The 139407-nt window shown below is 31.9% G+C and overlaps 19 protein-coding genes across 30 annotated transcripts; 9 read left to right on the top strand and 10 right to left on the bottom strand.

The window, feature by feature from the left end:
• Window positions 1–1220: 1220 nt before the first annotated feature.
• LOC137818682 (inorganic pyrophosphatase 2-like) lies at window positions 1221–3125 on the bottom strand. The gene is made up of 4 exons (XM_068622242.1): window positions 2770–3125; window positions 2486–2607; window positions 2191–2392; window positions 1221–1737 (listed from the first exon to the last, which is right to left on the bottom strand). The coding sequence occupies exons 1-4, from the start codon at window positions 3121–3123 to the stop codon at window positions 1384–1386; spliced, it is 1032 nt and encodes a 343-aa protein (XP_068478343.1). The 5' UTR covers window positions 3124–3125; the 3' UTR covers window positions 1221–1383.
• A 3866-nt stretch (window positions 3126–6991) lies between these two features.
• LOC137819145 (inorganic pyrophosphatase 2-like) lies at window positions 6992–8946 on the top strand. Its single transcript, XM_068622909.1, has 4 exons — window positions 6992–7353; window positions 7533–7654; window positions 7772–7973; window positions 8433–8946. The coding sequence occupies exons 1-4, from the start codon at window positions 7216–7218 to the stop codon at window positions 8784–8786; spliced, it is 816 nt and encodes a 271-aa protein (XP_068479010.1). The 5' UTR covers window positions 6992–7215; the 3' UTR covers window positions 8787–8946.
• A 5751-nt stretch (window positions 8947–14697) lies between these two features.
• Window positions 14698–16389, top strand: LOC137818503 (inorganic pyrophosphatase 2-like). Its single transcript, XM_068621964.1, has 4 exons — window positions 14698–14934; window positions 15056–15177; window positions 15269–15470; window positions 15860–16389. Exons 1-4 carry the CDS (start codon window positions 14797–14799, stop codon window positions 16211–16213), a joined length of 816 nt encoding a protein of 271 aa, XP_068478065.1. The 5' UTR covers window positions 14698–14796; the 3' UTR covers window positions 16214–16389.
• Window positions 16390–20105: 3716 nt separating this feature from the next.
• LOC137818502 (inorganic pyrophosphatase 2-like) lies at window positions 20106–21892 on the top strand. Its single transcript, XM_068621963.1, has 4 exons — window positions 20106–20365; window positions 20491–20612; window positions 20720–20921; window positions 21375–21892. Exons 1-4 carry the CDS (start codon window positions 20228–20230, stop codon window positions 21726–21728), a joined length of 816 nt encoding a protein of 271 aa, XP_068478064.1. The 5' UTR covers window positions 20106–20227; the 3' UTR covers window positions 21729–21892.
• Window positions 21893–23536: 1644 nt separating this feature from the next.
• Window positions 23537–25647, top strand: LOC137818501 (inorganic pyrophosphatase 1-like). Of its 2 annotated transcripts, XM_068621961.1 has the most exons (5): window positions 23537–23561; window positions 23649–23909; window positions 24182–24303; window positions 24388–24589; window positions 25113–25647. In XM_068621961.1, the coding sequence occupies exons 2-5, from the start codon at window positions 23772–23774 to the stop codon at window positions 25464–25466; spliced, it is 816 nt and encodes a 271-aa protein (XP_068478062.1). In that variant the 5' UTR covers window positions 23537–23561; window positions 23649–23771; the 3' UTR covers window positions 25467–25647. The 2 variants fall into 2 exon arrangements, with proteins under 2 accessions (XP_068478062.1, XP_068478063.1); XM_068621962.1 differs by lacking the exon at window positions 23537–23561 and having other exon boundaries at window positions 23634–23909.
• A 1558-nt stretch (window positions 25648–27205) lies between these two features.
• Window positions 27206–29406, top strand: LOC137819306 (inorganic pyrophosphatase 2-like). The gene is made up of 4 exons (XM_068623106.1): window positions 27206–27388; window positions 27474–27595; window positions 27882–28080; window positions 28894–29406. Exons 1-4 carry the CDS (start codon window positions 27251–27253, stop codon window positions 29272–29274), a joined length of 840 nt encoding a protein of 279 aa, XP_068479207.1. The 5' UTR covers window positions 27206–27250; the 3' UTR covers window positions 29275–29406.
• A 2240-nt stretch (window positions 29407–31646) lies between these two features.
• On the bottom strand, window positions 31647–38504 carry LOC137818680 (ABC transporter C family member 8-like). Of its 2 annotated transcripts, XM_068622240.1 has the most exons (12): window positions 38447–38504; window positions 36245–38202; window positions 35806–36126; window positions 35634–35720; window positions 34950–35555; window positions 34704–34868; window positions 34330–34624; window positions 33998–34212; window positions 33590–33895; window positions 33421–33484; window positions 32986–33225; window positions 31647–32908 (listed from the first exon to the last, which is right to left on the bottom strand). In XM_068622240.1, the coding sequence occupies exons 1-12, from the start codon at window positions 38469–38471 to the stop codon at window positions 32793–32795; spliced, it is 4398 nt and encodes a 1465-aa protein (XP_068478341.1). In that variant the 5' UTR covers window positions 38472–38504; the 3' UTR covers window positions 31647–32792. The 2 variants fall into 2 exon arrangements, with proteins under 2 accessions (XP_068478341.1, XP_068478342.1); XM_068622241.1 differs by lacking the exon at window positions 31647–32908 and having other exon boundaries at window positions 33116–33247.
• Window positions 38505–40955: 2451 nt separating this feature from the next.
• LOC137818841 (rRNA-processing protein fcf2-like) lies at window positions 40956–43416 on the bottom strand. The gene is made up of 6 exons (XM_068622468.1): window positions 43244–43416; window positions 42915–43149; window positions 42627–42687; window positions 41552–41629; window positions 41322–41437; window positions 40956–41217 (listed from the first exon to the last, which is right to left on the bottom strand). Exons 2-6 carry the CDS (start codon window positions 43145–43147, stop codon window positions 41106–41108), a joined length of 600 nt encoding a protein of 199 aa, XP_068478569.1. The 5' UTR covers window positions 43148–43149; window positions 43244–43416; the 3' UTR covers window positions 40956–41105.
• Window positions 43417–44398: 982 nt separating this feature from the next.
• Window positions 44399–50699, bottom strand: LOC137819400 (ABC transporter C family member 8-like). Its single transcript, XM_068623237.1, has 11 exons — window positions 48339–50699; window positions 47913–48233; window positions 47735–47821; window positions 47065–47658; window positions 46794–46958; window positions 46405–46699; window positions 46097–46311; window positions 45608–45913; window positions 45453–45516; window positions 44825–45064; window positions 44399–44739 (listed from the first exon to the last, which is right to left on the bottom strand). The coding sequence occupies exons 1-11, from the start codon at window positions 50319–50321 to the stop codon at window positions 44609–44611; spliced, it is 4401 nt and encodes a 1466-aa protein (XP_068479338.1). The 5' UTR covers window positions 50322–50699; the 3' UTR covers window positions 44399–44608.
• Window positions 44399–66006, bottom strand: LOC137819399 (ABC transporter C family member 8-like). 2 transcript variants are annotated; one of them, XR_011082285.1, is made up of 12 exons: window positions 63745–65890; window positions 63319–63639; window positions 63141–63227; window positions 62471–63064; window positions 62126–62290; window positions 61736–62030; window positions 61428–61642; window positions 61043–61348; window positions 60874–60937; window positions 60246–60485; window positions 59951–60160; window positions 44399–44471 (listed from the first exon to the last, which is right to left on the bottom strand). XR_011082285.1 is itself a non-coding variant. In XM_068623236.1 (11 exons), the coding sequence occupies exons 1-11, from the start codon at window positions 65725–65727 to the stop codon at window positions 60030–60032; spliced, it is 4401 nt and encodes a 1466-aa protein (XP_068479337.1). In that variant the 5' UTR covers window positions 65728–66006; the 3' UTR covers window positions 59736–60029. The 2 variants fall into 2 exon arrangements, 1 of the variants encoding a protein (XP_068479337.1); XM_068623236.1 differs by lacking the exon at window positions 44399–44471 and having other exon boundaries at window positions 59736–60160; window positions 63745–66006.
• An 11519-nt stretch (window positions 66007–77525) lies between these two features.
• On the top strand, window positions 77526–83301 carry LOC137819398 (inactive protein kinase SELMODRAFT_444075-like). 3 transcript variants are annotated; one of them, XM_068623233.1, is made up of 11 exons: window positions 77526–77717; window positions 78186–78676; window positions 78958–79227; window positions 79520–79674; window positions 79757–79851; window positions 79995–81028; window positions 81353–81513; window positions 81763–81839; window positions 81927–82074; window positions 82267–82416; window positions 82803–83301. In XM_068623233.1, exons 3-11 carry the CDS (start codon window positions 79044–79046, stop codon window positions 83049–83051), a joined length of 2253 nt encoding a protein of 750 aa, XP_068479334.1. In that variant the 5' UTR covers window positions 77526–77717; window positions 78186–78676; window positions 78958–79043; the 3' UTR covers window positions 83052–83301. The 3 variants fall into 3 exon arrangements, with proteins under 3 accessions (XP_068479334.1, XP_068479335.1, XP_068479336.1); XM_068623234.1 differs by having other exon boundaries at window positions 77526–77831; XM_068623235.1 differs by lacking the exon at window positions 77526–77717 and adding an exon at window positions 77992–78065.
• A 1588-nt stretch (window positions 83302–84889) lies between these two features.
• On the top strand, window positions 84890–88010 carry LOC137818818 (DNA replication complex GINS protein SLD5). The gene is made up of 5 exons (XM_068622435.1): window positions 84890–85127; window positions 85195–85317; window positions 86161–86243; window positions 86358–86467; window positions 87732–88010. Exons 1-5 carry the CDS (start codon window positions 84954–84956, stop codon window positions 87917–87919), a joined length of 678 nt encoding a protein of 225 aa, XP_068478536.1. The 5' UTR covers window positions 84890–84953; the 3' UTR covers window positions 87920–88010.
• A 384-nt stretch (window positions 88011–88394) lies between these two features.
• On the bottom strand, window positions 88395–92023 carry LOC137818816 (protein WHI3). 2 transcript variants are annotated; one of them, XM_068622432.1, is made up of 11 exons: window positions 91667–92023; window positions 91479–91541; window positions 90886–90967; window positions 90535–90609; window positions 90253–90319; window positions 90057–90096; window positions 89730–89833; window positions 89498–89567; window positions 89066–89148; window positions 88921–88966; window positions 88395–88751 (listed from the first exon to the last, which is right to left on the bottom strand). In XM_068622432.1, the coding sequence occupies exons 1-10, from the start codon at window positions 91844–91846 to the stop codon at window positions 88936–88938; spliced, it is 795 nt and encodes a 264-aa protein (XP_068478533.1). In that variant the 5' UTR covers window positions 91847–92023; the 3' UTR covers window positions 88395–88751; window positions 88921–88935. The 2 variants fall into 2 exon arrangements, with proteins under 2 accessions (XP_068478533.1, XP_068478535.1); XM_068622434.1 differs by lacking the exon at window positions 90535–90609 and having other exon boundaries at window positions 91667–92017.
• A 4077-nt stretch (window positions 92024–96100) lies between these two features.
• Window positions 96101–96918, bottom strand: LOC137818297 (PRA1 family protein F2-like). Its single transcript, XM_068621627.1, has one exon. It carries the CDS (start codon window positions 96782–96784, stop codon window positions 96233–96235), a length of 552 nt encoding a protein of 183 aa, XP_068477728.1. The 5' UTR covers window positions 96785–96918; the 3' UTR covers window positions 96101–96232.
• A 3859-nt stretch (window positions 96919–100777) lies between these two features.
• Window positions 100778–104932, top strand: LOC137818294 (phospholipase D alpha 4-like). 2 transcript variants are annotated; one of them, XM_068621620.1, is made up of 4 exons: window positions 100778–100954; window positions 101396–101962; window positions 102281–103475; window positions 104265–104932. In XM_068621620.1, the coding sequence occupies exons 1-4, from the start codon at window positions 100844–100846 to the stop codon at window positions 104705–104707; spliced, it is 2316 nt and encodes a 771-aa protein (XP_068477721.1). In that variant the 5' UTR covers window positions 100778–100843; the 3' UTR covers window positions 104708–104932. The 2 variants fall into 2 exon arrangements, with proteins under 2 accessions (XP_068477721.1, XP_068477720.1); XM_068621619.1 differs by having other exon boundaries at window positions 101378–101962.
• A 2355-nt stretch (window positions 104933–107287) lies between these two features.
• Window positions 107288–110663, top strand: LOC137818296 (calcineurin B-like protein 10). Of its 5 annotated transcripts, none has more exons than XM_068621623.1 (9): window positions 107288–107435; window positions 107523–107700; window positions 107797–107879; window positions 107991–108050; window positions 109096–109204; window positions 109308–109360; window positions 109667–109747; window positions 109832–109944; window positions 110285–110663. In XM_068621623.1, exons 1-9 carry the CDS (start codon window positions 107406–107408, stop codon window positions 110370–110372), a joined length of 795 nt encoding a protein of 264 aa, XP_068477724.1. In that variant the 5' UTR covers window positions 107288–107405; the 3' UTR covers window positions 110373–110663. The 5 variants fall into 5 exon arrangements, 4 of the variants coding, with proteins under 4 accessions (XP_068477724.1, XP_068477725.1, XP_068477727.1 ...); XR_011082053.1 differs by having other exon boundaries at window positions 107313–107435; window positions 109308–109382; window positions 109672–109747; XM_068621624.1 differs by having other exon boundaries at window positions 107313–107435; window positions 107797–107883; window positions 107995–108050.
• Window positions 110664–112731: 2068 nt separating this feature from the next.
• On the bottom strand, window positions 112732–117125 carry LOC137818295 (3-epi-6-deoxocathasterone 23-monooxygenase CYP90D1). The gene is made up of 8 exons (XM_068621622.1): window positions 116707–117125; window positions 116146–116470; window positions 115491–115640; window positions 115146–115391; window positions 114686–114775; window positions 114416–114601; window positions 114196–114317; window positions 112732–113169 (listed from the first exon to the last, which is right to left on the bottom strand). The coding sequence occupies exons 1-8, from the start codon at window positions 116919–116921 to the stop codon at window positions 113079–113081; spliced, it is 1425 nt and encodes a 474-aa protein (XP_068477723.1). The 5' UTR covers window positions 116922–117125; the 3' UTR covers window positions 112732–113078.
• A 1846-nt stretch (window positions 117126–118971) lies between these two features.
• LOC137818695 (uncharacterized) lies at window positions 118972–121793 on the bottom strand. The gene is made up of 3 exons (XM_068622259.1): window positions 121431–121793; window positions 121146–121325; window positions 118972–119504 (listed from the first exon to the last, which is right to left on the bottom strand). The coding sequence occupies exons 1-3, from the start codon at window positions 121477–121479 to the stop codon at window positions 119200–119202; spliced, it is 534 nt and encodes a 177-aa protein (XP_068478360.1). The 5' UTR covers window positions 121480–121793; the 3' UTR covers window positions 118972–119199.
• Window positions 121794–123156: 1363 nt separating this feature from the next.
• Window positions 123157–131732, bottom strand: LOC137818148 (DEAD-box ATP-dependent RNA helicase 20). Its single transcript, XM_068621401.1, has 10 exons — window positions 131594–131732; window positions 128594–128865; window positions 127996–128175; window positions 127718–127879; window positions 126797–126951; window positions 125449–125541; window positions 125189–125274; window positions 124874–125100; window positions 124264–124497; window positions 123157–123634 (listed from the first exon to the last, which is right to left on the bottom strand). The coding sequence occupies exons 1-10, from the start codon at window positions 131647–131649 to the stop codon at window positions 123576–123578; spliced, it is 1524 nt and encodes a 507-aa protein (XP_068477502.1). The 5' UTR covers window positions 131650–131732; the 3' UTR covers window positions 123157–123575.
• Window positions 131733–139407: the final 7675 nt, after the last annotated feature.

Below are 139407 nucleotides of genomic sequence, written 5' to 3'. Positions count from 1 at the left end.
GTGTAATAAATCATGGATTCACGTGAAACATGTCTAAATCAAATGCAATGACAAAGGAGATTCTTGTTAATGTTCCATACACTTGTTATAATTAACATTTGATTATTATTATTATTATTAGCATGTGTTTGATTGTGGTGTGATCCAATATTGATGTATTAATTAAAGTTTTATTATTATTATTATTATTATTATTATTATTATTATTATTATTATTATTATTATGTGCTTGGTGAGTTCTTATATGATCACCATGTATAAGAAATGATTTTGACCTACTAATGGAAAATTCTGATTCTGCCACCATTTTTGCTTCACTTTTTTAATCCTCTCATTCTAAATAAGAGGTTACATTTCCATTAGCTGGAGATGACCAAACAAGGGTCCCAACATGCTTGCATGTTGTTTTTCTACGCCATTAATGCTAGTGTTTCTTTGCATCACCATTTCTATTAAATTTATAACTCAATGCTCTCTATGATTAGATCTTTTTTATTTTTTAACATTGACTTCGATAATAAACTCACACAAGGTGAGTATTTCTCTTTCAATTTATGTTAATTATTTCATATTTAAAGTGATTAAGGATGATATTTTGAGACTGCTAAATTAATTCATTATTCCATCTCTTTTTCACCTATTATACTTAAAAATGGATTCAGAGAGTTACCACTTAGTCGTCCAAAATAAATAATAAATTTATTTATAATTTTTTTATTAGTAATAGATAAATTGGAATTACAACATAACCGTAAATTTTATGTGACTTTTATGGATTACTTGTTTCTATTAATAACTAATCATGCCGCTGCTGAAATATACGATTTTACGTCAAGAATATTTCATATTATTACAAGATTACAATATGAATAACTTTTAATACTAACTTTTATCTTGATGGTTGACTCTAAACACTTAATTTATTATTACAGTGAGTAGTATATGAGTTTCTTTAATTTAGTATTATTAATTTTCTATTTTTCAATATTCATCTTATTTCATATTTTTTTCTTTAATTTTTGTCATCAATACTGTAATAATTAATGACTAAACACACAAACATGAGGTTAATGATTAGTTAAGCATCCTTTGACGTAACCAAAGTGTTGTTTGGTATGTCTGCGGAACACCACCAAGATTTCTGGTCAATCAAGATTAGTCAAATGTTTTCCACAGTAAAACAAAACAATGTTCTGAGCATAAAAAAATTCCCAAAGATGTACACAAAACATGTATTGGTATTTCATAGAAATTTTAGTGGTCCACAACTTAAGACCAATTCCAACATTAACATTTGCAACTTTATTGTAGTATAGGTTCGGTGAAGGTTAATTGGGAAAAAAGCTTAAAAGTTACTATGATACATTCTAAACTAAGAACTGGTTATGGGCGAAGTGGTAGGGCTTTGGGCAAAGCCTCCAAAACAGAGAGTGACAGAGTCTGAAGCTTGCAATCAGAGGTAATGAAGGGAGAATTGTGCTCCATTGACACTTTGCTGATCAATTGCAGCAATACTTGTTCAAGTTCTTCTCCATCACTCCATCCATGAATCTCAGCCTTAACAACTGAAGGGTCTTTGCATATCAAGTCCCACACTGGAAAGTTCTTCCTTGGCATCATAAAGTCCTTCTCTTTCAGCCTCAAACTTGGGCAATAGTCTCCACTCCCATCTCCAAGGTAGATCAACCTCTTATCCTCTTCTGATATTGAATCTTGGATCCTCTTTATCACCAAACCCTGCAATCATTCAAATAAAATAACATTTTACAATCAAAAGATAATTATACATAATTTTTTATTTATTATGAACTATTGGTGGGGCCTAGGTCAAAATTGTTCTTTATTTTATATTTCAATCAAATCCAGTAGGCTCGTATCAGAGAGAAAACAAGGATGGCATGTTTGGTGGTTAAGAAAATATTTGGTATTTTTTAAGGCCAAGAATTCAGGAGACAAGTTCCATTATAGGATCAATTCATGACTCATAAACACTTGAGTCACGTTAGGAGCAATCTTTGTGATTAAAAATGGAAAAAATAGTGTTCCATCAGCTAGAGCCAGTTAAGAACAACTTGAAAACAATATCTAGAAACGTGTATTGATGCCAACTGTTGTATACATTTAAGAAACTTTTCATCATGATTTAGACAAATGACAAAACAAGATAGAAAAAGGAAGTTGTGTATTTACCTTGCACATGTTTGGAGGGCACAAAGTGCAGCCATGGGAAGCTTTGTTGAAATCATGGTAAGGAAGAATCCTTAACCTCCCTTCTTCATTCACATAACCGGGGTTAGTATTCATCTCTGAGAAATATTCCCTGATTCCCAAATGCTTCAAAATAGTCTCAATGAAATACGTGTTTGCATCACTCACAATCCTCAAATCACACCTGAAAAAACAAATGCCACCCAAAATTTAATCCATATTTACCAAATAAATAAATAAAAGAAGATGATCATAATTTTGTATGAGAGATGCATACCCTAAAGCATGAGCTGCTTTAATAGCAGGAATAACTCTGGGGTGCAAGGGAATCTTATGCAGAACCTCTTCAATGTCCTTAATGCTTTTACCATGTGAATGAAGCTCTTTCATCATTGTGTCCTTCAAAAACCAGAAAACAAAAAACTCGGTTATTCATAACATTCAAACCATGCATTCTGCAAAACCCAATTCTAAAGTTTGTTTTTTTCATCAGAATTAGAAACGCATGGTAAATTGCATTTAGAAGTTACTAAAAAAAATGTGACAACAAAAAAGGCTTACCATGAGAGTGTTCCAGGGCATGGTGGGAAGAAGCTGGTTGAACAAATCGGTGAAACCCAATTCATCCACGACCCAGTTGTCGCTGTCGACATCCACAATGGTTTTGTCGAAGTCGAAAACAACCACGATTCCAGACATGATCTGTTTTGGTAAATTGAAAAAAGAAAGCTTCTTTCTGAAGAATAAGGCTCTGTTTGGGTGTGTGTATATAGTGCTCTGAAGATTGGTGGTTCTTAGCTTGGTTTTGCAATGGAAAGCAAAGAGGGTATTTATAGTGATGGTGAATGAATGAAAGAGAAAAAGAATCTTAGATTCCAAAGGAATATTACACGGATAGTTCGTGGTAGCAAACATGGAGGCTCAAAATTAAAAACAGGAATGTGGCCGTTTTATTTTACCCTCACCGAAAACCTTTCGGTGCGTCATGTTTAAAATTCAATCTACACCGTTGGATGAAATCATGTAGTTAGGCGAAAGGATCGGAGGGCGTAGGAGGATTGTCCTAAGAGTAAAACAAGGGAATAAAGGGAATATTCGACAGGGAATTGGATGCACTTGAGGAGCCTCACCTGAGTGTGAAATCCACCTCTCACTAACGCATGAGAATATTCTGGGTATAGTCCCATCAGTTAATTTCCTGAATTTCTTTTTTTTTTTCTGTTATGAATTAATAAATATTGGATTTTAGAATCAATATTTACCTCTGTATAGATAAATTGTTTTAGATTTATAATAAATTTAAATAGTGTAATATATTTTAATCAAATGGTTTTTTATTGATGATGTCTTTCGAAAAATGATAGAATATTACTCGAAAATTCAAGATGATAAAAGAAATTGATAGAGATAACAATTCAGAAAATAATTATCATTATGAAAATGAAAATAAAATTAAAAGTGTGATTTGAAAGGATTGAGAAAGGATTTTTTTATATAGTTTTTAGATTAAAGTAAAAATAAATATTGATAGACGTGTTGATGTTTAAATTAAAATATATAATAACGTTATAATATTTAAATAATTTTATATCAATACTAATTTAAATATTTTATGAAATTTTTAATAAATTTAAATTACCATAAACGTTTAAACAATGAAATCAATTTAAATTTTATATATTCATTATTTAAAATTATAAAATTACTTATCCAAACAAAGATTATGATATTTTTTTTAATATAATTTGATTTATTAAATATGTTGTTATGTTGTTACGTTTGGAGTTATTTTTAACATATTAATGATATTTATTTAATATTCAAATATATTATTTATACTTGTCCAACGAACAACATTCAAATCATACTCTTCAAATGACTTAACTAAATTTTTATTTTTTATTCGTTCTCCTAAACTTACATAAAAAAGATAAATATCGTGTAAAGAATCTGTTATTGTTATGGAAAAATAAAAGGTAATTATTGACTAATTAATTATACTACTGTAAATAATTAGTTAGTTAATATATTTTTTTAAGTAAAATGTTTATATTAAAAAATAAATTTTAAATCTAAATCAATTTTATAAAATTAATTTAAAGATAAAAAATTATAGAAGCTTTGATATCTTTGTTTACCAAAACCCTCTCCAAAGCATATAATGTTTGTAATATCCTCTGAACGATGTTTTAAAGTGAGACATTTATTTTTTATTAGTATTAATTTTTTAAGAATCAACATTTTAAAATTTCAGGTTGTATTTAGCTAAAATATTTTTGTGTTATTCTATAGTTTATAATAAAATTTAACTAATTATATAAAATGTAATGTACAATTTTTTTATATATTTTTATGTAAATACAAAAATATCATTAAATAGAAATCAATTTTTAGAGACAAAAATAATTAGTCACTATACTAATTAAATTAAATATTATTTTAAATGTTAATAAATTATTGATATTTAAAATATTTTTTTATCATTAATAAAATTAGTAACTTAATTTTTAAATTGTTATCTAATTAATTATCAAAGTTTTAGCTACTAATTGTTTTAGACAGTTAAAATCTTAATAGTTAATTAAATATTAATTTAAAAATTAATTTACTAATTTTATTAATAATAAAAATTATTTTTGATATTAATAATTTTTTAAGTATTTAAAATAGTATATAATTTAATTATTATTGTGATTAACTATTTCGATCTTTAAAATTATTTTCTATTTAATATTTTTTTTTAAATTATATATTTTATAAAAAATAACTTTAAATTTAAATCAATCATATAAAATTGAATTTGTAAAGTGAGATTTACCCCATTAATTAATAATTAAAAAATTTATGTAAAAGAATAATATTTAATATAAAATATTAAGATGATATATTTATAATTTTCTACTTGTATATTTTTTATTTTACAATTTTTTGATAACAGGGAATGAACTACTAGATATAGATTGACTTGAAACATCTGTCTAATGAGAAACAATGACAAAGAAGGTCCTTGTAAATATCCCAGACACTTGTTATATTATAATTAACATTTTATTATTATTATTATTATTATTATTATTAACTTGTGTTTGATTGTGGTGTGATCCAATATTGATGTATTAATTAAAGTTTTATTATTATTAGTATGTGCTTGGTCAGTTCTTATATGATCACCATGTATAAGAAATAATTTTGACCTACTAATGGAAAATTATGATTCTGCCACCTCTTTTGCTTCACTTTTTTAATCCTCTGATTCTATATTAGAGGTTACATTACCATTATGCTAGTGTTTCTTTGCATCACCATTTTTATTAAATTTTTAACTCAATGCTCTATGATCAATTTTTGTTGTACTTAATTAATTTTATAATTAATTTTATTTATGTATTTATTTGTGTCTCCCTTTAATGCTAACACTTGTATGTTTTTTCACATAACATTTGTAGTTGTTCTCAACTTCTTTCCACGTATCGAAGGCTTTTCGACATACAAACTTTTATACTAACCAGTTTAATATCTAAATTTAACTTTTAGTTTCTACTTTAAAAACTTCACATATATTATAAATATTAACTTAGTCTTTAGGTGCTGTCAGATTTTTAACACTTTCTTTTTCACGTTAACACGAATATGATTAGATATTTATAAATAATAGAATAATAAATAAAAATAATAAAATACATTTTATTAGAATAAGTTCACGATACCATATATAAGATAAGAATTATCTTTATTTATACATTAAAAACTGAATCAATCTGTAATTGATAATATCCGAAAGAAACTTTATTAATAATTTAATTTTAGAATAAAAGATGTGTATGCCATTAATCTGAAATTGAGGTGATTGAATATTGAAGTGGAGAAAGTTGGAAGAAGATAAAAAAAATAAAAAATATCTAATCATAGAGCATTGAGTTAAAAATTTAATAAAAATGGTGATGCAAAGAAGCACTAGCATTAATGGCGTAGAAAAACAACATGCATGCATGTTCTTATGTAACCTCTGATTTAGAATGAGAGGATTAAAAAACTGAACCAAAAAAGGTGGCAGAATCAGAATTTTCCATTACTAGGTCAAAACCATTTCTTATATATGATGATGATATAAGAACTGACCAAGCAGATAATAATAATAATAAGAATAATAATAATAATAATAATAAAACTTTAATTAATGCATTAATATTGAATCACGCCACAATCAAACACATGTTAATGAGGATAATAATAATAATAATAATCAAATATTAATTATAACAAGTGTTTGGATATTAACAAGGACTTCCTTTGTCACTGTTTCTGATTAGACAGATGTTTCACGTGAATCCCTAATCTATTAGTTCATTCCCTCTGTTATTAAAAATTTGTAAAATAAATAATATACAACTAGAAAATTATAAATCTATCATATTAATATTTTATATTGAATATTATTCTTTTATATAATTTTTTTTTATTAATTTAAATCTATTAAAAATGTCATTAAATATTTTAAATACCATATCGTTGTTCAAATTGATAACTGAACGGACTATACCCAGAATATTCTCATGCGTTGGTGAGAAGTGGATTTCACACTCAGGTGAGGCTCCTCAAGTGCATCCAATTCCCTGTCAATATTCCCGTGTTTTACTCTTAGGTCCAATCCACCTACGCCCTCCGATCCTTTCATCAACCTATTTGATTTCATCCAACGGTCTAGATTGAATTTTAAACAAGACGCACCGAAAGGTTTTGGTTGAGTGTAAAATAAAACGGCCACATTTATGTTTTTAATTTTGAGCCTCCATCTTTGCTACCACGAATTATCCGTGTAATATTCCTTTGGAATCTAAGATTCTTTTTCTCTTCATTCATTCACCATTACTATAAATAACCCTCTTTTATTTCCATTGCAGAACCAAGCCAAGAACCACCAATCTTCAGAGCACTATATACACACACCCAAACAGAGCCTTATTCTTCAGAAAGAAGCTTTCTCTTTTCCATTTACCAAAACAGATAATGTCTGGAATCGTGGTTGTTTTCGACTTCGACAAAACCATTGTGGATGTCGACAGCGACAACTGGGTGGTCGACGAATTGGGTTTCACCGATTTGTTCAACCAGCTTCTGCCCACCATGCCCTGGAACACTCTCATGGTAAGCCTTTTTTTTGGTCACGTTTTTTTATTAACTCTTAAATGCAATTTACCATGTGTTTTTAATTCAAACAAACTTTAGAATTGGGTTTATACTCTGTTTTGTTTAAACTGAACTTTGCAGAATGCATGGTTTGAATGATATGAATAACCGAGTTTTTTGGTTTTTGGTTTTTGAAGGACACAATGATGAAGGAGCTTCATTCACATGGTAAAACCATTAATGACATTGAAGAGGTTCTGCATAAGATTCCCTTGCACCCCAGAGTTATTCCTGCTATTAAAGCAGCTCATGCTTTAGGGTAACTAAATCTGCATCTCTCATACAAAATTATGATCATATGATCATGTTCTTTTATTTATATTTTTGGTAAATATGACTTTGTGGATTAAATTTACGGTGGCATTTGTTTTTTCAGGTGTGATTTGAAGATTCTGAGTGATGCAAACACGTTTTTCATTGAGACTATTTTGAAGCATTTGGGAATCAGGGAATATTTCTCAGAGATCAATACCAACCCCGGTTATGTGAATGAAGAAGGAAGGTTAAGGATTCTTCCTTACCATGACTTCAACAAAGCTTCCCATGGCTGCACTTTGTGCCCTCCAAACATGTGCAAGGTAAATACACAACTTCTTTTTCTATCTTGTTTTATCATTTGTCTAAATCATGACGAAAAATTTGCTTAAATGCATACAACAGTTGGCAACAATACACGTTTCTAGATATTGTTTTCAAGTTGATCTTAACTGGCTCTAGCTGATGGGATACTATTATTTCCATTTTTAATCATAAAGATTGCTGCTAACGTTACTCAAGTGTTCATGAGTCATGAATTGATCCTATAGATATGGAACTTGTCTCCTGAATTTTTGGCCTTAAAAAATACCAAATTTTTTCTTAACCAACCAAACATGCCATCCTGGTTTTCTCTCTGATATGAGCCTACTGGATTTGATTGAAATATAAAATAAAGAACAATTTTGACCTAGGCCCCACCAATATAGTTCATAATAAATAAAAAATTATGTTCAATTATGTTATGATTGTAAAATGTTATTTGATTTGAATGATTGCAGGGTTTAGTGATAAAGAGGATGCAAGATTCAATATCAGAAGAGGATAAGAGGTTGATCTATCTTGGAGATGGGAGTGGAGACTATTGCCCAAGTTTGAGGCTGAAAGAGAAGGACTTTATGATGCCAAGGAAGAACTTTCCAGTGTGGGACTTGATATGCAGAGACCCTTCACTTGTTAAGGCTGAGATTCATGGATGGAGTGATGGAGAAGAACTTGAACAAGTTTTGCTGCACTTGATCAGCAAAGTATCAATGGAGAACAATTCTCCCTTCATTACCTCTGATTGCAAGCTTCAGACTCTGTCACTGTCTGGTTTGGAGGCTTTGCCCAAAGTCCTACCACTTCGGCCATAAACACTTCTTAGTTTAGAATGTATCATAGTAACTTTTAAGCTTTTTTTTTCCAATTAACCTTCACCAAACCAATACTAAAGTTGCCAATGTTAATGGTGGAATTGGTCTTAAGTTGTGGACCACTGAAACTTCTATCAAATACCAATACATGTTTTCTATACATCTTTGGGAAATTTTTTATGCTCTGAACATTGTATTACTGTGGAAAACATTTGACTAGAATCTTGATTGACCAGAAATGTTGGTGGTGTTCCGCAGACATACCAAAGAACACTTTAGGTTACGTCAAGGATGCTTAACTAATCATTAACCCCATGTTTATGTGTCCAGTCATTAATTATTACAGTATTGATCACAAAAATTATATTTAAATTTATTTATTTATTTATTATTTATTTTTGGAGGACTAACTGGTAGACTCTGAATCCATCTTTAAGTATAGTAGATGAAAAAGAGATGGAATAATGAATTAATTTAGCAGTCTAATATCATCCTTAGTCACTTTAAATATGAGATAATTAACCTACATTGAAAGACAAATGTTCACCTTGTCTGACCTTATTATCCAAGTCAATGTTAATAATTATGTTTGACAAAAAATAATTAGTAGCAATAAGTCACTTTTGAAAAATCAAATTCTTAATTATTTTTTATCTTTTCCATATACATTTTAAAGCATGATTTATAAGACAGAAAATCCAAAACGATTATTGTAAGGTGATAGGTCCGGACCTGATTATATAATGAGTGAAGACTTGGTCGAATGATAACTTAATAATAGTCTTAATGGCTTACACCTGAGACTGGGCATGTAGGGCGATGAGTCTAGATTCGGCTATATAATGAGAAGATCGGTTTCTGAACCACAAGGCAATATGACGTTACTTTGACATACGTTAGGGAATGCAGAATCAGGAGGATTATGGTGGATTCTATCAATATATACTAGAGGAGGCCCTAACAAGAAGCAACATCTTTTAAATAATAGTTAAGGGTGCACTCACTCTTGACTATATTGAGTGTTATGGGCTTAAGGTCGCCTATACCTTTACCCCTCTTGTCTGAAACATTTTGGCACCCACCGTGGGACAAATAAAATCACACCCGCACCATCAAATTCAGGATTCAAAACAGAATGAGAGCAACACGACGAGTGGTAGCATAGGAAGAGGCGAATGGAGCCCTTCCGTCCAATACAACCCAGATATTGATGGAAATGATCGAGATAATGAGAAGACAAAATGATGAGCGTGCGGAGGAATTTCGAAGGACACATGAGGAGGCAAGATTAAGGATGGAGGATTCAATAAGGGTGCAAGAGCAGTTGTAGAGGCGAAACGAGGAGCTTCAGAGACAGATGGATGACCGCAACACGAATGGCCGCTTGGAGGAGGAAGTAGAACCAGCTTTTCAGCCCTTTTCGAAGGAAATTTTGAGTGAGTCGATTCCGCAAAATTACATGTTCCCTAAAATCGACTCCTTCAATGGGAAACAAAATCTGAATGACCACATTAAAAATATTAGGACTCAAAAGTCGATTTATGGAGGACCGGATGGATATAGGATGATGGATGTACATAGTGAGCATAACTGGATGGATATGTATTTAAACTGGTTTAGAGAAGGGAAGGAGCCAACAGACAGTGAAGCAGTGAATACTTTGAGGAATAATGTGGCAAGATATACTCTAATCCAAGGAGTTTGACACCACTATTGAGGTGTGTCGGCGAGCTGAAAAAAGAAAGGATAATGCATGAAGTTCATGAAGGTGTTTGCGTTAGGCATATTGGAGGTCGATCCTTGGCAGTAAAAGTGTTAAGGGCGGGGTTTTTCTTGTCTACGTTAAGAAATAACTGTTTATGGTATGAGAAGAAGTGTGATAAATGTTAGCGACACTCAAATGAGATAAAGGTCCCAGCAGAACGTTTGTATTCGTTAATTTTCCCATGGCCTTTTTATAAATGGGGAATCGACATATTGGGTACTTTCCCGATGTCCATACGACAATTCAAGTTTATAGTGGTGGCCATTAAATACTTCACCAAATGGGTAGAAGTGGAGCTATTAACAACGATTACAACAAAAAAATAAATTCTAAGTTTGTGTGGAAATCAATTGTTTGCCGATTTGGTGTGCCTAGGGAGCTAGTGTTAGATAATGGAAAACAGTTTGCAAGTCAAAAGTTAAGACGCATGTGTAAGGATTTGGGGATTCAACGGATATTTATATTTGTGGAGCATCCTCAGTCAAACGGACAAGTAGAAGCAGCAAATAAATTAATTTTACCAGGTTTGGTAAAGAAGTTAGGAACGACTAAGACAAGATGGGTAGAAATTTTACCTGAGGTAATATGGTCTTATCACACCACATAGCAGTCAACTACAAGAGCGTGACACGTGGGTATCGGGAAATGCAAGGAGCAGATGATGTGATGCGCAATAGGGAAACAATAAATGCAAACACATTTACCTGTAAAGTGTGTATGATCGGGCGACGAATGATAGAAGAATAAGCTACTATCACAAATAGCCTCAAAGCCTACACTTATGGCTAGAGGCATGTAAGGTGCACTCACTCTTGACTATGTTAAGTGTTATGGGCTTAAGGTCGCCTATACCTTCACCTCTTTTGTCTGGAACAATTACAATACCACATTTTAGAAGATTTTGGATTAAATATGTTTTTCATTCCTAAAATTTTTATATGAGATTGATTTTTATCTCTAATTCAAAATTTAGATATAATAAATATTTGTAGTAAGAAAACTATTAAAATGAGTTATTATCAATTTTTTTTAATGACAATTGAATTTTTGTTATATATACTTAAAAACCAAAAAAAACATATTTAACTTAATATTTTTTTACTTTCACATAAATAATCTTTAATACTAATAATGAATTACAAATTCAATTCATATTTTAATAATTAAGTTTAGATTTAAATTTAACTTAGTTTGTATTTTAAAAACCCCACTTATATATATAATATAAATATTGACTTAATTTTTAGTTATCGTAAAATTTTCTACATTCTCATCTCACATTAATTAATATATATACATATATATATATATGTATATATATATATATTATGTAAAATTAAATATTTGTGAAGTATAACAAATGATATATAAGTGCAACAAATTTGACCAGAATAAGTTTATATATCATATTAAAAATTTATTTTTAAAAGATTAACTTATAAGATAAGAATTATGATTGCTTATGCAGTAAACATTCAATTAATCTATCCGAAAGAAACTTTATTCATAATTTAATTTTAGAATAAAAGATGTGTATGCCATTAATCTGAAATTGAGTTGATTGGTTGAAGTGGTGAAAGTTGGAAGAAGATAAAAAAAATAAAAAAGATCTAATCATTGAGCATTGAGAAAAAAATTTAATAAAAATGGTGATGCAAATAAACACTAGCATAATGGTAATGTAACCTCTAATATAGAATCAGAGGATTAAAAAACTGAACCAAAAAAGGTGTCAGAATCAGAATTTCCCATTAGTAGGTCAAAACATTTCTTATATATGGTGATGATATAAGAACTCACCAAGCAGATAATAATAATAATAATAATAATAATAATAATAATAATAATAATAATAATAATAATAATAATAATAATAATAATAATAATAATAATAATAATAATAATAATATAATAATAATAATAATAATAATAATAATAATAATAATAATAATAATAATAATAATAATAATAATAATAATAATAATAAAACTTTAATTAATACATCAATATTGGATCACACCACAATCAAACACATGCTAATGATAAAAATAATAATCAAATGTTAATTATAACAAGAACCTCCTTTGTCATTGTTTCTGATTAGACAGATGTTTCACGTCAATCTATATTTATTAGTTCATTACCTGTTATTAAAAATTTGTAAAATAAATAATATACAAGTAGAAAATTATAAATCTATCATCTTAATATTTTATATTAAATATTGTTCTTTTATATAAATTTGTTAATCACTTATTAATGTGAATTTTTTTTATTATTTATGTTAAAAAAAAGTAGTGGGGACAAATTGAATTGATTTTTAATGATTGCTTTAAATTTAAAGTTTATTTTTTTTTAAATATATAATTTCATTTAAAAAAATCGTTAAATAAAAATTAATTTTAAAAATATATAGTTTATCTCTTACATTTTCTTTTTCCAAAAAAGCATAGGAGGGACTAAAGTATGATGACATAAAGATATCAAAATTTTCATAAATTTTATAAGATTAAGTTGACTTCTTAATATAAACATTTTACATAAAAAAATATTAACTAATTAGTTATTTACTATAACCTAATTAATTAACCAATAATTACCTTTTATTTTTCCATAACAATAACAGATTGTTTACACGATATTTATCTTTTTATGTAAGTTTAGGAGAACGAATAAAAAATAAAAATTTACTTGAATCATTTGAAGAGTATGATTTGAATGTTGTTAGTTGGATAAGTATAAATAATATATTTAAATATCAAATAAATATCATTAATATGTTAAAAATAACTCCAAACGTAACAACATAACATATTTAATAAATCAAAGTATATTAAAAAAATATCATAATCTTTGTTTGGATAAGTAATTTTATAATTTAAAAAAATCAAATATATAAAATTTAAATTGACCTCATTTTTTAAACGTTTATCACAATAAGGTAATTTAAATTTATTATTATTTTGTATAAAATATTTAAATTAGTATTAATATAAAATTATTTAAATATTAAATCATTTATAATAATTTTTGAGTTGATCTTGATTAATATTAATTTTGTAATAAATTTTCAAACAAATTTCTAATAACATTGATAAAGTTTCTTCATAATTTTTGAGTTTTCTACAATTATTTAGATTAATATCAAAATTATTTTTATAATATTTTAAATAATTTTTTATAACTATTTAATTAATATCAATTGAAAATTTCTTTCATTTAATATTGGTAAAAAAAATAGTTACTATTAATATAATTTTTTTTTTCATTTCACATTGAAATAAAAAATTAATAAATTATTAAAAAAAATTGGTGTTAGATGATAGAAAATATCACTATAGAAATTTTAAAAAAAATGCTAATTGAAAAAATGAGTTCACATACATAAAAAGATACTCTATCAATATTGGTTGATATAAGTCTAACTGATATGTGATGAGAATGATAGATATCAATAATTTACTATCAAATCAAACTAACTTATATCTATTTGTTTTTACTTTAATATAAAAACTATATAAAAAAAAATCCTTCCAAATCACACTTTTATTTTTTATTTTCATCATGATACTTATTTTCTGAATTGGTTATCTCTATCAATTTACTTTTATCATCTTGAATTTTCGAGTAATATTCTATCATTTTTCAAAAGACATCATCAATAAAAACCATTTGATTACAATATATTACATTATTTTAATTTATTATTAATTCATAACAGAAAAAAAAAGAAATTGACGAAATTAACTGAATACAGAATATTCATGCGATGTATTATTGTATGCGTTGGTAAGAAGTGATTTCACACACTCAGGTGAGGCTCCTCAAGTGCATCCAATTCCCTGTCGAATATGCCCTTTATTCCCGTGTTTTACTCTTAGGACCAATCCACCCACACCCTCCGATCCTTTCACCTATCTATATGATTTCATCCAACGGTGCAGATTTAATTTTAAATATGGCGCACCGAAAGGGATTCGGTGAAGGTAAAATAAAAGCGCAATATTTCTGTTTTTATTTTGAGCCTCCATCTTTGCTACCACGAACTATCCGTGTAATATTCCTTTGAAATCTAAGATTCTTTTAATCTTTATTCATTCACCATTACTATAAATATAACCCTCTTTTCTTTCCATTGCAGAACCAAGCCAAGAACCACCACTCTTGAAAGCACTGTACACTCACCCAAACAGAGCCTTATTATTCAGAAAAAAGCTTTCTTTTTTCCATTCACCAAAACAGATAATGTCTGGAATCGTGGTTGTTTTCGACTTCGACAAAACCATTGTGGATGTCGACAGCGACAACTGGGTGGTCGACGAATTGGGTTTCACGGATTTGTTCAACCAGCTTCTTCCCACCATGCCTTGGAACACTCTCATGGTAAGCCTTTTTGTTGTCACATTTTTTGGGTTTATACTCTCTTTTGTTTAAACTTAACTTTGCAGAATGCATGGTTTGAATGATATGAATAACCGAGTTTTTTGGTTTTTGGTTTTTGAAGGACACAATGATGAAGGAGCTTCATTCACATGGTAAAAGCATGAAGGACATTGAAGAGGTTCTGCATAAGATTCCCTTGCACCCCAGAGTTATTCCTGCTATTAAAGTAGCTCATGCTTTAGGGTACGTAACTATGCATCTCTCATACAAAATTATGATCACGTTCTTTTTTGGTAAATATGGATTAAATTTACGGTGACATTTGTTTTTTCAGGTGTGATTTGAGGATTGTGAGTGATGCAAACACGTATTTCATTGAGACTATTTTGAAGCATTTGGGAATAAGGGAATATTTCTCAGAGATGAATACTAACCCCGGTTATGTGAATGAAGAAGGAAGGTTAAGGATTCTTCCTTACCATGACTTCAACAAAGCTTCCCATGGCTGCACTTTGTGCCCTCCAAACATGTGCAAGGTAAATACACAACTTCTTTTTCTATCTTGTTTTATCATTTGTCTAAATCATGATGACAAATTTGCTTAAATGTATACAACAGTACACGTTTCTAGATATTGTTTTCAAGTTGATCTTAACTGGCTCTAGCTGACGAGACACTATTATTTCCATTTTTAATCACAAAGATTGCTGCTAACGTGACTCAAGTGTTCATGAGTCATGGATTAATCCTATAGCAATGGAACTTGTCTCCTTAATTCTTGGCCTTAAAAAATACCAAAATTTATTGTTTGCTCTCTGATATGAGCATACTGGATTTGATTGAAATATAAAATAAAGAATAATTTTGACCTAGGTCCCACCGATACTTATGATTGTAAAATGTAATTTTATTTGAATGATTGCAGGGTTTAGTGATAAAGAGAATCCAAGATTCAATATCAGAAGAGGATAAGAGGATGATCTACCTTGGAGATGGGAGTGGAGACTATTGCCCAAGTTTGAGGCTGAAAGAGAAGGACTTTATGATGCCAAGGAAGAACTTTCCAGTGTGGGACTTGATATGCAAAGACCCTTCAGTTGTTAAGGCTGAGATTCATGGATGGAGTGATGCAGAAGAACTTGAACAGGTTTTGCTGCAATTGATCAACAAAATATCAATGGAGCACAATTCTCCCTTCGTTTCCTCTGACTGCAAGCTTCAGACTCTGTCAGCCTCCGTTTTGGAGGCTTTGCCCAAAGGCCTACCACTTCGCCCATAACCACTTCTTAGTTTAGTGTATTTGAAAAAAATGTATCATAATAACTTTAAAGCTTTTTTTCCAATTAACCTTCACCAAAGCTATACTATAATAAAGTTGCCAATGTTAATGTTGGAATTGGTCTTAAGTTGTGGACCACTATAATTTCTATCAAATACCAATACATGTTTTCTATACATCTTTTGGGAATATTTTATGCTCTGAACATTGTTTTGTTTTACTGTGGAAAACATTTGACTAGAATCTTATTGACCAGAAATCTTGGTGTTCCGCTGACATACTAAAGAATACTTAAGAAACACTAGCATTAATGGCGTTGAAAAACAACATGCATGCATGTTGGGACCCTTGTTTGGTCATCTCCAGCTAATGGTAATGTAACCTCAGATATAGAATCAGAGGATTAAAAAACTCGACCAAAAATGGTGGCAGAATCATAATTTTCCATTAGTAGGTCAAAACCATTTCTTATACTCTGATGATATAAGAACTCGCCAAGAAGATAATAATAATAATAATAAAACTTTAATTAATGCATCAATATGATCACACCACAATCAAACACATGTTAATAATAATAATACTCAAATGTTAATTATAACAAGTGTTTCGGACATTAACAAGACCTCCTTTGTCATTGCATCTGATTTAGACATGTTTCATGTGAATATGTGATCTATTACACTTAAAAAAAAAGTTTTAACAGAGATTATTGAGAGTAACTTAATTTAATTTTAGAAATTAATTTAATTATGAAAGTTTTTTAACATTTAAGTTGAAGATCCCTCATCGACTATAGATTAAGGCATTTCATTATATATAAGTGGGTGCAAACCTCACTTCATGAGCTGATTTTATGGAGTTGAGTTAAGTTTAAATTCCACTTTGTAATAATTCATTAAGTTCCAAGGTTATTCTAAAATTTCAGCAAAATAACGGAGATTTTTTTAACCTTCGTTAAGTTCTAAAGATTTATTCTAAAATCTCAACAAGACAATGAAAGTTTTTTTAACCTTTGTTAAATTTCAAAGATTTATGGTAGAACTTCAATAAAATGCTCCAGATTTTTCAAACTTTAATAAATAAGTATAATTAAATCTATTTATAAATAAACCATTAAAAACTATATAGTTTCAATATATTTTATAACTAAATTTTCTAAAATTTTAAAAGCATAACTTTACAATACAATAAGTTTTCTAAGTTTTCAAAAATTTATTTTACACACATGACTTTGAAGTCCACATCTAACAGATAATACAATTATTTAGGATATATAAAGCAGTGATAAACATCAACTGTTGTCGAGCTAGGTAAGAATGACTTGTGACCCAAGTTGAGGTAGTAAGGTGATGGAAGAAACAATGATAGTGCCTTATTTTTCCTTAGGTATAATAGACATAGGTGTGACTAAATTATGATTCCTTGCTAGGACTGTCGTTGGTGGCTATTGAGCTTGTGTCGGGGACAAGTGTGTCTATGATGGAATAAAGAAGTCAGGAGGATCGTTAGAGATGGTGAAAAATAAGGTTGAAGGTTATTTCAGACGACAAGTCATTTTACGAAAATTTTGAAACTCGTGGTATTTTATGAAAGTTCTTAAACTCATGGTATTTACCAGAGGTTTTGAAACCCATGATATTTTACAAAAAATTTTAAACCCATGGTATTTAACAAAGGTTTTTGAAACCCCTGGTATTTTACGGAGGTTTCTAAACCCATGATATTTAATAAGAGTTTTGAAAGATTTGTCCTGAGGTTTAAAAAAACCCAGAAAACACCTTGCTGAGGGATGGTTTAACGAGAAAACTGCAACACTAGGTAAATGACTTAATAGAGATTTTAATCATGAATAATATAAAAATAAATACCCCGTTAAAACCATTTTTTCCTTTAGTGTTAGTTCCTTTTATTAAAATTTTGTAAAATAAATAATATGCAAGTAGAAAATTATAACTCTATCATCTTAATATTTTATATTAAATATTATTCTTTTATATAAATTTGTTAATAAGTTATTAATGTGAAATTTATATATTATTTATGTTAGAAAAAGCAGTGGAGTTAAATCTCACCTTACAAATTGAATTGATTTTGTATGATTAATTTAAATTTAAAGTTTTTTTTTAAAATATATAACTTTTACTAAAAAAAATTAATAAATAGAAACTAATTTTAGAAATAATAAATAATCAATCACTAGTGATTAAATTATATATTATTTTAAAGACTAAAAAAGTTATTAATATCAAAAGTAATTTCTATTATTAATAAAATTAATAAATTAATTTTTTAAATTAATATTTAATTAACTATTAAGATTTTAATTATCAACTTTCGAATATAAAACAATTAGTAGCTAAAACTTTAATAGTTAATTAGATAAAAGATTATTTACACAATATTTATCTTTTTATGTAAGTTTAGGAGAACGAATAAAAAATGAAAATTTGGTAAAGTCATTTGAAGAGTATGATTTAAATGTTGTTAGTTGAATAAGTATAAATAATATATTTGAATATCAAATAAATATCATTAATATGTTAAAAATAACTCCAAACGTAACAACATATTTAATAAATCAAAGTATATTAAAAAAATATCATAATCTTTGTTTGGATAAGTAATATTATAATTTTAAAAAATTAAATATATAAAATTTAAATTGATCTCATTGTTTAAACGTTTATCTCAACAAGGTAATTTAAATTTATTAATTTTGTATAAAATATTTAAATTAGTATTTATATAAAATTATTTAAATATAAAATAATTTATAATAAATTTCTAATAACATTGATAAAGTTTCTTCTTAATTTTGTGGGTTTTCTACAATTATTTAGATTAACATCAAAATGATTTTTATAATTTTTTAAATAATTTTTCTTATGACTATTCAATTAATATCAATTGAAAATTTCTTTCATTTAATATTGGTAAAAAATTTCGTTAATATTAATATAATTGCTTTTCATTTCACATTGAAACAAAAAAATTAATAAATTATTAAAAAAAATTGGTGTCAGATGATAAAAAATCACTATAGAAATTTTGAAAAATATATAAATTGAAAAATTGAGTTCACATACATAAAAAAGATACTCTATCAATATTGGTTAATTTATGTCTAACTAATATGTGATGAGAATGATAGACATCAATAATTTATCAAATCATAATAGTCTTAACAATATATAAATAAAAACTAACTTTATCTATTTCTTTTTACTTTAATATAAAAACAATATTAAAAAAATCCTTTCAAATCACACTTTTATTTTTTATTTTTATCATGATACTTATTTTCTGAATTGGTTATCTCTACCAATTTACTTTTTTATCATCTTGAATTTTTGAGTAATATTCTATAATTTTTCAAAAGACATCATCAATCAAAACCATTTGATTACAATATATTACATTATTTTAATTTATTATAAATCTAAAAAGAATTTATCTATATAGAGGTAAATATTGATTCTAAAATCCAATATTTATTAATTCATAACAGAAAAAAAAATGAAATTGGCGAAATTAACTGAACGGACTATACTCAGAATATTCTCATGCGTTTGTGAGAAGTGGATTTCACACACTCAGGTGAGGCTCCTCAAGTGCATCCAATTCCCTGTCAATATTCCCGTGTTTTACTCTTAGGTCCAATCCACCTACGCCCTCCGATCCTTTCGCCTACCTATATGATTTCATCCAACGGTCTAGATTGAATTTTAAACGCACCGAAAGGTTTTGGATGAGTGTAAAATAAAACGGCCACATTTGTGTTTTTAATTTTGAGCCTCCATCTTTGCTACCACGAAGTATCCGTGTAATATTCCTTTGGAATCTAAGATTCTTTTTTTCTTCATTCATTCACCATTACTATAAATAACCCTTTTTCTTTCCATTGTAGAACCAAGCCAAGAACCACCAATCTTCAGAGCACTATACACACACCCAAACAGAGCCTTATTCTTCAGAAAGAAGGTTTCTTTTTTTCATTCCCCAAAACAGATAATGTCTGGAATCGTGGTTGTTTTCGACTTCGACAAAACCATTGTGGATGTCGACAGCGACAACTGGGTCGTCGATGAATTGGGTTTCACCGATTTGTTCAACCAGCTTCTTCCCACCATGCCTTGGAACACTCTCATGGTAAGCCTTTTTGTTGCCACATTTTTTGGGTTTATACTCTGTTTTGTTTAAACTGAACTTTGCAGAATGCATGATTTGAATGACATGAATAACCGAGTTTTTTTGTTTTTTTTGGTTTTTTAAAGGACACAATGATGAAGGAGCTTCATTCACATGGTAAAAGCATGAAGGACATTGAAGAGGTTCTGCATAAGATTCCCTTGCACCCCAGAGTTATTCCTGCTATTAAAGCAGCTCATGCTTTAGGGTACGTAACTCTGCATCTCTCATACAAAATTATGATCATCTTCTTTTATTTATTTTTTTGGTAAATATGATTCGTGGATTAAATTTACGGTGGCATTTGTTTTTCAGGTGTGATTTGAGGATTCTGAGTGATGCAAACACGTATTTCATTGAGACTATTTTGAAGCATTTGGGAATAAGGGAATATTTCTCAGAGATCAATACTAACCCCGGTTATGTGAATGAAGAAGGGAGGTTAAGGATTCTTCCTTACCATGATTTCAACAAAGCTTCCCATGGCTGCACTTTGTGCCCTCCAAACATGTGCAAGGTAAATACACAACTTCCTTTTTCTATCTTGTTTTGTCATTTGTCTAAATCATGATGAAAAGTTTCTTAAATGTATACAACAGTTGGCAACAATACACGTTTCTAGATATTGTTTTCAAGTTGTTCTTAACTGGCTCTAGCTGATGGAACACTATTTTTTCCATTTTTAATCACAAAGATTGCTCCTAACGTGGCTCAAGTGTTTATGAGTCATGAATTGATCCTATAATGGAACTTGTCTCCTGAATTCTTGGCCTTAAAAAATACCAAATATTTTCTTAACCACCAAACATGCCATCCTTGTTTTCTCTCTGATACGAGCCTACTGGATTTGATTGAAATATAAAATAAAGAACAATTTTGACCTAGGCCCCACCAATAGTTCATAATAAATAAAAAATTATGTATAATTATCTTTTGATTGTAAAATGTTATTTTATTTGAATGATTGCAGGGTTTGGTGATAAAGAGGATGCAAGATTCAATATCAGAAGAGGATAAGAGGTTGATCTACCTTGGAGATGGGAGTGGAGACTATTGCCCAAGTTTGAGGCTGAAAGAGAAGGACTTTATGATGCCAAGGAAGAACTTTCCAGTGTGGGACTTGATATGCAAAGACCCTTCAGTTGTTAAGGCTGAGATTCATGGATGGAGTGATGGAGAAGAACTTGAACAAGTATTGCTGCAATTGATCAGCAAAGTGTCAATGGAGCACAAATCTCCCTTCATTACCTCTGATTGCAAGCTTCAGACTCTGTCACTCTCTGTTTTGGAGGCTTTGCCCAAAGCCCTACCACTTCGCCCATAACCAGTTCTTAGTTTAGAATGTATCATAGTAACTTTTAAGCTTTTTTCCCAATTAACCTTCACCAAACTTATACTATAATAAAGTTGCAAATGTTAAATGTTGGAATTGGTCTTAAGTTGTGGACCACTATAATTTCTATCAAATACCAATACATGTTTTCTATACATCTTTGGGAATTTTTTTTTTTCTCTGAACATTGGATAACATTTGACTAATCTTGATTGACAAGAAATCTTGGTGGTGTTCCGCAGACATACCAAACAACACTTTGGTTATTGATGTTTTGCTTCAACTTTAATTTTGGATCAATATCATACCACCATTTTTTTTTGTCTCTCTCTATTTTTTTTTTGTGATTTCATTGAATTTTTACTGAGTCTTCTTTTCTTCTTTTTACTATTCTTCTTCAAAAACTTATGGAGACAAAAGTATGAGATAATAACAGAATACTTATATATCTACTGTTTATTTATACTTAAATTCATTATAAATTTATTCTGCATGACAACTGATATGAAATAGATTCTTTAGAGTAAACTATAGTATATATGATTTATGCTTAGTTTTAAGTTGATTTAATTTTTAATTGAGTCATTTTTTTAATGGTTATTTCATTACTATTCCATAGAGATATCTAAGATTTTCTATGAACTTCGGTTAGATTTTATATATTTCAATATGATTTAGTTAAATATATTTATTATATTAGACTCCTATGCTATAGTTTATGATAATATAAAAAATGTATATTGTGTGCGTAGTTTATATTTTATGGGGTGTTTGCAACATTCATCCTAGGTAATAGTGATATTTTCAGTTTTTTTTTAATTACTTTGAAATCTTATTTAAAAAATTTGATCTTTTATTGATAATATATTCTTTTAATGTAATAATAAAAGGAATAAAACTTTTAAAATTAAGAATAAACAGTATGGATATAAAAAGTTGTAGATTAAATATTTTCTCAAGAGTGTAAATAGTCTGAATTAATATTTAAACTAATAATAAAATGCGCTATACTATAATATAGAAGTCATATAATTCATGTAAAAAATTGTTTAAATTTAACACGTAAAAAATAATTTTTATTTTAGAAAAATCTATATTATAATTTTGAAGAGAAAAAGGTGACTCCCCTTCACCCCTATAGTCCGTCTTAATATAATAACGTGCTGGTTATTTATAATCGAAAAAAATGAAAAGAATATATTGAAATTATAACTATTTTAGATATTGAAATAAAATAATTTTTTTAAAAAGGATAATTTTTTGTAAAAAGTAAATAAATTAATTTTTTAATTTTTTTTTTCATAAAGTAAATACTATTTTTTTCACCAAATCACATTTATTTACTCCAAATTAAGTGTGTTCTAACAATAATTACAATGCTAGAAAGACACACAATAGAAGACATTTAATGAACACACACTATGTTGCTAATTTATTTAATAATATAGAATATATTTTATTTTCAATGAACATTATTACACTTAAGATTGTAATAAATGAAATTTTGATAAAAATGGATTGCATGAGTTAAATGTTTGTGGAAGGGAAGGGACTATACCCAAAATATTCTGATGGGTTGCACCTGTAAACTTGTTGGTGGAGTAGCGCGTTTCATAGTCACATCAAAGGCATCAAATTCCCTAATGGAATATTCCCATATTTATGCTCAATCTCCAAACCCTCTGATTTTTTTCCCACCTAATATTCTTCAAAACCAACGGCTTAGATTGAATTTGAAATGTCACAGCTAGAAATTTCTGAGGCTAAAAATGAAACTTTTTCCTTGGTCACCTTCTTCTCTTCCAGGAACAATCCATATGCAAGGTAATATTCCTTTGGAATCAAAGATTCATTTTTTTGGGGTTTTCTTAACCCACATTCACTACAAATACCCTTTTCATTCTCTTTCAGGGTGCAATCCAAGCCAAGAGCAGATCTTGAGAGCACCACCAGACACCCAAAGAGAGCCTTGTTCTTGAGAAGAAGGTTTCTTCTTCTGGGCCGTTCAGAGTTTCTGCATTCACCAAAACAAACATGTCTGAAATTGTGGTTGTTTTCGACTTTGACAAGACCATTGTGGATGTCGACAGCGACAACTGGGTCATCGACGAGTTGGGTTTCACAGATTTGTTCAACCAACTCCTTCCCACAATGCCTTGGAACACTCTCATGGTAAGCCTTTGTAGTCACTTTCTTTAGGAACAAACTTTACATGCCTGTTTGCTAAGTGTTCTTTGCCATTAAAGTTTCATTTTCTAATTTTGGTTAAATTATTTTTGCATTAAAGATTAACAAATAATGCGGCAATGTAACCAAGAACAGTTAAAATATATCTAAGAATTAGTTTTTTTCTTCCTTTTTTGTATATTTTTTTTTTAGATTTTGTGTTAATGGTATGAATAACCGTTTGTTATTTTTTGTTTGTTTTGGTTTTGGATTTATAGGACAAGATGATGATGGAGCTTCACTCACAGGGTAAAACCATTAAGGACATTGAAGAGGTTCTGCATAAGATTCCCTTGCACCCCAGGGTAATACCCGCTGTTAAAGCAGCTCATGCTTCAGGGTATGTAACTATGCATGCAAATTTTGTTACTTTTTTTTAATGTGATTTTGTGGATTAAATTTATGGTGGCATTTGTTTTTCCAGGTGTGATTTGAGGATTGTGAGTGACGCAAACTTGTTTTTCATTGAGTCAATTTTGAAGCACTTAGGAATAAGGGAATATTTCTCAGAGATCAATACTAACCCCGGTTATGTGAATGAAGAAGGAAGGTTAAGGATTCTACCTTGCCATGATTTCAACAGATCTCCTCATGGCTGCAGTTTGTGTCCTCCAAACATGTGTAAGGTAAATATAGATGTCATCTTTCATCCACTACCGTATTTTTCTTTGCTAAAAGATAACTTCTTTTGAAATAATGTGAACTGTTTGATTTATCAAAACCATGTTGAGAGTTGAAATTTTAAGAGAGTTAATGCTGATTTGAAACACCTTGGTAGTTTAAAAACTCAAAACTGCTATTTATATAGACAGTTGGGAACAGTACACATTCCCAGATATTGTTTTGAAGTTGATGTTAACTGGTTTGAGCTTCTGGGAAAGTATTGTTTTCTATTGTTAATTATGTTGACAAGAACTAACAATGGAGTGCTGTCACCTGATTTGTTGGCCTTAAAAAATACCAAAACTTTTCTTAACCAACCAACCATTCCATTCTGGTTTTCTCTCTGATATGAGCCCACAGGATTTGATTGAAGTATAAAATAAAGAATAATTTTGACCTAGGCCCCACCAATAGTTCATAATATATAAAAAATTATGTGCAATTATCTTATGATTGTAAAATGTAATTTGATTTGAATGATTGCAGGGTTTAGTGATAAAGAGGATGCAAGATTCAATATCAGAAGAGGATAAGAGGTTGATCTATCTTGGAGATGGCAGTGGAGACTATTGCCCAAGTTTGAGGCTGAAAGAAAAGGACTTTATGATGCCAAGGAAGAACTTTCCGGTGTGGGACTTGATATGCAGAGACCCTTCAGCTGTTAAGGCTGAGATTCATGGATGGAGTGATGGAGAAGAACTTGAACAAGTTTTGCTGCACTTGATCAGCAAAGTGTCAATGGAGCACAATTCTCCCTTCATTTCCTCTGACTGCAAGCTTCAGATTCTGTCAGTCTCTGCTCACGAGGCTATCCCTAAAGCCCTCCCAGTTAGACCATAATTTCATGGTTTAGTAACTTTAAAAATGTATCATAATTCGATATTTTTGTTAACAACCTTAATTAAACCATCACTGAAGTTTCCTAATGTTGGAGTTGGTCCTAGGTTTGCCCTATTTCCTTGCAGACTGCTTACTGTGATGTGAAAGGCAATGTTTTGCAGTGGAAAATATTTGACTACAATCAACATAGTCTTCTGTCAACATACCAAACACCACTTTGATTTTCTTTTGCTATATAAATTAATCTTAACTTACGAAGAAATTTATTTATTTATTCTTATTTTTTAAAGTCTATATAAAAAATTTCGTTCAAATATAACTAATGTACTAATAATACAACGTAGCTAGGCTTATGAGTATACCTAATTTTATCCCCGTCATTCTTTATACATATATTTTCTATATTAATAATAATAATAACAAACATTTAAATTTTTCATAGTGGGCTTTCTCTATATAAAAGTAGAACAGCAAGATGAAATAAAAAAGGGAATTACTTCGTGCATCCCCCATTTTTTAACATTGCACCCCACAATTGGGTTAAATGACTAATTGGTCCTGTCCAGTCCCACCACCGCCATTGTCGCCACCATCACAATCGCTCAAACTTCACTTAGAAGAAGAAAAACAAAATTAATTTTAGTTTAATATTGATAGAACACACCAGAAAACTCATTCCGAAAAATGCATTTAGGTATTATATATGTTCTAAAATGTTTATTTTGAAAAAAAGTTTGAAAAGTTTTTTCTGAAATGTATTTCACAAATTCCTGAAAGTTTATTCTAAAACAAATTTCCAAAACAAGTAATCTAGATGTCACTTTAGAGAAGGGTAAAATATTTTTTTTAAAGATGTGGGGGTGCAGGAAGCAATTTTCTAAAAGAAATGGAACATATGAGTCCAATAAGAAAAAGAAGAATATAAGTTATTTTGGGCCAATGGTCCTTGGAAGATTACAATTCAAATCCTCAATGCTCAAAACTCTAAAAAATAAAATAAAATAAAAAGGGAAAGACCTTTTTAAGTTTTTAGTATGTTAATTTTGAAAAATAAATGAATATTATAATTTTAAAAATAAATAATATAGTACAATTGATGTGATGAAAAAAAAGATAAATGAGAAGAAATAGAAAATAGTATAACTAATAAACAATTAAAAAAATAAATATTTAATAAGTATTTTAACTGGACCGGGTTGGGTCACTCAATATTTGGGTAACTCAATACTATAAAAAAAGAATATAAGGAAATGTAATTAGTATTTGTCTTTCATATATATATATATATATAACTTGTGTCTTTACCCAAAAAAAAATAGGTGACATTAGTTTTATTAACAGAAAAGTTGTGTTGAAATTATGAACAATAAATAATGTATTTGACATTATTTATAATAATATTTTAAATTAAATAATAAAATATTAATTTATTAAAATGTGAAGTGTATATTTTTATCAGCACTCTTTATTGATTAATTTAAAAAACACAATTTATGTTGGTTTGACAGAAGGATTATTAATGAAGTTATAGCAGGTGTTAAAATATGTATCTGATGCAACAGAAAGTGTCATGCACCACTATCTTCTCCTCTAAATTACTTGCCCCAATGAAAGAAAATGTGAAAAAGTGGAGAAAAAAAGTGGCTTTTCCTAATAATATCTTATCTGATAATGCTTCTATGATCATGCTTTCGTGCAATCTCTAACCTTCTTTCCCTATAAATACCCTCTCAATTAATGCATGACCTCACACTTTATCTCAACATTTGTTTGGTGCATTCAAAATGGCTGAGATTATGGTCATTTTTGACTTTGACTCAACAATCATTGAGTGTGACAGTGATAATTGGGTGCTTGATGACACTGCTTTAACTCAAAACTTCTACCAGCTTCTTCCTACCATGCATTGGAACCCTCTCATGGTTATTTTTTTCAACTAGTACTACAATTTTCAACATTTTTTCTTTTCATTCTTGGCTTATATTTTATTTTTCCAAAATCTTGCAGGATAGGATGATGAAAGAGCTTCATTCACAAGGAAAAACCATTGAAGACATTGTGGAGATTCTGAAGAGGACACCAATGCATCCATGCATTGTTCCTGCTATTGAGGCAGCTTATTCCCTTGGGTAAAATGTGTATAGTAGGAGAATATGAGACTATTTTTGTTTTTAATCTGCATAATAGAGAGAAAAAGTTATGTTTACCTTTTCAGTGTACAATTAATAGTATTTGACAATACATTTTAAAGTAAATGATGGTTTTGTAATCAAAAGTAAAAACAGAAAATGTTTTCTCATGGCAAATACACCCTTAAATTTCTTCCATTCTTTCTGCCATGAACACACCCTTATCATGTTTGTGAGTGTGTGTGAATGAAGATATCATAACTAATGACTATGGAATTGGATTCAGGTGTGATCTGAAGATTGTGAGTGATGCAAATATTTTCTTTATTGAGACAATTCTGAAGCATCATGGAGTGTGGAACTGTTTCTCAGAGATCATTTGTAACCCCAGCCATGTCAAGGAAGGGAGCCTCAACATTTGTCCATACCATGATTACCTAAAATCTTCCCATGGATGCAATCTTTGTCCACCAAACATGTGCAAGGCAATTACATGATTTCTCAACATCTATTTACTTAATTATGGCCATGCAATTAACTCTCACATTCATTCTAGTAATTTACAGTTAATCACTTGTGCTTTGAATACCATGTTTATTACCTTCCTCAATATTTGGCTAGCACAACCAGTTATTGCAGCTGCTTTGGTCAATTTGACCTTTGTTAATATTAAATTAACATAGTTTTAGCCCTTTCTGATATTGACCTCAAATCCTCCACTTTTTTGGTCTCTGTCATGCATTTCACAGTCCAGGGAACCACACAACTTTTGACAAAAATCAAGTCTCATAAAAATTTCCAAGAAATAAGACAATTCCTGCAAAATTCTTAGATATTTTAAATAAAATGTCAATTTACCAACATCCATGATTTTCCAATACGAGCACTGTGCTAACTGGAATAGGATGTCTAGCTTATTCAGCAAACATTATCTATCTATTATTTTTGAGGTGTTTGTTCATCTCTTTATTCTTGAAGATTCTTAATGTGATTTGGTCTATGTAAAAGGATTGGGATACCCTTTTGTATCTCTCTTAGTTTAATTTCATTCTTTGCTGATAAAAATTAAATAAAAATCAACATCATGATTTTTAATACATAAAGGGGTATGATTTTTAATACTTAAAGAAGTAGTTAGATAATATGTTTACTTTAGGATTATTCAGAACATAGAGCAATACCTCATGAATGAAATTTATGATTGTTTGAATGTTTTATGCTTGTTTATGTATCATTGTACTGTAAATACTTCATTTGTTTGAAATTTTTTTCCTGAAAAGTTGTGGAATGACATGCAGGGAGTGGTGATAGAAAGGATTCAAAATTCCATGGCAGGAGCAGGAAAGAAGAAAGTAATCTATCTTGGAGATGGAAATGGAGATTTTTGCCCAAGTCTGAAGCTAAAAGAAAATGACTATTTGATGCCAAGAACAGGGTTTCCACTGTGTGATTTAGTCTCCAAAAATTCCACTAAGATAAAGGCAGAGGTGCATGGTTGGAGAGATGGGAAAGAGCTGCAACATGTTCTACTGCATCTCATCAACAAAGCTAGTGAAGAAGGAAAGAACATCATTAACAAAACTCCTCAAACAATCTCAGTTGATTGCAAGTTGGTGCCAACTCCAATTCCAATGGACACTCATCAACCTTTGCCAAAAGCTCTCTCAGTTCCTCAATAACTAATCACACCTATAATGGTTGAGGACATTGCAAGAATTTGTTAGATAATTTCTCACACATTTATAATCTCAACCAATCTTTATATCATATGCATTCAAGTTACAGAAATAAATTCATAGTATTTAAGAAAATCAGTGTCTCATTGTTACTTAGATGTTAATTTTAAAGATGATATGGTGCCTTGAATTGAAACCCTACAAAAAAATTAAAATGAGAGTACTTAAGAAAATATTTAAATAAAAATTAATTTTAAAAATAAAAATAATTAATCAAGAATACAAGAAAATCATTAAATAAAAACTAATTTTAGAAACCAAAATAATTAGTTACTATTTAAATAGAATATGGATCATTTTATAAATTAAAAAAATTATTAATATCTAAAATAGATTCTATTATTAATAAAAAATTATAAAATAGTTTCTAAATTAGTATTTAACCACTAGCTACCAATGTTTTAGCTACTTATTACTTTATAGACTAATTTAGAAACTAAAATATTAGTTGTTAAAATCTTGGTAGCTAATTTAAATAAATACCAATTAAGAAATTATTTTATAATTTTTTATTAATAATAGAAACCACTTAGCTACTACTAATTTTTTAGTCTCTAAACTAATATATAATTTATTCAATAAAGTGACTAAGTATTTTTGGTTTCTAATTTTAGTTGTTATTTAATGATTTTCTTGTAGGGTAATATATTGACTAAATTATATATTATTTTAAAAAATAAAAAGGTATCATTAGTACTTAAATAATTTTTAAATTGTTATCTAATTAGTTATCAATGTTTTAACTATTAATTGTTTAGATTCTAAAGTTGGTTGCTAAAATCTTTGATAACTAATTACACAAAAAATTAAAAATTATTTATTAATAATAAAAATTATTTTAAATATTAATAATTTTTTAATTTATAAAATGTTATTTAATTTAATTAATAAAGTGGTTAATTATTTATTATTTTTAAAATTGATTTTGCTTAAAATATCTTATGAAATGTTATTGCATTATGAGTCAATGATGTGTTTTGATCCTTGACCATTATAAACTATATTTATTGAATAAAAGTAGAAAAGGTTTAAGTAATTATTGTGGTGTATGCCTTTTGTGAATGACTTTTTGAGTACTCAATAAAAGTTTGAATTATTAGGTGAAAAGTTAAGAATTTGACATTTGCCTTTTAACCAGTTGCAGCATAGATGAGAGACATTAATGGCTTCTTCAAATGCCTTTTTACTCTTTCTGCTCACAAATCTAAACATACAAATTTATCATTCTGTGCTATTTTATGAGGAAGATTCAATGAACATACTAAATAATTTTGCATATATTTATGTTTAGAAATAGTATTCTGTTGTTTATTGTCTACCAAATAAAGCACATGATAAGAATTTGTTTTATAATTGTTCTCCTTGTGGTATGCACCTAGTATCTTTTTCCTTTTTGGGTTTTCAAAATTATTGTATAAAACAATACCTAAAAGTAAAAGAACAGCAAAAAAAATTGTAGAAGTAAAAAAAAAAAATATACAATAGAAAATTGAAAGTAGAAAATCTAAAAAACTTACAAATGTTTTAGTTTTTTTTTTCAGAAAATGAAAAAGATACATTAATGTTGAAAACAATTTTAGAAAAAATACAATAAGTTGTTCTAAACAAAAACAGTTTTTCAAAAATATGAAACAAAAAGGATAGAAGATATGCCCCTTATGTTTAAAGTGTCACAACTTTCTTTACAAAAAAGGAAATATGAGTTTTTTCTTTATTTTGAAGAGAAGCATGGTTTAAAAATAATTTTCACAACGATTTAAATTTTGTTATTAAAAAAAATTTAACTCAATTTTATTAAATCAATTTATAATACAAGGTTTACATCTTATTATATATTATAATTTTTTTTAGTCAATATTTAACATTAATATTAAAGATAATTTAAAAATAGATAAATATATACACTACAAGAAAATCACAAAATAGAAATTAAATTTAGAGACAAAAATAATTAATCACCATATTAACTAAATTAGATACTATTTTAGAGAATAAAAAATTATTGGTATCTAAATTAGTTTCTATTATTAATAAAATTTATAAACTAGTTTCTAAATTGATATCTAATTAGACACTGAGATCTTAGCTACCAACTTTATAATCTAGTTAACATAATAATTAATTATTTGTGATCTCTTAAATTGATTTCTATTTAATAATTCTTTTTACTGATATACTAATTACAAAACCACCACAAAATTGGCATAATTATATTAATTACAGAACCACCACAAAATTGACAATTATGGAAGGAAAAATCAGACAGCATAACAAAAAATCCAATCTCAATGAATCTCCTTTTCCTTGTCCATTATGATTGTTAATTTGTCATGTTCTTTGCTTTCTCAGAAATTGGTGATTCTGTTTAGTCTGTTCTTCATAGTACACACAAGTGAATGAGGAAAAAAAAAGGGTATGCATAAGGTTGTGTGTATATGTTTTTCCTTGTGTTGTGTTGTGTAGTGTTTCTATCATATCATGCGCACTAAACCACCTTTAACTTGCTTTATAGCACCATTAATTAGGGAATGCACACAAGTTGGATATCACTTGACAAAAAGATAAAGCATGAAAACACTGTAACAATAACCAAACAGATAACAGTAATGGTAGCAACATCAACACTGCATTACTTTTGGTCATTATGAAACTCTTTTTGCTAACTTTTCTGACAAACAATGCACTTATATTTATGTCTGTAACTTTATTATGTTTTGCAGTATACTTGGTTTATAATTTCTTAGATAAATTTCATGGTAAAACAAATGTACTCAAATTATTCTCTTCCTTAGAAGTAATGTGTTCCATGTTTTGGGTCTTTGAAAACTTTAGAGAAGTTGAGTCGTGGGAAATACATGCTGCATGTGCATGCATGCTGTCATGCTGCGTGCAGTTTAGGCATAATCCACTATGAGTGCTGTGTATGAAAAATTATTCTGATGAAGATCTGATATGGAATTTTAAAAAAAAAAGATGAAAAAATTTACCATTTTAAGCATGTTAGATCAACTAAAGTGAGGATGCAATGTAACTTGTAATACAATTCAGGATCCAACACCAAGGATGATATGAAAAGAGAACTTGAACTTAAAAGTAACTTCTGAATTATGCAGTCTTTTAAAAAAAATTACTTGCAAATTGTGTAAGATAAAAAATAATTTTATTCTCTGAATTTTACAATTTAAAAAGACAAATGAAAATTTTCATATCTGTGGAGGTGCAGAAGAAATGAGTGAGAAGTGTGGTCAGTAGAGAGGGGTGCAAACAGAAAAACTTAAATGGTCTACGGGTGAGAATGACTCTGAAAGAGATTTAAATGACTCTCATATCATATTAAAAATTAAAATTAAAATTTAATTCAACTTTATAAAATCAGCTAGATAAATTAAGTAATTTTATATTGTCTAACATACTAGCTGTGATATTTTATTGCTTCTCTTCACTGCTAAGATTGATACATGCTAGTCTTTTGGGGATAAATTCCTGTTGCAGTGGGACCAATATTCAGCTACCAGCTTGGAGAATGAAGAGTTAGTATCCATAAGCTTTGAAGGCTTGTCATACTCCACCAGTTTCCCTGTAGTAACAACAATGAACATGAGCAAAAATGGAACAATATTACATAATTTGTAACCCCCAACAATAAGAACATACCATAAGATAGGACCATGACCATATCACTGTCTATTACAGTGGGAACTCTGTGAGCCACAGTTATAACTGTGCATTCTGAAAATTCTTGTCTGATGATTCGTTGTAGAATAACATCTGTTGCAGAATCAATGGAGGCAGTAGCTTCATCCAGAACAAGAATTCTGTTCCTCTTAAGAAGTACCCTTCCAAGACATATCAGTTGGCGCTGCCCCACACTCCAGTTTTCCCCTTCACCACTCACTTTTAAATTAGTCAGAATTAGCTGTTTCAGGTATGCTAATAATGGATTGGATCAACAACACAGTTTGTGCTAATAATTTAATAGAACCAACTACATTTGTTGATTGATTCATGCAGTTGGCCATAACAAGTGATAAAAAGTTTGGTTTCAATTCCATTTCATTTGTATACATCAAGTTCACAGATTTAACTCACCAGAAGTGTCCAAGAGATTTGGTAGACTACTGATTGTTGCCTTGAGCTGACATTTCTCTAAAGCCTGCATAGATCAAAGCTCAGATAACCTTTGCTTAGTGAGTAGAAGTTGAGAAAAACAATGTAACTTAGTGCATGTGTCTTTCAATTGTAGAGCCAGTTTATTTACCTTCCATATTTCATCATCAGAGTACAGGCCTAGAGGGTCCAAGTTATTTCGAATGCTACCCTTGAAAAGAGTTGGTTCTTGAGGAATGATGCTTAGCTTTATTCTTAAATCTTTTAGCCCAATTGAGCATATATTAATCCCATCTATAAGAATGTCACCTCTAGTAGGCTCAACTAAGCGAAACAAAGCACTTATAAGTGTAGTTTTTCCACTTCCTGTTCTTCCTACAACTCCAACTCTACTCCCTTCTTTAAACGTGCAAGAGATGCCCTTCAGGACTAATGGAGAATTTGGACGATATCTAATCTGAAATCATGTTATAAACTTGAATTCATTTGTGAGGAATGTGGATAAATTAAGATGGGAAAAAGGGCAATTATGAAAGTGCACATTTGGTTAGTTTGTTACCTCAAGAGATTGAAGATCTATTCGACCTTTAGAAGGCCAAGAAGGTGGTGGTCTATTGTCCTCTACAATTGCACTAGGTTCTGCTGGTATGTGGATGAATTGCTTGATTCTTTCAACAGAGATCACATAGTTTGATAAGTTGCAAAACATTTGAGTCAGATAAACCACGGTTCCTCTCAGTGAAAAAGCATAAGACAGAGAAAGTCCCACAAGGCCTGTAACCAGATAAACACAAAAAAGTTGCTATAGATTATCAGCATGAAAACACTCAAATATGTGAACAAAACAAGCATATGTAATATTCGCTAATTTTGTGTAACAAATAACAATACCAGGAGCCACATATCCCTTTGGAAGTAGAACAAGCAGCAAAGCTGCAGTGAAGAATGTCAAATTCTGAAGTACTTCAATTCTTAGAATTAACCATTCGATGCCAGCATAGGAATGAAAGAACATAGCAGCATCTGTGTCGACAAGGTTAAGGTAGTTTTTAAAAAACCTGTCAGCCATGTTGAAAGCTCTTATACTAACCACACCAAGATATGTCTCAGCCGTAAAATTCATAAGAGGAGCTTTTGTAGTTCCACTTATTCGCATAATTTCTCTTGCAGAAGCTTGATAATAACCCTTAATTCCAAATAAAAAACAAAGGTAAAATTACAAAATAATCATTACTTTGTTCCCTCCATGGCCAGGAAAAAAATACCTGAATATATTTTGAAGCCACCATGGCAAGAACTGCAACAATGAGCACTTGCCATGTGATCGAAACCATTATCACAATCATTGTAAGGAGTTCTGTTACTTCAGCTATCACAAAGATGGTGGAAAAAGGGATATCGAAATCTAAAATACTCATATCTGATGAAGCCTGAAAGTGAGACACACATTAAGTCAAAGAATAGTCACAATAGAAATCAGTATTCATATATAAGAACTAAAGGAACCTTACTCGGGTCAAAATCCTCCCTACTGGGGTTGAATCAAAGAACAACATAGGAGCATTAAATATAGAAGTAGTGAAGGCAGAGAAGAAAGCTTTAGAAGCTTTTAAACCAAGATGTGCAGCAAAGTAAGATCTCAGAAATACAAAAACAATGCTTAAAAAAGAAATCACACTATAAACTCCAACTAAGATGCTGCTAGTTACTTTTGACATCTCACTGGCTATAGCAAGCCAAGAAGTTGATGCAGCTTGCAAACCTACAAAAGCCACCTGTGCTAATATGCTTAAACATAGAAGAAAAGATCCCTTAGGGAACAAAATATAGTCACAGAATGCCTTGCACCCAACATCACCACTCTCCTTTTCTTCTTCTTGTGTGAGTTGAATCTGGGTAGAAATTTCCCCATCACTTCCACATTTAGTGAGATTAGAAACATGAGAATCCTCAGGCTGAACTGTAACCACATTTTGAACTTCTCTTTTGTTTGCACTATTTGTTTCTATTCCTGCAATTGCCTCTCTATGAGCACTCAAAAGTTGTTCAAAGGCTGTTCCAGCAGTCAATAGATCTTCATAGCTACCCCATTGACTAATTTTTCCTCCTTCCATTACCTGAAATTCCAGAAACAGATTTTTTTACGAACAAGTTAAGATCAAATGGAAATACAAAATTTGAATGAGGCACAATACCAGGATTTTATCAACTTCTGAGAGAAATTCAACTTGATGAGTCACGAGAATAACTGTTTTCCTTCTTAAAGCAGTCCTGACACAATCCTGTAATTACGTAAGTCAGAATAGTTTCCAGAATATATGGCCAATAATGTCATTTTTTAAAGAATAAAAAGATGGTTCAAGTTACATTAAACAGAATAGAGGCAGTATGAGCATCTACAGCACTAAAAGGGTCATCTAGGAGGTAGATATCAGCATCATTATAGACTGCACGAGCTAGTTGAATCCTTTGCTTTTGTCCACCACTCAAGTTAATCCCTCTCTCACCTATTTCTGTGAGATCACCATGGCTAAATCCATCAATATCCTTATCCAAGGCACAGACCTTAATGGTATATTCATACCTGGTTTGGTCCATTGGTTTTCCATACAGAACATTATCACGAATTGTACCACTTTGGATCCAAGGAATCTGGGAAACATAGGCAAGTGTTCCCCCTACTATAACCTGTTTTCCATTTTCATAAGAGCAAAAGAAAAACCGAGTTTAAAAGTCATTGAACTTACAGAGTTGCTTCATTTTTACGTGATAATAAACTAAATTTACTTAGTCAATAATAACTCACAGTTCCTGAAATTTTGGGTATCTCTCCGAGTATTGCATGCAGGAGAGATGTTTTTCCGGCTCCAACTGGGCCACAAACTGCTACTGTCTGCTCCCACTTGATCTCAATATTCACTTCTCTCAAAGTTAGAGGCAATGATTGCTGCTGATCCCAACTGAAGCTGCCTGCTAGAATCTCAACACCCTTTCTGCAAGAATCTTTTGATGTTCTTCCAAAATCATCACCTTTTATCTCGTCATCAAGCAAAAAGGTGTTGAGACGATCAAAGGAGACCTTAACTTGGATCAGAACAGCAAGTGCTTCTGGAATCAGTATGACAGGTTCCCCCATGCTTCTCAGTGTTGCAAGAACTGTGAAAATAGTTCCAGCATCCAAAGGGGCACTCGTGAAAAGCGCACATCCCATTAAGATAACTGAAGAAATGATGGTGGGAGACATCCAATATATAAATGTTCCACAAGCTCTCATGAACTGTACTTCAGCCAAACATTTTAACTCTTTAGCGCGAAGGGATTCAACTAGCTTCTTGAAGTTATCCTCCCAGGACTGCAGCTTTATGATTTTCATACAACTAAGAATCTCTGAAGTTGACCTCAGACGCTCATCTTGTGCAATCATAAACTCCGACCTACGTTTTTGAAGGATCTTTGCAAAGGGTACGTTGAGAAATCCACAAATGAGAAGTGGCATCAAACCAGGAAGTGCACCTAGACCCACAACACCAAAAAGGACACCAAGAGCCAGAAAAAGTTGCAATGCAGAAAACAACAATGTATGAAACCACCATGGAAATTCCCCCATTCGATATGCGTCAACTGCAATGTAATTCACAATCTCGCCAGTTGAATGTCTTTTCCTACCCAAAGCTGAAAGCTTTAATTGCTTTTGATACACTGCAGCCATTAAAGCAGATCTCATTTTCATTCCTAACCTCCTTGAATTAAAAGACCAATGTCTTTGAGACACAGACTCAACCACCTTGGCTAATATAAGATACCCCATTATGATCATTCCTTGTTTTAAGTCTTCCTCACTGCAACTGGAATAGTTTACAAAAGCATAAACAAGTAAAGGAGAAACAACAGCACAAATTGTCCTCAGAAATGCGCAAATGGCTATGAAGATATTTTCTTTCATGTAAACTCGGGCTATGGACCATAGGACCAAGTTTATGGATTTATTACTGGCCCTTTCTCTCAAAAGGGAAACCCATGCATGTGCAAATTTTTGGTATGCAAATTCAGCTTTATCTTCAGAAGTAAGAGAAGGGATGTCTGCAAGTGCCAGTGGCTTTGAGTAACCCAAACTGAGCAAAGCATTCATCCAAGAGAAAGTGAATCTGCTGAGAAAGGAGGCATGGCCAAGTCCTGTTTGTTTATGCATTTCCTTATGAACTAATAGAGGATCACATAAACTGGCACCTGGGATTTCTTGTGGGACAAAGTAGCCATGGTTTTGGAAGGCACAGAGAACAGTTAGGATGTGCACTGGCCACATTGCCATATCAAAAATTTGAAATCTATGCTCTTTGAGCAGAATTTCAGCATTGAGTACTGAAACCAATGTGCATGAAAACACCCACCAAATAGAGCATAATATTTTTATCCATTGAAACCTTTGAACAAAAATTGAAGCTGCTAAAGATATCCAAACTAGTCCTCTCACAAAGCAAACCAACAAGTTCAGCTGATTGAAGCCTGTGGTTTTGGTTATGACATTCCACAAACCATCCATAAAATATGCAATGCTTAAAATAGTACAACAGAATGAAGTAACTACCCGAACCAATCCCTTTCTGTAGCCACCACTTGCATTTGCAGGTCTTTTCTTGATCAGATTAGAGAGCAATGATACATAAAAGACACACAGGAAAAACATGTTGACAGTGTCTATCATGCACCTTTGGCTGGAAAAGGAAGCCAAACTGAAATCTCCAAGGCAAATGCAGGAGAAGTTATCTGCAAGTTACAAGGCAAACAGTGAGAGTTCAGAATCATTACGTTCAAAGTTTGAAAACTTAAAGAAGACATGTTCTGTATAGGACCACTATCTCATTTGTCAAAAATTGCATCTGAATACGAGGTTGTCTTGAAAAAAAGAAAAAGTAGAACAGCATGCAAACATCTACAACTAAAGCTGCAATTACAAGAGGAACAAAAACAAAAAATGAAAAACATAGGTGTACTATATTATACTCTAGACCTATTGTGCTTCCGAAGCAAGCCATTGATCTGGTTCAGAGAGAAGCTTGTTAGAGTGCAACGTGTAGTTCAAAGAAGGTGTTATATATACCAGAGTTATTATTGTTGTCACCAATCTTTAGTACTCGTCCCATCCAAAATTTATATCACACTTTCTTTTGTTGTACTATTTGTTCTTAGTTTAACTACAAAACCCACGTTTTGTGGTGTACCTAATTTTTTAGGAAAAATTCATATTATAAACTATTTTTACATAATTATAAATATGTGGATCATTTGGTATTCCGTAATAAAAAGCTTAAAAAATTATTTAACAAAATTGGTATATAATTTCATGATTATTAAGAAATGAATTTTAAGTTCAACTAATTCTTACAAAATTTGTTTGAGATTTGTATTTAACTCATTTTGACACTCTCAAACTCGTGCGTGAAACTATATATTTGCTATTTGTGGAGTGATCCAATAACAGGTGACCTAACGTGAAGATAAACTCCGAAGGACTCGATACAATTTAAAAAAATAACTTTAAACATAATCTTAATTCAACTTTATAAAATTGATTTATATATTAAGGTTTACACCTCCTTATATACTATGAAGTAGATATCTAATAATGATATACAATTAGAAAGTTATATTATGTACAAATATATTATTTGGAAGGACTTCTTATTTCTTCTTACTAGAATTTTTTTTGCCCAATATGTAAAAATTTAAAAAAATGGAAGTAATGGTTTTGACTTTTAACGTGAAAAAGAAATCAATGATCCAAAATTATTAACAAATCAAGATGTAAAATTAGTAAATTATGAATGGTATAATTGTTTAAGTTGAGTCATGGATTATTTTGATTAACTAATATTCATTTCATAAATGTACCATATCACTTCTTATTCATTTGAGAAACTAAAAATAATAGAAGTTGTTGACATGTATGCAAAAATAATATAAACATTATTTAAAAAAAAAATGAGAGGATTTCGTGTTTCAATATGTATACATTAATACCCTAATCGTGCAATGCAAGGCACGTGTATTTAGCTGTAAAACAATATATATTATATACTTTTAATTTAATTTTTTAAAAATTATGATTTGATTTAACTTATGATTATAATTAGTTAATTTGTCTCAATGTATTTTTTAATATAACTCAAGATGAAAGTAAACAATTATTCGGACAAATTATTAATAACAAAAATAAGTATACCAAAAACTAAAGAAAATATGTAATTTTATTAATATGACTCTACATTTATGCTGTTAAATTTGTTTTTTATAGGTGTTACAGAAAACAATATAACTAAAATTAATTTAAAAATAAAAAAATAGGTAAAATAAAATGTGGTAACTGTACTAAAAAAAGTTTAGTATTATGTATAGAGATTATAGTATTTTGTGAATACAATGTGTGATAATGTAAAAGCATTTATTGAGGAGAAAAGATTTGTTGACTTGAGGTTCATTAAAGAAACCTTTTTGACTTGTGGTTCAGTTTAAACATGAGGCTTCTATTTATACACGAATCCATATCTATGCTGAAACACATGCATGCTGTTTATAAGTGAAGAACCTGAAAAGAAAAGAAAAATTAATTTTTTTATATTTTAAATTGAACTTTAACACTAAATCTTATGCATATATCTTTATTTAATTCAAGTTATCACTATCATTATAACGTATTATCATCATAATTTTCATTAATATCTTTTATTGGATAGTAATATATAGTTGTTAATAGCATAATAATAATAGTGATGATAGTAGAATGGTAATGTGAAGTGGAATAATGATAATGGAGAAATGGCTTTGATGATGATATAACCATACATTAAGATAAAGAGAGTTGAAAATGATATATTAGTTTTTTAATTAAATAAAAATACATGAAAACTTTAAAATTTAATTTGACTCATGGTATCATTTGATTTTTTTCCCTATTTTTATTTATAAAGTCATGTTTACGTTTTTACTAGTGCTACAGTTCTTACAACTTAACTATGTGTAATTTATAAATAAGTATTTGTTTCTACATATTTAAATTTATGTTAAATAATTTAGTTTTGATGTATGATAATCAGAAATCATTATAAATAAATATTTTATACATATAATTACATTCTAGATATGTAATCATTTCTATTCTAATACAAAACTACGTTTAACCATTGCTATTTATTTTAAATCATTGAAATTCAAATTAGAAATAAAGATGAAGAGTTCATGGAATAGAAATAGAAATGAAGTTTAAAAAAAAAATCTATTGTTCAAATAAAGATAATAGAGTGGTTTGGGGGAAAACGATTTTTTGGGTTACTTTTAGATCAAATTATCTTTAATTTAACATTAAAATAAAAAATATATATTTGAAAGAAATAAAAATTAAAGTATTACTAAAAATATTTTCATTAAAAAGTCACTTAAAAAATGTTTGCACAATGAATTGTCATTTTACACATTCCAACGATTATAGCTGTTACTGCAAATGTTTATTTTAAAAACAATTATTTATAATTTAAACATAATTAATTATATAGAGATGTTAATTGAAGTAAAGTTTTTGAAGTTGAAATTCCAGAGGATAATTTCAGGAGGTTCTTCCTATAACAAAATTTGTCTATTATAAACTCTGCCTAAGACAGAATTGGATGAATAATTCAGTAAATCCTCCTTTCCTTAGCCCGCTTCCGGGAATTACTACCTTTAATCTTCCACCTTTCATTCCCACCAGGTCGATTATGTTCTTCAATTTCTTGAACCTTCCGTTTCCTAAGAAAAATTATTTAATGAAAACGAGTAAGTAACCAGAAGAGCATTGGAACACGCATGAACACTCTCTAACCAGGCAGATATACAGTTCAAGGCATGTTTACCTATAGGCTGCAAGCTTTTGATCAGAAAGCAGCTCATCTGCAAGCGTTGCTTTCCTTTCCTTCTTTGTTAATCTTCCTGAGAAGTAGTCCAATGGAGAATCCACAACTGTCCCAACCTGATTATTCAAAATTACAAATTATCTAAAAGATGTCTAATAGAAATTCATATTTTGATGAAAGTAATAATACTCAAAGCTTCTATCTATGTAAAAAACCAAAAACTTGCTTGCCTGGAAATATTTGGGAAGTGTCTTTGATTTGGAATCACCTTTCTTGTAATGACGCTTTGGATCAAGAGCAGCCCTCAACTGTAACCACCAACATACATGCTTATTATTAAAGTCTAAGGATAAGAACTGGTTCACAAAATAAAACTAGATAGCTTAACACAAAAATGAGAGATACATAATAATCTGTGTCTGACTGATTTTTTCCAGATGCTTTTAATATCACTAAACATTTGTCATTTCTCGAAATTGCATATCCATAGCGTGAAACTTGACATGTTTTATACAGTAATTTACATCACTGCAATACAAAATATAAGTGTGCGATATTTATAATTTATTACTGTCTATGCTGCAATACAAATAGACCAACTCTGTCTGTTATTTTTTTTTTCTGATAAACCTTCAATGGCCTTGAACTATCTCCCTCAGCAAGGCCATTGGGGTTCGGCCTATCAGAGTCACAATGGTTTCTTGGTCTTAAATGGTAAAGGTCCAAAGTAAGCAGCAAATAATACAAATCATAGAAACATACTATATTAGCAAGCAAGTAACCTAGAGTCCCAAACTATGAGAAGGGTTCTTGTAAAGTAAAAGTCCAACAAAAGAGGACCCAAAATTTTCATTGCACGATATCATATGTAAACATAAATAAGACAATGTTCGTAGGTTAGTTATTCAGCTATTGTTAATTCATAACTGTTTGGTAGCTGCCCATAAACAAGGTAGGCTGTTCTATTCCAGGATCACAATAGTAATAAAAAAGCTTTTAAATCTGACTTGTACCTCTAATACCATATCACATGAAAAAGAAGAATCATCTACTTTAACTGTTTCTGCTTCAATTATGGAAGAAATTAGAATGGCAACTATGAACATCATTACATATAAGTAACTTCATTATTCTGAATAATATCACATAAATCACCATATATATTAGATATTACTCGTGTATATAATTATTAGCTCAATCCAAGCTAATTTTCCAATACATCATCACACATGACCATATTCGAAACAACACTACACAAAGAAACGCAATCAAAAGGTAAAGATGTTAAAAAAAAAACAAAATCACCTTCAACAATTTCAAATCTTTTTGTAGCTCAGGGGTGATGGTTTGGGCCGGCATATCGAACCTGCCAGAGATTTAACTACAAGATCATTCCCTTTCACACTCCAACTAAAGAAGAAACTATAAGATAACTGGAAAAAATGAGTACAAGTCTATTGTTATTAAAAAAAAGGTTACTACAACTACATTGAACTAAGGTGTCCAAATTGAAAAGACAAATCTCCAATGAATAAACATGAGCACATAGATACAAACTTGCTAGAGAGAATAATCTAATGCTACATCGCATACCAACTTTTCCCTGCAGTATCTTTAGCTTGCTTTTTCAGTAACTTGTTTAATTTTCTGGGATTGTTCGGAGGGACGAAAAGGCCATCAATCAGCTCTGAACTGGATTTCCAAAGAGTGTTGTTTGATGCCTCCGTTCGAGGTTTGGTACGAGAACCATCACTGACTTTTGATGATGATGGAATACACAACTGTGGCTGCCACGATAACCCAACTACTTCTTTTCTCTCCGTCATTCCTAGATTAAGACGAATTGCATAATTATATCCCCAACATTAGACCTAATTGGTTACAGAACCACAACTCAATCACACCCTAACGAAATAATATACCTTCGACGCCGTCGCGGGGCGGAGGAGGCTCGTAGTATCGGAGGCTTTTGCGGCGCGGAGGGGCTCGTCGCGTCACGGAGGAGGCTGTGGCGGAGGGCGTGCGGCGGCTCTCTCTTTCGATTGTTACGTTATTGAGAGTAGAAGAAGAATGAGTAGTTTAAGAGTGGTTGGGCCGGACTCCCTTCTGTTGGGCCCAGAAACATAAATATTTCTTGAGTTTTTCTTCACGCAGTCTCATAATCTCTAATTGCACCCCATAATTTTTAAAATGAGAATTTTATCTCTCACCAAAGAGACTTTTTGATTATATGTTCTGAAAATCATTCAAAATAGGCTTTTCCAAATTTTCAGATCGTGATTTCTTGAATATAATTCTTAGAACAAAATTTTCATAATAAGATTTTCACAACAAGCTTTTTTTCAGAACACAAGAAATATATTCTATAACAAACTTTTCGAAAATATATATAATATCTTTTGAAATAAGTTTTTTGAACGCGTTTTCTAAAACATATGAAAGACATTCTAGAACAACAAGGTTTACATAACAATTTTTGTAACAAACTTTCAAACCAAGCTTTCTAGATAAACTCAAATGCACACGAGGTATTTTAGTCATTTTATATTCTTATGGAATGCAGTTAGTAATTAAAGGGGTGCGGAAAGCAAAATTCATATTTTTTTTTTGTTTAATTTTAACTTATTATACAATTTCAACCAAACCAAATCAAGGTTGGTTCTTCCTGCACCCTAACAAATGTTTTCCTACACTCCATATTTTTTAAGAAGACTATTTTATCTCTTTTAAAAATGACTTTCGAATTTTTCTTTCTAGAATATTTTTGCAACCTTCGGAACATATATTTATTAATTCTGAATTTATCAATCCAGAAATAAAATAAAATATGTAATAGAAAGGATATTCTAAAATGATATTTTTGTCTTCTAAATTTCCTATTCTGAAAACAATATTTACTTACGAAACTCCTATTCCAAAATAAAATAAAATAAAACTGAAAAAGGAAAAATTCGGTATTTCAAAAGAATATCTCCAAATCAATTAGATATTTTTGTTTTGTTTTAGTTTAATAAAAAAATTCAACCAACTTAAATTTCAGTTTATTATAAATTTGTTAAAAAAAATAGGTAAAAATGTCAATAATTTTCAACAGTCTCATCTAATAAACTTCAAACATACAATTTTCAAGATGTTGAAAGCATCCACACCCTTCTAAACATATAAAACAGAGTGCAGGAGGGATCACCCAATAAAAGAATCCACACCATTGTAAACATATAATAACAATTATTTAACTTTCTTTTCCATTTATTTGTTCTTCCTTTTCTGATCCACACTCTTATTATTCAATGTTGCTGCAAACTAACATTTGAGGAGGAATTCTTGCTGCAGCTGGCCCAATATTCAGCTACCAGCTTAGAGAATGAAGAGTTGGTGTTCATTAATCTTGAAGGTTCATCATATTCCACCACTTTCCCTAAGTAACCACCAAAAATATATTATCTAACTAACTGAATAAACAGTGTATCCCAAAAGGAGGAAAAAAAAATGAAAGAACATACCATAGGAGAGGACCATAACCATGTCACTGTCTGTTACAGTTGGAACCCTGTGAGCCACTGTTATAACTGTGCATTCTGCAAACTCATGTCTGATAATTCTTTGTAGAATTGCATCAGTGGCAGAGTCAATGGAGGCAGTAGCTTCATCCAGAACAAGAATTCTGTTCCTCTTAAGCAGTACTCTTCCTAGACAAAACAGTTGTCGTTGTCCCAAGCTCCAATTTCCACCTTCATCACTCACTGTACAACTATTCTCAATCAGACTTCAACACCTTATTTGTTACTATTAAGATTGTTACTATTAAGATTGTTACTATTAAGAAGTGCACTTTAAGCTTAACTCAATTTTATAAAATCAACTTATAAGGTGAGGTTTGCATCTACTTATATACAAAATGTCTTTATCTTAAGTTGATGTAGGATTCTTAAAAGTTACAAAATCTTAATTTGGGAGTTAAATACTTCATATTTGAAGTACAAATAGTAAGTTCAAATATTATGAGCTTCCCTCCTAATTTTAAAGCTGTAAAGCTAAAGCTAGAAAGATTGTTGCCTAAGGCTGCTGAGAGAATTTGCCAGAAAATACCAATATCAGATTTGTGGCTGTAAGTATGTGAAGTTTACTCACCCAAAGAGTCTAAGAGATTTGGTAGATGGCTGATAGTTTCCTTAAGCTGGCATTTCTCCAAAGCCTATGCACAAAATTAAACGTAATCAAACATGTGCTTATGATAAGCTCAAGGTATCAAAACAACATTTGTTAACAGCAGCTAATCCATTTACCTTCCATATCTCATCATCTGAGTACAGGCCTAAAGGGTCCAAGTTGGTTCTAATGCTGCCCTTGAAAAGAGTTGGTTCTTGAGGGATGATGCTTAGTTTCATTCTCAAATCCTTCAACCCCATTGAGCATATGCTAATCCCATCTATAAGAATATCACCTCTTGCTGGTTCAACTAAGCGAAACAAAGCACTTATGAGTGTACTTTTTCCACTTCCGGTTCTTCCCACAACTCCCACTCTACTCCCTTCTCTAAACATACAAGTGATACCCTTAAGTACTAATGGAGCATTAGGACGATATCTAATCTGAGATCAAAGAAAAATAGCCATCAGACTTTAAGACAAGACAAGTATTAAGAAATGGACTTTAAGTTTAATTCGACCTCATAAAACTGGCTTATGAGGTGAGGTTTGCATCCACTTATATACAATAAAATGTCTTTATTTCTAGTCGATAGGTGATTTCCAACAACAAGAATGAAACTTTACCTCTAAGGCTTGAAGGTCAATCCTGCCTTTGGAAGGCCATGAAGATGGAGGTCGGTGGTCCTTCACAATGGCAGGAGGCTCTGATGGTAGGTGAATGAATTGCTTCATTCTTTCAACAGATATAACATAGTTTAACAAATTGCAATACCATCGAGTCCAAAACGTGTAGGATGCTGTGAAGGTTAAAGCATAAGAGAGAGATAGTCCCACAAGGCCTGCACAATCCAAGAGAATTATGAACAATTAAAAGCTTGTTAATAACATGAATGAAGTCTTATTTTGCTAATTGATCTCTGAAGGAATGTTACCCGTGGACACGTATCCCTGAGGAAATAGAATAAGTAGCAAAGCTGAAGTGATGACTGTCAAATTTTGAAGTGCTTCAATCCTTAAAAGTAACCATTCCATGGCCACATTAGAATGAAAAAACAGTGTTGCGTCTGTGTCCACAAGCTTTAAGTAAGTCTTAAAAAATCTTTCTACCATATTAAATGCTCTCACAGTAACCACACCAAGTGATGTCTCAGCTGCAAAATTCATCACAGGAGCTTTTGTGGTTCCATTGATCCTCATCAACTCCCTTGACGAGGCTTGATAATACCCCTATTGCGGGAAAAAAAGATTTAGAAAAGATTAGCTTTGTGAGTTAAGCAGGGACCAGAAATAGAAAACTAAAAAAATTTGAAAGTGTGTAAACCTGAACATATTTTGATGCAATTATTGCAGGAATGGCAACAATGAAAACTGGCCATGTTACTAAAACCATTACACAAATCATCACCAAAATTTCAATTGCTACAGATGCTACAAAGGTGATCGAATAAGGTATATCAAAGTCCAAAATACTTAAATCTGATGAAGCCTGCAAGAAAGAAAAATGTATCAAAATTTTCAATATGACTAAATAGTAAATGATCAAACACAGGGAAATTATTTAGATTTTTCTTCCATTGGAAATGAAATCTTACTCTCGTTAAAATCCTTCCTACAGGGGTTGAGTCAAAGAACAGCATAGGAGCATTGAAGATAGCAGTATTGAAACTTGTGAAGAAAGCTTTAGAAGCTTTTAATCCGAGGTAAGAGGTCAAGAGAGACCTTACATATATAAAAGCAGGACTAGCAAAAGAGATTATAGAGTACACCCCAATCAAGGTGGCACTAGTTATTTTTGGAATTTCAATGGCTAAAGCAAGCCAAACCATTGATGCAGTTTGAAAAGCAATAAAAGCAAATTGTGCCAAAAGTATCCATGACAGCATCAATGAACCCCTGGAAAATGAAATATAATCCCATAATGTCTTCAAGCCAACATCACCAATCTCTTTTTCTTCTTCTTGTGTAAGTTGTATCCCAAGTTGACCCTCAGTAGAAATCTCCCCCTCACTCTGATTTTTAGTTAGATAAACACCTTCAGAATCTTCTCTCTGAGTTTTGTTCTCATTATTCTGATCCAACTCTCTAATTCCTTCCTTATGCGCGCTCACAAGTTGTTCAAAGGCAGTCCCAGCTGTTAAGAGATTCTCATAGTTACCTGATTGAGTAACTTTTCCACCTTCCATCACCTAAAATTTGAGTCATAATATTCATGTTAATCATATACGAATGTAATGTAACATGCATTCAAATGAGATACTTTACCAGGATTGCATCAACTTCTGAGAGAAACTCCACTTGATGTGTCACTAGAATGACAGTTTTCTCTCTTAGAGCCGTCATTACGCAGTCCTGTAAGCATATAAATGCAAGTGGTTTGGTTCACTGAAGTGAAGATAACAGTTCCACAAAAGTTAAGAATCTTATAGTGATAGCTTCTTACTTTGAAAAGGATAGCAGCAGTGTGAGCATCAACTGCACTGAAAGGGTCATCGAGGAGGTAAATGTCAGCATCATTGTAAACAGCACGAGCCAGTTGAATCCTTTGCTTTTGTCCTCCACTCAAGTTAATCCCTCGCTGCCCTATTTCTGTAAGATCACCGTGGCTGAAATCATTGATATCTTTATCCAAAGCACAAACTTTAATGGCACTCTCATATCTTGTTTTTTCCATCGGCTTGCCAAAGAGTATATTATCTTGAACCGTACCACTTTGTATCCAAGAGGTTTGAGAAACATATGCTATGTTGCTGGACACATTAACCTGTTTTCCATTATTCAGAATTTTCAGAGATAAAAAACATTGAATACAAAGAATATCAGCATGAATTTGTCATGTCATAAAGCTGAACTTGTTTGTTTAACTCACAGTTCCTGAGATCTTGGGAATCTCTCCCAGTACTGCATACAAAAGAGATGATTTTCCAGCTCCAACTGGCCCACAAATTGCAACTTTCTGTCCCCATTTGATTTCTAAATTCACATCTCTTAACGTTGGAGACACTGATTCATGGTCCCAAATGAAGTTGCCACCTTGGATTTCTACCGCATTAATTGAACTTCGGTTTATATGTCTTTTGTTATCATCACTGATATCTAGTTCCTCATCAAGCAAAAAGGTATTGAGACGATCAAAAGATACCTTAACTTGGATCATAATAGATAGAGCCTCCGGAATCATTCGAACAGGTTCTGCCAGGTTCCTCAACGTTGCAAGAACTGTAAAAATGGTCCCAGCATTCAATGGAGCACTATTGAAAGCAGCACAACCAAGGAAAACAACAGCAGAAACGATGGTAGGAGACATCCAATACAAAAATGAGCCATTAGCTTTCATGATCTGTGCCTTAGATAGCCAAATGAACTCTTTCCCACGTAGGTTCTCAACCAAACTCTTGAATTTGTCTTCCCAGGACTGTAACTTAATGATTTTCATGCTGTTTATAATTTCTGAAGTTGCTCTTAGACGCTCATCCTGTGAAACCATGAACTCTGCCATGCATTTTTGTAGGATCTTGGCAAATGGTACATTGAGAAGTCCACATATAAGAAGAGGGACTAAACCAGGAAGAGCACCAACTCCCACAACTCCATAAAGGATACCTATAGATAGGAGAATTTGCAATGCACATGCCCATGTTATATGAAACCACCATGGAAATTCTCCCATGCGATATGCATCAACTGCAATGTAATTCATAATTTCACCAGTGGAGTGTCTTGTCCTTGCTGAGCTTGAAAGCTTTAGTTGTTTTTCATACACTGCCACCATCAGAGCTGATCTCATCTTCAATCCTGATCTCCTGGAATGAAAAAACCAATGTCTCTGGGACACAGAATCAACCACTCTGGAGAGAATAAGAAACCCCACTATGGTGAGACCTTCTTTGAGATCTGAATCCTCACTATCCCCACCATTTGAAAAGTTGACAAAAGCATAGAGTATTAAAGGAGAAACAACCACAGCAATGGTTCTGAGTAATGCATAAAAAGCTATTAATACGTTCTCTTTTAAGTGAGTTCTAACAATTGACCAAAGCACCAAGTTCTTGGTATTGTTCTTGCTTCTCTCGCTCACAAGGGATTCCCATGAATGCATGAAGTTTTGGTGGGACAATTCTGCTTTATCTTCAGAGAGAAGGGAAGGTATGTCTTCAAGAGATAGTGGCTTTGAGTAACCGAATCTGAGTAAGGAGTTAACCCAAGAGAAGGTCAACTTGCTCAGAAAGGAAGCATGGCCTAGTCCTGTTTCTTCTGTGTGAACTTCCTGAGATAACAATGGCTCGGATAAACTTTTTGACACACTTTGAGTGACAAAGTAACCAAGATTTTGGAAGGCACAGAAGAGAAGAAGTGTGTGCAAGAGCCATAGTAGGACATCGAAAATTTCTATTGCATGCTTTCTGAACAGAATTTCGATGTTGAGAGCTGAAACTAGAGCACAGGAACATGCCCACCAGACAAAGTTTAGAATTTTGATCCATTTGTGTCTCTGAACAAGCAAAGAAACTGCCAAAGAAGTCCAAACAAATCCTCTGACGATGCATGCTAAGTTAGCCATGGAGTTACCGGTTTTGGCAATGAGATTCCACAAGCCAATACTGTAAAACACGATGCTAGTGATAGCACAACAGATAGAGACAATAAGGAAAAACTTGCTTCTGCTATGACTTCCATTTATAACATTTCTTCTGATTAAACTGACAATCGTAGAAGCGTAGAAAACACAGACGAAAAGTAGATTTACTGTGTCTATTGTGGTTCTTTGGGAACAGAAAGAAGTGAACTCAAAATCCTTCAGACAAATCCATGAGAAATCATCTGTGTATCCATTAAAGATCATCATCATCATCAAAGTTTGATCAACACTTTTACAGGCAGCAACTCATAGTTGGAAAACTTAATAAGAAGCTGTTCATGAAAATCAACAAACTGAAAGAACTAGACTTTTGCATGAAAAGGGAGCTTCAAAAATCTCCTAAAAAATGCATATTAAAGGAGAAGGAGTGTGGTGTGACCAGAATGTCGCAGAAAAGCAAGAAATGGTTGCTCCCAAAAGGCATAACTAACAAAATTAGTGCACCCACCTTCTTTGACACACCCTCACAAAGAAAAATACAGATATTTCATTTGAATGGTAGGAGCATAATATACAAACCTGTTGCCCTCACATTTGATTTGAATGGTAGGAGCATTTTTACTTTTTTCTGTGGTCCTTCATTTCACATATGGTTAAGACACTAAATATTCTAGTTATGATATGTAGATATCAAGACTTAATTATTAAAAGTCTACAGTTCTAACATGGTAGAGAGTTTCATAATATAGGTTCGAAATATCATATTACAAAGTGGACTTTTAGTCCAACTCAACCCCATAAAATCAGCTCATGAGGTTGAGGTTTGCACCTATTTATATACAATAAAAGGCTATAATCTCTAGTCGATGTGGGATCTCTAACAGATACCTTAGCCTCAAAGAGAGATTAAAATTAGTGTACCTAGAGAAACACAAATACTCGTTGTACCTAAATTGTGTGTACTCGATATACTTACAAATGTGAAAATACTCATTGTTCCTGAAAAAACATAAAAATTTGTTGTATGATATATTCTTTGTAGCAAGTGTTTTGAATAGTAAAAACTATTAAACAAGTTGTTTAAGACTAAACCTAACCGAAGTAGTAGAGTAAAAATGTGTGTATTTTATTATTCTCTTTGCATTCACTATTTATTTAAGTTACATACTCCATTCAGAACCCTTCAAAATTTCATTCACATTTTGTTGGTAGATCTAATGTAATTTTTTTTTTATCTTTCACAATAATAATATTCCTCTTCACTGTCATATCTTGGTGGATTCATCACAAAAGAATTCATTCTTTCTCCAAGATGCTGTAAATAATAGATATTAATGAAAAATCTAAAGTTACTTTTAAGTACTTTTTTTAGCAACAGCAAGTGATCCATACCACACAGTATGTAGTCATTCTCACATTCAATTGATAATATACCTCATGAAAGGGAACTTTCTTTCAATAACATATTCTCTATTATGTTCCTCTCCTAACATGTAAAATACTTTTAAAACTAAAAGTAATAAAATACAATTATTTATTTGATTTATTAAATTATTTAATTGGGTTTAGATAATAAAATAGTTTTTTTACAAAAGTAGAATAACATTTGATTTATAGAAAGAAGAAAAATATTATAAATGAGTTTATGTTCATTTTCATGAGTTGATGATCATTCTGTAGAAGTAGAGACTGAGATAAAGTGTAATTATTAATTTAAGATCTTCTGTGAGCTATTAAAATAATTATGGAATGGGGTATCAGATAATATCTCAATAAAAAAAATGTATAATTGTGATATAAATAAATAAATTGTAGTTACATGTCAATTTATTAAAAAATATAAAAAAATAGGTCAACTTTATCAAGTATAATGTAAGACATGCAAACATAGTATTTTAAATAAATTTCAATAAATAAACAATTTAGAGAAAGTTGGAAGAAGTTTTATCTTTCATTTGTTTATACAAAAGTATGTGATGAAAGTGCACTACAACTCAAAAATCAAAAAGATATATTACAACTTTTGATGCACCATTCATTTCATCTACATCACATGATTGTTCATATTCAACCAAGCAAATTTTAAAATGGTAAAAACTTTCTCAGAGACCCATTTAAGCAACATTCCAAAAGCAAAATTTAATAGTGAAAGTAGATGAGACTAAAAAGGTGAAAAAGTATGTCCAAAAACACAATAGTTTCATTCACCCTAATTTCTTGTCTCATTCATCTATGTCTCCACTAGTTTCATATATAAGATATTTTGAAACTTTTTTAGTACTAAGTTAAATTTCAATTGCTTGTAAAATAATTTGGAAATAATTAAAAGCAATGGTGTATCTTAGTATAAATTACAAAATTGCTTTAGCTTTTGTGCCAACAATCACTGCAAACAAACAAAAATTAGTGAAAAATTCACCAATGTTCTAATCCAATCCAAAAATTTTCTTGTCCATTTTTACTATTTTAAATTTTTATTTAACTTATTTCTCTTGACAGAACATAAATGATAAATTAAGAATTATAATGAATGAAGGAAATGATGGGTTGGTGGTCTTTCAAGTGAATAAAGTAGAAACAATAATGAGAATATGTCAGAAATCTGGATAAATTTGCATATCATAAGAATAATGTTGAGTATATTTAATAGAAAAAATAGTAATTACTATATTTCTTTTTAGTAATGTGAAAAAAGATAATGATATTACTATAAACATTCTAATTAGGCTATATTTGTTTTCATTTTATTAATAGTTGAAATAATTGAATATCTATTTAATTTTTAATATTTTATATATATTTTAAGATAAATAATTGATTCAATTTGAAGTATTACACATCAAATAAAAATCAATTTTAAAGATAAAAATAATTAGTTACTATAATGACTAGATTAGAAATCATTTTAAAAATTAAAATAATTTTTGTTTTTTAAATTAATTTCTATTATTATTATTAAATAGTTTTTAAATTGGTATTTAATTAACTACCAAAGTTTTAACTATCAATTATTTAGATTCTAAATTTGGTAGCAAAATTTTTGATAACTAATTAGATACAAATTTTAAAACTATTTAACAATAATAGAAACTAATTTAGAAACCTATTAACATATTTAATTTTCCATTTTAAATTATTGGGCTTTGTTTGTTTGACCCAACTTTCCTTTTCTGTTTCAGCTAGGTCTTAATCTTTCTCTTATATATACACCATGTATTTTACTCTTTAATATACAAGTGAATAAAAGTTTATTTTATATTTAGTTTTCTCTACAATTAGGGTTTATCAATATACACCATGTATTTTACTCTTTAATATACAAGTGAATAAAAGTTTATTTTATATTTAGTTTTCTCTACAATTAGGGTTTATCAAAACCATTATTTTCTCCATTACGATTACGTGCAATTACGTACGCTACATTAAAGCATCACATCAGGCAAGGAATATTCATCTTCATTTACTGTAATATGGTATCAGAGCCATATTTCGAGCCTATCCTAGCGAGTGTTTGTGTTGGACCTATCGTGTCACCCGCTATCGGGCCGCTATCGGACTACCCATAATATATAGTCTCACGCACGAGTTGGCAGTCTCGGCATGAGGGAGTGTGTTGGAGATCCCACATCGACTAGAGATTAGAGTCTTTCATAGTATATAAGTGGGTGCAAGAGTAGAGGCACACAGCTCGGCAGAAGGTGCAGGAGTAGAGGCACACGGCTCGGCAGGAGGTGCAGTATCAGAAAAAAAATCAAGAGCAGAATTATATGCGTTAGAAATAGGGAGAGATAAAGTGTTGGGGTCCTCAGGTAAGCCACTATCCAATTTATATGGAAAATGGGTTTCATGAAAGATTACATGTCTTGATATCTCTATGCGATGAAACTTTAAATTTAAGACAATATAACCTTTTGTATTTTGCGAGAAACCAAGAAAAATACCTTTGATAGATCTATCATCTAATTTATTCCTATGTGCAGTAATGGTACTAGCATAACATAGGCAACCAAACACTTTTAAAAAAGAAATGTCATGCGGTTTTCCAAACAATTGTTCATGAGGAGTGATGTTATTAAGTAATGGAGTATGAATAGAATTTATTAAGAAAACAACATGATTTACAGCAAATTCCCAAAAGATAGGAGGAAGATTTGCTTGAAAAAGTAAGGCCCTGGTTACATTTAGTATGTGTTAATGTTTACGTTCCACAATGCCATTTTGTTGTGGTGTTTCAACACAAGATGTTTGATGTATAATTCCCTTTGAAGCATAAAAACTCGACATAGCAAATTCAACACCATTGTCAGTACGAATCGTTTTGATATTAGTTTGAAAATGATTTTGAACAAAAACAGTGAAGTTAATGATGTGCGGACGCACTTCAGATTTATTATGCAACAAAATAACCCAAGTATAGCGCGAGTAATCATCAACAATAGTTAAGAAATAACGAAAACATTGCATAGAAGTTATGGAACAGGGTCCCCAAATATCAAAGTGTACAAGATCAAAAATAGCAAAGGTAGCAGTAGTACTTAAAGTGAAAGGAAGCTTTTTCTGTTTTGCACGACTACAAGTGTCACATACATGATGAGTATCAATAGTAATAAAAGGGTATTGTTTGCGTAAGACATGTAATCTTTCATGTGAAGGGTGCCCCAGTCTATAGTGCTACAATGTTTTGTCCGTGATATTACAATTAATAAGAGGAGCAAAATTATGTGGTTTAGAGCGACTAGAAGCAGGCAAGGTAGTGACAGGGTACAAGCCACCAGTGGCTTCAACTATACCAATCCTCTCTTGGGTGAGATTGTCCTGTATAATGCAGTGAGTTAAAGTGAAAGTTAAAGTGCATTTAAGTTGGTGTGTGAGTTTAGAAACAGATATTAAGTTTAATTGAAAATGAGACACATATAACACATCAGACAAATAAAACTTGGCCGAAAAGTGTACTAAACCAAAATATGTGGCATAAACAGTTTGACCATTTGGGAGACTAATTAAGACAGGTTTGATTTTAGTCCAAGTAGTAAAAGCGCTCAAATTGTGGCAAACATGATCAGTGGCACCAGAATCAACAAGCCAAGATTCTTTTATAGCAGATAGTGAAGAGAAAAACTTACCCGTTGAAGATTGCTCGGTATTGGTGATTTTATCCACCGAGAAGGTTCCGATTTGATTAATTTGAGCGTGAGGAGCAGGATCCTCAAGGTTTTGCTGACGCAAAATGTTGGTCAGGAATTGACACTGCTGTGATGTAAGTTGAATCCCCTTTACATCCTGTTCTTTAGAAAAAGACTCAGAAGAAGGGTTAGTAGTAAACATATTGTTGGCTTGGGATGTCCTATTGATGGATTTGTAGCCAGGAGGAAACCCATGTTTTTTATAACAGGTGTCGACAGTGTGGCCAAGACTATTACAAAAAGTGCAAATTTTTCTAGTAGAAGAAAACTTTGAGATTTTAACATCACCAGAAGGAAAACCCACTTTTCAAAAACAAACAACTTCAGTATGACCGTATTTACCACAAAAATTGCATGTAGTAGTGCGACTACTGTTAAGACTATGAAGACTAGGGGCAGGAACAACAGTGGATAATTGTCTCTCTTGTTGAACAACCAAGGAAATTTTTTTGGATATGGCAGAAATGGGATCCATGAGCAAAACATGAGAACAGATATTTTTATACTGATCATTTAATCCTCTTAAAAATTGCATAGCACGATCCTCACACTTTCTTTGATTTATAATAGAAATGACAGAACAAGAACATTTTACTGGGCATGTGCACATAGGATTAGGTCTAAAATTCTCTAATTCGTCCCAAATAATACGCAATTTTGTAAAATACTCTGTGACAGACATATCCCCCTGGTTTAAAGAAATAGCCTCAAATTGCAAATCAGAAATGCGAGATAAATCCCCTTGTGAATATCTAACTTTTAAATCATTCCAGATGTCAAAGGCTATGTCCATCCAAACAATGCTTTGCCTAATAGGAATTGAAACAGAGTGTACTAACCAAGAGACAACCATGTTGTTACAGCGTGTCCAGGACGAGAAAGTGGGATCATCCCTTTGTGGGCATGGGTGTGAGCCAAGTATGAATTCCACTTTGTTCTTGGCACTAAGAGCAGTGATGAAGGACCGACTCCACGAATGGTAGTTTGTTGAATCAAGAACAGGCGACACCAACGAGGCTGCGGGATTCTCGCTTGGGTGTAAGTATAGGAAGTTGTTCATCGGCTGTTCCAAAAGGGGCATCGGTGTAGGGTTTCCATTTGAAGAGGAAGTCGGTGTAGGGTTTCCATTTGAAGAGGAAGCCGGTGTGGGATTTTCATTAGCCATCGCTTACAAGGTTTTAAAGAAAGAAAAAAAAAAACAAGAACAGCAAAGAGGGAAATAAAAATCAGAGAAAAGCGAAGTGGACTTTAAGCCTAACTCAACCCCATAAAACCGGCTCAATGGGGTGAGGTTTGCACCCACTTATATACTATGAAAGGCTCTAATCTCTAGTCGATGTGGGATCTCCAACTTTGAAGGACTTGATTTCTTAGACACTTTTGCACCTGTTGCTAAACTCACTACCGTCCGCCTTCTCCTTGTTGTTGCCACTACCAAAAATTGGGTTTTAAAACAACTTGATGTCAATAATGCCTTTCTTCACGGTGATCTCCATGAAGAGGTATACATGACCCCCACACCTGGTCTCTCTCTTCCTTCTCCCCAGCATGTCTGCAAGCTTCAACGGTCTTTGTATGGTCTTCGCCAAGCTGGTCATTAATGGTACGCAAAACTTTCTACTTTTCTTTTATCAAATAATTACTCTATCTCTGTTGCTGACCACTCTCTTTTTCTTAAATATAATAATGATTATGTTGATGACTTGGTCTTAACTGGTGATGACACAGAGGAAATCAATATAATTACTGCATCCCTTCACCATCACTTCAAGATAAAAAATTAAGGTAATCTCACTTACTTTTTGGGACTGGAAATTGCTCGCAACAGTACTGATCTTCATTTAAGTCAACGCAAGTATACTCTTGATCTTCTTCAAGAAACTGGCATGCTTGACTCTGCACCTGTGGCCACTCCTATGACTCACACCTCCCGTCTCTCTCCCTACCAAGGCTCACCTCTCGATGATGCCACTTCCCAATACAGAAGACTCCTTAGACGTCTAATTTACTTAACCAACACGCGACCAGACATCGCCTTCGCTGTCCACAATTTAAGCCAATTCATATCTGCACCCACAACTCATCATCAGCTAGCTGTCTCCCGTCTTTTGCGTTACCTCAAGGGCACCCTGGTGAAGGACTATATTTTTCTCACACTAGTTCACTTCACCTGGTTTTAGTGACTCTGACTGGGCAACATGTCCTACCACACGCAAATCTGTCACTGGATATTCCATCTACTTAGGAGACTCCCTAATATCATGAAAATCAAAAAAAGCAGCCAACTATCTCCCAGAGCTCCTCTGAAGCCGAGTATAGAGCACTTGTCACCACCACATGTGAGCTACAATGGTTGTCTTACCTCCTTCAGGATTTACATCTTCCTTTCCCCCAACCTGCAAACCTGTATTGTGACAACAAATCTGCCCTTCAAATAGCTTCCAATCAAGTTTTTCATGAACGAACCAAACACATCGAAATTGATTGTCACCTAGTTCGTGAAAAACTTAACTCTGGTCTCCTCAAACTGCTGCCCATTACTTCTGCAATGCAAGTTGCTGACATATTCACCAAGCTCCTTGCTTTCGCACAGTTCTCTACTCTCAAATCCAAGCTGGGCCTGACAAATATCTATTCCCCAGTTTGAGGGGGTGTTAACATATTTAATTTTCCATTTTAAATTATTGGGCTTTGTTTGTTTGACCCAACTTTCCTTTTCTGTTTCAGCTAGGTCTTAATCTTTCTCTTATATATACACCATGTATTTTACTCTTTAATATACAAGTGAATAAAAGTTTATTTTATATTTAGTTTTCTCTACAATTAGGGTTTATCAAAACCTTTATATTTTCTCCATTACGATTACGTGCGATTACGTACGCTACATTAAAGCATCAAATCAGGCAAGGAATATTCATCTTCATTTACTGTAATAAAACCAAAAAATTTTGTAGTCTCTAATTTAGTCACTATAACAACTAATTATTTTTTATCTCTAAAATTAGTTTTTATTTAATAAATTTTTTAGTGTTATTATTATTTTTATTATAAAATATAATAATATTTTTTTAAATTTTTTTTGTCTGTTAAATTCATTATGAGAGAAACTCATACACTTCTTAACAATTTACAACAACATGTCTCTTAAATTATTCTTTTAGGGTCATTAAGACTCATGAGTGAGTTGTTTTAAGTTTAAAAATAAAATACTTCCTGCAAGAAGTTCAGAGTGTCAACTCGTACATGAGACTATATATTGTTAGTCTGATAGCCGTCTAATAATGGGTGACCTGATAAGTCCATCCAGTTCTCGCTAAGATACACTTTAAATGACTATGATATAATGTTAAGAAGTCAACTTTAGGTCTAACTCAACCTTATAAAATCGGCTTATAAGGTGAGGTTTGCATTCGCTTATAAACTATGAAATATTCTAATCTCTAGTCGATGTGTGATATCCAATATTTAGTTTTCTTTTTTAAAAATAAACAAACATCTAAAAAATATAATAAACATTTTTTCTGTTAATTTAAAAAAAAAACTCAAACAAACTATTCAAAAATATCTTATTTTTTTACTTAATTACTTAATTAATGTGTGTTGTTATTTTTTAATTATGTAACTAATATATAAGATTTCTTATTGGCTATAAATTTTGTTAAGTGACTAAGAGAGTTTTAGTAAAAGAAAAAATTACGGATTTGTAGATCCGAAATTTTACTGGAAGTGCCAATCCGAATTTTCCCAGATTTCATAATCTAGAATGAGATTTTGATTTTTTTTCTGGATTTTTGTATCCAAAACACAAAAATCTCTTCCGAATTTATTTTTCTGGGATACATTATTTTCAACTCTGGGTTTTTATTTCCGAAATAAAGGATATTTTTGAAATTATGTTGGGTGCAGGTTCAAAAGTGTTGGGTGCAGGAACATTTGCCTTTTTGTTATTGTTTCTAAAATGTTGGATTGATATTGGTATGCTAGTGTTTGCACCTCAATAGTTTCTCCCACTCCATAAATCAGGCAAAAAGACCATTTTGTTCATAAGAAGTACTTATGGATTTTATAATCCGAAAATATAATTTTTTCTATTTATATATTCCGGATTCTACAAACAGATACTAGAATCTAGAATTTTTTTTTAAAATTATTCCAAATTATAAAATTTAGAAGGTATTTTCAATTTCGTTAATAGGTTTTGAATTATACCATTTGTAATACACTCTATAATATGTATTTTGGATTGTACAATTCGAAAGGTATTTTCAAATTCAAGAATATCTTTTTAATCGTAGGATCTGAAATGTAATTTAAAAATGTATTCTGCATTATAAAATTCAAGAATATAAGGTATTTGTGGATCTAGAATTATCTTTTAAATTGTACAAATCTAAAATATATATTATAGTAAGGGATGTTACGGATTTTACAATATAAAAAAAATGAAAAAATATACAAACAAAAAATTCGAAAATATATTCAAAAGGTAGGGTTGCAATTAAAAAAAATATGGAAGGGTGTTGGGAGAATTTTCCTTATTAACTAATGTCTTGTTGGAGGATATGTTTAGAAGAGTCCATGAAGAATGTCTCCATATCAGTGTAATTGGCATATTAAAACAGTGTATATGCAGTTTAGCTACTTTAACTTTTTGAGTTGAAAGATTACACCATTTTTACTTCTATTGTCCCAATACAAGATGTTGAAAGCGTCCATCACCTTGTAAACATATAATTATAATTATTTAACTTTCTTTCCATTTATTTGTTCTTCCTTTTATGATCCATAGTCTTATTGTTCAATGTTGCTGCAAACTAACATTTGAGGAGGAATTCTTGCTGCAGCTGGCCCAATATTCAGCTACCAGCTTAGAGAATGAAGAGTTGGTGTTCATTAATCTTGAAGGTTCATCATATTCCACCACTTTCCCTAAGTAACCACCAAAAATATATTATCTAACTAACTGAATAAACAGTGTATCCCAAAAGGAGGAAAAAAAAATGAAAGAACATACCATAGGAGAGGACCATAACCATGTCACTGTCTGTTACAGTTGGAACCCTGTGAGCCACTGTTATAACTGTGCATTCTGCAAACTCATGTCTGATAATTCTTTGTAGAATTGCATCAGTGGCAGAGTCAATGGAGGCAGTAGCTTCATCCAGAACAAGAATTCTGTTCCTCTTAAGCAGTACTCTTCCTAGACAAAACAGTTGTCGTTGTCCCAAGCTCCAATTTCCACCTTCATCACTCACTGTACAACTATTCTCAATCAGACTTCAACACCTTATTTGTTACTATTAAGATTGTTACTATTAAGATTGTTACTATTAAGAAGTGCACTTTAAGCTTAACTCAATTTTATAAAATCAACTTATAAGGTGAGGTTTGCATCTACTTATATACAAAATGTCTTTATCTTAAGTTGATGTAGGATTCTTAAAAGTTACAAAATCTTAATTTGGGAGTTAAATACTTCATATTTGAAGTACAAATAGTAAGTTCAAATATTATGAGCTTCCCTCCTAATTTTAAAGCTGTAAAGCTAAAGCTAGAAAGATTGTTGCCTAAGGCTGCTGAGAGAATTTGCCAGAAAATACCAATATCAGATTTGTGGCTGTAAGTATGTGAAGTTTACTCACCCAAAGAGTCTAAGAGATTTGGTAGATGGCTGATAGTTTCCTTAAGCTGGCATTTCTCCAAAGCCTATGTATAAAATTAAACATAATCAAACATGTGCTCATGATAAGCTCAAGCAAAACATGAAGGTATCAAAACAACATTTTTTAACAGCAGAGCTAGTCCATTTACCTTCCATATCTCATCATCTGAGTACAGGCCTAAAGGGTCCAAGTTGGTTCTAATGCTGCCCTTGAAAAGAGTTGGTTCTTGAGGGATGATGCTTAGTTTCATTCTCAAATCCTTCAACCCCATTGAGCATATGCTAATCCCATCTATAAGAATATCACCCCTTGCTGGCTCAACTAAGCGAAACAAAGCACTTATGAGTGTACTTTTTCCACTTCCCGTTCTTCCCACAACTCCCACTCTACTCCCTTCTCTAAACATACAAGTGATACCCTTAAGTACTAATGGAGAATTAGGACGATATCTAATCTGAGACCAAAGAAAAATAGCCATCAGACTCAGACACAAGAAGGTTTATCCAATTGAGAAGACAAGGATGAAACTTTACCTCTAAGGCTTGAAGGTCAATCCTGCCTTTGGAAGGCCATGAAGATGGAGGTCGGTGGTCCTTCACAATGGCAGGAGGCTCTGATGGTAGGTGAATGAATTGCTTGATTCTTTCAACAGATATAACATAGTTTAATAAATTGCAATACCATCGAGTCCAAAACGTGTAGGATGCTGTGAAGGTTAAAGCATAAGAGAGAGATAGTCCCACAAGGCCTGCACAATGCAAGAGAATTATGAACAATTTAAAGCTTGTTAATAACATGCATGAAGCCTTATTTTGCTAATTGATCTCTGAAGGAATGTTACCCGTGGACACGTATCCCTGAGGAAATAGAATAAGTAGCAAAGCTGAAGTGATGACTGTCAAATTTTGAAGTGCTTCAATCCTTAAAAGTAACCATTCCATGGTCACATTAGAATGAAAAAACAGTGATGCGTCTGTGTCCACAAGCTTTAAGTAAGTCTTAAAAAATCTTTCTACCATATTAAATGCTCTCACAGTAACCACACCAAGTGATGTCTCAGCTGCAAAATTCATCACAGGAGCTTTTGTGGTTCCATTGATCCTCATCAACTCCCTTGACGAGGCTTGATAATATCCCTTTTGCGGGGAAAAAAAGATTTAGAAAAGATTAGCTTTGTGAGTTTAGCAGGGACCAGAAATAGAAAACTAAAAAATTTTGAAATTGAGTAAACCTGAACATATTTTGATGCGACTATTGCAGGAATGGCAACAATGAGAACTGGCCATGTTACTAAAACCATTACACAAATCGTCACCAAAATTTCAATTGCTACAGCTGCTACAAAGGTGATCGAATGAGGTATATCAAAGTCCAAAACACTTAAATCTGATGAAGCCTGCAAGAGAGAAAAATGGTATCAAAATTTTGCATGATTTTTTCTCTTGTGATAACAGATTATTGTTATTACTTGAAATGTCACTGAGAAGTCAAGTTACATAATAATGACTATCATGAAAGCTTTTATAGAAAAAAACTTGTGAAGATTTTTTTTTTTCCATTGGAAATGAAATCTTACTCTCGTTAATATCCTTCCTACAGGGGTTGAGTCAAAGAACAGCATAGGAGCATTGAAGATAGCAGTATTGAAACTTGTGAAGAAAGCTTTAGAAGCTTTTAATCCGAGGTAAGAGGTCAAGAGAGACCTTACATATATAAATGCAGCACTAGCAAATGAGATTATAGAGTACACCCCAATCAAGGTGGCACTGGTGATTTTTGGAATTTCAATGGCTAAAGCAAGCCAAACCATTGATGCAGTTTGAAAAGCAATAAAAGCAAATTGTGCCAAAAGTATCCATGACAGCATCAATGAACCCCTGGAAAATGAAATATAATCCCATAATGTCTTCAAGCCAACATCACCAATCTCTTTTTCTTCTTCTTGTGTAAGTTGTATCCCAAGTTGACCCTCGGTAGAAATCTCCCCCTCACTCTGATTTTTAGTTAGATAAACACCTTCAGACTCTTCTCTCTGAGTTTTGTTCTCATTATTCTGATCCAACTCTGTAATTGCTTCCTTATGCGCGCTCACAAGTTGTTCAAAGGCAGTCCCAGCTGTTAAGAGATTCTCATAGTTACCTGATTGAGTAACTTTTCCACCTTCCATCACCTAAAATTTGAGTCATAATATTCATGTTAATCATATACGAATGTAATGTAACATGAATCCAAATGATATACTTTACCAGGATTGCATCAACTTCTGAGAGAAACTCCACTTGATGTGTCACTAGAATGACAGTTTTCTCTCTTAGAGCCGTCATTACGCAGTCCTGTAAGCATATAAATGCAAGTGGTTTGGTTCACTGAAGTGAAGATAACAGTTGCACTAAAGTTAAGAATCTTATAGTGATAACTTCTTACTTTGAAAAGGATAGCAGCAGTGTGAGCATCAACTGCACTGAAAGGGTCATCGAGGAGGTAAATGTCAGCATCATTGTAGACAGCACGAGCCAGTTGAATCCTTTGCTTTTGTCCTCCACTCAGGTTAATCCCTCGCTGCCCTATTTCTGTAAGATCACCGTGGCTGAAATCATTGATATCTTTATCCAAAGCACAAACTTTAATGGCACTCTCATATCTTGTTTTTTCCATCGGCTTGCCAAACAGTATATTATCTTGAACCGTCCCACTTTGTATCCAAGAGGTTTGAGAAACATATGCTATGTTGCTGGACACATTAACCTGTTTTCCATTATTCAGAATTTTCAGAGATAAAAAACATTGAATACAAAGAATATCAGCATGAATTTGTCATGTCATAAAGCTGAACTTGTTTGTTTAACTCACAGTTCCTGAGATCTTGGGAATCTCTCCCAGTACTGCATACAAAAGAGAAGATTTTCCAGCTCCAACTGGCCCACAAACTGCAACTTTCTGTCCCCATTTGATTTCTAAATTCACATCTCTTAACGTTGGAGACACTGATTCATGGTCCCAAATGAAGTTGCCACCTTGGATTTCTACCGCATTAATTGAACTTCGGTTTATATGTCTTTTGTTATCATCACTGGTATCTAGTTCCTCATCAAGCAAAAAGGTATTGAGACGATCAAAAGATACCTGAACTTGGATCATAATAGATAGAGCCTCCGGAATCATTCGAACAGGTTCTGCCAGGTTCCTCAACGTTGCAAGAACTGTAAAAATGGTCCCAGCATTCAATGGAGCACTATTGAAAGCAGCACAACCAAGGAAAACAACAGCAGAAACGATGGTAGGAGACATCCAATACAAAAATGAGCCATTAGCTTTCATGATCTGTGCCTTAGATAGCCAAATGAACTCTTTCCCACGTAGGTTCTCAACCAAACTCTTGAATTTGTCTTCCCAGGACTGTAACTTAATGATTTTCATGCTGTTTAGAATTTCTGAAGTTGCTCTTAGACGCTCATCCTGTGAAACCATGAACTCTGCCATGCATTTTTGTAGGATCTTGGCAAATGGTACATTGAGAAGTCCACATATAAGAAGAGGGACTAAACCAGGAAGAGCACCAACTCCCACAACTCCATAAAGGATACCTATAGATAGGAGAATTTGCAATGCACATGCCCATGTTATATGAAACCACCATGGAAATTCTCCCATGCGATATGCATCAACTGCAATGTAATTCAGAATTTCACCAGTGGAGTGTCTTGTCCTTGCTGAGCTTGAAAGCTTTAGTTGTTTTTCATACACTGCCACCATCAGAGCTGATCTCATCTTCAATCCTGATCTCCTGGAATGAAAAAACCAATGTCTCTGGGACACAGAATCAACCACTCTGGAGAGAATAAGAAACCCCACTATGGTGAGACCTTCTTTGAGATCTGAATCCTCACTATCCCCACCATTTGAAAAGTTGACAAAAGCATAGAGTATTAAAGGAGAAACAACCACAGCAATGGTTCTGAGTAATGCATAAAAAGCTATTAATACGTTCTCTTTTAAGTGAGTTCTAACAATTGACCAAAGCACCAAGTTCTTGGTATTGTTCTTGCTTCTCTCACTCACAAGGGATTCCCATGAATGCATGAAGTTTTGGTGGGACAATTCTGCTTTATCTTCAGAGAGAAGGGAAGGTATGTCTTCAAGAGATAGTGGCTTTGAGTAACCCAATCTGAGTAAGGAGTTAACCCAAGAGAAGGTCAACTTGCTCAGAAAGGAAGCATGGCCTAGTCCTGTTTCTTCTGTGTGAACTTCCTGAGATAACAATGGCTCCGACAAACTTTTTGACACACTTTGAGTGACAAAGTAACCAAGATTTTGGAAGGCACAGAAGAGAAGAAGTGTGTGCAAGAGCCATAGTAGGACATCGAAAATTTCTATTGCATGCTTTCTGAACAGAATTTCAATGTTGAGAGCTGAAACTAGTACACAGGAACATGCCCACCAGACAAAGTTTTGAATTTTGATCCATTTGTGTCTCTGAACAAGCAAAGAAACTGCCAAAGAAGTCCAAACAAATCCTCTAACGATGCATGCTAAGTTAGCCATGGAGTTACCGGTTTTGGCAATGAGATTCCACAAGCCAATACTGTAAAACACGATGCTAGTGATAGCACAACAGATAGAGACAATAAGGAAAAACTTGCTTCTGCTATGACTTCCATTTATAACATTTCTTCTGATTAAACTGACAATAGTAGAAGCGTAGAAAACACAGACGAAAAGTAGATTTATTGTGTCTATTGTGGTTCTTTGGGAACAGAAAGAAGTGAACTCAAAATCCTTCAGACAAATCCATGAGAAATCATCTGTGTATCCATTAAAGATCATCATCATCATCAAAATTTGATCAACACTTTTACAGGCAGCAACTCATAGTTGGAAAACTTAATAAGAAGCTGTTCATGAAAATCAACAAACTGAAAGAACTAGACTTTTGCATGAAAAGGGAGCTTCAAAAATCTCCTTAATGAATATTAAAGAAGGAGTATGGTGTGACCAGAATGTGGCAGAAAAGCAATAAATGATTGGTTACATGTTACCCCCAAAAGGCATAACTGACATAATTAGTGCACCTACCTTCTTTGACACACCCTCACAAAAAGACAGATCATTCACATTTGATTTGAATGGTAGGACCATAATATACAAATCTATTGCCCACACATTTGACTTGAGTGGTAAGAGCATTTTTACTTTTTTCTATGGTCCTTCATCTCACATATGTTAAGACACTAAATAGTTGCAGACTTAATTATTAAAAGTCTACAGTTTTATCTGACGTATCAGGAGTTTCTAAATTCAATTTCCATGTTCTTAAATTGATTTCAAATTATCCTTGAATGTTTTGGAAACTTGTTTTAATAGTTTTAATGCATATAAAATCAAAGTTTTAGTGAGACTATCAGATTAAGCTTGTTTGAAAAGTTTTTGATATTCATTACTAAAGCAAAGGCTTTTGAAAACTTAGTATTTTTACATTGAAATATATTATCAGTGGGTTTCATGTATAGAAGGCTTTCAAATGAAGATTTTGAACTTAAATCTATATCATTATGATTAGATTGAATTGTTTTAAATTGTTTTAAAGGTGATTATTTTCAATTATTTTCAAAAATAACTATAACACACAGAAGATATCAAAACAAGTTTCCTTATGGAGCATCTAATGGAAAATAGATGTGCTATAATATGAAATATGTACAAACTTTGAGTACAATAGATTTCAACTTTAATGTTCGAATATATATAAGTATAGAAAGTTTTCAAAGTCGAACATCAAAATATAACTATTCAAAGTGTGCAAGAAATTTTCATAGTAAAAGTTTTTTTTTTAAGCATCTAATGTCAAAATGATTAAGTTCAGTTTACAAGCTTTTTTTCTGAAACTATATAAAGAGCTTGAAGTTGAAGAACAAGATGATATAACAACCACAATTCAAAGAAAATCATTTTTGTACATAATACAGGATTCACATGAGTATTTTTGTCATATCTTGAGAGGTATTAGCCTCAGATAGATTAAGACTGGTGCAACTAGAAATATTTGAATACTCGTTGTATCTAAAGTATGTATTCATTGCACATGCAGAGGTGAGAATACTCATTATTCCTAGAGAAATGTGAAAACTCAATTATATCTAAAAAAAGTTTGTGAAATCGTTGTAACCAAATGTTTAGGTTAGTTAAAGCTCTTAAACATGTTGTCTAAAGAGACTCAACCTAACTCAAGTGGTAAAATAAAAATATGTGTTTACTTTTTTTATATTATTTTTCAATTTACATACTCTATTCAAACTCAATCAGCTATTCAAACTCAATCAGAAAGTATATGTTACACACGGTTTAAGGTTTCTCAAAATTTCATTCATGAGAGGGAACTATCAATAACCTATTCTCTATTATGTTCCTTCCTCTAACATGTAGAATACTTTTAAAACTAAAAGTAATAAAATACAATTATTTATTCGATTTATTAAATTATTTAATTGGGTTTAGATGATAAAATAGTTTTTTTTTACAAAAGTAGAATAACATTTGATTTATAAAAAGAAAAAAATATTATAAATGAGTTGATGTTCATTTTCAATGAGTTGATGATGATTCTGTATAGGTACACTACAGTAAAATCATGAAATAGAAACCAATTTTTAGAGACCAAAATAATTAATTATAATAAAAACTAAAATAGAGACCATTTTAGAAACTAAAAAACAATTGGTCTCTAAATTAGATTCTATTATTGTTAAATAGTTTTTAAATTGGTATCTAATTAGCAACAGAGATTTTAACTACCAATTATTTAAAAAGTTTTATCCTTTCATTTGTTTATACAAAAGTATGTGATGAAAGTGCACTACAACACAAAAATCAAAAAGATATATTACAACTTTTGATGCACCATTCATTTCACCTAAAATACCTACATCACATCACATGATTGTTTATATTCAACCAAGCAAATTTTTAAATGATAAAAACTCTCTTAGAGATTCCATTTAAGCAACATTCCAAAAGGAAAATTAAAAAAAAATATCATCATGCAATCAATCCCTTGTGAGTGAAAGTATGTCCAAGAACACAATAGTTGAATAATGTGACTGTCTCATTCAGCTATGTCTGCACTAGTTTCATATACAAAAAAAATTTGGTACTAAGTTAAATTTCAATTGCTTGTAAAATAATTTGGAAATAATTAAAAGTAATGGTGTATTTTAATATAAATTATAAAAATTGCTTTAGCTTTTGTGTCTATCACTGCAAACAAACACAAATGAGTGAAAAATTAACGATGTTCTAATTCAATTCAACAGTTTTCTTGTCCATTTTTACTAATTTTTAATTTTTATTTAACTTATTTCTCTGGACAGAACATAAATGATTAATTATTTATAAAACTGTCTCTTTAAATTAAGTATTATAAGTAAATAAATGGATGAAAGGAAGATGATGATGAGTTGGTTGGTGGTCCTTTCACGCTAATAGAGTAGAAACAATGATTAGAATATGTCAGAAGTTTGCATAATAAGAATAATAATGAATATATTTAATCGAAAAAATGTTAATTACTATTTTAATTATGCTAAATTTGTTTTAATTTTATTAATAGTTCAAATAATTGAATATCTATTTAATTTTTAATATTATATATATTAAGATAAATAATTGATTCAATTTTCAGAATTATTTTTATATAATAAAAAATTAATATATTTTTTAAAATTTGTTAGTCTTGTTAAATTCATTAATAGTTAAAATAATTAAATACATATTTAATACTTTGTAATTATTTTTTAATTTATAATAAAAAAATATAAATTTATAATTTTTCATAATTTCTTCAAAATTTCTTCAAAATTAATGATATATTAATATTAACTTCATTCTTTAATAAATATACTTTAAAATCATTAAAGATTAAAGACTAATCATATATTTAATTCACCTCATCTTTTATTCAAATTCAAACAAAATTAATGAAATTGAAATTTTTATATTAAAATTATTCCTTTATATTAAAAATAAAATATGTTATTATTATAACAATATACACAAATTCTTTCTGAAATAAATATCTATGTATATATTTGTTCATGTATATTAGGTTAAACATCGTTTATCCTTTGTTGGTTAGATACTTTTGAAAAAGGACATATATGTTTTGAAAAAAGGGATAAATTTTCAGAGAGACATCTTTTCATTAAAGAGAGTATTTTATATTTACATATTTTTATGATTAAACTTGTTTATGTGTCTTTTTTTTTATTTTTGGATGTGAATTTGTTAGAAAACTTGGATCATAAAGATAAACACAAGCATTTTTAATTTTTGAGTTTTTTTATAATTTAACAGAAAAAAATGTTTATTATTTTAGATGTTTTTTTTTTTTTTTTTTTAAACTATAAAAATAATCTGATGTGAAAACTATTTTCAAAAAAACACAAAAGGGTGTATTAACATTAGGGCAAATGCTTCCTACACCCTATCCTTTTTAACTTACACCCAACATATTTTTCTAATTTCCAAAAATGCCCTTAATTCTGGAAATAAAAATCCAGAATTAAAAATAATGTATTCTGGAAAAATAAATCTAGAAGTGGTTATTGAGTTTTGGAAATAAAAATCCGGAAACAAAAATTAAAATTCTATTTCGGACAAAAAAATCCAGAAATGAAAATAATACATTACAGAAAAAAAATCTGGAAAAGAGATTATTGTGTTTCGGAAATGAAAATCTGGAAACAAAAATGAAAAACCCATTCCGGATAAAAAAATCCGTAAAATAAAATTTCGTTCCAGAAAAAAAAATCCAGAACACATATTTTGAAAAAAAAATTTAAGGACAGTTTCGTCTTTTCCGCTGAAATCGGGTGCAGTGATATGGTGCAGGAAACAATTGCCTAACATTAGGAGGAACTATGTCAACCAATGACTGTTTCTATCTTATTGTCTTGGAATGATTATCACTTCAGTTGACATTTCATATCATTTTGTCCTTAAAAGTCGTTTCAGTGAATTAATAGATGATGAGTATATAAATTGTTTTTTTTAAACTCCTGAACAATGTGAGACTATATTGATGTACGAAAATAAATCACATTATTATTTTCAGGTTAAATATCAAATCAGAGTTTCATCAAGTAGAATGAGAAACTCACTAAATTGTGATTTTCAAGTATTCATGTGTTAGAAAATGCATTCTTAGAGTCCATTACAGTTAAAGTTGGACCCAATTATTTGCAAGTTCCATTTTTGTTATTGGGTCTGAAATGTTGGATTGATATGCTACTCTTATTGGTAGGATGTTTCTTTCTGCACCTTTACAGCTTCTCCGGATACCGTCTTAGGTCAGATAAAAAAATTATTGTATGCTTAATATAATTCAAAAATATTATTTTATCTATTTACATTTTCTGGATTCTACAATCCAAAAGGTATTTCCAGATCCATAAATATCCTAAACTTTGAAAAATGTATTTCTGATTGTAGAATCCAAAAGATATTTCTAGATTCATTAATAGCTTCTGGATTGTACAATCTATAACATCCTTTATTATAATATGTATTATAGATTGTATAATTCAAAATGTATATTTCAAATTGTACCGTCCAAAAGATATTTTCGAATCTGGAATTACCTTCTGGATTATACAATACAAAATAGGTGTTATAGATGGTATATACATAAAAGAAAAAGGACAAAATTTTTTAACATATATTTAAAATAGTAGGATTGGAATTAAAAAAAATACAAAGAGATATATAGGGAAAATGAATCTCTCCTCATCAGTGTAATTGGCATATTAAAACATTGTATACACTATTTTTAGCTACTTTAACTTTTTTAGTTGAAAGATTACACCATTTTTACTTCTATTGTCCCAATACCATAATGGTAGTCATAAATTCTCAACAAATTCAATTCAAATTTTTGCTTCACAAACAAAAATTTAATGATTTTTCTTTAGCAAACCTTCCAAAGACATGAAAAACTAACTTCTTGAAATTTTCATTGTGCTTTTTTGCTTCCAATAAAATGCAACACAATCAAATCAATTAAGATTGGTCTAATTGGTAAAATTTAGATGTATATTCTATATAAAAGATGTACATATGTTCAAATCTTGCTATTAATGCAAGAATTTCATAGGTAAATAGTCTCTGTAAGTATTTTTAAGTCATGGAATTTTTCAGTTTCTGATGAATTCTTAAGACTTAACTCGCCTAAACAATTATGCATACCTATCAGACAAATAGTCAAAAGTGTCTGCAAATTTGAAAATATTTGCTCCTTTAATTTTGCTGAATCATACTGAAGAATGTTAAAAGTTGAACCAGAAAACTAAGTGCTTTATGAAAAAGAGTGTCTCTCAAATGTAAAAAAAAAAAATGACACCAAAAACATGGTGACATTGTTCTTGGTTAAGAGTAGCAATAATTTGGTTAAGAGACAATGGCCATGGTTCTGCATATTTGATGTTTTTGTCCCTTTACTGATGGAGCTGAATTTGTCTCACTAGCAGAGTCTGCAACAGTATCAGTAGATAACAGTGAAATGATGGCCAAAATATCAAATCCATCAAAAAAAGAGAAGAATAGGGAAAATTTTAACAAAACTATAGCATTTGTATCAACCAAACAAGGCTAAGATTGGTGTGAAAATCATAGTGATAAAACATTTCTTTTAAAAGCAGATTCAGAATTGAGACACAAAGAAAGTAGTTATGTGCAGTTTAGGTAACAATAAAGGTCCTTTGGTGGGGAAGGGTTTGAGGGAGTGACCCATTGGTCTCATAATTTGACAGACAGAAGGTGGAACATATGGGGATGTAACATGTCCACCCTACATGGGAGAAATTTCATGTGGCATAACTGGCCCACCCATGAGGGCTTGCATTATTGATCGTGAGATACACATTTTGATGTTTTAATTTTATCCTCCTTCAATATGAGATTTTATATTATAGGTGGTTTGATAAGAAACTCGAGTGACCTGATAAGCTCATTCAATAATTGTTAAGATAAATTCGAAATGACTCTGATACCATAATAAGTTCAACCAATAATTACTGAGATAGACTCAAAATGACTCTGATATCATATTAAGAAGTAGACTTTAAGTATAACCTAACCTCATAAAACCGACTGATAAGGTAAGGTTTATACAAACTTATATATTATGAAATGTCTTAATATTTAATATTTAATCGATGTAGAATCTTCAACATCATTTGATAACCCTAAACCCTAAATCCTAAACCTTGATGGTTTTATAAGATAGGTATAATTATTTTTGAAACATAATGAATTTGTAGTTAATATTTGTTTGTAGGGGTGAGTTTTGAACTCCAATGTAACAATAACAATAAGGTTTGAAGTTTGATTACTAATCCACCATTCTATGATAGTGAGTGTATTGGATATTTTAGCACATTTAAGTGAAGCAGCTTTCATAAAATTGTTATAAGTCACTCTCATAACCCAAAATAATTTTTCTATAATTTCCTCCAAACACACCTGTACTTTTTTGTTGGCCACATGCAGTGTAATCAAATTCTTGCAGTGGTTTTTCTTTAAGTAGGTTAAAAAAAATCCTAAATATTTTATTTTTTTAAGTGGATTATTTTTCACTATATATAAAAAGGATCAATTAGTTCACACTGCATGCAAATTACTCAAAGGTTTAATTTAGTTTTATTATTCCTAGAAAAAAATTCAGTCTTTATTTTATATTCTTATCAAACTAGTTACTAACAACATTTTTTTTTACCAATTTTTTCATCTATCATTTTTTTGTTTCTTATTTGGCTTCTTTAAACATCCTGATTTTTTTCTCTGACCCTCTGATATTTTTTTCATGATGATTTTTCTATGTGGTCCCTAATTATAAGTACTAAATCAAATATCAATATTATCCAAGAGATTAAATATGAAAACAAAAATAAAAAAAAACAGGAAAAACTACATGATCACAAAAAAATGTAAAAAAAAATTATCTAAAAACAAGGGAAAAAATCATTATTTGTGTTCCATAACATGTGTTGTCCTCAATTTTATTTTTTTTACATAGATTAAAAAACTCAAAAGTAAATAAAAAGACTATTTCTTTTACAAAATCAACCTTAAATGTATTGAGTGTGAAAATAGATGGAAGTGATACGATAACTCAAATTAATTTCATTATGATAAATATTAATAAATTCTGATATTTTTAAAAAAATAAACTTTAAATTTAATTCAATCTCATAAAAATAATTTTACAAAATCACATTAAATTTGTATCAACTTATATATTATATTTTAATTTTGTCTAATTGAAATATGGTTTTTGTATTGACTAAAGAAAATACATGACTGAAAATATCATATTAAATATCAGTAAATCAGAAAAAGATAAAGAAATAATAAAATAATTTAAACATTGTATCAAGGTTCAATGAATAAGTTTAAAGTATTAAAAATACATTATGTAATTGTAAGGTGTAAAAAATAAAAGTCTAATAAAGTTCAATAATAAACACTATAAGATGATTTGATTAACCAGCACAAAGTTTTTTATGAAATTAGAACTTAATCAAATTAACTATGACTTTATCATCATAGCACTTTGCAGATACATCCACCAAGCGGGAGTGAGCTCAAGTTCACTTAGAACATATACAAATAATTTTCAACAACCATAATACTGTGATTCTTTTTTGGATAATTATATAGAAGATTTCCAACCATAATATTGAATTTATTTTTTTATTTGGAATAATTATATAGAAAAAATAAAATATTTTCAAATAATGACAACTGTTTTTAAGTGAATAGTATATAGATTAAGAGCAGGAGAAGCACATTTACTTACTAACTTAATTTATAAAATGACATTTATGAAATTGAGTAATCTTTGTTTTTGGTCTGTTTTAAATGTGTGTTTGTTTAATTAACCTTTCATTATTTAAAAATTGATGAGTGTGATGCAATATTCTAGAGATGTTATATATAATATCACTTTAGGGTTGTGTGCAACATTATTTTATTTTAATAGTATAGTGTATAGTGTATAGTGGGGTGCTCGAGTAAGATAAATTAACCTTATTATATTTTAATTTTTGAATCATGATGGTGCAATTGAGTCTGGAACCCGCTTCTATTATAAACCAAAAAGAGTATACAATTACATCGTTTTCTGTTTCCTAGTAAAAGCAAAAGACAAAAACAAGAGCAAATCATGTTTTTTTTTTTTCAATTATTCATTGATTTGTCTAATTGAGATAAGTTGTGAGTGCTTATATGTTGCACTAAACAACAAATAAGTTTAACTAATTTTTTAGCACTTTTAATTATCAATCACAGAATTAGAACTTTGAGTGAAATTATGCAAATCTAATCATTAATTAGATTAAGTTTCACAGTAGTAATTTTGTTAAATATTTTATTTATAAGTAAACTATTAATAGATAAATTATTAATGAAATGTAAAAATATAACTTTTTATGAAACTTCGTTAAGAACACACGAAAATGATAGATTGAAGAAAACAGTTTTTATAAAGGTGATTAAATTAAAAGTATGGGTGGAATGCAATTAATCACCTAAAAGAGTGAGAGTAATCTAGATTAAAGATTACCTCTTGTTGATTAAATGTTAGTTTTTAGCTCAATCTTTTTTGGATAGAACATATTTGAAATTAGTAAAATTAATCCCAATTTTCTGAACTTATAATTAATCATTATTTTCTGTTAAAAAATAATTAATTAATATGTACGGATCCATACAAATAATTACCTTACGGTTTCCATAAAAATAAAAAAATAATAACGGATCATGATGAAAATATCATGTGTTAAATACCAGTTGTATGATTGGAACTGGACAAGTTTTATAAGTCTCGATATTCGATACTAATCAACCGATAGATTCAAAATGCACTAAAATCAGAAGATGATTAAAAATTAAGCTGTACAAAGAATTAGATAATACATCTTTAATCACGATCCGTAAGTTAGTCTCGATTTAACAATAACATAATTCATTATAAACATATAAATAAGCACACCTTATAAGAAAAATGTACATCCTTAATAAACATTTATGCATTAAATATCGAATATTTATTTAAACGTCCAAGCACCTTTTGGAGTTGTTCTCCTGATAAAAAATAAACAAGAAAAAAGAAAACTTAACTCGATAAGAAACAAAAGTTGAAGAAGAAAAAGTAATCGAATATAAGAAATGAAGGAAAGAAGGTAGAAGAAAAAGTAATCGAATATAAGAAATGAAGGAAAGAAGTTATATCAACTAAAAAAAAATAGTTAAGTTGATAAAAATTTTCACAATAAATCATGAAGAAAAATACTAGTATTAAATGTAGTGAAATGGCTAATTTATATTAATGTAAGAATGGTAAGGTTTTGTAAATAGCATAAATATCTTGAATAACACATAAACAGATTCTTGCATGATTTTAAGCCCGTTGAATCTGCAAGTCCATTTTTGTCTTATATTATGCACCATTCAAACTTCAAATTTCTAAAGCTCCAATGATATAAAATGCAGACCCTAATTATTTTTTTATTTTAATCAAAACTTAATAAAAAAATGTTTAGCAGGTTCCAAAGCTACGGGACACGATCCGTAATACGTGGTGTCGAAATCAAAAACACAAAACGACGTCGTTGAGTCACTATCGGCACCCTACAAAATTACCAATTAGTCAACACAAATTACGGTTAAGCCACCTTAAAAAAAATACTACTTCATAATCTAAATTTTCACCTTTATTATTATTGTTTTTTTTTCTATTAATAAATTCACTATTTTTTTGGCTTTTAATTTATTTTGTCCCTTTTTATAATTTTTTTAAGTATTTAAATATTAGTTATTTTCATTCATCTAGTCACTATTTACATCTAATCAACTAAATTCCATATAATTTATACATGTGTGGAAGTTTTCAAACACACAAACAAAACAAAATTCATTTTCAAGAAAATAATTCCCAAGTTATATTATTAAATTATAAATTCTAAACCTTATAAAGCTCTTAAAACTTAAAACATTAGCTAATAAAAAAAATATCTAGTATATTTTAACTTATTTAAACTAAATATTTTTGCATTTTTTAAATCATTTTAATAAACAATGTGTTCTGTCATTTAAATGTATATATTTTATAATTTAATTTCATTCCTAATAATATCTTAATATTTAAATAAATTATAAAATATAAGAATTGATGAAGAATGTGAGTGGATAGCATGACCTAAATAGAATTGATTCATGAAATGTAACGGTGACGTGACGGTGCGTTTTGAAAGTTTAACCGCTGCACCATTTATGGCCAAATCCAAAACACATTCAATGCAGTCAGAGAAAAAGACAACAACTTTCTTCTATTTACCTTCATGCCACTCTCCTCTGTTTCTGCTCCCACACCCTTCTCAATTAATGCACAATCTTTTGTTACCCATTTTCCATTGTCTAATTCTCTTTTCTCTTGCATCATTCATTCACTGTTTCTACAAACTTTGCAGCTGCTAAAACACTAAACCAATCATAAGCAAAATCATGAAGCAAAATCTTGTAAAGGAGCAACTTTGGAGTTTAGATAATGATGATGAGATGAGACCATAACAACCTCAAAAAGTATGCATACATAATTCTCCATTTTAGTTGAGTGATGTTAACTAGGTTTCCCTCCCAAAATGTTTTGGTCTGAAATGGCACACAACTTTAGGAGGAAGGAGGCAAACTTTAGCACATTAGAATCAGCACAACCCAAAACAAAACAAGCACCCTTTAATTTGAAATTTAGGATGACAAAAAACAAATGCTATTACTACTAGATGAGATCATGTAGGTCCCTCCACACACTCTTCTCTATGCTATCTTCCCATTGCTCCAAGTAACAAATTGCTTCATTTGTCAGTGACCAAAGTCAGTGATTTTGTCATTATAACCACAACCATAACACGACACTGTCCCTTTATTAATGACATATAAGTCATGAAAACATCAATGCTGCAGCACTCAGAGCAGAGCACCCCCTTATGGATTTTCATGCAGTTTTCTATAAGATCCCGCGCATGAATCAACATTTAAAATTGAACTTCCCACATTCACATTCACTCAATGCTGCTGTCAACAAAACTGAAGGGTATGTCCGAAATTAAGAGCAAAAAAGGAGGCATTTTTATGTCCAAACCAGACCACCCATCGAAGCTGATTTTACTGCAAAAATCAAAACTGATAGAAGATGAGTTGCCAGGTGTAAGGTGTACAACAAACCAAAGAGGAACACCATTACATTTCAAATTCCCAAAATGGTTAACAAAAAGTTCTATGCATGAAAATGTGTGATTATAACAGTGAAGATGAGTGCATGTGTAATGTAAATTATTCTCAGTTTAAATTTTGCAACAATAATTATAAATTTTAGTCATGGAAATTAAGTTCTGATGATTATTTGTTATGATAAAAATGCTACTGTTTATTTAGAGGTACAGTAAAATTACTATGACATGATTTTTTTTTTCATTTTTTTAAAGACTAAAACTTCAAATCAGGAGCTGTTAAAAAAACTTAAAGAAAAGTATTACAGTGAGTAAAACAATTACAATAAATAACCTTTATGATGTTAATATCCTATTTTTTTTTTCAGAATTCCATTGGTCACTCCCAACAAAGCTGATATCTTTTTTTTGTTCTTACCCAGAAGCCATTTTGTGCTGCTAATTACTCATTCTTCCTCTCAAGTCTCAACCAACACCGGTTTCTCTCTGTGGGTTGGCTTATATGTTGATAAAGCCTCCAACTTTGATTCATTTTGGTGTTTCTCTGTGAGTGACTCATTTTCATATTTCAATAGAGAAGAGTAATTTTGAATGGAGATGGTTGTTCAGACTAGTGTTTTCGCTGGAAATCAATTTCAATAGAATCTGAAGACAATAATTGTAAGCAAAAAAAATAGTTTTTTTTTTCAAAAGAAGGGTGATATTCCCTTTTCTTGTTTTTTCGCTGGATGTTCATTTGTCCATAAGGATTGTTTGATGGACAGATATAATATAAATAATTGTATTAAAGAAAATGAAGTTTTGGACTGGATCTTATTCCGGCTTTCCCTTTTTCTTGTCTCCAATGATGCTTTTGACCTTCTAAACCAACAAAATGGCAGTTGCAAGTTATTAGTAAATCATATCATATTTTTGTACATACACGTAGTTATTTATTTATTTATTTATTTGCACCTCTTCTTCACTCACCTAACTCTGCATTATTATTATTTTCTGATGTACATTGAATCTTAGGACTATGCAGGGTGAAAACTGAGGGTGAACTTTGAGGGAGGAAGAGAGCTGAAAGACCTATATCTCCAGTCATTTTTATGTGTCTCTAAGGTTCAGGGAAGATTGGATTGGATTGTTTTGTTTTCTGTTGAAGAAGGAAGGACAATACTATTTATGCAGAGGAATCTTTTGTGGAGGCTTCCTTCTAAATGTTTTCGATAGTAGAGCCAAATAGTTGGATCCAAATCACACACCCCTTTACCTTTTCTGAAGCAGCTTCTTTTCGACTATTTTGACTTGGTAGGTTATTTGAAGGTACAAAAAGCACAACAGCTAGTGGAGTGAAGGGCCTCCTTTCAAATCTGTAATCAAGCAGCAAGCAAAGCAGTGTGTTACCTTTCACTGCTTTGAATCTTGTTGGAGTTCAGAAAGCTTGAAGTGCATTTTGCATTTTGAACTGGAGGCTGCTGCATCATCAACCTCTTGCTTCTTGCTTTCTGATCCACAAAAGGGTATCTGATTCTTTCCGGATTTTATACTACTTTGGGAACGTACTTGTAAAAAAAAAAGATTCTGTGAACGTTGAGGGAGGTTTTTACTTTTTAGTGTGTGATACTGATACAAAAATACAAATGATTTGAATTTGGTTATAAGAATTTGTCTCTTTTATTGCCCGGTGGAATGTACAAGCTTGTTGGTGATAAGATAAATTATAATAGTTGTGGTGGGGCAGACTAATGATTGATATATATGATACTGAACGTCTTCTCGTGTTTCACTTTCTCCTATATAGAAATTGCCAACACATATGCTTTGGATGGTTGTTGAGAGTTGAATCTTTTGAGCAAGGAAGTTCTTGAGGCATTATTGTTGGTGCTAATGAGTCGAGAGCAACAGAAGCGGGGGAAGCAAGAGAAAGGTTCTGATGGTGCTGAGAAGGTCATTGTTGCCGTTAAGGCATCAAAAGAAATTCCAAAGACTGCTCTTGTTTGGTCCCTGACTCATGTTGTTCAACCTGGGGATTGCATTACACTGCTAGTGGTTGTGCCTTCACAAGGTTCAGGTGATTGTGATTCTTTTTTCGCCTGAATTTGATCTACTTTTGTTTTTCTTTTTCTCACTGAATATTGTTTTTCTGGCAAATTGGAAAAAAGGGGGATTTGATTCCATTGATTCAGATGTGAGTATGTGACATGGTCAGTGGTTTATATGGTTTTGCATTTTGTAATTATGTCACGGCAGTGTGACAGGAAATAATGAGTGCATTCTTGAACTATGTTGGTGTTTTTTTGTGGGAATTTGAACCTTGACCATGCTATTATGTTATAAATGACTGTTGTTCTACTCATATGCAGGCAGAAGATTATGGGGTTTTCCTAGATTTGCTGGTGACTGTGCCAGTGGTATTAAGAAGTACCCTCCAGGAACAATATCTGAGCAGAAAAGTGATATCACTGATTCTTGCTCCCAGATGATCCTTCAACTCCATAACGTCTATGATCCAAACAAGGTCAGTAGTAGCCTTGGTGTATGCAAGGTTCATGCAAATTGAATGTTGAGGTCATATTCTTATTCCAGTCTTTTCCCTACAGATCAATGTCAGGATTAAAATTGTTTCTGGATCACCTTGTGGAGCAGTGGCAGCAGAAGCCAAGAAAGCACAAGCCAATTGGGTCGTATTAGACAAGTACTCTCTCTTATCTTTTCCTCGTTGAGAAACATGCTATTGTTACCACTAAACCTGATGATATATACATTTATGGTTTATTGTTTATTTGATGATTGTAATTGAGTTTGTGTTGTTGGTTTGTGGTGTTTCCTTCTTTGCAGACAGCTCAAACATGAAGAAAAGCGATGCATGGAAGAACTACAGTGTAACATTGTGGTTATGAAGCGTTCTCAACCAAAAGTACTGCGGTTGAACTTGATTGGACCTCAAAAGAAGGATGTTGAAGAAGCAGGTCCGTCACCTCCTGAGCAAGATGACATGCCTGAAAAGCGAAGCAAAATAAAGCTTGATTCCTTAAATTCCATCAAAGGACCAGCTGTAACTCCATCCAGCAGCCCCGAGCTAGGGACACCATTCACTGCAACTGAAGCTGGTACTTCATCGGTTTCAAGCTCTGATCCGGGAACTTCACCATTCTTCATCTCAGAGATGAATGGTGAGTCCAAAAAAGAGGAAACTATCCAGGAAAGTCATGAGCTTGGTGATACTAATTCAGACACAGAAAGTGAAAGTCTGTCCACATCTTCAGCAAGCATGAGATACCAACCATGGATCACAGAATTGCTTTTACATCAACAATCATCACAACGCAATGAAGAGAGAACAGAGATATCTCATGGTATGCCTCAAGCATCTACAACCAGAGCTTTCCTAGATAAGTATTCTAGGCTTGATAGAGGAGCTGGATTTGAAATCTCAAGCTATAGGAATGACTTGGATTTCAGTGGAAATTTAAGAGAAGCAATAGCATTATCTGGAAATGCCCCACCTGGTCCCCCTCCACTGTGTTCAATATGTCAACACAAGGCACCTGTTTTTGGAAAACCTCCAAGATGGTTCAGCTACGCTGAGTTAGAACTTGCTACAGGTGGTTTTTCGCAGGCCAACTTCCTGGCTGAAGGAGGGTTTGGATCTGTTCACAGAGGGGTTCTACCTGAAGGACAAGTCATTGCTGTGAAGCAACATAAATTAGCTAGCTCTCAAGGTGATCTTGAATTTTGTTCAGAGGTGGAAGTCCTGAGCTGTGCTCAACACCGGAATGTTGTTATGCTCATTGGCTTCTGTATAGAGGATAAGAGAAGGCTACTGGTTTATGAGTACATATGCAATGGATCATTGGATTCGCATTTATATGGTGATTTCTCTTGCTCCCATACCAAATTTTCTCATGATAGAAATATTTTTTGAATTGGCTTGAACTTGGCAAGAAAACATTCTGCATGCAGTTTTGTCCATAAACTGTCAAACAATTTTAAAATGGTATTAACTAATATAAAATCATATTTTTGGTTTATAAATGGATACGCCAACTATCATAACTATCATAATATTTTTGTCTTTAAAAGGGCTACATTTATGCGTAGAATGTTACCATCATGATATTTTCATGTTACATTCAGTGATATGAACATGGTGACTTAATTATAAATTGATTTAGTAATGCTTAAGAATATTTCAGGGCGACAAAAGGATCCATTAGAGTGGTCAGCACGGCAAAAAATTGCTGTGGGAGCAGCCCGTGGATTACGATATCTACATGAAGAATGCAGAGTGGGTTGTATTATCCACCGTGACATGAGGCCAAACAACATTCTCATAACTCACGATTTTGAACCTCTGGTATGGTACTGTTTGCTTCCTCTGTACAATGCCGTGTCATAGTTTACATATTGAAAGACACCAGTACTTCATTATTGAATAGTCATCTCTCTACAGTTTTTTTTTCTCTCCCTTCAGTTCATTAAAATAATAGTGAACTGCTTAAAAAATATTTCAGTTTCCTACATATCAGTGTGTGTTGAGGTGCATAAAATGTATGTATCCTTCATTTTCTAAGAGTATTAATTGGGCTGAATTATGTTATGAAAGGTTGGTGATTTTGGACTGGCAAGGTGGCAGCCTGATGGAGACACAGGTGTGGAAACTAGAGTGATTGGAACATTTGGGTAAGTGTTTGTATTGATCTTGACTTAGTTTCATGATTAAATTTGTATGTGTATGGGATTGCAACTGACCATGCCGTTTCTGTGTAGGTATTTGGCTCCTGAATATGCTCAAAGTGGTCAAATCACTGAAAAAGCTGATGTTTATTCCTTTGGGGTGGTATTAGTTGAGCTTGTTACAGGGAGAAAAGCTGTGGATCTCACTAGGCCAAAGGGACAGCAGTGCCTTACCGAGTGGGTAAGTTTAGAGTATGAGAATATCTAACTTCAGTAACTTTTCGATTGTTGGATGTTGGCACCATTTCAAGAGAGTAAATAGTAACATTCATGAGTAATATCACACTCCAATTCTCAAATAGAAAAGTTTGAACTTCTTTTGTTGTTTATGCTAGCCTTTGCCTAAGTTTGTAAACTTTTGGATATTAAACAGGCACGACCTCTCTTAGAAGAATATGCAACTGAGGAACTGATTGATCCAAGACTTGATAACCACTATTCTGAAAATGAGGTCTATTGCATGCTGCATGCTGCCTCATTATGCATACAGCGAGATCCTCAATGTAGACCACGCATGTCACAGGTAAAGGAAGTTTTGAGCCGTTTTATTTTTTGCCAAACTTTGCTTGATGCAAAGAACTCACACTTACATATAGTTCTTAGAACTTTATCAAGTTAAACAGAATTCTGTAGGAAGCGGCTAGCTGCTGTTCAAAAGGATTAGAAATATGTTTTCCAAAATATCAGAAGGCTTGTATGTTAATTCCTCACATGCATGCAATGCACTTCTCCTAAGATTGATACATTCGTCACTTTGGTATTGTGTGAAATCTAATAATTTGTTGCTATTTACTAATAAAAAACAGGTTTAATGGCTAGTCTTAGGCAAGCCTTCGAGTTACAATTTTTTTAGTTATATAATAATATGCTCATTGGTGCCACTTTCATACTTGTGGTTGTTTATTGAAGGTCCTCCGAATACTAGAGGGTGACATGGTGATGGACACAAATTACATCTCAACTCCAGGCTATGATGCAGGAAACCGAAGTGGTAGATTGTGGTCAGAGCCATTACAAAGGCAGCACCATTATAGTGGTCCCCTGTTAGAAGAGTCTGTAGAGTCCTTCAGTGGGAAGCTATCCCTTGACAAGTACAGGCCTTCCTATTGGGGTGATAGGGACAAGGCTAGGAGGGCCTCATGTGAAGATGACATTTGAATTGATTGATCATAAAGATTGGGTTCTTGTTATGTTAAATACAAAGTATGCTTGTTCCACACCTATTTTGTCTGTTTTTTTAATCCTTTTTTTGTGTGCAATGGATCTAATATTGCATTTGTATAGCAGAGTGAAAGTAGGATAGGTAAATATAGAAGCTTTTGAAGAATTTTCAGGAAATCCTGTTAGTGTCTCAATGACCTTGATAGAATCAGTGCTGCTGTGCTGTCTACTATCTTCACTCTTGAAATCTCTCTCTTTGATCTATCATCTATTATATTATATGATTCAAAAACTGCAAATTAAAAATCTTGATTATGTGAATGTAAATTGGTTAGAACTAATGAATGTGTTGTTTCTTTCTCTCTTGTTCCAATGTTTGTTTGTGCATGGACTTGCATGCACATAGAAATAAACAAACTTGGTCTGAGATTGTCATGTGAACTAGCAATCATGACAATGAGAGCCACATCAGTTAACTTTTAAGCCTTACAGAAGGGTGAAATGGGAATTGTGATAATTTTTTTTCCAATGTTCAACAAAGAATCAAACACCTTGGTTGGTTGATTATGACAATGTTATTTTTACCTTTTTCTTGAACTCTTGAGTTTTGTAACATCTAAAGCAAAATATATTGGTTGGGTGATGGGGACAATGCTGTGAGGGTGAGACATAATAGGATGAAGAGACATGTCAAGTGTCCTGTTTTCTGGTTTTGTATTGATAAGTTACAAACAAAGGGACTTCAGACCTTATCCCGAGGACAACTTTGTCTGAGTCTTGTCCATATACATCAATATCACCAAAAACTTTACAGAACCCACAGCTTTGATTCTTCCACAATTTATACACAAAAATCATGTAAACTATGAGTAGCAACAAAATATATGATTTTCATTTTGGTAAATTTTCATTGTAGATAATCAGTTTAGTAAATATATGAATTGTGAATTTATCAATCCGAAAATAAAAAAATATGTTCGGAAAAGATATTTCATAATGATTTCTTAAATTACATAACCACTATTTTAGAAACATCTTTTTCTTTACACAATTCTTAATCTGAAATCACTCAGGTATTTCGAAGAATATAAAGGTGCAGATTGTTTCTTCCTGCACCTCCATATGTTCTTTTAACACCCCTTACAAAACATGAAAATATTTTTTTATTCTTCTTGTACCACCTTCATGCTTTGGGTTACATAATCCAGAATGGTATTCTTGATTATATGTTCCAGAAGTTTGAATTTGATAGTAACTTTTGAATTATGTAATCCAGAAACTAATTATGCATTTGAAAAAAGACTTTCAGATTATGTAATTCAGAAGCTAATTATGAATTTAAAAAATGATTTTTCGATTACATAATCCAGAATATTCCATTGAGATATTTTTAGAAATACGAAAATTTATGGAGGTGGGAGAAAAACATATGGTGGTGCAGGAAGAAACAGTCAAGGGTGCAAGAATGCAAGAAGAAACACCCCTATCCGATAGTTCATTAGGCCCAAATATCACCCCAAACAAACTTCTTTTTCCCACACCTCCATAATTCTTGTGACACCCCATACTAAATGTGAAAATATTTTTTTATTCTTTAATAAAAAATAAATTAAACTTTAAAATTTCACATACCTTTTTATGTTCTTTCTTCTTCTATTTTATCTCACCCTAAGACCTTCGCTTAAAAATATTTAAGATTACACGAAATATATTTTCGGTTGCCCAAATTTATAAATTTCAGAAGCAACTTAAAAAAAAAATATTTCTAATTAACTAAAATATTCTATTATAATTAATACTTTTATTTTAATCCAAATGTGAAAACATCATTTGGCGTTTGGCGCCAATTTATTGTTGGAAGGCTAAAGCAAAAGAAAACGAAACCCTTGAATCCAATCAATGGCTTCAAGCTCTGGTGCAGAGGGAGCGTCACTCGACGATTACGATTCCCTGATTGCAACCACCGATGTCGAGCTTCTCAAGCGAGCGTGGCGCAACGAGAAGGCGGCGCCGGAGATTCTCCGCTTCGAATTTCATTTGATTTCCCGCGTCAAGGAACAGATTCAACTCATGGTACGCAACTTCTCACACCTCCAACCCTAACCAATTTTCATTCATTTCTTTGTTTTTGTTTCTGCAGGAGGAAACCGTTGAGGAGAAATCCAGTGGCGGTAATAATCCTCTCTCAGTGTCTCTCTATCAGATGGACTTGGACAGAACCCTCTTTCTGTTGAGATCCTATCTCCGCATCCGCATCCAGAAGGTAACACCCAACCGATTCCGTTATTATGACTGTTAACTCTTAATTCCTTCGCATTGTGGAAAATTATGGACGAATTCGTCAAAATGCTTTTAATTATGGCCATAGTTTTTTTTTTTTAAGTTTCTGCAATTGAAGTTTTGGTGGTGATGCTAATTGTGACGGCATCTATCATATTTTGTTTGCGATTTCTCTAATATCAAGGCAACGAAATTGCAACTGCAACTGCAACTGTCAGTCAGCAGTTTAAGACCTTGAATTCGACTCATGCGTCTGGGTCGAAATGTGGTCGTGGCCAAAGAATTTTCAGTTTTTTTTTTTGAAACGGTGAAAAACTACGAGTGAGTGGACAGTCTTAATTAACCTTAAGTATTAGCAATGGCAGCATGAATATTTCAGCAAAGACATCTTTGAATGGACTTTTTCTGAACACTTTTAGAAGAAAAAATGAATTGAATTTCTCTATAAATTAAAATCAAATTAATTTATAGAAATTCTCTCACATTATGTTCTCTGGAATTAGTTTTTTACTTATTTTAAAGTTAGTTTTAGCTTATGAAAAAACTTGTTTCACTTTTTTCTTCTCTTCAAAGTATATATGTAAAATTAATCCAAACATAATCCAGAGGTAAATTGAATTTTTTACGCCTAAATTTTCCCTAATAATAGTTTTGCGGCTTTCATTTTTACTACCTGCGTACCTGTATAATAGGTTAAAACAATTAGGGTATGCGTTAGTTGCTGAGCTATTTGAATACTAGTCAAGCTGGGAATTGACTTCACCAATTTCTCTGTTCATTGAATTTTTTTTATTTTTTTATTTTTACAACCATGTTTTTATTGTAGATTGAAAAGTACATGTTCCACATCTTAAAAACTGAAGAACTTTGGAACAGGCTATCTAAAGACGAGAAAGATTTCGCCAGAACGTAAGGCTATCCTTTACATTTCTTTTGATAATTTGTTTTCTGACTAGCAATGTGTTTTAGCTGACAGCATTAAAGCATTCTTCTTGCGGTATTGAAATGATTTTCTTGTTGCAGGTGTACAGGTGACCTAAACCGACATCTAGAGGAGACTGTTCTGTCGAAGCTGCCAGAAAATTATCAGTCTGTTCTAAAGCAATCTGTAATAAGTGAAGAGGACGACATGGGTAATTTATCATCCTTAGAAGATAGAAGACAATTTAGGTTATTTTGTTTCATTACTTCTTTCCGACCATTGTGTGTCTGTTTGAGTAATCAAATTGTTTCTGCCTAAAACTCACCAGTCTTTTATGAGGTCAGGTTTCATACCTTGTTAGTAGCATGAAATAATTTACATTTCTTGATTGAAAAATCTGACGATGAGTTCTGTAGTAGTTTTCTGATTAATTTGGCCTTCTTGCTTGTAGTTTTTCTTGTAGTATCCAGCTTTCTAAAGTAAGATTTTAGGCAATAATCTTCGCATATTTGACCAAAAGTTAGTTTTCAAGTTCTTCAAACCCTTGTATAGTGCACCCTTCCATTATTGGTGTTGGAGTACATGAAATATCTAAAAATGCTTATCATATCTTAGACTATCTTTCAGGATTAATTCCGTGATTCCCCATTTTCTCTTAGGATTGATTGCCATAGATTCTCAGGTTGTTTCTGACTTTCCGTAATTAGTTAAGATTATGAGTAGTATAATAAGGGTCAGTGATATAGGTTTTATTAACAGATTGTACATATCTTGGCTAATATTAACTAGCTGTTTCATTCTTTTTTCTCTTTTCCTTCCTCTATATCTAGAAACCGTAATTTCAACAATTAAATTAAATGACCATAAATAATTGTGCAGTAACACTGTACCGATGGCTATAATGATATTCTTTATAGCCAAGTAAAACTTCACTATCTTATAACAGCCCTTGATTTCACATATTCTCTTATATTGAATAACTGATGGTAGCTTAACCTTGCTGTTTTTATTTTTGGTAAATATTATTGTCAACTATCGGGAGGGGGGTATTTTTTTGATAAGATTATTATTCTCTCAGTTGCACTTTGATCATTTTGTTTAATTAGCCATCTTATTATAACTGTTGTATTTTTTTTCTCTGATCACAAAAATCGCACACATGATTTAGCATCATATTGGGTGGTGCTAAGGTAAGGTTGAGGACCAGCAACCTTGTGACTTGGAAGTCAAGTCACATGTTCAAATCCACTTGGTAGGAGCCTGGTACATTGGGTTACGCTTTAATTTTCTATCCCTCTGTGCATGAGTAATTGGGGATTCTTTTCCGTGAAGAACCAACCATGTTAGATTTAAAGGGGTTTCTCACTCATAATGTTTTCTCTTCTGCTAACTGAAGTCTTTTAGTGCTTTTAGTTTACCATATATTATTTCCCTGAAGGTTGTGTGGTGAGAAATATTTTGTTTGTATATTTCAGTACCAGAACCAGAACTAGACACATTTGTTTTATGTAGAAGTAAAGAGTATCTGACGGGCATTCAACTGGAAGATGGACCTGCTGATGACAGGTCGAAGCTGTTTGAGATGGAGCCAGGTGTCCTCCATTTCATATGTTACAAATCCATAAAAGCACTTGTGGAGAGTGGCAAAATTGATCTACTCTAATATTCTTTATTCCCAACTTTCTTTTTTCTTTTTAAATTCTCCTGTATCCTGTTACTGACAAATAGGTCAAAAATCAACATGAGATCATCCATTCCTTGTTTCTTTTTTCTTTTTTTATTAAGTGTTTTTTTAATTAACACGTGTTTAGAACTTGTACAGGTTATAGTATTTCTGGAAATTGGTTTCGCTTCTAATAGGAATTTCAATACACTTGGAAAAAAAATACAGGGTACGATCACCCAGTTGGAAAGGTTTTTCGTTAACGGTTAGCATTCCCTTCAGATCAAAAATTAATTAAAAAAATTGTATTGTTCTGACGCCGAACATGACCACCTAAACCAACCTAGTGTTCTAAAAGAATTTCAGCGATAAAAGATTGTTTTCCCATTTTACAAATGTAAACTTTGTCAATTGATAGGGTTCCAGCAATTGAAGATCCAAGTTAAGAGAACCTTGATGACATTTTGACAAATAAAAACAAAAAAAAAACTATTTATTATAAAAGATATCATATTATAAATTACATTCTCTACGAATATATACTTAAATCAAAGTACCTACACCCAATTTTAGTAATCAAACTCTCCTCGTGTATGTATGCATTGGTTACACTTCAGGATAAGATAATATAAGCAAATTTGTTAACGACCAAGAACAAGTTTAGTTAAGAAAAACAAAAATTCGTTGACCAAGGGCCCTTCAGTTCAGTTGGACAGTGAATTGACGATAATGAGAAAACCCAATTAAAGAAATATGGTAATTCCATCCAATCGTTGCCATAGCTTTGACAGAAGCAGATATACGATGAATGAGCACCCCGAGTTTGTCGCATCTAAGCAGAAAATGAAGTGCATAATGGTTAATATGTTTTGCAAGCTTCTATACCAACTGCCAAAACTTTAACTCCAACCCATTACATGTTCATTCCCAATCTTCCCTTAACACGTTGCAACTGCTTTATATCGAAAAAAAAAAAACAAATCATACGGTAACTGTTTTACCTCTAATTGTTTTCCCTAATGCTTCCTCATTTTAGACCTTGCGTATCTAGAGAGCACAGATAAAAAAAAAAGAGTAAATTAGAAAGATGAACCATCCAATCATAGCAGAATAAAAATTAATAGAAGTCATTAGGTTAGAGGATACTCTATATGCATGCCACCCCGATCTGATGATGAAAGCAAACTTCCCTGAAGCTCCTCCACGACCTTAGCAGCTTGATCAATTTCCTGTGAAAAGATGGAAGGTTGTCAAGATAATCAATAAATGAGTAACAATCCAGGACAAGGTTATTTCAAAGATAAACTGTGCTGGAGAGACACTCTTTAACACATCGTTTCTACCAAAACTATTATTAGTTAAGATTAACTTAAAATTACAAAATTAAGAGAAATAATCATTAAATAACAAGTGAAACCCACACAAATTTGTGATTTCCAATCAATTTTAGTCAATCAAAGAATAGTATGATGCTAGCATTCCCTAACAGATATGGCATGCTCAAATATACTCTGTTGGCAAAGCAATGAAGAGCCCAAACAATGACACCTGTGGTTTCCTGCCAGAACCGTAACTTACCTCAAAATCAGCAAATGCAACTGGCATTCCTCCTCTAGAGCGCATTTTGACCATGTTGAATCCAGCATATCTGGAAAAATGGATTGAAGACATTAAGTTTAATGATGAACACCAAGTAGATGGAAAACATTGCAGGGTCTAAAGAATCAGCTTGTTCAGCACTGCTCCAATCTAAATAACAACACCAGAGGCCTTTAGCAGGTTCATCAACAAGAGAGAAGGAGCAACTCACGCAGCAAAAGCCTGCTTTAATTCATCTTCAGTGCAGTTTGGGCCAAGATTTGCGATAAAGAGAGTGGAACACAGTCCACCGGAACTGCCCTTTTCATGTTGCTCCTACACCCAATTTGAAAAGATTGCATTATACAAAAATTCTTTATGGGAAAAAGCAAGCAACACCTTTTACAAACTACACAAATTTTAATCTATTTGTTGAGACAGAAGAATATGACGTGAATTCTATGTGCTGCATTTAAAGCAGAAAACAATATTGGATGGTTTCTACTAATGTAGTAAGCAGGAGAGTTCCAACTTATTTCTGTTATTCACTTAAACTTACCACGGGTATAGGATTGTCCGAACCAACAGCCGTCTCATCACTGCATACAAAAAGAGAATATTATAGACTTGGCGTCCCACCACAATATCAAAGTACTACTGTACTAGTATATTTATCATCATCTTTTGTTTGCAGAAATAATTTGCAAAATTTTGAACAGAGGTAAAAAGTTGTTCAAATTTATTGTACTCTCAACCTTGCTATGATTGATAAATCACCATGGTTGCCGTCACTGTCTGATGGCTCATCAGGGTCACTGTCACCTAAATGTGAAAGATGTGCAGGTGAGAATGAGACACAGAAACAAGAGGGGCAAGAATACAGAACCTAAGTTCATTGTGCTTCACCTCTCCCTTTTTCCCTTTCTAATCTCACTCAAACTTAACTATGGGTGCAAACAAGACAATAACAGCAAGCTAGATCACATTTTAGAATACAGTACACACACTTTGCCTTGAACTCAGTAAAGTAGCATTACCATCATCACTTGATGATCCATGAACATCAAGCTCCCCTTTGGTCCTTTTATCTATAACCACATAGGCTCCACTGCCTATGAAAAGTAAAAGTCCAGTAAAAGGCATTCAGATTAAACCATAAAAGTAAAACAAACAAAATTCCTCCCGAGTTCAAAAGAGATACATAAAGATACATATATTGGTGGAAAATTGAAATTGAAGAATAGTTTCTAGAAAGAATGAAAGCGAAAAAAATGAGTAGATGTCTAGATGAAGATGCTACATATTAGCTAGTGGATACTTTAATTTTTTCCATTCCTCCTTTTCTATTTAACCCTAGTCATGCATGCATAATATACACACGTACATACCTGGTTTTCGCTTTCTCCTAGAGTTTGACCTGGCTAGTTCAATATGCAAAACAGATCCAGTTTGAGGATCAAATTTCACACCCTGGTGAGAATCATCAACCAAAAGAGAACTTAAATAGAAGACCAATTTCTATTAACTGCAAACATCTTCACAATAAAATATACTCAATTTCTTTTCACAATATAAAAAATCGAACTAACTTGCAGGATTTCCCATTTATGCATGTGCATGAGCATACTGCAATTTACATTTAGTCCAAATAGAGAAGCTGATACCAAAATGTTCACTCCAAGGAACAAAATTTAAACAAGTAACTTTATCATCATCAAATCAAGCTATCATCGCTGATTAAAAAATTTCCATAAGAACTTACAGGAAACTAAAAATAAATTAAGTTTCTCAAGCAGCTTGTGCATAGTTTAAACTAACGAGCTTCTACAAACTAACTTCTACATAAACTTCTTTGATAGGATAAGTTAATTTAATTTTTCTTTCTCTCCTAGGTGTTCATGCAGAAGTTTATCCAAACACGAGATAAATTCCTAGCCCTAACGTTCATCATGGATCACGCCATTCGAAGCCATGTACTCACATTCAAGGCGTGCAGCGCTGCCATTGCCGATTGGTGGTTGAAAAATGTGGCAAACGCCACGACCTGAAAAGGAAAGCGAATTTTGATTCCACAACATATAAAAAATTCACGCGAATGCCAACTTTGAATGCATCAGTTATGAGTAGATAGGCACAATTGAGGAGAAAGAAAGGGAGAAGGGGCGGTACCTGGTTGGCGCGGCCGGTGTACTTGAGTTGGCAAGAGTCGAAGCCGGGGCGGCGGCGAAAGAGGTTGTGAATCTCACGCGCCTTCACGTCGTCCGGGAGCCCCGACACGAAGAGCGTGTTGATGTTGCTCCGATCATCTTGTTGGTACATGTAGTACGGATCGAAGGGCGGCTGAGCCATACGCGCCGTCGTATTCGGCGGCAATGGTGGACGCCGGTGAAGTCTGCGAAGATGTTGACGGAGGAAACCGCCGGTGGTGGTAGCTCTTGTTTTGTACGGACGAAACGGAAAGGGAAAAGAAAAGTGTCAGTGTGTTGCTCTGCGTTCTTCTCTTTCTCCAAATCGATGTACTGTTTTTTATTATCTTTACAAAATAAATAATTTATTATGAATGATATTAATTAAGTAAATAATTAGATTTATATAGTGTTATAATTTTAATATAGAAAATTAAAAAGGAAAAAAATTATAAATAAATAGAAAAGAAAAAAAAAGTTCTATAATAAAATTGATAAATTACTTCTATAGTGATAAAAATAAGGTTAAATGTTATCTTTATTCTTTAATATTTTGATGTTTTGAGATGTAATTAAATTAAGGTTAAACACTAATTATTTGATATTTTTATGTATTTTAATAATTGTTAGTATCATCATTAATGTTATATTCAAACTAATATATCATTACATCATCTTTCAATAACTATTTTTTTCCTTTACATAAAAAAGTCAAAGGGAAAACATAAAACAATAAACACCTTTTGTTTTCATCTTCTTTTTTGTGCTTCTTTCTCTACCTCTTATTTATCCTTTAGATTAATGACTTCTACACCTTCGTATCCAATAAGCCTGGAAACAAAACATAAAACATGTAAATAAGCTTAAATTCTTTTCAAAATTGTTGCAAATCTGAAACGCATAAAACAAAATATGGTTAGATTTAAAGTTGTAGTGTCTTATGAAAAATAAATTGAAAAACTTACTCGTTTGATAAGAGAGAGAGGAATTGGAGAAGAGAGCTTGTTGGATGAAGAGTCACTCATCCAAATTCAACTAAGGGATCAAACTTCATGTGCTTGATGATGACAACTATTTTCCTCTAGATTAATCCAATACAATTATGCATTTTATGTCGAACTATTAATAATAAAAAAAACAAATTAATTGAAGATTGGTAAAAAAAAAAAAAGAATGAATGAAGTGTTTTGCCATCAGTCTCTAAACTTTTGCTTACTCTAGAATTTTAGGTTTCACTTTTTGCTTATTCTAGAATTTTAGGTTTCATTTTTTGCTTATTCTAGAATTTTAGGTTTCCAAACACACTTACTGGTTGGATATTGCACCAGTGAAGTCACCCACAAATACAAAAGGCAAAAGTCTTATGACAAAGATCAAACAATATGAATTCATGCATTGCAAATATTTTTTTGTGGGTTTGCAATGCTGGGAGTTTTGAGTTCTCCTAATATGAGAGGAGGGAGTGAAACTTGAGATAGTTAAATAGTGTAACTGATAAGTTTTTTTTATAGAGAGAGAAGTGAGAAGTTGTTAAAATAAAAATAAATACTAAAAAAAAAAAATGACGAAAATATCCAATATAACAATAAAATGCAAAAAAAAATCTTATTATATGTTTTTAAAATAATAAAATAAAATATTAGTATAAGGATAAAATGAAAATGTAAATGTGTTCTAAGGGGAATCCTCTTTATATATAGAGATAGATAGATATTTTTGAAATTTAATTTCACTACAATTTCTCTTTAAGTTTTACTATTTTAAAATAAAAATATAAAAAATTAATTTAGTTTTACGCAAATTTTTAAAATTATATTTTTTTTATAAATAGTGTATTTATTTTTTGCCAACATAAATAGTGTTTTTTTAACATATTCAAAGTGAAATAATCTCAATTAAAGGTTAATATTACATAAAATTATTTATAAGAAAAATGTAAAGTCTAAGAAACAATTTTGAATTTAGAATGTATACTTATATGGAAAGACAAAATTGATCAATCCATCAGAGTGGCACAACGGAAGCATGGTGGGCCCATAACCCACAGGTCCAGGATCGAAACCTGGCTCTGATCAAAAGTTACTTACTTTTGCTTTTCTTTTCTTTTTTTTTATCTAATTTTTTAACCAGATTTTTTTTACATAAATTAATGGTTAATTGATGAACTCAATGTTTTTAAACTAGACAATTCATTAAAATGATAAATATTTATCCAACCAACTTCAACCATGGTTTTAATTATGCTAAATTAATTTATATTTCTAATATTATATAAGATTTTAGTAATAAAATAACACAAATTATGAAAAAATATATATTTTATATTAAATAAAAAATAAATATAAAATCTTGAATTCAAATATCTCATTTTTTTAAGTATCTTACAAATTGAATCAAGCAATCCAATTAGAGTTTTTAATAATAAATTGATAAATTAATTTTGGTAATTGATTTTCAATTGTTGAAATTAAGGATGATGGAGTTTAGGGATGTAGAAATAGAAATGTACAAAAATTGAATTAAAAATAGATTGAAAAACAAAAATGAAGAAAATTAAAAAGTGAATTCTTATATTAGAAACAAAAAAAAACAAAAGTTACTCATATTACAATTATTTAAAGATTCATATTTAAGTTGCAATAATTAATCAATTAAATTAATTATACAAATAAAATCAAAATATCATTCAATTAGTCCATATTTAATTATCAAATCAAGATTTAGTTTGTTATTAATTTGATTTCTAAAATAAAAGATGTAAATAATCACCAAGTGCAAAACTAAAACTAGAAAAAAAATATTTTAAATCATCTTGGTTGCTTTCTTGATGAACAGTGATATTATGATGAAAAAAGATGAATTTTGTACACCAAAGATACCAACTCTAGTTGATCTTTGTGCTAAGAGAGTGATTGATAATGTAAGGTACAATATATATACCAAAAAACTTCTTAAAAACTCTAAATGGATACTAACTAAAAAAACACTTTACATTAAGGTATAACATAAGCACAAAGTATAATGAAAAAGATATTACATATCTATACATAGATATGAGTATTCCAAGATTAAGATTATAGAGAAAATTATAAAATTTACATATATTAGTCTTTATTAATGAGTTTTTTCAAAATATATGAAATAAGAAAGGTTTTAATTTGTTTTTTGGAACTATGAAATAAATATTACAATAAATAATTGATTACTATTCAAGAGAATTTTGAAAATTATTTATAAAAAAAAAATTAGAAAAATACTTAATCCATTATGTTTAGAGTTGATCAATTATATTGTTTTAGGTTGTTTAACAACATTGGAACAATCTAACCAATTACTTTTCATTTAATCGATTAATTGTGGAACCTAAGACATGAGACAATTGATATATAAAAGATAATTGATTGTTTAGAAAATATTTTTTTAAATGACATTAAGTTATTTCTAAAGATAATAAATTAAGCTACTTAATATAATTGATTATGTTAAATGATAATCAATTAATAGATATTTTTAAAAAAAGTCTTAAAGAAATTTAGACAAATGATGATCATGCTTCTTATTCTAAGATAAAATGTCTTACCATGTGATCCACACACATTACAAAAACTATAAACATTTAATATTGCAGATTCATCATCAAAACATATCTTAGAGAAAATAATCTTCATTCTTCAAGATCTTAATTAATTTGATCAATAATTTCCCTTTTTAAAGATGATCAAGAGTCTAAAATATTTAGTCAATTTGGTTTTTTCTAAACTTTCATAGTGTGAATAAATCAGAAATAATGTAAACATGCAAATTAAAATATTTAAAAGATTAATACTTATGACAATTGAGTATATGATGACTTAATTAATTAAATGTGAGTTGTATCATCTACCACTAAAATAATTGATTAATCACTTATTGTAACATCTTATATACTAATGATAATAAATTATCTTTAGTTTTAATAAATTAACTTGCTATCAAAATAAAAATGGTGAAAAACAACTTGTTGAGACATAATATAGATTATTATATTGATGTTATACTGAAAAATGAATTCTAAGTGAAAACATAATTATTTTGATGATATTTAAATGTTCTCTTAAATTTTTAAAACCTTTGAAACTATGATTATTTTAGAGAGTGAAAATTCATCAAAATCCAATTAACTTATTTCTTAGTAGACAATCAATAAGTTACCAAAGTTTCATTCTTCTATAATAAATTGAATATTTTATTAATGCAAAGATAAAATTGTAGAAAAAAATTAAACAATAGAAAAAATAATTAAGGAAAAAAAAGGATTAAAACTTACATTATTTAAAGTGTTAATTTCCCTCCCAAACACCAATTTCATATTTCAGTTAAACCCATTTAGATGCTAAAAATCAGAACACCAAAGTTAGAACAGAGTATGAAAACAGGGGAAAAAAAGGGATGCAAGTGGCATCATCTTCCAAAAAAATATAACAACAAACGATAAAACCGAACCAAATCAAATCAAATAACCATTTTCTTTCTCCAAATTCAACAAAAAAATTATACAGAAAACAATGAATCAGGCAGCACCGGCCAAGGCCGCCGCCGCAGCTTCTTCTTCTTCCCCCAAGAACAGATCCTCCGTCCTCCGGAATGCGGCGTGCGCCACCACCGCCACCACGGCGACCGCCACGGCCCCGAGAATGTTGACGGTGGCGTCTGTGAGCAGCAGCAGCGCCACCGTGAGGACGGCCATGGCGACGAGCACGAGGCGGTCGTCGACGAGGTGGCCGAGCAGGACGAGGGGCTCGTCACGGAGGAAGTAGAGGAAGAGCCATGCCGCCATGAGGAGGAGGAAGACGATGAGCGAGATGGGGTGCCAGAGGAGGCTCAGGAAGAGAATCAGCAGCGCCACCATCGCGTAGTTCATGCGGAAGTACGACACGTTCACCGCCACGCGCGACAGCGCCTCCGCCGCGCCGCCACCGGGGATCTTCAGCGACCGGAAGTTCAGCATGGCCTTCCACGGCCGCCTTGTCCCCAACCCCGCCTTGATCCGCTGCTTGGCACGCGATATGTATTCCAGGTTCGGAGGCCCCGAGGTCGGAATCGTGCCGTAGGTTGTTGTCATGTTTCAGTTCAAGGTTGTTCCTTTTCTTAGCTCTTAGGGTTTTCCACCATTTATAACCTTTGAGAAGAAAAGGGTAATATGGTTTTGTGAGTGACACTGAGAAATGGTATCTGGGGTTTGATAATTATAGGAGGGGTTGGGTCCTACTGATTTGTGACTTTGTTGATGTTTTTCTTAAGATTGGGTGAATTATTATGGGGTGATTGGGTGTATCATTTGATGTGAGTTTGGTTTGAGCTAGTGGATTTGCATTTGGTTGTGGGTGAGTCCAAGTTTATGATTGACAAAAAGGGTGGAGGATGGTGTAGGTTCCAAAGGAGTGAAGACATTGTTATTTGGAAGAAGGTTAGTGTTAGTTTCTTCCTTGTTTGTAACGTGAGGTGAGAAATCTAATCTTGCACTTCAATGGTTACACTTTGTTAGCAGATATTTAACTTTGGAGAGGTGAAGTGTGATGAAAGTTGGGTGGTTGAAGAATGTAAAAACACAGAATAGTTTTATCAAACATGCATGGTTCTGATACCAATTTTGAATTGAAACAAGAAGTAAAGAAGAGAGGACAGAAAGAGGTGAGAAACATTATCATATTTTTGAAGTCCATGTTTCATGTAAAACCAAGTTGTTGTTGTTGTTTTGTATTTGTAGTATTGCACATGACAGAGACTAAAAGTGGGATACAAAAATTGAGGTATGTTTTTATTTTATTCACAACTTACATCAGTCTAGAACCTTATTTCTCTGTCTAAAACTTACATCAGTTTATGAAATAACGAAGATAATCTCTGTTCATATCATTAATCACAGATTGTATATTTAGCAAGTTTTCAAAATATCATTAAGGTTATTTTATGAGTGGAAGGATCCACACTTCCAACAAAGCATGTAAAAGGATAATCATAAGTTGGAGCATAGAGTGAATAATTCAGACCACAGTCCACTCTGTAGGGAAAAGGGACGGCAAATCATGAACGCCACGACAAGCTATTAACGACTTAAGAAAGGTCCAGGCCAGTGTGTCCATGTTGGAATCTCATCTCCAACAAAGTTGTCAAGATCTTTTGCCTTTTCTTTTGGTTTTCTGTGATATTTATTATTGCATCTAGCTTCACACCAATCTCTTCGCACTTTTGTTAAAATATAGTTCTTGATGGTAACAATTAATTGCTTTGAAGTTTTGAAAAAAAAAACAACAAAACTTTTACACTTTTGAATAAAGCAAAGCATAATTTCTAATAAATTACGTGATTTAGATTAGTTTGTGCAATTTTCTTTTATCTTGGTTATTCATCAAAAGAGATGACAGGGGATTGTTCTGCACAGACCCAAAGAAAAATAATGTGTAACTTTTAAACAAAAATGTCTGAAACCATAAGAACATAGTACAAAATCATAAGACAATTTAAACTCCAAGTTTGTTGCATAGGCATATTATATTTCATAATGTACTAGTATTAATTATATGGAGGAGAGTGTCTTCAGAATCCGTCTTCACTTTGTCTTTTCGGTCTTTTTTTTTTTCTTTGTTCGTACCTCTTCTCTCGGTCACTTGTGTTTATAGAAGTACCTTCTGAGTTCTTGATATGTGGTGTGGTACTTGCAGGAACACTCCGAAATTTAAGTTAGTATTTGTGTTAATTACTCCACAGAAAAACAAAAAAAACTGAACTAAACATTTTATCTATTTATATTATTTGTTAATGGACCTATTGAGTCTGTCACATCATTTTAATCTTTTATTAATTGATTTTCAACACTTAATTAATCTTTTATACGTGTCTCTTATTAACACTGACACTTCCACGTAATATTTTCACTAACACTTGTACTTTACTTCTTTCGACTTTCCGACCTCTCGACGTAAAGACTTTCCGCATGACCCGTTCACATACCATTTAAACTCTATACATTGATCCTAGTTTGTTCACTTGTGACCCATTTGATCAAGTGTATTATGCAGCTAATCACCCTAGAGTTTTCTTTTCTTTGCTACACTATTGGTCTCTATGTTCATCCCAACATTGGTTAATATGTTCCTCTTGGGAGGTCAAATTAAGGGTTCAGATTAACCATTGATTGGTATTTAAATTGTGGCTGTTATAAGTGGGAAGAAAGCTTCTGCTTCTCTTCTCTGATACTTCAAGTCAAGATAAGGATACTTTGCAATCATAAATAGTAAAACTGAATAAGTAATTACTAATATCTATTGTTGGATTTAGATTGGTGCTATGAGAACAAAAAGACATGCTTGCATAAGGATGTGCTTTCCATCAAGAGTTCAATGAGCTACAAAATTTGAAATGGACTTTTTCTCCAATATTTTGCTTACAACTTTCGCATGTCCTATAAGTGAGATTCACACTGCCTTAAATTTTTAACCACGCTAAATCCTAAACTTTAAACTCTAAAATTTAATTTTGAATAAAAGAAAAAAAACCTTGAACAAACCTTCAAAGGATATCATTATCTCTAATTCATTTTCAATGTGAAGGAACAAGCATAATGTTAAAGCACAACATACTGATAAAAGATAAACTCATTCTTTTTTTTTTCATTATAACAAGTCATGCATAACTTATAATAGCTTTTCCTAACACCAATCAGTTACAAGATCATGAAAACTCTATAGGGGAGACAAATTACTTCTGAAGGCAACAGCTAGATAAAGAACGAATACTTATAGGTATTTTTTATAATAGGTGATTGGAAATTTTGAAATCGAAGATTAAAGATATTACTACAAGAAAATTATTAAATAAAAACTAATTTTAGAGACCAAAATAATTAGTTACTATTTGATTATATTAAAGACCATTTTATAAACTAAAAGAACTATTGGTATAGGGAAATCATTTGATGGGGGTGCATGGAGAAATACTCTAAAATTAAAAAAGAAAAACATAGTAGGCTTTAGGTAGATATGGCTATGAAGGTTGGACTTGGACAGAGAGTTAATATCTTTAACAAGGTCATTTCCTTTTGCACCCCCATTGTTTGAAGTTGTACCCCATGTGATGGTAAAATGTTAAAAACATCCCCAATTCAGATTTATAAACACAATTCTGGATGGGGTGATGATCCAAAAATATTTCTAAGTACGATCCAAAATTTATTTTAAACTTTTTTTTTTATATTTTGAAATTTAAATTCAAAATGTATTAATATATTTCGCAATGCATATTCAGAATGTATTTTCTTATTTGGAAATGCATATTTCAGATTTCTAGATTAGGAAATGTATTCTGTATTGTACATTCTAGAATATATTTTTTTATCTGAAAATACATTCTGAAATACATAATTCATAATACATGTTTATTTATTAAGAGTAAAATCAGAAATTCAACTTTTATGGAGTTCTAATGGAATGAATCCAGCTTTTGAGCATAGTTTTTAACTTGTGATTAATTCTTTAATTTTGAAGTAGCTTATGCGTTAGGTAATGCTAAACATACCCATGTTATGTTTCCTTCTAACAACCCACAGACAATACGTAATATACATGCAACTCAGTTTCTTTGGTCTGTGGTAGATATATGCCAAAGCATGGTGATATGACATAAGGACAAACTTCACTTTCTTTTTCTCCAAGTTCCTTGAACTCTAGAATCATTCTGTTAACAGAGTGTCACTTCCACTAGGCCCTTCACCAACTTATCCATTTGATGTGTAAATGTTTATGTGAATTTTCCTAATCACATATCTGTTGATTGATCACTATATGATGCAGTCAATGTACTAAGAACAATGGATAACTGTATTTTGTTGTGTACTTAACTGCTTTCTGATTACGGTAAATTTAGATTTTGGTTCAAGAAACTTAGCTTCAAGCTAAAACTTGTGATGGCAAATACTTGAAGCTTGGATTGTGTCTACATAAATGCAAAGTTTGACAAGTTTTCCCACTTTCAATTACATTCCAAGGTTCCCTTTGTTTCTTCATCTGCAATAGTAAACTCACTCACCTATATAAATGTAACATAACAATTAGTTGTTGAAAATTGGCATGAAATCCATCGTATGTTAAACCAAACTCCATAGTTCTCTGTCTCTTTCTTTCTTATGAATAATTTAAGTATTACAGTTGTGGAGGAAACTCCTAAGCTCCTCCATGGAACAATTGAAGCTACCATCTTCAATGCCTCACCTTACTCACCTTTACTTCCCTTCAAAGTAAGTTCCACTAACACATACATTTACACAAATGTTATTTCAGCTGTGTACATATATAAGTGTTCATCTTGGGTGTTTGGTTTACTTTTGTTTGCTTATAAAGAAGACTGAGTTTAGTTGTTGGACTTTTTGTGTCTTGTCTTGAGAATGTGTTCTTTCGCAGGTTGATGTAATTGTATATTGATGTACTCTTGTTATGGTATGTTAATGTAGTTAATGTGTTGTAATGTTTATGGGATCCCCAGTTGGTTGGGGATAAGAAGCTTGTGTCGGGATTATTTGCATAAGGGTTTGGACATCTGAAGTATCTTATTTTATTTTCTTTATTCTTTGTATAAAAAAAACATATATAAGTGTTCAGTGTGCATGCAGGTACTAAGAAAATTCTGCATTGTTCTTATAAATTTTCTGTTTTGTTTTCAGTGTTTTTCTTGTTTTCAGTGCTTATGTACAAATGGAAAGCCTGCTTATGTGACTATAAAGATAGACAACCAGAAGTTTGCAGAAACAAGTGAAGAAAGCAACCGTGTGTGGAACCAAACCTTTCAGATTCAATGTGCTCATCCAGCTGATTCATGCATCACCATTACACTGAAAACATCACGTTCTTCCATATTGGGAAAGTTCCATATTCAGGCTCAGCAGCTATTGAAGAAAGGAGGTTTGATCAACGGGTTATTCCCTCTCCTCATGGATAATGGAAAACCAAACCCAAAACTTAAATTGAAGTTTATGCTATGGTTCAAGCCAGCAGATTTGGAACCAAGTTGGGCAAAGATGTTGAGCAATGACTGGGAATTTCAAGGGCTGAAGGAGGCTAGCTTCCCACTAAGGTCCAATTGTCAGGTTAAACTTTATCATGATGCTCACCATTCTTCAGCTTTTCAACCTCCCTTTGATCTATGTGGAGCTCCAAATAAGCTATGGGAGGATGTCTATAAAGCCATTGAGGGTGCAAAGTACTTAGTTTATATTGCAGGATGGTTCTTCAATCCCATGATGGTTCTGGTAATGAAATGTCCTTTCATGCTTTTTCTTTTAGAGTGTAATGGATCTTCTTGTGCTAAACTCTTACATGACTTTTAAACTTATATGGCAAGTTGGTCAAGTTAGTAAGGATAAAACTCATCCAATGATGATGTGAGTTCAAATTTCATTGTTGACATAAGAATTTGTTGGTAAATAATTTGTGAGTATTTTAATAGGTAAGGCTTATTTAGTATTTATGGGGAGAGAGTCACAAAATTTGAACATGGCATCATGTAAATGAGAGGATCCTCACATTGATATACATTTTGTTTTAGAAGCTAATATGCTCATTGGCAGGTTAGAGATCCTCACACAGAAATCCCACATGCCAGAGGAGTTAAGTTAGGTGACATATTAAAGAAGAAGGCAGAGGAAGGAGTGGCTGTGAGGGTTATGCTTTGGGATGATGAAACATCTTTACCCTTTGTTAAGAACAAAGGTGAATTGAACAACCAAGATGAGGAAGCTTTTGCCTTTTTCAACCACACAAAAGTGATATGCAGAAAGTGTCCAAGATTACACCATATGTTCCCCACACTCTTTGCTCACCATCAGAAGACTATAACAGTGGACACAAAAGCACCAAAATCTGTTGATGACAGAGAGCTTATGAGCTTTGTGGGAGGGTTGGATTTGTGTGATGGAAGATATGACACAGAGCAGCATTCATTGTTTCAAACACTCATGAGGGAATCTCATTGCTATGACTTCTACCAAACAAGCATTGAAGAAGCTAGCCTCAACAAAGGAGGACCAAGAGCACCTTGGCATGATGCTCATGCCTGTGTTACTGGTGAGGCTGCTTGGGATGTGTTAACAAATTTTGAGCAAAGATGGACAAAGCAATGTGATCCTTCTTTTCTAATCCCTTCTAGCACCTTGGCAAATCTTATGCCTAGAACAAGCTCAAGCACTCCTACGGAGAGGAATTGGAAAGTTCAAATATACAGGTCAATTGACCATATCTCAGTTGGTGAGTTGTCTACAAAGTCAACTGTGGAGAGGAGCATCCATGAAGCTTATGTTGAAGCAATTAGGCGTGCTGAAAGGTTTATATACATTGAAAGCCAATATTTCATTGGGGGCTGCCATTGGTGGAAGAAAGATAGGCACTGTGGCCGCACTAATCTGATTCCCATTGAAATTGCACTGAAGGTGGTAAGCAAGATTAAGGCAAAGGAGAGATTTGCTGTGTACATAGTCATACCAATGTGGCCAGAAGGAGAGCCTGAAAGTGAACCTGTTCAAGATATACTGCATTGGACTAGAGAAACAATGGCAATGATGTATAGGTTGATTGGAGAAGCATTACAAGAAAGTAGACAACCAGGACACCCTAGAGACTACTTGAATTTCTTCTGTCTTGCAAACAGAGAGCAGAAGGGACCAGGGGAGTATCTTCCTCTAGATTCACCCAAACCTGAAACACAATACTGGAATGCTCAAAAGAATAGGAGATTCATGGTTTATGTTCACTCCAAGTTCATGATAGGTAAACATATTGAACCATTCTTCAGTTATAATTTTCTTTGTGATTTTTTTGGTCTTTTCTTTACATATTTGATTGGAGTTTTCACTGTTACAATCCACATGCTTAAAATTTGCATTAAAGATCAACATAAATTAACCAAAAGAAACTTTAGTTCTGCATTGAAGAAGAGCAACACTGAAAACATTTATGAAATTGTGTTAAGTTTTGTCCTTTTAGATATGTAAAGACAAGGGTCATTAATTGACTTGTAAGTCTCAACTTTTTGAAGTCATCTCTACTACACCATTTTCAACATATGCTTCTGATATAATTTTTCTAGTCACGTGCTGGTTAGACATCTAACTATTTTATATTTGCACTGTTTTTTTTTTATCAGAAAAAAAAGAAATCATTTCACGGGTGGTTTAACCCTTATACATCTTGAACAGAAAGTTCACACAAGTCCAAACAATAACAACAGCCCCTCACAAATCGTAGAAGAAATCACCAATCCAATCTACCACAAAATCATTTGTTTTGAATCGAAAACATACAAACCAAAGGATCAAGACACCAATCTGAAAAGGAAAAACCAGCATAAGGAACTTTGGAAGTAACCCAAGACCAGACTTTCAGTTGAGCCAAAGAATTTTTTTTAAAATGATCAATCACATATAGAATGCACAAGTGCTTATTTGGATTGACATTTGCACATTGTATACATAAAAGGAAAAACATCCAAGTAATTGAAGTGTTTGTTGAATTGGGATCTAAGTTTTACTAATATTGTTTCATTGCATGTGGCACTAGTGGACGACCTATACATATTGATAGGATCAGCTAATGTGAACCAAAGATCGATGGATGGAGAAAGGGACACTGAGATTGCAATAGGATGCTACCAGTCTCAAGATGGAGATGATGATGATAAGCACCAAATGAGCCTAGATGATATTCAAGCATATAGAATGTCTCTATGGTATGAGCACACAATGAGTGTTGATGAACTGTTGTTGGAGCCAGAGAGATTGGAATGTGTGGAGAGAATGAGATCAATAGGAGATGAAATGTGGGAAATGTACAGCAGTGAAGAAATTAGAGACATGGAAGGTGTGCACCTTGTGAGTTACCCTGTGAGAGTAACACCAGAAGGGTATGTGAAGGACCTCACTGATGGAGTTCATTTCCCTGATACAAATTCTCTTGTCAAAGGCAAAAGGTCCAAAATATTGCCCCCTATCTTCACCACTTAGATATAAGTTTGAGTTATGAGAACACAAACAAACTAGTGTTCTAATAAATATGAAAAAACAGAAGCCTTGTTCAGCCTTGTACATGAGCTGGTGTCAACCACAAATGCTTGTCATAGGTTAATTTGTTTGTAAAATGTACAAGTAATGATGCATATATCATTAGAATAAAGTTTCTTCAACACTTTTAACCATAAAAAAACAACTAGGCAATTGCTTCTTGCATCATATCATTGCACCCAATCACAATCAAGGGAAAAACCGAAAATACCCTTAAAAAAATGGGGTATATATAAAATTACATTCCGGATCCCCTTTTCCAGAATACAATAATCTCTTTTGGATAATTTTTTTCGGAATGTATTATTTTCAGTTTTGGATTTTTTTATCCGGAATGAGATTTTGATTTTTTTTTTTCCGGATTTTATATCCGAAACACAAAAATCTCTTCCAGATTTATTCTTCCAGAATGCATTATTTTCATTTCCAGATTTTTATATTTTCGGAATATAGGATATTTTCAGAATTTTTGAAATTATGTTGGATGCAAGTTCAAAAGTGTTGGGTGAAGGTAGCATTGCCAAACAACCACTCTACAACTGTTTTTAGAATAAAATATTATAATAAAATAATATCATTAATGATATATTTACAACTCAAATTTTTTATATAATCACAATACAAATTTTATTACTATTATTAAAATATCATTTAATTACAAATTTATCCTTTATTATATATATTTATTTCTAAATTTATCACACTGATATAACTCTAAAGGTGTCAAAATATCATTTTTCTATTTGTTTTATACATCATTAAATGAATGAAATTGGTATCAAGATATCATTGTTTATATGATTAACTTCCATCAAGTTAAAATGAGTTTGAAATTAAGTTAATAATAAATTCTCAATTAATTATATATTTTTCTTAAAAAAAAATTTAAAATCCAATGTATAATTTTTTAAGTCCTTAAAAATATAACTATTTGTATTTTTTCTTTACTACTTTTCTATTGATTTTTTTCAACTGATCTCAAAATATTGTTTAAATCTTTCTTTTTAATATTTTCACTAATTTTATATCATAATCATCTATATATTTTAAATTGTAGAGTGTCAATATAAATAATAAAAATAACTCAATGGATATTATTTCTTAAAATTCTAAATTGTATGATTGGTGTTTTCTTTATTGCTTAATTAAGTACACAAATTACTTTCATGACTTAAAAGACGTATACGTTTCTTGTTTACTTGCTTCAGAATTTAAAAGATGATCATATTTTTAACTTTAGATATTTTTTGAGTGTATTTAGGAATGACAACAACAAAAATACCTCTCTTAGGGGAAGATAATCACAATTAAAATAGTTAGTGTATTTATTAGTAATCATACTTTTGATTAATGAAAACCAAATTTACTTTTAAAACCAAATTTTACCATATAAAAAGTAGGAAAATAGTAGCTAGAAGGTATTAAACATGAATTATAAATCATTTTAAAAAAAAAATTCTGCTTTGGCGTGTGAAACCAGAATTGCAGCTGAGTCAGAAAGCATCAACCTTAAACAATCTTAATGATTAATGAAGAGACTAATTAATGGTCTTCCACTAATCATTGACCTTTAAATAACTTATTTCACATCTGCATCAACTAAGTCTTGTTATTTTGAAGAAAAAAAATTCCTATGGATTGCTATTTTATAACATTAATGAAATATTAAATATTTTTTAGTGTATCCAAAACTATAAAAAAAAGTCATATGATTTTTACAATATTTATTGTATGATTAATGATAACTAAAAAACGTTACACTTTCCACATGTACATTCATATTATTAGTCATTAACACGTCAAATTATCTATTTATCTGCAAAAGATAAGATAATTAAGACAAAACAATTTTCATATAAAATTGCACCAATTAGTAAAAATCCCTAATAAATAAGAAAATTTTGGAACTGTTATTATTCTTTGAATAAAGAACTATTTGTACCAAACATGATGACAACGACAACCCCACGTCACAATTTAGGTTTCTGTCAAGTGCTTATTGCACATGGATAAAACCCAGTCACTAATTTAATTAATAGTTCATAATTAATCACTAATAAATAGTTAATTATCCCTTTGGTGGTCTTATTTTAACATTGAGGTTTTATGATGATTAGTATTAATATTTTGATGTTTTATACTATGCATATAGATATGATAAGACACGAACACAGATACGAAGATGTATATAATATATAAAATGTAGGACACAAATCTATATATTATATAATTATGAATTATATAAATTGACAATAAAGATTTATGTGCACAAGTATATTTCAGATTATTTTTTGGAGCAGAAAAATGTTTTTCATGACGGATTCAAAAAAATTTGTTTCTTATTTTTATAATAATAAAAAAAAATTATACAATAAATTTGAGTTTTTAAAAAATTAATGTATATTTTCTTTTTAAAATTATGTTAGAACCATATTAAAATTGTCAAAAATTCAACAAATACTTTTTTAATTAGACACTTCATGAATGTCTCACAAGTATCGTGTCTATATGAATATCAAATAGTAATAAATAAACATTTAAAATTTATGACAATTAAATATTTTTGAACGGATAAATACTGTGATAATTCATAGATATTTGAATTCTGATTCTAATTCTGCGAAAAGTTTTGGAAGATGAAATGGAGTTTCAAGAGACGCGTGTATCTCTGGTAACACAATTTTTTTGAACTACCGATTTTGATCTGTGTTTGATTATCGTGTAAACGAATTATGAGTTTGCGATTGATTGGTGTCAGAGATCGGGCTTGACGTTCGGAGAGACGCTGTGTGCGGTGTGCATTCCGCTCATCGGAATTGTTGAAGCTTTGGTTTTCAGCTTAACTGGTTGCTTCGATTTCCATTCTCCGGCAAAGAACAAGAAGCCCTCTTCTGCTACCTTCAACGACATTCTCGCCCTCGCCAAGGACTCTCCGTGTTCGTTTTTTTTTTTCTTTTAATTTCGTTTTCTGCTGTTTTTGTTCGTTTTGCTAAGAAAATGGTGGTTTGAAGTTCGTGATTGGTGTGTGGCAGTTACTGTTAATGAGATTGAGGCTTTGCATGAGTTGTTCAAGAAGTTGAGTAGCTCTATCATTGACGATGGCCTCATCCACAAGGTAGGTAGGTAGGTAGCTAGATTGGGATTTGGGGATCAATGTCTCTTTGATCCTAAGTTTGTCCATTTTTGTTTATCTTAATTTTAACTCTTGGTTGTTTGTTGTGTGAAGGAAGAACTCACATTGGCACTGTTGAAGACCACAACTGGGGAGAATCTTTTCCTTGACAGGGTATAAGCATTTTCACAACTGTTTTTTTTTTCTTTTCTGCTTACTTGATTTGTTTCAGACCTAGTGTTACTTGGTTTGGAGGTGAGGAACCAGTGGATTTTGATGGAAGAGAGGCTGTAATTTTTGTCAAAATCCAACTTTGATTTGCAAAGAAAACAGCTTTCAGGGGACCAAACTATAGCTCATACCCTTTGATTTCCTGTGGCATATGGAAATCAGGGTGGAAATGTTTTCCTAATGCATAAACCTCTTTGTTTTTGTTCACGCAACTACTAACTCGGTATTTTTCTAGTTTAATAATTTTCATCCCTTATAAGTCGTGAACAAAAAACTTCATAGCCTGTTGCTATATACTAACTTCGCTCCAGTTTGTTTCCCTAACATAGTAACATGGTTAATCGATGCTCGATGTGTTTTTTTTTTATATATATATACTGGCAAATAGAATGCTGCTGCCTCAATACAAATTTCAGCTGGAAAATAAATGACAATATTCATAGCTCCATATATCCATCTTTCTAATCTTTATTTTCCTTCCAAGTCTCCTTCATAATCCCCTGTGAAACATTACAGACGGTTTTAGACCTAAAGATGCTTTTTCTAGTCTATTATGTTATGTGATGCGTGATCAACAACTATAATGTGTTTTTGTATCATTCCTTTTGTAGTTTCTTACTTCCCAGTCATTTCCTCCTTTTGTAAATGATTGTTAACACTGACGAAAGTCTTAAATTGCTATGATAAATTGATATTATTTTCTAGCTTTGCTTGTCATTAGGTTAAAACTCTTTGAAAGATCGTAGATGTGTGTGATAGAGATATTGAAAGGTGTATGATAGACAACCGTATTTCTGGTGTTTAAATATCTAATTTTACATTGTTGACCTTATACGAGATAGCCAATAGTATCAGGTGTTCTCCCCATTTCACTCCCTTAAAAAAATGTCATGGTTACTTGTTTTTCTGAAAGTTCTGTTGTTTGCTGCTGTTTTTCCTCTTTGAATTGTGTGTTTGAGTTCATTTTAATGATTACAAAATTTTCTAGGTGTTTGATGTTTTCGATGAAAAAAGAAATGGTGTTATAGAATTTGAGGAGTTTGTGCATGCTCTCAATATCTTTCATCCTTGTACTCCTCCGGAAAAGAAAATTGACTGTAAGTCTTCGGCAAGAGCTTTGCATTTGTGTTTTTACATTATCTATTTTATACTGTAAATATTCATAAAAATGATAACTTTTTTTTATTGGTTTGCTCGTAGTTTCTTTTAAACTGTATGACTTGAGACAGACTGGATATATTGAGCAAGAAGAAGTGAGTATCTTGGCATGTCCAGGTTATCAATATGATATCGGCTTAAATATATTTTTGTTATCATAGAATAATATTGCACTGGAATTCCCTTGGTGCAATACCAATTTTATTTGACAAGTTCAACAAAGAAAAGTGGTGGTGATGGTTTCTGTTTGTCAAGTCTATGGCAATCTAACGTCCACTGATGAATGAATAAAACTCAAAATAACCATCAGGATGTCTGCTATTTTATGTAATACGTTTCCTCCTATTGTTCTTAGTTTATTAACAGTTGTAAATGTTTTGTTAACCTACGACTCTTTCCAGGTTAGGCAAATGGTTGTTGCCATTTTGTCAGAATATGGGATGGACCTGGAAGATGAAGCTCTTGATGTCATTATTGATAAGGTAATTGTTTGCAGGAAAGTGTTTTTCCCTCTGTTGATTTTAGTTTCGATCCTTTATGTAGCTTTTCTTTTTAAAAAATGTCAGACATTTCAAGAGGCCGATGCTGATAGAGATGATAAAATAAGCAAAGAAGAATGGAAGGCATTTGTCACTCGACACCCAACACTCTTGAAGCACATGACTCTTCCTCATCTGGCGTAATTAATTAGTTTCCTTGCTTTATCTCTTTCACAAATATCTTTTTCCATATAATTGTTTCCCTATTCGTCATTCCCTTTGCAGGTTCTTCAAAACAGGAAATAAAGTGAAAATAAGTTGGGACTTTTGTAATTAGTAAAAACATATCAACTGAAAATGAAAACAAAAACAAACCAAATGCAGGGGAGAATTTTGATGAATCGATGCTTTATAATGTCAATGTTAACCCTTACATTTATTTGAAATTTATAGAAATATATATTTTAATCATTTAGGAGGTTTGCATTGCATGGACGGGACTGAGTTCATGGATTTCATTGTTGTTTGTTCTCTGGCCAGGGACATCAGCACACTGTTTACCAGTTTCATTTTCAACACCGAAGTTGATGATTCTCACTGGCAAATTAATGGCAATCATAAACATTGAGGAGTGGAAGCTTGTTTTGTGGCACCAGCTGTTGCTGTTCTGAGAAGTAGATTCCACCATTTGAATGTTGAGTCCACCTCCAAAGAGAGAATCATGGAAGAGGTTCAACACAAAAGGGTGTTCAAAATCTGATACAAACCAGTAAACCGATTAAATGGAACCAAATTAGGGTTTGCTTTGATCAGCTTCCTTTACACCTCCTTTTTGTGCTGTGTACAAAATTTATTTGTAGAGAAAACATTTGAAGTATACAATGTAAAAGGGTTTTAATTATGATTTTATTTCTTGAAATTTGAGTAAGTTTGGTTTTACCCTTCCAATTTATTTTCTTTAAAAAAACTCATTTTAGATTCTTAAATGTGAGAACAAAAGCTTTACTCTCAAGTTTTCTGTTTAGGGATTAAAAATAATTTTGAAAAAATAGTTCAGTCTTTTAAATTTAGTATTGAGAAATTTAAATTGCAGTATTTTAAAAAGTTTGAAAAATTAAAATGATTTTCTAAAAACATAATTAAGTTTTCTTATAATATAGTGTGTTTATTGGTAAAGTTTTAGTTTCTATAAAAAAATATGTTAGCCCGTACTTTTATAAGAAATCAACAAATACAAAGTTTTTCTTGAAATTTGGTTGGATTTTGAAATCTAATTCAAGTGCATTCTCTTGTATTAGTATTTTTTTTTAAAAAAATGGTTTTAATTCCATCTTAGTAATGTGGTTTATATGATAGACATGTGACATTGATGGAACAAGTTTAATATTTAAATAAGTTAACATCTACATAATCTCAAGACATTAAACATCAATAACTTTTTTTTGCATACTTGGAAGCAATTTTTTAAATAATAATGAATGGACATAAAAAAAAGCCTTAACTTAAATAACAAATAATTTTATTTTGTTAATTCATGAGTAAAAAGTTTTATCTCACCTAAACTTGACCTTTTTCTATTACCCTTTTAGGACACTCATTTATTCCATTTTTTTTTTATAGTGGGTGGGTTTCACAACAGTTTAGTAATATTTTTTTATATATATTTTCTGAGAATCCAAATTATTAATTGTTTTGAACGTTTACTTTATGTTGAGAATTCTACTTTCTTTCCTCAAGTCTCAACTTTAATAAATTTTATTTTTTTTAATCCTATTTTCATTTTAAACATCAGCTTATATTTTAAACATCATTATTTATTCTCACGATATGAAAACTCGTTAAATGAGTGGTGAGAGCAATACCATGAAGATGATTAATCTATGAACCAAGAGATTACCGAAAAAGATAACCTATTCAAAAACATTAAAACATAAATTTTTAAACTTACTTATCTTTTGAATTCTACATAACTTATACAGTCATTTATTTATTTACATTAACTTAAAATTCATACAAATAAATATTATTGTCCTATAGGAGTATAGAGGGATACTTGTAAAAAAAATTCTGATACTGAAATCAATTTTCAATATTAGTTAGAATAAATATGTAAATTTTTTTAACTTTTGGTTTACATATTTATAAAGTTAAATGAAATTTAATGTTAATGAGTCCCATTTAACACGAATAATTGAGTTAATTTTTATTTATGTGTGTGTGTTTTGTTTGTGTTTTTTTAATAAAAAAACACTTAAATCATAACTTTTAATCATTTTAATTTTTTTAAAAACAGTTTAAAGGACAAAAAGTATAAAAAAAATGAAAATTTTACGTTATTAATAATAAGTTAATAAGGGGAGTAATATATAAGTAAATGGTATTAGATACTTCTATATAAAATAACAAGTACTTGTGGATAACACTTTATTTTTTCAGTATTCATATCACCCCATTGTGCATGATTATGCTTATTAAGAGGCATCGAAATCAAGTTATTCTAACCAATGGAATATGAAGTGAGAAATGCAAGTGAGAGTTATGATAAACAACATGATTCCATAACATAAAACTGTTGTCTCGAAGGAAAAACAATGTTCAATGAATATATGTTGGTTTCATATATTATAAAAAGGTTTGCACAAAAACCAGTTGGAGTTGATGGAGGATCAAGAATCTTAGATCCAAAATGATTTTAGTGCCTTTTTTTGTTGTTTAGATGCTTCACATCATTATTCAAACTAAAGGGTGATGGATCTTGTGTACATTAGTCACTTTTGTTTCCTTCTTCAATCATCTCTGTCTAAAGTATGAATAAATCTATATTTTAAAGAGGAACTTCAGCAAGTTGTTCTAAGAATAAGATTAATTTATGGGACCCTTAAACTCAAAGGATTATCTTTTGAGTCAATTATTCACCTTATTCAATCCTTCCCAAGAAAGAAGAAAAAGGAAAAAGAACAAAGAAGTGGGCAAGAGAAAGGGAAAAATGATACACAAAAGAAACTCTGATTCAAAAACAAGATAAAAGTGCTCTCCCTTACAATCAACCTTTATTTTCCTACCACACTAGGTAAAATGAGAAAGAAAAATTGGTGAAAAGTAAATACTACCTAATTTAAGGGTCCCTCGAGATGAAACTTTCCATTGTCTTTATGTGGAAGACTAATGCAAGGAGACAAAAAAAGCTTATGCAGTTCACCACACGTGTGTCCACATTAGCCAATCTTTCTGGTCCCCCCTCCCCCTTGTTCTGTTCTTTCAGATTTTCTATTTTTCATACACTTCTTCTTCTTTATCCTTTGGTAGAAGTGGTTTTCCACACTTTTTGGCCAACCTAAGATTCCACTCTCCTTACCATCACAGGCATCCTCCTTTTCATTCTTACTGTGGGGAAGTTCACTATTGCATCTGCTTCAGCATGCCATCTGCATGTAAAAACATTGGATTTTAGGAACTCTAATTATCATTGCATGCCATGAACATGTTTGAAACAAACTAAGCAAAGAAAATTTAAGAGTTCAAAAATGTTAGAAAAGAAAAGCATAAAATGCACTATTGGATTGCACATTATGCAGACCTAGCAAAGCCTAAATCATTAGGCTGCTTGACTGAGTAATATCAACAAAGGCTTTTGTCAACCTAACATGATTTGACCACCAATAGCTCCTCATTTTAGCATCTTCATTTTTTAGGCCATATATATCTTTATACAAGCATGGTGCAATAGAAGTCAAAACCTATAGTCCTAAGGAATAATATAAAATACAGGCATGCATATAATTTGGTTCTCAATAACAGCTATTTTTGCTTCAAGCTAGAAAATAAATAAATAAACAGTACTTCAAGAGACAATAGTTGAATGTATTTCTCTAATGAAATAACATTCTTTCTGTCTATTTTATGTCACTAAAGTAAGTGTGAAATTGCAGAATGATTATGCTTGAAATCCTCAAGTCTGGCATTGTACTAACAGTTTAGATACATTCATGAAGAACCATGGCTTCCCTCACAGTCAGCACTGGTTTATAAGAAGTTTGATTAACACATTAATTATTATTATATAACAAAGATTAGGATCAAGAGGCTTTTCTGAATTCTGATGTAGCATGTAAGGCTTTCTGGCCCCGTAAACTTTACAACTTGGATTCCTCCTTTGTCCATATGCAATAAAGAGAAATTTATGACATTGACCCACCAGGATATTTATATGTGGAATATGTAATTTTCAGCAATCAAATTTAGTTTCAAAAGAGAAAATCATTAGTGAAAATTAAAGTAAAGAAAAGGGTCCATGCAAAGCCATTTGGTCCGCTGAGTGACAGAAATTTGTATGTCTGGTGTTATGATTTTGCCTTTGCTCCTATGTCATAACAAGAGGTCAAAAATTTGGGCATGATGACTTTTTACAATTATTCACTCACTAGAAAAGAAGTGAAGTGTAGAATGATTACCTGAATTGAGTGACAAAGTGGTGTAGGAAGATGGAAGCTTCCAGCCTGGCCAAGTCAAGGCCAGGGCAAAGCCTTTGTCCCCCTCCAAAAGGACTGAAATTGCAACTGCTCATGTCTTTGTCCTAAAGTTCACCAATTCATTACTTAAGCTAAATAAATAACATACAAACAAAATATAAAGGAACTAACAAATAACTTATGAGCAGGGGATTTCTCTTACTTGCCACCTCCATGGATTGAATTGATATGGACATTCATAGTTCTTCTCATCTAGATGAACTGATCTAAAATTTGCAAACACACACCACCCTTGTGGTATAAAGTTCCCTTTTATTTCAACATCTCTTAAGGCCTTTCTCATTACTCCAATTATAATATTTCCCATTCTGAGAGTTTCAGTGATGACCTGCACAAGTAGATTTTAACACAATAAGTGAAAAGTATGGAATATTTTTACTTGTCTTTTGATGAGGATCCACTGTTGCCTTACTGTTTGAGTAAATGGCAATGATAGGTAATCGCTCCAACACAAGGACTCCCCAACCTGGTCTTGAAGTTTCTTAAGCTTCATATTTTCCTCCTGAGAGCATAAAAGTAGTTTGCCAAAAGTTAATCAGGGAATTAGTTCACAGACTTTCTTAAGTGCAGATGTGTTGATCTCATATCATATATATCTAGTGTACAAAGGACTTCACACCATCATTACTAGCCAAATGTCCCCAAGAAAAATTCAAAATCTTTGGTAACATAGTGGAAAGAAGCATAATAGCAACAATAAAATGGTTTCCTACTTTTAGACTAGGCCACTAAGAGTTGGAGTCCTGTGCTTAACTACTAAATACTAATTGACCAAAACAGCATGAGATAATTTTGAATCCAGAAGTGCTTATGATTGGTGGTAGGTGAATTTCATTATAACTGGTGTAGAGGAGATTTATCAGTTAGCATACCGTCAATTGCTGCAAAGCAGCAGGACATTCTGATAGATATTTTGTAGCTAGAGTCATAAGAACTGGCACTGAGTCTTCCCCAGGAATCATCATATCAATAATATTATCTGCTATTAAATCATCGGTCAATTTTTCACTTGCATCATTAAGAAGCACATCCACCACATCTTTTGGAACTCTGCAAATGCCACTGTTTCTTTTAGCTAGGATAATTCTTCGCACTAATTTCACCATTTTCTTTTTTGCCTAAAACCAAAAAAGTGAAGTGAGTATTACCAGGCCCATGATCATGACATGACATATATATGGTAAAAAAAGAAATAAATATCTAACTAATGGATTTACCTGCAAAGATTGATAAAGTTTAGTTCCTGGTAGATTTATTGGTAGAGACATGAGGCCAGAGATAAATTCCTGAAAATGTTTCTTCAGAAGATCCATTTCTTCTCCTGGATCCAAACTAATCAATGCTTTGACTAGTACATGAAAAGCAATCTGGGGACAGAAAAGAAGTAATTGTTACCTGTTGGTATCTTTGAAAAGAGTAAATTATAATAATCTCAATTTCAATGTAGCATGATTGGTACAAAATGATTATGAACCCCATAAAGATAACTAGGATTTTCGCTTTATAATTATATGATCTTGAAACACAAGTAGCTCCATCACCAATTATTACTTCAGTAACTCATACATAAACGTAAGGAGAAAGTGTGGTCACTTTATCATACAACTTTGGAGGTGTGGATGCTTTGATATAAACAACTTAACATGTAACAAGATGCCAAGTATAGATTAAAGAGAAGCAGCATCTTTTGTTTTATCTTGTGTCTGATGGAACTATTCTCAAGAAGTCACCGTGAGCAAACTTTGAAGCTAGATTCTGACCTCTACACCACGTGGGGGGGAGAGAGAAGACAAGGTTTTGCATAAACACACACGTACGAACACTCATACACCCCTTCAGTCAGAGAGAAGAGAAGGAAACTACAGAGCTAACCTTTTTTGTTTCGTCTTGTATGTATATGGGGCAGTCCTCTTTCCAACTAGCCATTGATTCTTGGACATACTTTTGCATATCTCTGGTGATCTGAGCCTTTAGCTGTTGAGATTTGAAGAAAGCTCCAATAAGTCCATGTATTCTCCTCTGAAGGCTTCCATTGATAAGCAAAATAGAAGACTCCCCCATCAACTGAGTAAGAGACTTGGGATATGAAGGAACAAAAACTTTTGCATCACTTTGCAGTATAAACTTATTCACATCAGCATCCGTGGAAACAATTGTGGGGCTTCCAAATATGTGTGACTTAAACACCTTGCCATACCTACAAGTTGCAACACGCCAAATCTTATTGAAAACAACATGAATTTATAGATTCAACTTTGTGTAGAAAGCCAAGAAATGATGAGACTTTTACAACCCAGATGGCCTTTCTTTAGAAGTATCAAACTTTGATATGTGATGGCATGGAAGAACCTAAGCTAAGTTGTAATGAAGGTGAATTGAAGTGCATGCTTAAATAAAGTGGTGCATAAAAAATGATTGCATATATGAACTTACATGCTGCGTCGCTTGTCCATGAAGCTCTCAGGGCGATCAGAGTAAGCACAAGAAACAAACTCAATGGTTTCACCTATAAAAGGCCATCCAAGAGTCCCTAATGGAAGTTTACTTCTATATTTTGATTTGAGCATGAGGCTAAGCCTTTTCCTGTAGAGGAAGATCACAGTGCACAAGAGAAACACTGTCACAGAAACAATCCAAATGTTGTCCATTATTTTCTCACACACTCTATAATACTTCTAGCTTTGGCTTAAATATGCATAATCATATGGTGGCCACGGCCATAACCACGTTTTTCTTTATGAAATATTTCAGTGTGCATGTGTGTGTACGCGTGCAAGAAGAGGGAGAAGGAGAGAGATTTTGTGAAGTCTTAGCTAACTTTTTGTGTTAGGGGAATATAAATATTCATGTATACATTAACAAAAGCACAATGTTGAATTATTATTATTATATTCTCAAGGCACAAGGAATTTTAGTGCTACCTGTGTCCTTTGGACTGAACTGGGTCAATAGTTTTGCTATGAGGCTCTGGAATGTCTCTCAAATCAGTAGCTTATTATCTATCCCAAATTCCAAGAAATACACACTATCTATCATAATATATATATCAAATACAGTCTCAAAAAGAATTGTCAAAAACAGTAAAGTTGGAGAATATATAAGACTTTTTATTATATGTTGAGAACGTGAAATTTGAACTGATAATGCATGTCTGGTTTTGCTTAGTTTATGATTTGGTTTCACATTATAGAATAAAAGAAGTCCCCACAGAAGGGCATGATTGTTGGTGTAGCACATTGGATTATGGCGTCCCCCCTTCCTTTTCCTTTGGCAGTAGCAGTTGGATGACCTCGTGCCTTCATGTGAAACTCAATAAGTCCAACCACATTCCTCCATCATCATCACCTCGCCTCAAAACTACTCTCTCTCTCTCTCTCTCTTCTACATTTTCTTCATTCCATGCTCTTCTCCAACCTCTCACGTTATCATCATTTCCTTCCTTTCTCTTATTATATGCTAGAGGCCACATACCCTTTTCTTTCTCTACCATATAAAAATACTTGTCCTATCCCCACATTTCTGTCACTTTTAAATGTATTGGCCAGTGAAGGTACATTCCTTTAATTGACCAAGCAGGAATGAGAGTGGCAAAGTTGCATGAAAGATTGTATTTAAAGATAAACCACCTCTTCTCCAAGTTTATTATTTCATATGCATGCCTACCCAACTTTGATTAAGCTTTCGTAACTCTCTCTTTGACTGCAGTCAACAATTATGCTGTTTTTTGTTTTTTATATTATTATTATTATCATTATCATTATCACAATCACAATGGCATGGTTTTAAAGGGAAACCAATTCAACGTTCATACTTTAATATCATTTTGGCAAATGAGTTATTCGGCGCTGTTCTGAATTTTATTTAACTATTACACCAAATCAGTGAGAATCCCAGAATCAAATTCATACATACTATTGTATATTCTCTTGGAGTTTGAGGAGCTTGGACCATCAACTACAAAAAAGGCAATTCTTTTCTCAAAAGAAAAGAAAAACTAGTAGTTGAGAACATAACTTATAGTATTTTAGTGGTTGGCTTCGTGGTGGAGGCTTGCTTTGCATGCATGTTGTGGGAACCCTGCCAGTCTGCACAGTGCCATCTGTGTCCACATCCTTTTGGGAAATTGAGCATGTTTACACTAAGCCCATGTGAATCTCTATTCACTATTCTCAAACCTCAACATGGTGAATATGCAATTCAGCACCCCAAAACAAACATGGAGAATAAGCATTCTTGGATTGGAAATTGGAAAATGACCAATGATATATTATAGGGAGATGATGAATTCATGATAGAGAAAGATCCAACAGTTCAAAGTTTTACTCGTGAAATTATAGACCAGCACACCATAGATATTACTTGGAAAACATGCCACCCTTTCTATTTATAAGGTGGAGATTTAAGATTCTGATAGAAATTGTTTCTTCCAACAACTACTTTGTAGTAATCTGATCCATGCTGTCTTATATGCCCAGACTTAAATACATAAATACAAATTCAATAAAAAAAATCGTTGTTTTTTGGAAAATTTAATTAGTATCCTCATCTTGATGTTTTAAATTACCTTAGCAAAACTACCCACCGGCCTCTGCACTAGCCATGTGCTGGCTCTAACTCAAATCTGGCTCTATTCACACACAAAACCAATAAATATATTGAAAACTCAATTGACATCCATAGGTAAAAAGAACACTGCCATTGTACATGAAAGGCCGTCAACTTGTACTATTGAAAGAACAAAAGGAACCAATGAGCCACATCCAAAATTTTACAAATGACAGTTTAGGATTTCAGGAAGCCTCAACAAATGTATAATCTAAAACCCATCAACAAAGTAAACAAAAGAAAAGCATTGGATGAATCAATTCAGGTACATTCAAATCAATAACTTTTTTTCCCTGCTGATAAAGATAAAAGGAACACAAATTAGACACTTGGGATGGATTTTGATCGAATAAGATTTTTAATCAGAGCTTTCTCTTCATCAATCTTTTGTTTCTCCTCAGCATCTTTTGGCTTGATCTTCCTCTTCTCTTCCAATATCCATTTCAAGAGCTCACGTTGTTGATTTTCTGGAATTGGTTCTCGTTTGATCACAGGATTTGTAATAGGTGGCGTGGACACGGACATCTCGACACCATGAGGGGCAGCATCTTTAGTTGAGACAGGACTTACATCTTGTTCCTCCTCTTCACCAATATCTTTCTTCTTAGTCCCCAAAAACAAGTAAGCTACAGAGTTAGACAATCATCAGTCTAGCAACGAGAACAAGACATGTTTTAAACAATAGAAATTCATTCAGACATACTAGATTTAGGATCACAAAAAAGAAAACATGAGCAAAATTAATACACTGAAAAAATGACATGGTAGCAGAGCAGAGTAGTTACTAGTTCAAAATATATTGAATGGCTCGTGTTAAATGTATTAGATAAGTGTGACAATAAATTTTCAGTATCCTGTACAGTTATGTTTATCCTTAACTGATAATCCAATTGTTATCATTAAACTAGTTACAAGATTCATCGACACATTTTTCTACTTAAGTTGGTAAGGGAAATTTGTACTAGTAAGCTATCAGAATATGAAGTGCTAGCAAGTATATGGAAAAAAACAATAGAAGAACTGTGTATTTTGCATGCCTTGGATTTTTAAACCTTTTATACTCTATCTTATTAACTAAATCATGCATAGGATAAAGTGCTCGCACATCTTGTTTCTCACAAAGCTTAGATTGGAAACACACGCCAATCAATCATCTTCCATAAGATCCGAGGCAAATACTATAGGTTTGTTTGAACACAATATTTTAGTGAAATTTAAAAAACATAAAGCTATTGATCTTTTGCAAAACTGTACATAGGATGATGTATCCATAATTATGAAATTAAAATGATTACAGAATGCTGTTGTCCAATATACAGTCTAAAAAATGATCACGTTATCACCTTGATTATTATTGTTTGTCAAACCTTGATTCAATGAATCAATATAAAGAAAATTATAATAATTGTCAAGACCACAAAACCATCAGTTGCAAATGCAACATAAAAGTTACAATGATAGGAAACTAGCACACTGATCTTAGAAATAATGCTTTTAACAACCACAACTATCATATATTAAGAATATAACAACCAAGCATGCATCGTAGCAATAAAGGCACAAGGTAGCCTCTTTTTTGGCCTTTCATAAAATAACCATCCTCAGACATAAAGTCAAAGCTTTCCATTCTAATCATGCTATTTCTTGATTTTTATTTATTTTGTTGGTCATGACCAGATCCAAGCTTTTTTTAACTTATGATCTCACTAGCTCCCCACTCATCCTAAGAAGCAAATATTGTACTGCAGAAAACGAAGATCATTAAACCCATCCTCCCTACGAATTCGCCACCCTTATGATGTTATGATCTTCTCACTCACCAAACTCATGAACAAACATGTCAAAGTGAAACACAGCTTAATGTAGTACCATCCAACCCACCTCTTCCGAAATCAAAATTTATTTTCAGGGAGTATTCAGCATATAAGAGGAGCAAAATAAACACTGGTAGGCCAAATCCAACAATAACTCAAGGTGTGAATTTAGCCTCCCTCATGTGTCCACAAATGAAAACAAATATTCCAACCCATGAAATCCCAAACCCCAAAGAAAAAGTATGTTTTCCTCCCACCCCATGATCAATAATTAGTAACAACAAAAGATTAAACCAGAAAAAACAAATTAAGCTTACATGATTCATTCAGGGTAAAAGCCATATCATCCAAAGAAAGAAACCCCATCTCATAAATTCCCACATGATCAACAAGGGTCAAAACATTCAAACCAAAAAAACGATCTTTTGGTCATTGGGTTCCAGAAAAAATTACCTCCGACACCGAGATTCACAGCCAAAAGTATAGGCCAAACAAATTTATAGCGCCGAACAAACGGTTCCTTTGGCGGCGGCGGCGGCGGCGGTGGAGCAGCATCCTGGCCATGTGTCCCCATCGCCGCCGGCGAGGAGAACTCGTTCGACTTCTGTTGTCCTCGAAGGTGCTTCAGTTGCGCTGTTACCAAAGACATAGAAAGCTTGAATCAAAATTAGATATTTGATTTGATTTTCCACAATTTTTTTCTCAACGAAAAAAAAAAAGAGAGAGATAGAAAATAACCTTTTCGAGGCTTGTTGGTATATAGCTTTGGAGCATCTTCTTCACTCATTCTTTTCTTCTCTTTCACTTAACATTCACTGTTTCAACTCTTAAATCTTCTTCTTCTTCTTCTTCTTCACTGTTATGTCACACTGTTTCCCATGCATATAAGCCAACCAGAATTTTTTTACCTTATAATCGAGGGAAATTTACATAAAGGATTTGTTTTTCGAATTTATAGCTGAAGTTATTCTAAGAATTGACAAGTTTTTTATTTTTTATTTATTTTAACAGTGTTTCAATTTGAAATAAAACATAATTAGTTTATTTGTATTTATATATAAAGTGTTTTTTATATAAAACTTATGTTAAATATTATAATGATTTTAATCATTTTACTTATTTGATGGGGGTGCAGGAAAAACTTTGACAAGAGTACAGGGAAAAACACCCTTAATTTTTTAAGTAAATTGTATCTGAGATGTACCAATTCAGTTTATTTAAATTAGGTACTTAATAAATTATAAAAAAATTAAATCAATAATATTTCATTACCCAATTTAAAAAAATAGATGGTCAAACAAAAAGTTCAATTATATACTTAAAAGATTTTGTCACTGAAATCAAAGGTTATAACTTACTACACAATCCACAATTCTATGAAATCCATGAAAAATTATTGTTATTAACTTTTTCTTAAGCAATGAGTAATAACTTAATAAATAAATCAAATTCTAAACAAAATAAACTGTATTTTGTTAATAGACTTTATAATAAATTAATAATGTAAAATAATTGGTAACTAATATATTTAAAAATGGTAGTATATCATTAGAAGAAAAAAACTACTATTTCTTTCTTATATAAAAAAAAAACTTGAAGTAATACTAAACAAGAGTACATTTGAGAGAAAAAATATAGACTTGAATATTAAAACAATAATTATTTTAAAAAAATAACTATACAATTAAATATCTTCAAGGCATGATTTTGAGGAGTTTTGAGAAAATGTATGAATGAAGCTATCATTGCAACAAAATTTCAATATCTTCCATGAACACATTATGATCAATTGATTGATTCTATAACCCACAACCGCAAGTGGTAATGAAATGAAGACTTTTTGAAAGAGAATTACTATTAGACTCAAGTTAGGTTAGATTTTCTTTACCCACACAAATTAAGACTTTTTTTATATAACAAATTAAAAAATTTATAGCAGTTAAAAACTTATTTGGTTAAAAAAAGTTTGACTTTATACTATTTAAAACATATTGTAGATTTAACATGTCAATCTATTTAAGCAAATATTCATAATATTTGTGTTATTAATACATTATCTTTAATAATTTATTAAAATTAGACATTTCTTTACTTATTTCATTGAATAATAAATTTATACATGATAACTCTGCGGCTCATATAAGTTGATACAACTATGTCACACTTGATTAATTATATTCCTTTCAATAAGAATTCGTGTTTGGAAACATTAAATAGAATGAACTATTTGATATAAAACTGATAGATGTTTTAACTCTTACATCTTAAAGAATAATATTTGAGTTTCAGTCCTAACTATTGATATTTTCATATTTATTATTAAAAACCACAAATAATTACTTAAAAGCAAGTGCTGCAAATTGAATAATAGGTCAATAAAGTTATTAAGAACACAATAATTGTGGATATTAAATTTTAAGGAATTAACTATGTTAGAAACATAATATGATAATTAAACCATGTTACAGAAAAAAGTGCTACCATCAAATCAATGGAGAAAATCGTTCCAGACATTGGTTTTGAAAGAGATATGTTAAGAACATCACATTGAATAAACTACTTAATGAGATACCTAAAACTTTGATATTCTCCCACCAAATAGAGTAGTATTTTGGATTGTGTTCTTGTGCTTAAGTCATACCATATATATTATCCTCGTTTACTGCAAAGTGAATCGTTGAGGTATGAACTATGATTTATGAACAATTATCTGATGGTACATGTTCTATGGACATTTCAACAAAAATTATAGAACAGGAATACTGAATTCCTATTACTACGCTTACAAGTTTACACTAATTATCAAGACAATAAAGCGTCAGCAGCAACACAAATGGCGTGATTTATCAATCAATCAAGTAGGTCTGTCAGCACCTTCATCAATTAGCTCCATGGACGAGAACTGCCATAACCCCTCCCACGGTCTTGGAAACCTCGGGGACCTGATTCATTCATTGTTGAACGATAACACAATAAATCCCTTTGGATAAAAATGACAAGATAAACATTCACCATAGTTTTACATGAAAGGTTAATCAGTATTTAGGAAGGATGAAGCATTTTTTTATAAATAGAATTCATTTAGAGAGATATACAAGTGTAGAGAGGATAAGAAATCCTGTAGCGAAAAACAGATATCAAAATAAAGAGTAACGTGAAAAATAAATAAATAAAGATCAAGAACCATGCAACACAGCACGCCAATATCTCTGAAGATCTATCAAAAACCCTATACCTTTAATTGACCGTTAGCAGAACACCACAAAAATGCTAGAAAACCATCCAAAATGAGCTCAAAAGAAGACTGCCATCCAGAGGAAATAAATACACCAAAACAGTAACAAAGCAAACCCCACGCAAAACTATTAAACACAACGATATGTGATGTGATATGTAATGTTATTCATTGTTTACTTCTTCTAGGTGAGTGTATCGGAATCATATGCACAAAGTCCCACACCAAACAAGCATACACTTAATAGCTACAAACAACAATTACCATCATGAGAAGAGGACCAACAAATTAGATGCACTTTGTAAGCCCAGTTATACTTGGGTCGGATTAACTGACCTGAAGGCAGAGGTGGTGCACCACGCCCCATTGCTGCTAATTCAGGACTCACTTTCTGTCCAGCTTCCTCAAGTATGGCGATAAGTTCCTTTGCAAATCTAGCATTTGCAGCTGTGAAGAATGTGTAGGCAGTTCCTTTTGCACCAGCTCTTCCAGTTCGCCCAATGCGATGGACATAGTCCTCAAGTGACCCCGGGAAGTCATAATTTATTACATATTTCACATCCTTCACATCTGATGACAGTAATCAAATAGTAGAAGAATTAAGACATACATTAAGTAAAACTGGAAGTCATGATGAAACACAAGCAGCTTTTCGCCATTTGTCACAACAAAATGCCAAGACGGACTAATCATGGCATTGACCTCAAGCAGCAGATGGGCAATTCTAAAAGCCATGCAATTCAAGCATAATATAAACACGTAATAAAAGACTGGAAAAAAGTAGACAAAAAAATTAGGTAAAAAAGAATTTAATATACAAGATTGTAGAAAGGTAGGACAACATTAATTTAATATTAATATGTCCAAAATAAGTAAGAAGTACTGATATATCCATAACTATAAGAACATCTGCCAAGTAATTAAGCAAAGCAAAAAGTTTTTGTACCTAAACCACGGGCTGCAACATCTGTTGCAGTCATAATAGGACTTTTTCCCGATTTAAATTCTGAGAGAACCCAATCTCTTTCTGCTTGACTTTTGTCTCCATGAATTGAAAGTGCAGGCCAGCCATCCATGCGGAGTTGCCTAGTGATCTGATCACATCCTTTTTTGGTATCCATGAATATCAGTATTCGACTGCCATCCATGATGTCCTCTAGCAACTTCACCAATCTGACAAATAGGCAGACTCCATTAGGTGGCCCTATGTTATAAGGTCCTAAATGCAATGAGAATAAAAGTAAGGCAGAACACATCCTACTTATCATATTTCTGCTTTTCTGAAACAATGTCAACATATTGACGTATTGCATGGTTAGCTTTTAAATCTTCAGACCCTATAATTACCTGCACAATGATTTCAGAAGTTGTTATTTAAACACACCTACATCATACATGCATACACACTTCTCACAAATTAGAATACATTTTTCTTAAAACAATTCATTTCAGACCAAAACCATTTCAAGATAGAGGAATGAAATTTAAAAGAGAATACATGAAAATATCTTAATATCTTACTTTGTATGGGTTATAAAGGAACTTCCGTGCCAATTGTTCGACCTCCTTCGGCCAGGTAGCACTCCAATACAAAGTTTGACGGTCCGGCCGAATCTAAATAAAACAAAAAACCAAACAGTGATTAGATGACCAAGACAAAAAAAAACTTTTTTAATCAGCAGCTTCAGTGAACATATTTTCTAAATCAAGTAGGATTAATTGGTAGGTACAGCTAGTACAATAATTAGGGGACAAAAGAAGAAAATATTATTGTTTGTGGGCTAAATTAAATTTTTTAGCTTTTAAAATTAAACTACAATTGAAAAACAAATTTAAGAAAACAAGCTGAAATCCCTGTTTGCCAATGCACTACCAACCAGTGTAGTCGGTCCACATCATACCGCAGAGCATATTGCCAGAATCACAATCTCTAGCCATATTTTCCGAGTTCTGGTGCAACAAGGGTCACACCTAAACTGGAGGTTGGGTCATGTGTGACCGGGTTTCAAAACCCTAACAAAAAGGGAGGGAAGTAGCTGATATTGTTCCACCACTTTTACCCATTCTACTGCTGTCTCCTTCAGTTTTCCTTCCCTTTTTCTGTTCTTATCTGTTCATGCAAAAAGAGAATGACCTGTCCCTTTCTCTGTTTTAACACATTGACTGGTGTAGGAAGATGAAGATGACCGAAGCTGATCTTGGGGACAATGAATGATGTCAGATTGAAGGTTTTTTTAGGCTATATTTCTGAATTTATGCAGCAGTAGCAGCCACTGTTTGCTGATTTTAGGCAGTAACAGCACTAGTTTTTTTGGGAAACTATATTGCTGATTTGTGCAGCAGCAAGTAGTCACTGTTATACGAATGTATGCTGCTGCTTTAGTGGGAGTATATGTTGCTGAATTGTGCAGCAGCAAACAACTATTGTTTGCTGAATTTATGTAGCAGGCAGGTTATTATTATGCTGTAACAGTGTTTACTTTGGAGCTTATACGACACTTTTTATGTTAAAATTACCCTAGATTTATGTTTTTAAAGTTATGGTTGTTATTGTGCTTTTACATGTCTTATTTACACACAGGGTATTTTTATTATTGATCATGAATTGTGAGAGCATCTCAAATGGATTTTGCTTGCAATAGCTGTTTATCAATAGAAGTATTATTTTAATGTGAGTCCTACAAACATGATTAGCTTAAAATCATTATTCAATTAGAGATTCAGAAAATAAATTTTCCAGTTCTTACTACCATGCTAGCAATATAGCTACTAGCTAGCTACTATGACAAACAATACTTAATACAATACTAAGCTATTTCTTGAAATTTTACTATCTCAAAATATTGGCCACATCATTAAATAAAGCAACCTGAGAAACAATCTTCCGCAGCTGAGGATCAAACCCCATATCCAACATCCTATCAGCTTCATCCAATACAAGATATGTGACCCTCTGCAAGTTCGTATGATTTGATTCAAGCATATCAATTAACCTTCCGGGAGTGGCAATTACAATTTCGACACCTGTTCAGAAAAATTAACAGAAGCAAAGAAGAATTCATGATTATTATTAGCTTGTAAAGAAGCTTTAAATAAATTAAGTTGTTTATATTTTATATTTTTCTTTTAATCTCTTCGTTTTGTGATAATTTGTTGATTTTAGTCTTTTAATTTAAGTTATTAGTTTTATAGGATATAATTAGAAAATGATCCTTTTAGTGTATTTTGCAGAAATAAGGAAAGAAGAATCAAAAAAGAAAAAGATTTACAGCCAAAAATGAAGGGGGATTGGGCGCCCAACATAGAGGATGAACGCCATCATTCCGGGGACCTTAGCGTGCAGGTGGCTGAGAGCAAGCAAGCGTTGAGCACCCAAAAGAGAGCACTCAACACCCATATGCTTGAGTGACCCCAGATTTTCCCTTAAAAGACACTCTGCACTCTACGCTTAAATTTCTTTATTTAAAGAGCTTTGCACGCTACCTGCTTGATAAAAAAATTATTTTATAAATTTAATTGTTTTATATTTATTTTCTCAAGATTTTGTTTTTACAATTAATTTCTATTTATTCTGCTCTGAGCTAAAGAAACTTTAATCGTACAATTAGTGAAAATGGCAAAGCATTCAATCAAATCCCTGTTGGATTGATACTCATACTTGTTCTTGCTATCTTTATGTTTTGGTGCACTTGCAATTATGAAAAGAGGGAACAGAAATTGTACAAAGGGGCAACGAACAGTCAGTAAGTAAGTTAACAAAAGTCATGGCTTTGTATACTTCAACACATACCTTTCTGGAGATCACGCACCTGAGGTCCCTTCGGAACCCCACCATAGATACATGTACTCTTAATCCTAGACGATGCACCAAATTTAGTAGCCTCTTGTTGTATTTGAACAGCAAGTTCACGAGTTGGAGCCAATACTAACACAATAGGTCCATCTCCAGGATCTGAAATATATTGTTAATAAATGGACAGCAAAGAGAGACAGAGCAAAGTAAAAAAAAAGGCACCCTTACATTCAATATGAAATTTGATCATCTTAGTTGTTTCCTTATTTACTTACCTAGAATCGGCTGAGCATTAACATGCACAATGGCAGGTAACAAGTAAGCAAGTGTCTTCCCCGAACCTGTTTCTGCTATTCCTATCAGATCACGCCCCTTCAAAGCCATGGGCCAACCTTGAGATTGAATGGGTGTAGGTTCAGTAAAGCCAGCTTTTGTAATTTCTTGCAACACGTATTCTGGATGAAATCAAGGCCATAAAATTAGTATGCTGTTTAAAATATGTCATCCTATAATCTGAATAAATTTTGCAAGATAATCATGATACAATCAATTATAAACAAAAATGTCTTTCTCTTTTCTTTTGCCTTATATTCTGCAAACAGGAAGTTTTGACCACTTCAATCTACAGCAATCACATGCTGTCTTCTGAATAAAATAAGCCAACCAATTCCTCAACTATTAGGAAAATATTTTTAGCAGACTATTTTGCTTGACAATCTTTCCCATTCAACTAATAATCCTTCCAAACTACCCGCTCTTGTCAAAGTTTTATGCAAAATAAAGCAATAATGAGAAGATGAGTCATGTACTTTAAGCTGAAGAAGGTGAAAAGTAAAACTGATGAAATAGAAATAAATAAAAAAACAGAAATACCTGGAAAACCAGCATCTTGAAAGGTTTTGACAGGCTTGGGGATATCTCGACCTTCAACAGTTATTTCCCTCTGCTGCCGGTACTCATTAACCTCAGCATCTGTCATTGCCCTTACTGCCGGTGACTCAATGTAGAAGTTTTTCTCGAAATGAGGTAAACCATCCAAACTGAGGTTCCTCTTTGGTGACCCACCATCATCATGATCCCTCTTGTTTGATGAAGAGTGTTGTACAGGACCACCAAACCCTGTAGATGCACCTAGGCCAGAATCACTAACAAAACAAACTGTCATTCAGCAAAACATTGTAATAAAAAAATATAAGATTACCAGCATTGAAACTGTAGACATCAGGGTAAAGATGAAGAAGTAAGGATAAAATCTTAATAAAAGAATACAACATTAATATATGGTTGAATAATAGAATTTCTTATTAACATATGTTGAGTAATAATGCTTTGAAACTACAATGCTCTATTCCTTAATTATACGAATACTTGATAGTCCACTACACTTCTAATCATATTATGTCAGAATTAGGATTTATCAAATCTCAGATAGTGGTACATACCAGCCAGCTTTGAAAACGATATATCAGGATAGAAGCTATGAAGCCCAAATACTTCAAAAATGGGAAAGTATCCATTTTAAATACTGATAATTCTAGATATGTATCTGAAAAGTATCCATTATTTTTTTTTCATTTAATTTTTCAATTTTTTTATGACATACTCATTTGATACTTTGGAATGCTTCCATGTACGTATCGATCCCATCTTTTTCATTTGACATTTTAAATTTTTTCTTAGATGTGCTTCATTTACTTTTGAATAGTATCCGAAAATTTTGTCTTAAAGCTTCTTGAGTAGCCATATTCTTCCTGGTGTTATTATGATAGGAATCTCCTTATATGCTTATTCGCTCATTCTTAGAGAACAAAAAATGGATCCAAAAGCAACTAAATATTTGGTTTATGTACATTCATAACCAACCTTTGACTTTTGCCTAGAAAAGATTAAGGGTATTGTTGTATAAAAAAAGGTTACAAGGTTATAAACATTAGTGGAAATATACCTACATGATGATGATGTTAGGTTAGGCTTCTTAAATGGTAGATTTCTCTTTTCATTAACTAAATTAAGAAGTTATGCATTTTCTAGATGATAGTATCGGAGGAGAGGAGAGGAGAATGATTCAATTAGCATTAGATAGAAATGTAACAAAGCTTCTGAATTGTAAGTTGTTGTATGGAGTCAATACTTGTTTTAAGTTCTACATAGAAGTTTTTATTAATATAGTTAATTATGACTGATTATGATATGGAAAAAAACTATATTTTATTACTATAATCACAAAAGTCTTTTTGTAAATTGTGATCATAGTTTTGAATTAATGATAAATGATCAATGTCTCTTTATCTATCAATATTCTACATTTATATAAATTCTATAATAATATTTTGTTAATGTATCCTAAATTTGGAAAAATTGTTGTGTCACTATACCGTTCTAATGTCTAACTAAGCATCTGCTTCATAGGATAGAAGGAAACAGGATGACTGCTATTTTAAATATTACATGCAAACTAAAAAGTTTACACTGCATGTGTTTGTATTCAAGAACAAAAGAGAACACAAAATTAAAGAGATTCGCGACAGAAATAACTTATCTTGGCTTAGACTCACACAATCACCAATCTAGCAGCAAAGAGAGCATTCTAATGAAGTCAAAAAATGAAAGATGGTGGTGAAATTAATAGGAAAACACACAAAAAATTAGATTAATAATAGCAGAATGTGAATTGGGAAGTTTAATGTAAGAAGAAATAACAGAACATATAAAAAAAATAGTCCTGGAGAGTACAAAGAAACAAAGGTCAAAACAAGGTAATGTTTGGTGAAATGATCAAGGAAGAAGGATTTCAAATTCGATTATTATCTTTCTAAAGCAAAAATAGATAAACACATTACAAAATGGGTTGAAAACACAGCATTAAACCCAAAAAAAGCTTGCTTCTTAGGTAAAAATGGACTTTTGAAGCTTATGTAATAACATCGCTATATAGCACAGGAAAACAGATATTTTGGCTGTCATTCCAGCTGCAGAGACGGCTATTAAAACTGCTTTGTCATTTGAGTTCCACATAGCAACCTAGGGTTGCTTCACCCTGCTACTCAGCTAAGTAGTCTTTTAACAGAATATAATAATATGATATTATGACACGTCCAATACTCCTCCTTTAGTAAAAGCTTACAGAGCATTAAATTGTTACTACGAGTGGTGGCAGGCAATGACTACAACAACAACAAATGCATAACTTCATTAGGTGAAGTTGGATCCATGGAGAATCACATAATACCATTCAATTCGGTTCACACATTGGAAAAAATAAAATAAATAAACAAATAAAACCATTGTCCCCACAAGTAACTCAAATGGCTAGGCTGCAGGACATCAATTGTGAGCTCACAGGTTCCATCCTTCCCCACTCCCCAATCCCCTCTTTCAAACCTCCCTTTAAGGCATAGCAAGAGTCTCTCTTTGGAACCAAATAAGATATAATATAATATAATAAACCCTTTAAAAACAAGCATGAAAGTGAAATTACCAAGGCAATTGATTGATGGATTGGATTTATTACCACGGACTCATACAGTTGTAAAAATGCCAATGGAACTAAACTAGCAGTACCAAATGTTTCCTCCATGAAAAAAAACCCTAAAATTCGGCACTATAGTAAAACTAAAAAAGAAGATTGAGTCAGAAACAAAAAAAACTAAAAAATAAACGGGAACATTATATTTGGATATTACTGAGCTCGTCAACGTCAACTAGTGCTAAGAGTGTGAAAATCTAACAATCTGACTAAATTGGCGAGCAAAATCTACAAAACTAGGGAGTCTAGAAAAGATGAAAATAACAAAAAAAATTGAATTTGATCGGAAAAGGAACATGTCTGTTTCCAGAAAATTAGGGTTCAGATTAAATGGCAGCGGCGGTTACCTCCTCCGGTCACGGTAGGAAGTAGGGTCACTGGAGCGGCTGTCGTAGCGGCTCATGATGTCCTTCGATAATACACTCTTCACTTTCTTCCTCTCTTGTGGCTCCTCAAAGAGCGTTTTTCAGTTTCTCTCTAACTAGTAATTGGGCTTTTCTTTTATTTGGGCTTTTCTTTGCTGGCCCAAGTCACGCTTTTGTTGGGCAATTTTTACTTATTGATGTACCTTCACTTTATATGTTTTTAGGCAATTGCTTCCTGCACCCGATCAATTGTGACTGGCACCCGACACACTTTTAAAAATCCTAAAATGTCCTTGTCTTCTTCATTTACGGATAAAAATATTCGGAATTGCTCGTTGCTTACGGATAAAAATATCCAGAACTGATCGTTGCTTACGGATAAAAATATCCGGAAGCCACAGTTGTGCCTACGGATAAAAATATCCGGAAGCCAACCACAGTTGTGCCTACGGATAAAAATATCCAGACCCAACTATATTCCGGATAAAAATATCCGTAAGTCAAAACAAACTTACGGATAAAAATATCCGGACCCCAAACTCCCTTACGGATAAAAATATCCGCACCTCTCAAAAGTCACTTGCGGATAAAAATATCCGCAACTCTCACTCACTTATGGATAAAAATATCCGGAAGCATGACGTACCTTCGAATCTGGTGCTCTGCCTGCGATAATGGAGGTCACGATGGGTGCAGAAGAATGGAGAAGAACGTCGCTCACGGTGGTTGGACAACAAGCTTGCTCACGGTGGCTGCACAACACGGTGGCTTACGGTGGCTGCGGCAGGCACAATGGAATGGAAGAAGAGAAGAATAGGGTTGGTGCAGGTGATTGGGTGCATGTCACAATTATAGTTTTCAGAATTTCATTAAGGGTATATTCGTCTTTTACTATTAAGTGATTGGGTGCCAGTTAGAATGTGTTGGGTGCAGGGAGAATGTGTCATGTTTTTATCTCAAAGCATTTTTTAAAATGTTTAAATTCCAGAACATTCGGAAAAATAATTTTTGGATATATTAAATATTTATTTTTTAAAAATATTTCAGAAATGAGTTTTTAAAATGTTAAAAAGTTCAATATTCTAAAAAGTATTTTCCGAAATATTAAGAATGTAACATGTTACAGAAAGCTCTCTCGTAATGTTTTGAAATTTCAACAATCTTGAAACTGGAAAATAAATTATAAATTATAAATATATTAATAAAATTGAGAAGTGCAAATAACAATTGTCTTTTCTGACTTCTTCTCCCTGCACCCCTACGTTTTTCTTCCTGCACTCCCACAATTTTCTAAATTCTGAAACTGGCCTTGACCTTTTATTTGAAAAAAGCCACCGTGATTACTGGAAATAGAAATTTGGGGTGTCCTATGGATTCATCTATCCGAAACTGAATCATTTTTTTTTCGGATGAGGGAGTGTTCCGGTAGAAAATTTTGCATAAATTATTAATTTCTGGATTGTTGAATCTGGAAGCCTAATTTTATTATGGATTGGTGGATCTGGAATTATTTTTTTTTTAATTATGGATTTCTGAATCCAAAATGCATATTTCTGTTACTCATTGGTGGATCCAGAATGCTTTTTTTAAATGATGAATTTTTGAATGTGAAATGCATATTTTGAATTACGGATTGGTGGATCCAAAATTTTACGAGAAGTATCAATCTGAAATTTGTCCAGATTCCATAATTCATAATGCAAAAAAATAAATACAGTTCAAGTGCATTTTAGGGTTTTTAAAAAATAATAGGAACAGTTTAATCTTTGCATAACATTTTAGGGGTGCAGGAAGTAAAGTGTAGGGCTGCAGGAAGAAACTGCCGTCTTTTCTTGAACCATTTGGGCTCAAGCCAGCCCATTACAGAATGGGTTTGGTCACTTACTATAGACTTGTTTTAGGGTTTTTTCTCGGCTTCTTCTTCCTGCACCCCGCACAGTTTTTTGTTGTACTCCCACCAATTTTAAAATGATCATTTTATCTTTTCTTAAAGTGACTTTCAAATTATTTGTTTTGGAAATTTTCTGAAACAAGTTTTCTAACGAAATTTCTAGAATTTTCAAAATAAGATTTTCAAAACATAATTTTTGAAATAAGATTTTTGGAACTAGATATTTGAAATTTATGAAATACATTACAAAACAAGCTTTATAGAATGTACATAATATTTTTTAGAATGAGATTTCCAAAATGAGTTTTCTGTAGTATTCTTCCTCCCTTTTTCTTCTTCTACAACAGTGGTGGTGTACTGCAGTGAGAAAGGGTATGTTAGTCTTTTTTTATTGGTAGTGGGTGTGCAGTTAGTAATAATGAGAGTGCAGGAAGCAAAGTCATTTCTTCTTTGGCACGTGCCTTCAATGAGTTAAATATTGATGAAGCTGGTAATTACTTTCTGTAAAAACAAGTTGAATTTTAGAACAGAAGGATGACTATTTCTTCCTGCACCTCCATATCTTCTTCTGCCACCTCCATACACAACATGAAAATATATTTTTATCCTTCTTATGTCACCCCCATATAGTAGTTTTCGGATTATGTGATCCAGAAACTGATTTGAAAAAAGATTTATGGATTACATAATCCAAAAGCTAAATAAGACTTCCGGATTATGTAATTCGAAAATTAATCATGCATATGAAAATGACTTCTAGATTACGTAATCCAAAATAGTATAGAGGGACATTTTTGGAAATTTGAAAATATATGGAGGTGAGAGAATAATGTATGGAGGTGCAGGAAGAAACAGTCCACAAGGATTCCCCACCCGAGAGAAAAAAAAAGATTCATTAGGACATTAAAAAAAGTGATTTTAAAATAAAAAATAAGTTATATAAAATTTAGTGAATAAAAAAGACATTAAAATAAAAATGAAGAACTAATATGATTGTGGTTTGTGTGAACATGATTGATACATGTGTAATGAGTTTGATTTCTTAAGTCTTGAAGAGACTGTGTGTGACAATACACTTTGATGGCACCATAATGGATAAGGCAATTGGATAATAAGGAATTAATGAGTCAAAAAGAGACCCTGATTTTATCTGCTGAAGTTGCTATTGCAGTGCAATTTGCATGGCTACTCATTTGGATCAGGTATGGTATGGTGGTGTGTGAGGAGACTGATGCAACTTGCCAAAAACCCTTTTGGAATATGGATATGATCCAATGTAGATTTAGACTTACCAAATATCTCACATTCCTTTCGGCACAAAAAATAAATAAAAGTAGTGCCATTATCATCACTTTGGCAGATAAGGTGTCTACTTCTTTCTGTTCAAACACTTTTGCATACACTCAAGTGATGTGCATACACAAAATCTCTCATTCTATAATAAACTACTTTGCTGTCAATTATTATTTCAAGAAGAAAGATAAGTATATTTGGTTATCGGACTACTCATAAATATAGTCTCACGCACCAGTTCGCAGATCTTGATGTAAGGATATGTGTTGGTAATCTTACATCGACTAGAAATAAGTTCAACAAACTCTTATTAAGATAGGTTCTAAATGACTTTGATATCATACTAAGAAGCAGACTTTTTAAGTCTAACCCAACCTTATAAAACCGGCTTATAAGGTGAGGCTCTGTTCTTTTCTATGTAAGATTTATTCCTTAAATAAGTTCTAGATAACTATGATACCATATTAAAGAGTGAATTTTAAGTCTAACTCAAGTTTATAAAATCGACTTATAAAGTGAGATTTGAACTCACTTATATATTATGAAATGTTGTTATTCTAGTAGTATTGGATCTCAAAAACTCTAGAATTAGAATTTTGGAAAATAGACCATATTTGGTGATTATTCAGCTTCTTTTATGAATGACATGTTCATGGTCTATTTTCACCAAAAGGTTTAATAATTATACCGTTAATCAAGTAGGTAAGGTTGCTGCTCAAAATTAATTGGAACTGCAAGCAAGAGAACAAGTTGAGCTTGTGAAGTTTCTTGCAGAATTGCTACTGATGGGAAGTGTCTAGATTATGTTTATGTGAACTTTCATATCAACCACATAAACTGAGGAAAAAAGAATTTACTGGTATATTTGGCAAATTATTATAAAGTCGAATTATTGTGTGTACCCTCTTTATCTTTGTCCAACATCATTGAGTAACATTTAGAAACCAAAGATTTAGTGAGAAAATAAATATAAAAGAATTTATTTTTAAGTATATAGTTGATGGGCCTATCATACATCATTGAATGATATAAACATGCTCTGATACTTAATGATATACCTTTGCTGACTGTAATGGATAGAAGCAAAGCTTGTCTCTGTTTTGTGTCTCTGTTTTGTGTAGTTAACACTAATAGAAGTAGAGACTTGTCCTAGTATTCATAAGATTCAGCTTCTTTGGTCCTTATCCTTCAATGTAATTGATCTATTTTATAACTTTAAGTTTAACTCAATTTTATATTTAATATTTACTGTGTTTCAGTGTCTTTTAGTCTATGTGAAATTTTTAAACATTTTAGTAGAAAAATGAGAAAAAAAGTGATCAGTGGCATTTGGGATTGGGAAGGTGGTCCAATGATTTAAGATAACATAGCATTGTCAGGTCCTCTTTCCCACCAAAAGAAGCATAAAATCTGCTGCAATAAACAACAATGCCCTTTAATCCAATTATGTTCAGGCCAAGGTTATTTTTTATGTTCGGTTAGTTTGGTTCATTGGACACATGATCTTCAGTGGCATTGTCTTGTGAGCCAAAATTGAAATGACATTTAAGGAAATAATGAAAAACTTTAAGAATTTGGAACATGGTACTGACCCCACCCCATCTCAAATTCTAGACAAGTAGGCAAAAAGAGACCCTTGGAATAAACAAACAAGCACTTTGAGTTATCTATAAGCAAATAATTTGCCTTTGGAGGTTCAAATCTTAGAGGGAAAGCTTGTTTCAAGGAACTGGTAGTTGAACCAAAAGTTTTTGCACCACACCAACTTGTTCTAACCGCTTTCAAAATTCTTTGGTCTCAAACAACCCTAACCAAAAGTGGACATGTGGACTCTATAGCCAAAGCCAAGTTCATCTTATGTTTGATAACCTAAAGAAGAAGGGTTTTTGAAGAAACCACTTACAATGATGATGCAGAATAGTCAGGGGAAAATCATTATTCTCTGCTACATATATTATCTGTCAGAACAAATGACAAACAAGTTAGGTGCAGTTCAATTAATTAACAACCCCAGATTAGTACAATGATTTAAAAACTAAAGCATAATCATAAGGATAAGGTAAAGTTCACATATGCATATGCATCCTTGCAATAAAATAATGGCATGACCATTAAATGCATGATCACAGGAATTTGAATAGAAAATGTTTTAGTTTGTTTTGAAGGATTGATGTGAATGTCTTTTTCTTATGGTCAACATTTATGCAGAAGTCTATGTGCTTACATAAATGAGGGAAAGGGAGGGTAATTGGTGAGACATCACATTATGAGGCATGGACCCTTGATGCTCATCATAAACCAAACCAAAATTGATGATTCTATTCATATTAAAAGCTAATATTAATTGCAAATCTAATTGATCTTATCTCTTTAATTAGTTCATGCTATTTATCTAATTAAGGGCACATCCAAAACCTAAATAGTTTAGGGCTTTAACTAAACTTATCATCATAACTACCCTCCACCCTTTGGAGAAAAGGAAATGTTCTTTTCTTTGAAATGAATGTGGACCAAATGAATGATGACAAATTCAAAGCTCCACCATATTTTAAAAAAGATTAAGAAAATGCATGCATGCACATTTTTAAAGAAAGCTTATAGAGTAAGAGAAACCCATGATAGGCACTTTTCAACAGAACAAAATCCTTGTTGACCCCTCTTCCTTTAAACAACATTTCCGGTTAATAAAAATTGGCATCATTTTTGTATGTACGACACCACGAGTCTTTGATGCATCTTCATAACATCATCATGTTTACTATATCTAAATGCCGTGTACAACTCAATCTCTCATGTTATTATAATAAATCTTACTCAAATAAATTTTATAGTTAATATTCTTAGTAATATTATCTCAATTAACTTGAGGTTAGAATACTGATATTGTCTATCAGAATTAAAAGAGAATCAACCAGGTCAAGCACCTTTGGTAGATTTTTAGGAAAAAGAATATAACCTAATCAGTTTATTTAATCTCTCAGACTTACTTTACGAGTCAGTTAGAAGAATTTTTCTTTTCTTAATCTTCAGTCGTTCATCTTATTTAATTAGAAGGTTTATTTCGATATGTTCAATAGTCTTACATCATTTAAAAGTCAAAGTCAAAGACAATTTAACTATATATTTCTCTCTTAACTCTCTGGTACATCTTTTAAAGACAATATGAGTAGTTTAGGTAGTTTTGTTAGCTGACTGTTTTTAGTAAGTTGTATAAAAATTGAATTATCCCTAAAGTGATCCATAATTATTTATTCATTATTATTGATAAAAAAACCTTTAAAAAAAATATATTATGGAACTTTGAATTTCAAAACGAATAATATCTTGAATACAATCCTAAAAGCTAATTAACAATAACTATGTAACAACATGATTAAAAGTGAAAAACATTGTTTGTAACTTTGTACTAGGAAGGCAATAATTGAGTTGATGAGGGATAAGAATTGGTGTTGGTATGTGACCCACTAATGCACTTTTATACCCACACATTTTTTTTGTATCACTATTTTGTGTTGGATAATTAGAGTTTAGACCCTACTGCTAGATTCAAAGGCCTGTGATGGTGACTGAGGAAGCTGAAAGTGCTAAGAATTATGATACAATGCCTCCAAGTTTATGTGGCAAACTCATCCTCTTACCAAGTGTTTATGTGGCATTCTCATCTTGGTGTGTCCCTCCATTTTTTTTCTTCACTGTGATGTTGCTCTCTTCTGGTTTTTGATATGTTCTTCTGATTTTGATAAGTACAGTCACGTACTTTCATTCTCATCTTTTCTGTCCCCCTTATGTCTTTTTACTTCTCATGGAGAAATTAATTCAATATTGCATGTGATTCAGAAATTATATTCTTTGCTTGGTTTGAAAGCTAAGGCAGTACGAAACAATTGGGTACAAAGACTTGTTTTTTTTTCTATTTCAGGATAATTTAATAAAATTATAAACAATATATTCATTAATTCAAGAATTTGTAAATTCATTTCCAAATTTACAATCACTTTCACACCTCAATGATCACTTAACGTGATGCATTTAAGTAAAAGATTCCCAAAACAAATAAAATATTAAAGGGTGACCATAGAGTTTATAAAAATAATTTATGGATGGTTTAATATCATGTTATCTAATACTTTAAAGATAAATTCTAAATGACTTTAACTTATATTTTTAAAATCTAATTTAACCTTATAAAATTCATTTATGTGTCGGTTTTATGGAATTGAGTTAGACTTAAAGTCCACTTCGTAATATGGTATCAGAGTTATTTCGAATCTATCTTAACGAATGTTTGTTGTGCTTATGAGGCCACCTGTTATCTAACCGTTATTAGAGTCTTTCATAATATATAAGTGGGTGCAAACTTCACCCCCAAGAGTCGATTTTATGGGGTTGAGTTAGACTTTAAATATAGTTCGTAATACAAAATAAAGAGAAGTGGAATACAAGGCAATAACCAAACCAAAACGAAGTTTAATTCTGGATAAAGTAAAATGATATGAAATTCCCTTAACCATTTTATTTAATCTACAATTTTCCTTTTCATTTATGTTTGATTGTTTGATAATGCAGAAAGTGAGTATAATAATAAAGTAGTAGAACAAGTAATAAATAGTTA

The sequence above is a fragment of the Phaseolus vulgaris genome, chromosome 10 (assembly GCF_000499845.2).
Source record: "Phaseolus vulgaris cultivar G19833 chromosome 10, P. vulgaris v2.0, whole genome shotgun sequence".
NCBI classification, from domain to species: Eukaryota; Viridiplantae; Streptophyta; class Magnoliopsida; order Fabales; family Fabaceae; genus Phaseolus; species Phaseolus vulgaris.
The sequence above is the reverse complement of the archived record's forward strand: the minus strand, read 5'-3'. Positions and strand labels throughout refer to the sequence as shown.

Excerpts from the sequence above, each read along its gene's own strand:
- LOC137818682 (XM_068622242.1), bottom strand. The coding sequence starts at position 3,123 with ATGTTTGCTACCACGAACTATCCGTGTAATATTCCTTTGGAATCTAAG. Across the intron at positions 2,393-2,485 it reads AAAGCAGCTCATGCTTTAGG|GTGTGATTTGAGGATTGTGA; the intron begins GTATGCATCTCT and ends TTGTTTTTTCAG. Across the intron at positions 1,738-2,190 it reads GCCCTCCAAACATGTGCAAG|GGTTTGGTGATAAAGAGGAT; the intron begins GTAAATACACAA and ends GAATGATTGCAG.
- LOC137819145 (XM_068622909.1), top strand. The coding sequence starts at position 7,216 with ATGTCTGGAATCGTGGTTGTTTTCGACTTCGACAAAACCATTGTGGAT. Across the intron at positions 7,354-7,532 it reads TGCCCTGGAACACTCTCATG|GACACAATGATGAAGGAGCT; the intron begins GTAAGCCTTTTT and ends TGGTTTTTGAAG. Across the intron at positions 7,974-8,432 it reads GCCCTCCAAACATGTGCAAG|GGTTTAGTGATAAAGAGGAT; the intron begins GTAAATACACAA and ends GAATGATTGCAG.
- LOC137818503 (XM_068621964.1), top strand. The coding sequence starts at position 14,797 with ATGTCTGGAATCGTGGTTGTTTTCGACTTCGACAAAACCATTGTGGAT. Across the intron at positions 14,935-15,055 it reads TGCCTTGGAACACTCTCATG|GACACAATGATGAAGGAGCT; the intron begins GTAAGCCTTTTT and ends TGGTTTTTGAAG. Across the intron at positions 15,178-15,268 it reads AAAGTAGCTCATGCTTTAGG|GTGTGATTTGAGGATTGTGA; the intron begins GTACGTAACTAT and ends TTGTTTTTTCAG.
- LOC137818502 (XM_068621963.1), top strand. The coding sequence starts at position 20,228 with ATGTCTGGAATCGTGGTTGTTTTCGACTTCGACAAAACCATTGTGGAT. Across the intron at positions 20,366-20,490 it reads TGCCTTGGAACACTCTCATG|GACACAATGATGAAGGAGCT; the intron begins GTAAGCCTTTTT and ends GGTTTTTTAAAG. Across the intron at positions 20,922-21,374 it reads GCCCTCCAAACATGTGCAAG|GGTTTGGTGATAAAGAGGAT; the intron begins GTAAATACACAA and ends GAATGATTGCAG.
- LOC137818501 (XM_068621961.1), top strand. The coding sequence starts at position 23,772 with ATGTCTGAAATTGTGGTTGTTTTCGACTTTGACAAGACCATTGTGGAT. Across the intron at positions 23,910-24,181 it reads TGCCTTGGAACACTCTCATG|GACAAGATGATGATGGAGCT; the intron begins GTAAGCCTTTGT and ends TTGGATTTATAG. Across the intron at positions 24,590-25,112 it reads GTCCTCCAAACATGTGTAAG|GGTTTAGTGATAAAGAGGAT; the intron begins GTAAATATAGAT and ends GAATGATTGCAG.
- LOC137819306 (XM_068623106.1), top strand. The coding sequence starts at position 27,251 with ATGGCTGAGATTATGGTCATTTTTGACTTTGACTCAACAATCATTGAG. Across the intron at positions 27,389-27,473 it reads TGCATTGGAACCCTCTCATG|GATAGGATGATGAAAGAGCT; the intron begins GTTATTTTTTTC and ends AAAATCTTGCAG. Across the intron at positions 28,081-28,893 it reads GTCCACCAAACATGTGCAAG|GGAGTGGTGATAGAAAGGAT; the intron begins GCAATTACATGA and ends AATGACATGCAG.
- LOC137818680 (XM_068622240.1), bottom strand. The coding sequence starts at position 38,471 with ATGGCTTGCTTCGGAAGCACAATAG. Across the intron at positions 35,721-35,805 it reads CTGCCTCTATTCTGTTTAAT|GATTGTGTCAGGACTGCTTT; the intron begins GTAACTTGAACC and ends ACGTAATTACAG. Across the intron at positions 34,869-34,949 it reads TAGGGAGGATTTTGACCCGA|GCTTCATCAGATATGAGTAT; the intron begins GTAAGGTTCCTT and ends TCTCACTTTCAG.
- LOC137818841 (XM_068622468.1), bottom strand. The coding sequence starts at position 43,147 with ATGACGGAGAGAAAAGAAGTAGTTGGGTTATCGTGGCAGCCACAGTTG. Across the intron at positions 41,630-42,626 it reads AAGATTTGAAATTGTTGAAG|TTGAGGGCTGCTCTTGATCC; the intron begins GTGATTTTGTTT and ends TGGTGGTTACAG. Across the intron at positions 41,438-41,551 it reads CACTTCCCAAATATTTCCAG|GTTGGGACAGTTGTGGATTC; the intron begins GCAAGCAAGTTT and ends TTGAATAATCAG.
- LOC137819400 (XM_068623237.1), bottom strand. The coding sequence starts at position 50,321 with ATGATGATGATGATCTTTAATGGATACACAGATGATTTCTCATGGATT. Across the intron at positions 47,822-47,912 it reads CTGCTGCTATCCTTTTCAAA|GACTGCGTAATGACGGCTCT; the intron begins GTAAGAAGCTAT and ends ATATGCTTACAG. Across the intron at positions 45,517-45,607 it reads CAGATGATGAGATATGGAAG|GCTTTGGAGAAATGCCAGCT; the intron begins GTAAATGGATTA and ends TTTTGTGCATAG.
- LOC137819399 (XM_068623236.1), bottom strand. The coding sequence starts at position 65,727 with ATGATGATGATGATCTTTAATGGATACACAGATGATTTCTCATGGATT. Across the intron at positions 63,640-63,744 it reads TTCCCAAGATCTCAGGAACT|GTTAATGTGTCCAGCAACAT; the intron begins GTGAGTTAAACA and ends AATGGAAAACAG. Across the intron at positions 61,349-61,427 it reads TTGACCTTCAAGCCTTAGAG|ATTAGATATCGTCCTAATTC; the intron begins GTAAAGTTTCAT and ends CTTTGGTCTCAG.
- LOC137819398 (XM_068623233.1), top strand. The coding sequence starts at position 79,044 with ATGAGTCGAGAGCAACAGAAGCGGGGGAAGCAAGAGAAAGGTTCTGAT. Across the intron at positions 79,675-79,756 it reads ACGTCTATGATCCAAACAAG|ATCAATGTCAGGATTAAAAT; the intron begins GTCAGTAGTAGC and ends TTTTCCCTACAG. Across the intron at positions 82,417-82,802 it reads GTAGACCACGCATGTCACAG|GTCCTCCGAATACTAGAGGG; the intron begins GTAAAGGAAGTT and ends TGTTTATTGAAG.
- LOC137818818 (XM_068622435.1), top strand. The coding sequence starts at position 84,954 with ATGGCTTCAAGCTCTGGTGCAGAGGGAGCGTCACTCGACGATTACGAT. Across the intron at positions 85,318-86,160 it reads TCCGCATCCGCATCCAGAAG|ATTGAAAAGTACATGTTCCA; the intron begins GTAACACCCAAC and ends TTTTTATTGTAG. Across the intron at positions 86,244-86,357 it reads GAGAAAGATTTCGCCAGAAC|GTGTACAGGTGACCTAAACC; the intron begins GTAAGGCTATCC and ends TTCTTGTTGCAG.
- LOC137818816 (XM_068622432.1), bottom strand. The coding sequence starts at position 91,846 with ATGGCTCAGCCGCCCTTCGATCCGTACTACATGTACCAACAAGATGAT. Across the intron at positions 91,542-91,666 it reads ACACCGGCCGCGCCAACCAG|GTCGTGGCGTTTGCCACATT; the intron begins GTACCGCCCCTT and ends TTTCCTTTTCAG. Across the intron at positions 90,097-90,252 it reads GATTTATCAATCATAGCAAG|TGATGAGACGGCTGTTGGTT; the intron begins GTTGAGAGTACA and ends TTTTGTATGCAG.
- LOC137818297 (XM_068621627.1), bottom strand. The coding sequence starts at position 96,784 with ATGACAACAACCTACGGCACGATTCCGACCTCGGGGCCTCCGAACCTG.
- LOC137818294 (XM_068621619.1), top strand. The coding sequence starts at position 100,844 with ATGAATAATTTAAGTATTACAGTTGTGGAGGAAACTCCTAAGCTCCTC. Across the intron at positions 100,955-101,377 it reads CACCTTTACTTCCCTTCAAA|TGTTTTTCTTGTTTTCAGTG; the intron begins GTAAGTTCCACT and ends TTTTGTTTTCAG. Across the intron at positions 101,963-102,280 it reads TCAATCCCATGATGGTTCTG|GTTAGAGATCCTCACACAGA; the intron begins GTAATGAAATGT and ends GCTCATTGGCAG.
- LOC137818296 (XM_068621623.1), top strand. The coding sequence starts at position 107,406 with ATGGAGTTTCAAGAGACGCGTGTATCTCTG. Across the intron at positions 109,205-109,307 it reads TCCGGAAAAGAAAATTGACT|TTTCTTTTAAACTGTATGAC; the intron begins GTAAGTCTTCGG and ends GTTTGCTCGTAG. Across the intron at positions 109,945-110,284 it reads ATGACTCTTCCTCATCTGGC|GGACATCAGCACACTGTTTA; the intron begins GTAATTAATTAG and ends TTCTCTGGCCAG.
- LOC137818295 (XM_068621622.1), bottom strand. The coding sequence starts at position 116,921 with ATGGACAACATTTGGATTGTTTCTGTGACAGTGTTTCTCTTGTGCACT. Across the intron at positions 116,471-116,706 it reads ATGGACAAGCGACGCAGCAT|GTATGGCAAGGTGTTTAAGT; the intron begins GTAAGTTCATAT and ends TGCAACTTGTAG. Across the intron at positions 114,318-114,415 it reads TCAATCCATGGAGGTGGCAA|GACAAAGACATGAGCAGTTG; the intron begins GTAAGAGAAATC and ends GGTGAACTTTAG.
- LOC137818695 (XM_068622259.1), bottom strand. The coding sequence starts at position 121,479 with ATGAGTGAAGAAGATGCTCCAAAGCTATATACCAACAAGCCTCGAAAA. Across the intron at positions 121,326-121,430 it reads TACCAACAAGCCTCGAAAAG|CGCAACTGAAGCACCTTCGA; the intron begins GTTATTTTCTAT and ends CTTTGGTAACAG. Across the intron at positions 119,505-121,145 it reads TGTGAATCTCGGTGTCGGAG|CTTACTTGTTTTTGGGGACT; the intron begins GTAATTTTTTCT and ends CTAACTCTGTAG.
- LOC137818148 (XM_068621401.1), bottom strand. The coding sequence starts at position 131,649 with ATGAGCCGCTACGACAGCCGCTCCAGTGACCCTACTTCCTACCGTGAC. Across the intron at positions 128,866-131,593 it reads TCCTACCGTGACCGGAGGAG|TGATTCTGGCCTAGGTGCAT; the intron begins GTAACCGCCGCT and ends TTGTTTTGTTAG. Across the intron at positions 128,176-128,593 it reads TCAAGATGCTGGTTTTCCAG|AATACGTGTTGCAAGAAATT; the intron begins GTATTTCTGTTT and ends GATTTCATCCAG.